The following is a 144179-nucleotide window of genomic DNA, read 5'->3' as shown; positions in this document are numbered from 1 at the left end:
TGTCATGTCTTGTTTTTATATGTATTTTTTTTGTTTAAATATATGTTTATATAAAAGCAATAAAAAATTTAAAGAAAAATAAAATAAAATATTGTGCATTACTTATGAACTTTGGAGTAACATTTGTAAAGAGGAGGTTCTGCACCATTCAGGCAGAGTTCAAGGAATGAGAACCTCAAATGTGTGAAGAGAACAGACACACTGAGGGTGGGAGACCTAAAACTGAAACCCAGTCTGTGCTAAATTGTGATTACTATTACCAGTGCTTTTTTTGTAAAAGAAAAAGGTGCCGGAACTCACAGATGTCATACAACCCGCCTTGCCTACCCTACAAGGTTCCATCCAAAAAAGGTGCCGGAACTCCGTTCTGGGCGTTCTATGAGGAAAAAAAGCCCTGACTATTACCAAAATTTATTGAATAGGCTGCAGTAGGACTCAATTTACATAAAACATGGAACCATTTTTTAGTTATATAATATGATAAGGCAGAACCAGATAAATTACATGATTTAGTGAAATGTATGTACACAAGCTAAGTGCAACGTATTTTTCCTCTATGTGTTAAATATAACAAATTGCATTGAAATAAGATAGTAATATTTTCATTTGCTTATTGCCTTTTCCCTTCCCTTCCCTTCCCTTCCCTTCCCTTCGCTTCCAGCATATAATTCTCCACATTTAACGGTAGGATTCTGCCCAAAGTAAATAGGTACAGAATGAACAGGAATGTTTTGTGCCAGTGAAATAATTTGCAAAATACCTGCATTGGGGTGAATTTTATTGTTCTGGCTTTAGTTTGTCCTGACCCAAGTGGCCACAGAACCTCTTGATCTTATATCTGGTGTTCATTGATTGCCTCTACAAACCGAAGCCTCCCAGTGCTTTCTTTTCAGTGCCATAATTCCAAGATATGCAATTTGGCAAGTCAAGGCAAAATAGACATCTTGCGTGAAAAAGTTTTCCAAACTCTCTGTCTTTATGAGGAGCCTTTTTGATTTGGGACATATCAAAATTTTAATGGGTCCTAATGTTTATTTAATAAGAAGAAGAAAGACAAAATAAATTGAACAGTGGACGTGGCAGTACTAATAATAGGATAATAGAAGAAAAAGAACTGGAGAAAATCTCAAAATATGTAGACTTGCAAAGAGAAGCAGAATGACTTTGGCAAAAGAAAGCAGAGATAGCTTTAACAGTAATAAATCTAGTCCCTAATGTGGCAGTCCAACAGCTTCATCAAAACAAAACAAAAACTCAAGACCAGTTGCAATAGTTAAAATAATTAAGAATCTCCTAAGAGAAATGGCAAACATCAAAAGAGAACTAGAATATATCAGAAGAGAATCTTTTGGAATATTTGATTTGAAATTAACACTGTCTTAGAAGAGAAGAGAGAAAAGAACCAGTGGGAGACAAAATATACTCTAATCAACAAAAGCATTCTAATACAAGCTGGCTAAAATACGTTTAGTAGAGTGTATAGATAAGTCAGGTTGCATCTTCTTTATTCGGTATTAATATTCTTTGTTCATTTGATCGTTTTTGCAAGAAATGAAATAGTTCTCTTTCTTAGAATTAATATGCCAGATTTTTTTCCTTTTTCAAAATGATTAGCTCTGTACTGATTTAAGACAGAAGCCAATCATTAATACTCTTGTACACAGAATGACAGATTCTGCACACAGTTCCACAAAGCTACTGTTTGAGCTCCTGCTTTTGATTGCAGATTCAAATTGACACAAATACGGTTCTCTAGCTGAAGAGTTTCTCTTTCCAAAAACGGAGCTCTAGAATTTTATTTTAATTTGCTGCCGCTAGCTCATACTATTTTTCTGACTGTTAATAACCGTCTTTTTAATAAGATCAGGCAACGTAGTACCAATAATCAGAGATTTGATTTAACTGCTTCATAGTTTCTATTATCCATAGATTTTTGGTAGTTTGGCTCTGAGTGATCTGGAACTGCTATTTGGCTCTGAATCTCATTGGCGGAGTTAAAAAGGAAAAAGCTGGAAAAGCTGCCAGAGGGATACATATGTGAAATCATTCAACATTAATAAAACAATCAGTTTATTTGAAAAATGTAGTTTCTTAGAAAACTATCTAAGGTAGATTAGATTAACAGTAACCCACAGAAAACAGAATTTATCAGAATACCGTATTTTTCGGACCATAAGACGCACACAGTTTTTAGAGCAGGAAAACAAGAAAAAAAATATTCTGAACCAAATAGTACCGGTATACTAAAACAGGGCTTTTCAACCTTTTCATCCATTGTACCACTTTTAGGATATGGCAACGTCCGAGTACCACCAGTCGCCTAACAAGGTGTCAAGAACTTGACACACACCCCCAAAAAAGGAAAAAAAATGATAAAGTACAGGTAGTCCTCGACTTACGACGATTTATTTAGTGACTGTTCAAAGTTACAACGGCACTGAAAAAAGTGACTTATGACCATTTTTCACACTTATGACCATTGCAGCATCCCCAGGGTCATGTGATTTACATTCGGATGCTTGGCAATCGATTCATATTTATGATGGTCACATTGTTCCAGGGTCATGTGATCGCCTTTTGCAACCTTCTGAGAAGCAAAGTTAGTGGGGAAACCAGATTCACTTAACAATCATGTTACTAATTTAATTTCTCTCTCTCCGTCTCTTTCTCTCCCTCTCCCCCTCCTTCTTTCTTTCTCTCTCCCTTTCTCTCCCTCTCCTTCTTTCTCTCCCTATTTTTCTCTTTCCCTCTATTTCTCCCTCTTTCTCTCCCTCTATTTCCCTTCCTTTCTTTCTCCTTCTTTCTCTCTCCCTCTATTTTTCTCTTTCCCTCTATTTATTTATTTATTTAATTGGATTTGTATACTGCCCTTTCCCAAAGGACTCAGGGCGGTTTACAGGGAATTAAAACAAGAAATACAAAAATTAAAAACAATTAAAAAGATTATAACAGTCCCTGAAAGAGTAAAAACCCCAATTAAAATTAAAATTAAAATTAAAATTCTCAGCCTGGGCCAGAGAGCTCGAAGAGCCAGGTCTTCAGGTCCCGGCGGAATGAACGGAGGTCGGGGGCAGTCCTCAGCTCCACGGGCAGCTGGTTCCAGAGGGCAGGCGCACCCACTGAGAAGGCCCTCCCCCTGGGCGTTACCCGCCGGCAATCTTTTACCGGCGGCACCCTGAGAAGACCCTCCCTGTGGGAGTGCACTGGACGAAGGGAACTTGATGCTGGCAGCAGGTGTTCCCTCAGATATCCCGGACCCAAGCCATTTCTCCCTCTCTCTCCCTTTCTTTCTCTCCCTTTCTCTCTCTCCCTCTATCTTTCCCTTTCTTTCTCCTTCTCTCTCTCTCCCTCTTTCTCTCCCTCCCTATCTTTCTCCTCTCTCCCTCTTTCTCTCCCTCCCTATTTCTTTTTCCTTCTCTCTCTCCCTATCTTTCTCTCTCTCTCGCTCGCTTTCTCTTTCTCCCTCCCTCTCCCATTGTTCCTTCCTTCCTTCCTTCCTTCCTTCCTTCCCTCCCTCCCTCTTTGTCCTTCCCTCTCTGTGTTAGAGCAGTACCCACGGACGCGGCCCTGCAGCCCAGCTTTCTCTTGCAGAAAGCAAGCTGAAACAGAGCGAGGGAGATTGCCAGGAACATGATCATGCGCGGTTTCAGTTTCCCTTGCTACAAGAGAAAGCAGGCTGAAACAGAGCGAGGGAGATTGCAGCAGTGCGAGATCACGTTCCTGGCAATCTCCCTCGTTCCGTTTCAGCCTGCTTTCTCTTGTAGCAAGGGAAGCTGAAACCAAGCGAGGGAGATTGCAGGAGTGCGAGATCAGCGTTTCTCAGCACGTGCCGATTTGTGCTCCTGGCAATCTCCCTTGCTTTCCACTTGCGGAGGTTGGGGCTCGCCATACGGATCACCTTCGGACCATAAGACACACCCTCGTTTTGCCCATCACTTTTTTGGGGGGAAAGTGTGTCTTATGGTCCGAAAAATACGGTATATGAGAATTTAAAGTCAGAATCCAAAGTTAAAGGGAAGACATTGATCAAATAAAGTTGACCAGCAAAGAAAAAGGATAGGGTTACTTGTCCTGGAAGACAAATAATCAAGAAACAGTCTCAAAACTAATTTTACCCAAAGGGTAGTTGATTGTTGTTATTGTTGGTTGTTTTTATTATTTCAGAAAATCAACTATCCCCATATTTTGACCAAATAAAATTGAAATATTGTAAATAGCAATATCAAATGAATGTGAGAAAGGAAGAATATTCAATAGAAATACACTTTACAAATCAGAGCTAGATGCTAATTGATACTTAGAGCTCTGGAGAGCAGTAGGAGATGCGATTTTGGATGATCACATCTTCGGTTAATTCAGCTCGGTAAATTATAGTGGAATTTATAATACTTTATAATACTTCTACATATTTGCAGCTTTGCTGCAGGAAAGATTTCCAGAAGATAACTTATCACAAGCTTCCCCTAGATTCTGGCTGTTTCAATATGAGACTAAACTGGGTGATTTCGGATAAGAGGGAATCTTCATCTCCTTAGGGTAGGTATAGTTAATGTGAGCTTCTTTTTGCAGCCAGCAGGGCAGCCAAATTCGACACACAGAACAATTTGACACTTGTAGTTGAGGATGTCAGTTTGTCAAGTTTCACAATGAAAGTCTCTTTGACGTCTAGCTTTCCTGTACCAAGAGATGTTTTTGGCTTGATCCCAGCTCTCCTGGATCTTGTTCCAAGATTGTCAGTCGTGAATTTACAATTGGGATCACAAAAGAACTGTTCACTCGTTCCCACTTTTCAAGCACTTTTGGAAATATGTCTCTTGCAAGACTGGCTGCTGGGTAGTTTCTAGTAGTTATTTACCAAGCACATCTAAATTATATTAAAGTAACCAAAATATCTTTACAATCCTCAAGGCATATCACAACTTTTGAGCACCCCTAATGTGTTGGAAATTGAAAGTTGAAAAATTTGGCACGCCTTACTTTCATAGTCAGCCTTGGAGAATGATGGGATTGGAATTCTTATCTTATTTTTGCCCTTCAGGGTTGGGAGTTCTTTCTCCAACCTCAGAGGACAGAATTCTGTAGCCTTTAGGATGGTATCTCAGAGGCCCTTGCACTCATCCTTTTGAACTTTTATTAAAAATCAAATCAAAATCTGAATGATACATTATATAAGGAAGATATGAAATCTGTACATTTGATAGGGATTGCTGTATTTTTTGGTTCTTAATATTAGTCTTATCTAATATTAGAAAAGCTGTTAAGAACAAAACTGAATTTCTGAATCAAGTGGTCTTAATTTCTAGTTTCTAATTTCTAGAATTTCTGGTTCTCTGCTCTTTCCCAGTACCCCTCTCTGAACCTGTTCTAATTTGCCTACATCTTTCTTAAAGTAGAATGATTACTTTCGTTGGTGTCACTAAAATGGCATGTAACTTTTTGCACCCATATTAATATTGTAGACTCTCTTTTAATTTGTTTTAACATTTGTATTGACTGTTTTTTAAATGCCCTGTAAACCGCCCTGAGTCCTTCGGGAAAGGGCGGTATATAAATCTAAATAAAATAAAATAAATAAAATATTCATTTTGTAATCGATTTAAAACCTTTTTCACAAATATGTTTATCAAACACCTACAATCAGAGACTATCAGAAAGCCACACGGTTGCAGGTTAGACTAGAAAGTCAAAAACACCTTGGAAGCAAACCACTTTTTTATTGCTGTCCAAAACCTCTACTTGGCTAGGTCTTGGATATGTTTGACTAAGAGACGAACTTGATTCAGGAGATTTTTTTTGTTTTCATTACCAGAAATGTTATCCCTATCTTATTCCTAAAATATGTCTGATCCAAACTAACTTTGTTCTATTCCTTTCCTCCTCCCCACCCCCCACGCGAGTGTAGCTACTTCTTGTCCATAAAATTGCTGTTTCCATCCATGGGAAGAATATTCTGGTGAGAAAGATAGTCCTCTTTCTAGGGACCAATATAAAGTTCCCAAGGAATTATCAAATTTGTAAGAGGAAACAGAGACTAATGAATTAAATCAGCAGAGCATTTGGCATGATAATTAGCAAATTAGTCAAGTGTGATCTGAATGGTATGGCAATTAAATGGATGTATAGCACGTTTAAAAATCATATGCTTTTAAGAGCTTAAAAGTAACAACAGTTTGACAATGGAATTAGTTTCCCAGAGTGATGGGCTCATGTTTAATAGATGTATTCTGGTAAAACTAGACAGCTTTCTGTTTAGTGTGTTTTATGTTTGATATCTGCACTGAGAAGTAAGTTGGACTTGATATCCTATGATTCTGCAGGTGGTAAAACTTAAGTTTAAAGATTTATGAAATTGAATAGACTAGCTGGGCAATGTTGGCTAGATTCAGATTCCATAAATAAGAAACTACTATGACTTTCTGGCATTTATTAGCACCCTTCTTCTGTATGTTAATTTTCTCTTATGTATCTCTACAGATAGTCCTTGATTTATTATGGTTGGATAGAACCACAGTTTCCATTGCTAAGCAAGGCAATCATCCATTTTTTTTGCCACAGTTATTAAGTGAATCATATGGCCATTAAACGAATCCAGTTTTCCTTATTGACTTTGCTGGTTGCCAGAGGCCTCAATTTTGATCATGGGACCATGGGAATGCTGTAAAAGTCATAAGTATGAGTACTGGTTGTAAGACAGTTTTTCAGTGCCATTGTAACTTCAAATGGACGCTAAATGAATGGTTTAAAGTCAAATATTACTTTCACTATTTTTGATGTGATATACAAGTAAGGCAAGTTATAATTACCACAGACCAGCAAGTTGAGTGTAGAATATATTTTTGGGAGCTAAAATAACCCAATACATGAAAAATATATAAAATCCTTGCCCATATTTGGAAGGATATTTCCAACTGGTGCTGAGTTTTTATAAAAATACAGTGTACTTATTTTCGTATATCATTTGTTTCAGGTGCCTGAACATGCTCAACTTGGCTGGGTCTTAGGGTGTTTGATAGGCATCCCACGTCTGGAACATTTTCCCCAGTGGAAGGTAAGGTTCCATTGAAAAAACAAAGGTGACCTGTCTAGGAAGGTTCTCCTCCATGGCCTCAATAGCCCATTCTTCACTGCAGTATCCCATTCTTCTGCCTGTGCATAAACATAAAGAAGAAATGGGAATCCTTGATGATGGGGCTGAGATTACTGAATATTCAAATTCTCTATGTGGCAGATTTTTTTATTGTACTTTTTGTAGGCTGCTCCTTTACTTTAAAGAATTTGTTTGAATGACCTTCTGATTTTGGACAGTATTCATATAAATCATATATATCACAGGTCCCCAACGGGCACCATGGACCAGTGCCATGGAGAAAGGTTTTTCCATGGACCAGAGGGGTTATGGTTTTAAATACTGCCTGTATCCCGAGGATGGAGCTTTGCTTGTTTGTGCGGCCTGCTTGCTGGCATGCTGTGGACCGGTGCCAGTCCACGGACCAGGGGTTGGGGACCCCTGATGTAAATGACCTTCCGGTCTATAAATAAATAAGCAATTTCTTAGTTTATGGCGGGGGAGGGGGAAACAACCTGGCCTAATTATGACTATTTTATTCAAGATCAAATAATGAAGAGATTAATCAAGTTTGTGTTGTTTTTTCCACCACTAGCTTAAAAAGGCCAGTCAGACCAGTGGAGGAACAGTTGGGCTCTTTACCTATCCTGTCCTTCAAGCAGCAGATATTCTTCTCTACAAGTAAGAATGATAATTTCCCTATTTGCAGATGGAATGCCTGTAATATAATGTATCAGAGAAAAGGTGCAACTGAGTTATTGAGAGCACTCAACTCCTCCCAAAAGAATGGAACCATCCATGGAGCAGATCCCCTGCCCTCCACCTTAAGAAATGTGAGGTTCTCTGTAGCAGATCTTATGGAGAGTACTGCTGAAAGTTTGGAAGGAGAACAAAATAGAATTTCCTTCTGCTCCAGCTTCTGTAAACTACCAGCAAATCTAATTGCTCTTGTTAGCACTCATTCTTCAGTTTTCTGAAGGAATTTGAAGTAAGCAGATAAGATGGCAGAGTTTTCTTCTTCATTTGAAAGGTCAACACATGTTCCTGTTGGAGAAGATCAAATCCTCCACTTGGAGCTGACTCAAGATACAGCCCGCCACTTCAATAAGAAATATGGGGAGTTCTTTCCAGTACCCAAAGCCCTTTTAAGTGAGTAAGAAATATAGCAAAAAGCATAACAAGCAGCTGGTTGAATAATATCAATATGTTTTGGATGGGAGGAGGATGAGGATTGGGCAACTATCAAAGAAAAGAAAATTCAACAATGAATCTTTTTGGCAGTCTGAAACAAACATATGTCATCATTCTAACTGGAAAAGTATTTGCAAGGCCACAAAAGCTATATAAAAGGCTGCCTGTCAGATCTAGAGAGTAGCTTGGTTCTCTGCATCTCACGACCATCCAGCCACTCTGCATCTGATGAAGTGAGTTGCAGCTCAGAAAAGTTTGTGACTTAAAATCAAAATTGGTGAGTCTTAAAAGATGCTACCAGACTCTTTCTGATTTGGGGCTATGCTAGACTAAAATGGCTCTTTTCCTATAGTATGTACAGATTGTAATTTCCTATTTTCTTCTGATTATAGCCCCAGCCAAAAAAGTGAAGTCCCTCAGAGATCCCACATCGAAGATGTCAAAATCAGACTCTCATAAATTAGCCACAGTGGGTATCACCGATAGTCCTGAGGAGATAAAGCTGAAATTTCGCAAGGCTGTCACAGACTTTACCTCTGAAGTGACCTATGATCCTGAACACCGCCTAGGAGTCTCCAATCTTGTGGCTATTCACTCTGCTGCAACAGGACTCAGCACAGAGGAAGTGGTACAGCAGAGTATTGGCCTGGATACGGCCCATTACAAGGCTGTGGTGGCTGAAGCCGTCATCGAAAAACTTGCACCAGTTAGGAATGAGTTCAAGAGACTAAAAGAAGACAAATCTTACCTGGAGGAGGTTCTGTCATCCGGAGCAGAAAAAGCCAGAGAACTTGCAACTCCTGTGTATTGGGAAATTAAAAGATTGGTGGGGTTGAACTGAATCCAAGGAAAAGTAGCTAGCATCTTTCATAACTTCAATATGCGCCTTATTGTATTTTACAGTCCTCTGTTTTGAAGGTCCAAAAGACTGATTGCCAGATCTTTCCCTCACACGTATTGTTATTCCTTGAGTTACAACAGTTCAGTTAGCGACCGTTCAAAATTACGTCACCCCTCCCTCACCCAAAATAAGTATTTACAACCCCATCCCGAAGTTACGCATGTTGCAGCACCACAGTGGTCATTCAACCTTACGACCGACCACAGAGACGCTTCAACGTGCCCCCTGCCTATTTCTCTCCACCCTGAGGGCCCGCAGGCTTAGGTTGGGCTCAGGTTGGGCTCCAAGCAGCCTCCTCCTTGCTGCTGATTGGCTAGTTCGAATGAGCAGCTTCAAGGATTGGGGCGGCAGCAGCATTCAATCAGTGAGGAGCTTGCAGTTCAGCCCGATGAGACAATGGAAGCAAGCTCTTTGTTGAATTGGCTGTTGCTGCTGCCGCCCCAATCCCTGAAGCAGGAGGCCCTGCCCAGGCCTTTTCTACTACCGGAGGCCTACTGGTCACATGGCCCGCAGCCAAAGTCTTTTACTCAGAGGCTGGCAAAAATGTTTTCCTTAGATTTCACGTGCTTACAGCTTCGCCATAATCTGAATAAAACCTGCAATTAGTGCAGGTTCGCGTCCCACCAGGCTCAGGGTTGACTCAGCCTTCCATCCTTCCGAGGTAGGTAAAATGAGGACCCAGATTGTTGGGGGCAATAAGCTGACTTTGTAATAATGCCGTTTGGGAGGGGGGGCGAAAGCCCTAATAAGCAGCCATATACATAGAATGAAGGCTATTGCTAAGCACATTGATTTGTGCTTCTTAGATTGTAAGCCGCCCTGAGTCTTCGGAGAAGGGCGGGATATAAATGGGATTATAAAAAAAAAAAACACTTCAGCTTCTCTGCCAGTGTGCCAGCCTCTTTTGGAGCGCTGGAGATCTTCAAAAAGTAAGTAATCCATGGGAAATAGGGTGGGAAGGAGTAAACAGGGATGCTAGCGAAGCAGGCCCAGTTCTGTAGTGACCTGGGGGGGCTGGATGGGGAGGGGGGAAGCAATTGCGGGGACCCCAGTGGAACATGAGGTATCTCAGTGGATAGGGGGAGGCCTTGGGTGGCCTGTTCCAGCACCAGTCCCCCCCCCAGTCTTCCCCACCCTGAGATACCTGATGTGCATTTAACAACCTATGCATTCAAATAGCGAATGTATTGGGGAAAGCATGGAGTGATCACGTTCATTTAATGTGATTCAGTCAAACAAATCCTCAGGTTATGAATGTAATTGGCAGGTTCTATTACATCCATAACTTGAGGATTACCTGTATTAATTTTTTAGAGCCAGGTTTGGAGACTGCAGAGAGCCAAACCACATGCAATACAAGGAAGACATCTGAGTACGGTTAGGGTGGAAAGCTGAATCTACTCCAAAGGCCAGGTTTCTCACCAGATAGATGATTATGTGAGGTGGAACTTCTGGAAGGAGCCCTGCCCTTTTCTGCCACACAACACAACCCTGTGAGGTGAGTTAGGCTGAGAAAGAGTGGCCTGCCTAAATCACCCAGCCGATTTTTATGCCTAAAGCAGGACTAGAACTCACAGTCTCCTAGTTTGTAGCCTGGTGCCTTCACTAGTAGACCACACTGGCTCTTTATTGCCCCCAGGTCTCCAGCAAAATGACAGAATAGTTTTCATGACTGGAAAGACAAAAATATAGCAAAGCCTCAAAAGGAGCTTTATCCTGAAGAAGCTCAGTGAAGTGATGGCTTAGGGGAAGAAGGAAGTTCAATCTGGTTTGAGGTCCCAGGGATAAGTTGGGGAGAGTAGATAGTTCAGAGTTTGCCTATGGAATTTGAAGATTCCTTAATCACTTCTTTCATCTTCCCCTTTCCACAGTATGAAAGCTGCTCTAGACAACCTGGGCTTGAGTGACAAAAATGGTACATGATTCCAGTGTGGTTGTTGCTTAGAGTATTCTGCCTTCCTAATGCAGGCTTTGGTTGTTGCATAAGAAAGTCAGGTCATTTTATTCTGTTACAGAGTTCATGAAGAGAGGAAATGGCACTTATTCTCTAAAGTATATTTTGGGAAAAGTCAGTCACATATCTCTGGATATTTGAAAAGGGAATGCTGAGTTTATGTGTTCTTTCTCAGAACAGAGAAGTTATTTCTTCCATAAGATGTGAACCACATCCTTGCATCTTTCTTCTAGTATGTTTGCAAGTTTACGTATTTGAAGTGCAGCTTAACCTATAGAAAACAGGACATTATTATTATATTGTGGAAGCTTGGCAGGCAGAACAGCCTCTGCTTTATGAACTTAGATTTTTTCATGTGAAGCCAAACTGGTTCTGAAACACATCTTCCAAGTTTTTGTGCCTTACGTAAGAGTGTGAGCGAAAGATTGCAGCCAGAGCCAGGGTTCCCAAACAGCTGCATAGCAACTCCAACTCTCTCTTATTTTGTTTCATGTTTACTGACTTCATGTAAAGCCCTACAAACTCCAGAGCCAGTTTTCCAGTGTCCATCCCCTTACATCTAGCATTGTTAGATCATGGTCTTGAGCAAAATCCCAAATGATGTAAGAGTAGCCATAAACCTATCCGGGCGATGCTTCATCATCAGTTCTCTATTCTGCACACCCTGTCTGCAAAACTAATTCTCCTCCAAGGTTCCCAGTATTTGTGTGTAAGCGTCCATGAATACATAAAAACATGTGTGACACAGCCTTCCTTAGACCATTGTGTGGAAGAGGAGGGTATGTTTGTACTGTATGATAATACCTCTGGCTATTCCCTCTGTGAGGGAGAATGAGCGGTTCAGAAATGTGAAATATAAACAAGTAAGTATTCTACCCGGCTATATCATGGTTGTGCCCTGTGGCTATCCGGCCATAGCCAGCCAAGAAAGCACTGCCCCAGCCCAACAGCACCTCCTTGCAGCCTGCCAAAGAGCTGATTGGTGGGTTCCTGGGAGAGTAGGAGGTAAAGGGCAGGATGCTAGCATCTTCTGAATTGCCATCTGGAAACTGTTTACACGTGGCTGCCTGCTAACCACAGACAGATTCAGCTTTCTATCCAGACTCATCAAATGGTGTGTTTGAAAACAAACTCGAGCTCTTCATTTAACCATTTTAGCTCTTTAGAGGGATTAAATTCTATCTTTTGCTGGCTAACTTAAACAAATGTTCACTTTTGTGCGCAGATGTCTCTGTCATCATCAGCCACCTCTGGTTTGCCTTTCGGTGTCAAGTTGTAAAGGCCATATGAGACGCACTGCTGCAGAGAAGCACTCGGGAAAAAAAAGAATTCCGTGCCTTTCCTGCACCATGCTATCTTTCCCAGTTATCTTTAAACTTGGTGCATTAACACATGAATTCCATGAATTGATATAATGGAAAGAACTATTGAGCCTGTTACCTCATTCTAAAGGCAGCGAAAGATGAAAACAGTAATAAAACAGTAAAAGCCTTTTGTTGCTGAATGAACTGGAAACTATTGTTGGTAAAATGGTGAATGGGAATTAAGTAGTATTCATTCGGATTCTTCATTTCCATAGGCTGTCAAGACTGATATTTCTGCCAAAACTAATTATTGCCGAGTGTTTTTGTTATACCATAATATTTTTATAATTTTGATATAGCTTAGTGATAGCATGTTCCATGCAATGTGGCAGTAATCAAGTGGATGAGGGAGGTTTTAGGAGAAGAAGAGTTCTGATCTCTGAAAATGGAGAATCATAACCATAAACTGATAAGCCCCCAAGAACACTGTAGGTCCTGAAGATATTTTCTTGCCTCCAGAACTGGGAAGTTAATCACTGGCTGGATGATCAATTGCTGTAGGACTATCTTCAGCTATTCTCAGCAGAGCAAGGAACACACGCTGTCTTTCAGAAGATGATAGGATGAAAATGTTGTGCAATATACAATGAATAAAACCTGTACCACAATGCTCTAAAGAAACATGACTCCAGGAAGTCGTAGCATAAAACATTGAAATATTATTGCTTGGTAAATTTATGGCCTATTACCCCAGGTCCTGCTTTCGGGATAATAAAGCCCCTGGCTTCTGTGAGATCTTATTTTGTTTCAGAAAATCAACAAATAAAAATCAGCACTGAGTCTGTCGGTCCTGCGTCCCACCATGTTGGCATAGAGAAATATCTCTTAAAAAATACTCAACAAAACATTAGATCTGTATCATTTACATACCTGCATCATTTCTCCTATTCCCCACTTGAAAGCAGTAATGGCAGAGAGGACACTGAAGATCCATAATCCCTACTTTGTAGTCCCAAAGATGTTGTTCAAAAGGCAGCTGGACTTTCTTGGGGGTTTTCCTTGAAAACATTGTGCTTCTCATCCAAGAGGTTTCTTCAGTTCTGCTGAAGAAGAACTAAAAAAAAATACTTTTGAACAGCACCTTTGGAACAACCGTGACCTGGATGAGTGAGAATCTCCATAGACATTTCCTCACTTTGCACTTCACCATGCTCATTGCCCATGTACACTGATTTTTTTTCTATAATTGCATGAAGTATAGAATCTTGCATAAATCTTTGTAGTATTAAGTATTAAAAATTATTTAAAATAATTTAAAGATGAATGTCTCATGAACCCCTCAAGACAACCTGTGTTTTGCCCAGCTGCTGAGTCTGTTGAATCACTATAAATGATTTGTCTTGAAGTTCTGTGTCCCCATTTATTAAGTTTACTACCTCTCAGCCAGAGCATTAGGATGTCACCACAGTTCAGTATTAACAAGCATGCATCAAAAACTGTACACCTATGTACACACAAAAGCTTTCTATCTTGAGCATTTTAATTCCATTTTAATAGAATAGCCAACACCCCAGAAGACAAGCTCAGAATCCAGAAAGATCTTGACAGACTTGAACAATGGGCCCTATCCAACAAAATAAAATTTAATGTGAAGAAAAACAAGGTTTTATACTTAGGCAGGAAAAACCAACGGTACAAATACATATTAGACAAAACTTGGCTCAAAAACAGTAACAGAGGGATCTTGGTGTCCTAGTGGATGATCATTTAAATATGAGCAGCTGGTAGCAGCCAAAAAAGCTAGTACAATCCTTGGTTGTATACACAGAGGCATAGAATCAAAATCACATGAAGTATTAGTACTGCTTTATAAAGGCTTAGTAAGACCATATCTGCAATACAGCATCCCATTTTGGTCACATCACAAAAAAGATGTTGAGATTGGAAAAAATGCAGAGAAGAGCAACTAGAATGATTAAAGACCTGGAGACTAAAACATATGAAGAATGATTGCAGGAATTGGGTATGGCTACTCTAGAGAAAAGAAAGACTAGGGGTGACATAATAGCAGTATTCCAGTATTTGAGGGGTCAACTTATTTTCCAAAGAACCAGAAGGTAAGACAAGACACAATGGGAATTAATCGAGCAACCTGGAATTAAGGAAACGCTTTCTAACTGTGAGAACAATTAACCAGTGGAACAGCTTGCCTTCAGAGTTGTGGGTGCTTCATCACTGGAGGTTTTTTAAGACGAGTCTGGGCAGCCACTTGTCTCCAATGGTAGGGTCTCCTGTTTGAGCAAGGGGTTGGATTAATATTCCTCCAAGGTCCCTTCCAGCTCTATTCTAATGGATTGAAATTTCTCCACTGTGCCTTGTTGATATAGAGGTAGCTAAGTTCTCCCCATCTAGTCCCTTTTTTCCTCCCTCCCCCCCCCCGGCCCCCCACTTTATTGAGACTTAACAATCACATTTCAGTCACCTTGGCTCTGAATGTGGAGTTGTTGCCTGAGGCGGCCACCAGGGGGCAATATCATCTAAAATGCAGTATTTCTGCACTCCTAGAGGGCAAAATGGAGTGGACAAAAGAACTGTGGGTAAATCACAATAATTTGTAATACAGCAACAAGGATTTTTGATTCACTTTTCTTTGCCTAGAAAGCTTTCGATAATCAGAAATGGACTTGCATGCAAAAGGGTTATTCTGGCTAGTATGAAATAAATTCCTTGGTTCAGAGTACTGTGTACTAAAAAGTAGCTGTGATTTCATCCAAAGTACCATTTGAGTGACAGATTGTGATTTAGCTCTCTGAAGTGAAGTAACTACTGAAAGCTGAAAAATTGCTGCTCTTGCTCTAACACTGTTTCACACATTACAGATCCTTAAAGATAGGAGGGCCATTGAGTATATTACATTCACAAGGAGCTTTAGCCAAGCCGGATTTGCAGGATACAGACAATGCCTGTAAAAGCACTGCTTTCTGCACAGGCATTTTCCAATTGTAGCTTTACAATATGAACGTGTACTGGGTGGTGGTTTAATGGATGAAGTTACCCTCCATCCTGCTCCTTGGGTATTGCTGGAGAGTCTTTGGCTTGCAACATTCCAAATGAGACCAAGGCTGACCTTTGGAATTTAATGCAAAGGATATTTTTAGAAGCAGAGAAATCAGAAACTCTGGCTACTCTCGCACAAACATGATCATTATGCAAGTATGTACATTTAGAGGAAAAGCCATTGGCATGTTACACTTTGTGTGTGTGTGTTTTCAAGCCCTTCTACGTATATGGAACTGTTCAGTGTTAATTAGATATATACAGAAATGTGACCTATATAATAACAACTTTTTTAGAGCTGAGAGAAGAGAGGCTACTTGTTCACCCTCCACCCTCTCGCTCCAATCCATAAAAAGGTGCTTTACTTCAGATCATTTCCTAATGCAATGGGTGTAAATAGGAGACAGTTAGTTCAATAGCCCAATTTTATCTTTATTTGTTAAATTTGTGTCCCATCACAGAGTGCTCACATTCCCTGGTAAAGTCATATTCAAAAACCAAGCATTTGGTAAAAACATATCAGTAATGTCTGTGCAAACACTTACTAGTTAACATGTTTTCAACGACTTTATGATCATTCAGCATCTGCAGTTAAAAAACTAATCTTCATGATACAGATCATTTTGCCTCAGACATTAGAAACATGGAACTTTCTGGATAAACAGGGGAAATCAGCTTCCCATCCATCCGTATCTATGCTGCAAAACAGACAAAAATGTGGTCTTGAAACTTGGGGTATGATGAAAGGCACAGCATCAAAGAGTCTGATGGTGCAGGCTGTAACCAGCTCTCTGAGTGATGCCCCCAGATTGGAATTACTCTTATCAGTACAAAAAAGTCATCAGAAGGGCAAAGTCTGAAGGACTGGAAGTAAGTCAAGGATTTCTGACTCTCAGAAGTTGTTTGGAGGATGTGCTTCTTTTCTTTTACATCCACTTTTTCCCCATTTTTTAAGTCCCATCATTAAAAGAAACTGACAAATCTGGAGTTCACATGTGCTATGGACCCCTCCTACTAATAACTAGCCTTCCTGGTTTAAAACTACTGTACTCAGACTTCCACCGTGTTTGATGGCAAACACTTAGTAACGTGCTTTACAAAGTCTATACCTTAATAATATAACGATTTAGAATTTATTTAGTGACTATTTTAACAACCATACAGATTCATTTCATGGGTGTTAATGACCAAATCAGCCCGTAGTTGATCTACTCTTACCCCATAACTTCTGCTCAGCCTCAGCCCCCTCCCAAAATAAAAAAGTTCATCCAACAAAACATGAGAAGACAAAGCTCTGAGATTCTTCAAGGACTGACATATATCTATACACTGTGGGGTCCAGACAGAAACAGATAGAAATAATTTAACCTTCCAATTGTCTCACAGATGTGCCAAGGAGGGTATTCCATAATAAGCTCTTATTAGTATTTCTTGTTAATTGTTCTAACATTCCCTCTACTTGTCTTGGAGCTGCCCAAACTTTGCTGAAAAGGAAGAGTCTCTAAAGTGATTGGGTCAGCTACTTAAGTCATCTCTGCAGTTCAGTGATTAATAATACCAGAGTTGTCAGAAAAAAAACAAACCATCCCCAATTTTCTTAAAGACCCTGGAATCAGTTTGAAACCATCATTCTCTGGTGGTTGGGCTGATTGATCTGACAGGCTCCCGCCTTCTCCAAAAGGAAAAGCAATTCTAAATCTAAACATAAGGAAACCATGATAAGGGGAAAGTTCTAAAAACAGTGACAAGTTCTAAAATCATTTTCTTTTAAATCAATGCCTTCCTGTCCAGTAAGGAAAATGATATTTTAAACAGTGATGTCAACGTAAGGCCTTCCCCAGTTGAGCTTTAGCAAGCATGACCAACGAAAGCAGGTGAGAGATAGACTCCAACAACATCTAAAGAACTGTAAAGTTGTCCATCCTTGGTCTAAAGTACAATCTGCCAATGGGTTAATCCAATAAAATGTAGGGTCAGCTTCACAGTTTTCGTACAGGATATAAAATCTGCAGCCAGTGCTGCTTCAGGGACCTCAACATAGATACTGAGATCCGCCAGTAAAAATTACTCTGGCAATTCTAAATATCAAGAGGTGATCTTTGTTAAACAAGACAGGAACCACTAGGACAGGGGTAGGCAACCTCGGCTCTTTTATGTCTCATGAACTTCAACTCCCAGAATGCCTGAGTCAGCTATGCTGATTCAGGAATTCTGGGAGTTGAAGTCCATGAGTCATAAAAGAGCCGAGGTTGCCTACCCCTGCACTAGGACAAGGGCTAATAAATGCATACAGCAGCTGACTCTCCAATCCATCCAACAATGAGAAACACTCGAGTTTGCTACTTATATGAATAGGAAGTCTATAGAAGCCGATAATTCATAGCAATATTTTCTTATTCACCCTCTAGTACCTTTAATTATTTTTTCTGATTCTTGGAATTTCTTACTCCAAATTGTACTGTCAACATTCATTGGCAAATTCTCAATGTAAATTATGTTAATTTTGTTTTAATTGTGTCAAACGGCCTGCTAAAGGTTAGCACACTGATTTTGAATGCACAGGAATCCCAACCCAGTGCGAAAGGTTTCAAAGGAAAGTTACCCATCTCTGCTCTAGCCTATAGAATACAGCCGAGAAGAACAATTGATCTGCAACTCACCTCATCTTAATTACACACTCTGGATCAGGTAGGCAACCTCAGCTCTTTTATGACTCATGGACTTCAACTCCCAGAATTCCTCAGTCAGCATAGCTGACTCAGGAATTTTAGGAGTTGAAGTCCATGAGTCATAAAAGAGCCGAGGTTGCCTACCCCTGTACTAGACAATTAGATCATGAGTAGATACCTTTTACTGGGAATGTACAATACCAGCTGGATCATGGGCCACTAAACTTTCTTCTTCCACTTCCTAAGGCCATATTTATCAAGCCCAGCACTCCATGCTTTCTGAGAGATAATAATATACTGCTTCCTGCTGGCATATACTAAAATTTCCCTTTGAAACAAGCCAGCAATTTATAAATGTATCCACCCACATTCTCCCTAAATAACAAAGCCCCACCAAAAAAAAGTAATGAGCTGTTTGTGTCAGAATTATAATTTTGCCTTCTGCATTCAGATTCACATGGTTTTTTTTCATTCATTTGCAGTGGGGCAGATTCTATTCAGATTCTATTCTCTCTACCAAGTAGAATTGTCACTCCCACCCCCCAAAATAAAGAACCATTTTAATAATAATGAGCCAGCAGTGTGCTGCAACTGCCAAAAAGGCCAATGCAACAAAGTTGATTAGGGATCTGGGGGCTGAATTATACAATAAAAGGTTAAAGGAATTAGGTATATTTAGCCTAACGAAGAGAAAGACTGTTGTTGTTAGTTGCAAAGTCGTGTCCGACCCATCGCGACCCCATGGACAATGTTCCTCCAGGCCTTCCTGTCCTCTACCATCTTCTGGAGTCCATTTAAGCTCACGCCTACTGCTTCAGTGACTCCATCCAGCCACCTCATTCTCTGTCGTCCCCTGTCTTCCAATATTTGTTGCCCATCCCATTTCAAAAATGACACAAATACTTGAAGGGCCCGTCACAGAGAAGAGGGCATCAAGTTATTCTCCAAAGCTCCTGAGGGCAGGACAAGAAGCAACAGGTGGAAGCTCATTAAAGAGAAATCCAATCTAGAACTAAGGAAAAAATTCCTGACGCTGAGAACAATTAACCAAAGGAATAGCTTGCCTCCTTGTGGGTGCACCATAGCTGGAGGTTTTTAAGAAAAGATTGCACAACCATTTGTCTCGGATTATATAAGGGCCTACAAGACCTCCAAAGTCCCTTCCAGCCCTATGATTCTAGGCTTCTTTGGTGTCCATCCTACAATGTTCTAATTTCTATCTTCAAAGAGAACCTTCAGTGCCAATTTTTGGAAATGACATTGTTGGACTGCAGTTATGGTCCACCTCTAACCTAAGAAGAACTTAAGTTGCCTTTATTATTTGTCTGGTATTCTTGATCTCTTGACCTTTCCCTTGCTTCTCCTCCTTTTGCCCCGGATTTACACCTGTTGGCTCCATTTTTGTCATTTCCTCACTAGTGATTTATAGCACCTTCCAGTGTCGCCCAGCCATCCTTGTGGCAATATAAAACCTGTCTATATTGCAGTTATATCAGCACTGTGATACTAAGCCACTATAAATCACAAGTGAGAAAACAGCCTTATGCTCTCATTGACAGATTGATCTTCCGCAAACGTGCCAATCCCCTGATTCCACTGACTCAACCAAGTCAGGCTTTATTCTCCAGGACAATTGATTAGTCTTCAGAACTTCTCCAGCCCAGTTCAGTACTGAGATCCTTTTAGTGGTAATGCTTGGAAGTGAAACTAAGTGATCTTTTGCTGCAGAAATACTTTTCCCACCCAAAGCAACAGTGTGTATTATTCAGCTCTTAAGGATTTCTATAAGCTGTTTGAGAATAGCCAAAATTGTCAAATGGCCTTCTGAAAACAACCTCTGGTTATTCCATATTACTGGACCAACATGTGTGGAGCTGTTGGACACACCAAGGTTTTCCATCTGTTTTGGAGAGCACGGCTAATTTGAGGTCTGCACTTGCCTTTTCTTGCATCCAGAGAGTTCACAAGTAGTCCAAGGAGAATCAAGGGATCAATCGAAGGGTCAGCCAGGATGCTTCCTCCCTCCTTTAGAGCCAGCCAAGAATCCCCATCTCATTTGCTTGCTTTCAGCCTTCAGGAGGCTTCCCTTTGCTTCTACGGTATTGCTCAGTTCTGAAAGCTAGCACCGTCTGCAGGGTAGTGACACTGACAAAGGTTTCAGCCTTCTCCCAAGTCTTTCTGGAGAAGGTTTGTCTTGGGGTGGCTAGATTGCTCAGCCACTGATTTGACTAAAGACCAGAGAGCTTTGGCATATAATTGGAAGAGTTAGAATTGGAAGAAAAGTGGAGAAAACAAGCACCCAAATCCAGAGAGAGGCTAACAGTGGTGCACAGTCAAGGTCTTCTTCTTCCAGTCCAGAGGCCCAGACAGTTTGGCACTCTCTGGGAACACCCATTGACCAACTCAAGAGTTTCCAAACGCAAGATCATGTCCTTCACATGGAAATCTGGAGCAAGTGGGCCAACACTTCTGGAGCTACCTAAAGCCCCCCAAAAGGAAGGCTATGTGACTACTAGATAGCAGCATAGTGATGCAGAAGGCCTCTGCTGCCATCCTACTGGCTGTCCGGGTTTCTGCAGTCCAAATTTATTGGTTGACCCAAGAAATCCTAAAAAATATGAAACTGCCATCTGCAAGCCTGAATGAAGTGCAGAGGTCATTTCCAGAGTCTGCTAGCCAGATTGATGGAAATAGGGCTACCAGGTCAGGACTGCAAACATCTGCATGATCTCTTAAGTGGTAGCCAAGAATTATTTTTCTATATGGATTTTCTGCCATCTGGTAGTCATCCCGATTAGAACTAGTAGCCTAGAGTGGGAAGGAGTGGGGAAACCTTTTACTCCCAGATCACTTCCAACGTGTAAAGATTCACAAAGGTGAGAATGATTCACATTACGAGCAACAACAGTTAATGGTCATTTTTTTTTCTTTCCAAACTCAGGGCACATATGGGCTACAAAAATCTGGTTCACCAGTAGATGGCAGCAAATGGGGTACACTAGAAAACTCTCAAAGCCAGGATTTTGCAATCCAGCCACATTTATGCCAAATTGAGCATTTGCTGGAGCCGAAATGCTTGGCTTCTTCAGGAGGCCCAGGTATGTAAGGCTCTTCCTCACAGTGGAGAGTGGACAAAAGTCTATTGGACAGAAGTGGTTGGGGCTGGACAGGTCCCCCCAGAATGCTGGGCTAAGCAGGACGATCCACCCTAGATTACCACAAGTCCTGCATTTCTCCTTCAAATAGGTTTTTTTGGAGGCCTGCCATGGAGTCCATTGTCTGCAAAAGCACTAGAGGGCTTACACAGGGGAGGGGGTTGAACAACATTTGCAAATCTCTTTGAACTCCAGCAACTGTTGCCGCTCCACCCTATTTGGGGCTCCAGATGCACTGAGCGAGATACATGCTTTGATCTCCAAAAGCAGTCATTCCATGCCACTATTTTTATTTTCTAGCCAATAGTTGCATAAGTCAAGGTCTAATGGCAACCATGCAGGTATGAGGTCACTGCAGAGTTGGGTGGAGAGTTGAGGGGAGGGGGACAGAGAACCAGCCCTGCACTGGTCTTTCTTCCACCCCATCTGTGGAAGTATTCCTCCCTACACCTCCCCTCTTTCACAAAATCGAAATGGTTTCTCCCCATGAGCCTTTTTATTCCAACTGGACTGCTGTAGAATCAATGAACAACTGGTTTCTGGAAAGAAACTAGTTCAGCATGCAAAATTTCATGCTCTCGTGTTTAGGTTATCCATCATCCCTTCAAGAGATCCAAAATACCTTTCTGGATGAACAATGACTTGGTTGCCAAAGCCTAATAAAAAGAGGGGGGAAAAACTGGATTGTCAACTGAATGCAAAAAGTTCCTCCAACTTCGGAATTAAATATTGTTACTAGATGTGCATTCCCTAATATATGTTATCCTGTAGTTTTTTTAAAAAATAATATATTGTATGAAAACACTTTATAAACAAAAGCAGAAATTTCAACCTCTAGCCTGATTCCAAACAGTCTGGGACTAACATATAATTAACTATTTATGTGTGTATCAAATATATTGTCAAGCAATATTTCATCCAATTCCTCAGTTGCCAGCCGGCAAAAGTGGAAGGCAGGGTTAACTTTCCTGCTCTCTCCTAGCACAACTTCTCAAAATCCAAGTCCACACTGGGAAACTGCTGACTTTTTGGAGGCAGCTTTTTAGTAGCTATTAATGAACTGTAGGTTGTCTGATTTAGTCTAACTGCAAGACACTTGATTTAAAATCCTAATCATTATTTCCACATCATTTCTTTAAGGACATTTTCTGAAGAGCTTAATCAAGTTGTGTTCGAATTCTGCATTCTTAAGAAACTAGTTTTGGACTTCAAATAAATTACAATTTTAATTGTCAACAAGAAATAAGGCACACGAAAACAATATTTAATAGCAAAAATATTTTTTTTCATGCAGGTTTTCAGTTAACAGTATGCTTACTATTGCATTAAAACTTCCTTTCCAAACACCCTTGCCCTAGGTCAAGAAAAATATCACATTGGCATCTGTTTAAATTTGTAGGAGAGGGTGCAGGTTTTAAATATTTTCACTTATTATGAGTGGAATGAAAAAATTCTCCACAAGCATAAAATAGGACCAATCTCAATCCAAACGTTAATACCATTTTAGCATTAAAAGAGTAACTTCCAAGAGTCTTACGTTTTTGATAGCTGCAATACTGCAAGAAAGTGTAGGCGACAACGGGCATTCGTCTTTTCTCTGGGTCTGGAACTGCCACTAATAAAAATGCAGAAAAATAAATTGAATTCTACTTGCCTGCGTGGAAGAATCTTGCTTAATTGCTTCGGATTAAAGCGTCCCAGTTCAATATTTAAAAGACCTGCACCCTCAAAGCACCGCAGCAAAGGAAGGGCAGGGCAGGCAGGCAGATCCCGGGGACTAAACCAGGCCTATTCCTAAACAGGACTCTCCGTCGCCGTCAGTACCGCCACTTAAGGCGGGCAAGAGTCATTGTGTCTCTTCCCCTTTCCTTCCATCTGACCCCTTTGCGTCACCCATCGAAATCCGGCTACAGTCCTCCAGGCTAGATCGCTTCAAACAAACCAACAAACAAACGGAGGCGCCTGCCTTGTTGGATGAGCGCGCACTTTACACCAGGCGTAGTTCAATTTCGAAGGTTCAAATCCGGCCTCGCCTTCCCGGAGGAGCGCATCAGCTGCGCCCCAATGACTATTTGGGGTGCCTAAAAATCTGCTCTTCGACCCCGGGCGATTGCCGAAGAGCGCAATGGCAGATCTTTTCCCGGCAGGTTGAGGCAGTTCCCTCCTCTCCCTTCTCCACGCAGCGGATCCAGCTCTGAGGCTCAGGATCGAAAGGGGGGGGGAGGCAGCTGCTGGTTGTTTTCCCCGAGAATGAATTGTGTGGTTTTTGCAAACGGCGGGAGGCTGCCCTCGCTTGTGTGTGGCCTGTCCTCGCTTGGCGTCTCCAGCGCCCATATACTTACTTCTTATAATCGCGGCAGCCCGTTTCACACCCCTTAAGTCGAGACGAAGACTGTCGTTCCCGGTGCCTTTACTCAAGAAATAAATCTCACCCACCTTCATCCCGAGTTGGCTTGCGAGGGAAGCAAACTCACAGAGCTCCGCTCCCTAAAGTAATCCGGGAAAGGGACCTGCGATCTTCAGAACCGGCGGGCGGGGTTATCTGCTCCGAGGTCTCGCCTTCACTAGGTGCTTTGGGCCTACTCAGTGCAAGATAATAATAATAATATATATAAAGTTGGAAGGGACCTTGGAGGTCATCTAGTCCAACCCCCTGCTCAGGCAGGAAACCCTATACCATTTCAGACAAATGGCTGTCCAGTCTCTTCTTAAAAACCTCCAGTGTTGGAGCATTCACCACCTCTGGAGGCAGGTTGTTCCACCGGTTAGTTGTTCTAACTGTCAGGAAGTTTCTCCTTAGTTCTAGGTTGCTTCTCTCCTTGACTAGTTTCCATCCGTTGCTTCTTGTCCTGCTTTCAGGCGCTTTGGAGAATAGCCTGACTCCCTCTTCTTTGTGGTAGCCCCTGAGCTATTGGAACACTGCTGGGCTGGAGATTAAATTGGTCCGAATTCGCTCCGGCTTCTGGAGAGCTTTGCTTTGCTTTGCAGCCTCCAGCAGGTTCGACTCGTGGGGTTCCAGAAATGGTTTCTGCCTCCGGGGAACACAAAGCTATCTAGGTCAGGGGTAGGCAACCTCGGCTCTTTTATGACTCATGGACTTCAACTCCCAGAATTCCTGAGCCAGCTATGCTGGCTCAGGAATTCTGGGAGTTGAAGTCCATGAGTCATAAAAGAGCCGAGGTTGCCTACCCCTGATCTAGGTCCTTGTAAGTTTAGCGCCTCACCGAAATCGCGGTGGGGAAGAATATTCCCAGCCCCGCCGCCATCCAAACTGTCTGGCGGAGACAAGGCAACATTTAAGACAGATGCTCCAGCCTCCCGCAGAAGAGGGACGCCCGGCAGGCACGTGGCGCGCCGCTGCTCTAACGTTGACCTATCCATCAGCACAGAAATTAAATCAGCGAGCAATCCAAAGGTCCGGACCCCGAAAGAAACTCTCCTCCCGAAGACTCCTTAAGGGCTGGGAGTTCGGCAAGGCAGTTTCTCGGCTCCCCTTCCTAGCAAGGCAGCTGCTGCCACAGAAACAACTTCTCGGGCGGCCGGGCCTCCAATTCGCCACGTAGTGTTAGTAGTCCTGGCCCTACTTCTCGGGATCTGATGAACATCCTAACGCTCGCTTCCGTACTCGAGTAAAGTCCAAGTAAGATACCCGGGGGGGGGGGGGCAGAGCGAAAAGGACACCGTCAAGGGAAAAAAAGGTATTTGGCGTATTGCATGGGGTCATATAAGGCCGCTGGTTGCGAGAGGCCTGAGGAAGAACAGCCGCCGGAACCTCTCGACGCCCCATTGAAGGCAATGTTTGACCTGGGCGGGTGGGCATTGCAGGCGGCGAGCTAGACAAGGAAGGGGGACTTTTTAGGGTCCAGGCGAGTGCCGGCGATCTTCTCCCGGCGCTCCTATGCATTTCTTCGGGCGGAAAAAGGCGTGGCCCAAGAGTGGCTTGCACGAAGAGAAGGAAATGAGCACCACCAGGAGATCATGACTCAAGTCTACAACAGGGGTCTTCAAACTTGGCCCTTTTATGACTTGTGGACTTCCAACTCCCAGAATTCCTCAGCCAGCCATACTGGCTGGCTGAGGAATTCTGGGAGTTGAAGTCCACAAGTCATAAAAGGGCCAAGTTTGAAGACCCCCTGGTCTACAACATGCCAAGGTTTGCCAGCTTTTCTTTGCCGGAGGCGAAACCGATTGCTCCCGACAGGCTAGATTTCTACCTGCCGCGGGCTCGTTTCGCACGCGACGGGAGGAGACCGATCCATCCGCTGCCTGCAGTCGCGCAACGCAACAAGAGCGGCGGCAGAGTCTTCGGGGCTTTCCTAAAGCAACTCGGCGCCTGAACCGGGAAGGAAGAAACCCGGCCGGAGCCACCGCACCCTGAAATAAAGCGAACCGCGGCGGACGGTCAAAAAAGTCAAGATGGTGGTCAAACAGGGCGATCGAAGGTCCGCCTGTTGTTTCCCGCCCCGTTCCGGCTCCCGCCTGACCTCCCGCAGTCTTAAAAGCGAACCGAGAGATACTCGCCGCCTTTGCTCGAGACTCCTCTGCGCTCCTTTCCAAGGGAAACTCGGGGCTGACCCGGTTCCCTGAGAACTGGCGGACCTGATTCAAATAGCCGAAGATCCTGGTTTAGGCTTTCGGGTCCAAATATGTTTGGCAGCCGGAAAAGGCGATTAAGAAGGTCGAAGGAACCGGGTCCGCGGCTCCAGGCCTTCGCGCTCAAGGTGCTGGAAGAGGCGGCGGCGATCTCACCTTCCCGCGTTTTTCTGTGTTATTCGGGCCTCTTGGGACAGGTCGGCAGAGGAGGCTGGGCGATGCTTTGAGCCGGGCTCAGGCCGCAGGCCCGTTTTAGCTGCCGGGGACGGAACAAGAGTATCTCTCGAAGATCCCTCCGCCTTCCAGGAAAATAAGCCGCCGCCGCCGCGCGTCCCGCAGCTCTCGCCTGCCTCGGCCCCCACCGTTTCCGGAGGGCTGGTCGCCGGGCCTGCGGTTCTCAACTGCTAGGTATAATTCGCTGGGCCTCGCGTCTGGCTCTCCTTGAAAGGCCGCGCCGAAGTTTCCCCCGCGCCCTAGATGACGGCCTGCTGGGCCAGTCAGAAAAGCCACTTGGCTTAAGCCGGCAGGGTGCCGGATTGATCTGGCGATAGGAAAAACCAAGCAATACGGGGGAAACCGCGCTTTTTGGATTACAGAGATCCTAGCCCAGGGGTCGGCAACCTCGGCTCTTTTATGACTCGTGGACTTCAACTCCCAGAATTCCTGAGCCAGCATAGCTGGCTCAGGAATTCTGGGAGTTGAAGTCCACGAGTCATAAAAGAGCCGAGGTTGCCGACCCCTGTCCTAGCCCAAATTCGGCGGTTTTACTGATTACATTTTACTGTAGGGGAAATAATTGGTAGAAAAAAACTTTGTTCTACGACAGTAGAACAAAATCTGCAAAACCTTTTTTTTAAAAAAAAAAACCCCTAATGCTGTAAAGAAAACAAAGGCTGTATTTGCAAGAATATACACTGTGGACTTCTTTAAATAATCTTTTCCCTCCAGAATCATACTCGTATCTGCACACAAATAGTACCTTTAGTATTCAGAAGCAGGGAAAATACTTGCATGCCTGAGATTAAATTGGATTTAAAAAATCTGTTAAAATCCAGATTATACTCAAAAGCCTAAAGCCTACACCGGTGTTTTTTTTTATTTGTTTTGTCTTTGCTTCAGCTTTCCATACCAGATATTTTTTTTTACTTAGTAAAACCAGACGAGAAGCGACCCTGTTTCTTAGCATCTTGTGCTTGTCTTCTCAATTTATCTTCTTGGAAGCAGATTTTTCTCAGTACAGTATGTAAACCCCCCCACCATCCGATGAGCCCATCTAAAACTGCATGTGGTTTACATTCATAGATGGTGCACTTTTACATGCCACACATTTTCTCTTGTTAGAACACGAAGGTGCAGTAGATTTTTAAACATTTCAGAACTGGAATTTCAACTGGAATTTTAGCTAAAGTGGGTTTCATTAATTTAGAGATGGAGATACAGTTAACAAAGTTCAGTTTCCCTATTAAGTTATGGGGTTGAAGCCAAAACCCTTCTGTTAAGGTCCTCGAAGTTATTCTGGGATAAATTGTAGGGACAAAGGATTGAGTAGGCTGGCCGAAATCAGCCAGTGAGATGGCAAACTCCTTTGTTGTCTTTCTTTCCAACGGGCTAACCTGAAGAGGCAACAGGCTCGGGCTAACCTGAAGAGGCAACAGGCTCGAGAGACAAACTTTGAAATTGGGCCCCAAACTCTGGCTGGAAGAGCACAAACTAACTCCTGGCCCCATTTCCGCTCAATTTCGAAACATCTTCTTGGAAAGTTGCCGACCACCTTCAAATCTTGAGTTTTAGTGGAAGTATTTGGCAACGCCGGTGCGCTGGTGGTATTTCTGGCACTGGGAGATGGTCATGTATCTTGTTTTTAATATGTATTGCCCTGTTCACTGCCCTGAGTCCGGGAGAAGGGCGGTATACAAATAAAATTAATAATAATAATAATGATAATAATAATAATATAATAATAATAATAATAATAATAATAATAATAATAATAATAATAATAATAATAATAATAATAATAATAACGAGGCTTCGGAAGTCAAAACACCGGCTTGCCGCACGAGGGCAGCAGAGACCTGAGGGAGGGAGCAAAAGCATTGCAATTTGGCCAAGGCGGAAAGGCACTTTTTTCTTCCCCCCCCCCTCCGGCGTTGCACGGCGTTTGTCTCCGAAAAACGGGTAGATTTACGTCGGACCTTTCTATTAGGCTAAGTAAGCTTGTTCCCAAACGTGAAGAGGGTCCGAGGCGGGTGCTCCGATCGAAGTTGTGCCGGGAAAGTTTCCGGCCTAAAGCTCTGGGCCGGGAAGTCTGACCCACTTTCCTTCCTCCGCATTAAGAGGCCACCTTTTCTTTTCCCGAGGGCGCTCGGGAGCCTCGGAGAGCACCAAACTTTAGCAGGTCCGAAGAGCTTCCGCGTCCTGCTGTAAAGCAGAACTCTTCCACGGTGTCTCCCGCCTCTCCCATCCCACCCCCGCGCCCTCTTCCCCTGCTTCTTGCCAGTCAAAAGCCGCCGCCCAGCCCGAGGAAGCGCAAACGCCGCGACTGCCCTGGTTCTGGCCACCTTTGCTCCTCTTGTCGGGCGTCTGAATTAAAGCGTGGCCAACCCTGGTTCTCTCTGCCACCCGAGGAACAGAGGTCCTGACCTGGAGAGGAAGGGGCAGCGCTGCAGATGTAACTGATTTCGGCCTGTCCCCCCGCGGTGACTGGCGTCAGCTAGCGCAGGGTTGGCGAGCATCGGAGTTAAATTGATAGAGACGCTCCGCGCTTTTTCTTGCTCGGCGACGAGGTGGGGAGAGGGAGAGCTGCAGAGAAGCCGCGTGTCTGAATGGGCAATGCAAAAGCCGGACCAGACTTGGAGGAAGCAGTTGCCGGGACTGGAGCGGAGTCGCATTGGAATCGCACAGAACCGGAACCATCATGTATCGCCAGAAGTGCTTGTCCGTCGCTTCTAGGGATGGTGGGCCTGTGGTCCAAGAAGAACTGAAAGGCCACCGATCCACAATCCTGCTCTGGAAATGCGGAGAGTGGCGGCAATCTAAGTTTCAAGCCTAAAGGGATTTGCCGACCTCCTTTTAAAAACACCTTTTGTGTGGGTTGCACCGATACTGAGATTCGCTGGTGAAGATAAAAGAGAGTCCCAGAGAAGAAACTGAACTGGAGGTGGGGTGGGGTGGGAAGAGTTCAGTTAGGCTACTTGTGCCTCTGTCATACTCTGAGTAATACAAGTACATGGAAATTGCTGAAGATGGAATGGTGTGGCCTTGTGACATTTCACTGACACAGATCTGGAAAGGAATGCTTGTTCCAAAGGTCTTCTTCTCCGGTGGGAGACGAGAATGATCCTCCTATATTGGAGCCAAGCTAAAAAGTTAAGAGTCAAGCACTGGAAGCATCTTTCACCAAAGAACAGATCTCTTAGATCAGTAACCTGTTAAGTGAAAGCACCTGGGTTTGAGTCATAACTTGTAGCTAATTGGCCAGCTTTGAATCTAGAGGACCAGTTTCCAAGGAAAAATGCAGAGCTGCTGGAACAAAGCAGCCAGGATTGCTTTGAACACAATTTCCTGAGATGAAAGTGAAGATCATTTTGGCTCTATAGGAAATTTAACCTTTGATTGACACAGGCTACATTAATGAAGGGTGTCTGAGTGACTTGGTCCCCGAATCCTCTTTTCCTACAGATATGCATGTCCTTTTATAAATTCCGGTCTAATTACATTTTGGACAATTTTTGGAAGGTTTACTTCTGAATTTGTGGAAACGAAAATATTGAGAAAAACCATCTTCAAATATTTTCTCAGCTTCCCATTTTTGGAGATTTGGGTTGTCTCAGAAGTAAAATGCAGACTTGCTAATGCAGGCTTGATGCTGAAACAAAGCATGTGATTGATAAAATTAGAGAACTCTGGTGATTGGATTGATTTTTTTTCCTTTTGTGAGAAGAAAAACCATATGTTTATGGATAGTTAGCTAAAAGAATAATTATAGGAAAAAGCATTTTGTATCATGTCCCTAGAGGCAAAAGCTCACATGTTATTGCAAACATCTGGCAGTGTTAAGGATGAGTGGCATGGGGTTGGATTAAAACTACATATTTTAATTTGGGGCAAAAGAGCAAGTGAAGAGAAACTCCCCCAATTCCTATCTTGTCCAAGGAAATCAGGAAGGGCAAAAGCCTACAAGAAATTCTCTTAGAAAGAAACTGGGGCAGTGCAAGCTGGGGGCGGGGAGGGGAGGGGGAGAGCCTGGTAGACTGAATAGCTCCATTTTGCAGTTGGTTTTACTGCAAGCTGTGAGCAAAAGACACCCTTTCTGCCCTATCCCAAACTGAGGGACGCTTGAGGTAACCAAAGGGTGTTTCCGTGGAAGGAGGCCATCACTCCTTCAGACCAGGTTCCTAGGCTCAGGAACCTCAGAGGGATCAGGGATCCACATGCTCAAGCAAAAGGAGTGCCCCCCCCACCCCCCGCCCTGGGCTTTACATCCCGATCAGCCCTTGGACAGTCCTGCCAAGATTTTCCCAGCACAGCTTTCAGGCATCTTTCCAGACCCACCCAGCAACCCATTTGAAGTGCAAGAGGCCCTCCGAGAGTTTGGTGGACTTTGCCAGAGACCAAAATTACTTGCCCGGGTGCTGGGAGCACAGCAGCCCCACGCTAACTGGCTAATAATACCTGTGCCGAGGGGGGAGGGGGATCAGTGGGTGGTGTTTTGTAAAGCTATGCCTGTTTTTTTTTTACAGTCCTCATGAATGCCCCCTTTTACTAGCCAGCAGGAGAAACTGACATACTTCCCATTCCCTGAGGTGGAAATTAATCTCTTTTGAACTAACGCTGGGCTTGGCTTTTCCAACCTCTTTAATGGCCATTTAGTAAAAAAGGCAATAACACGCCGGGCATCAGCGGATTTCCAGCTAACCCCAGAGGCTGAACGTGGCCAAGTGGCTGCCTCACGTCCCCAGGGCAGTGCGGCTCAAGAGTGGACCTTTCCTGTCCTCTAGGTCCGTCCACAATCCACATGCCTGCCCATTATAGAAAGCACAGATCCTGGCCCAGAGCAAAGCAGGGGCTGGATAAGCCAGTGCTCCTATGGGTCACCAGTCAGGCCTTGAGGAGTTCAAGGAAAGGTTTGGGATCTCAGTCTCTCAGAGCTGCAGCCTGGGCACCGGACAGAACAGGCAGAAGCATGTGCAGGAGTTGCTGAGTTAGGACAAAGGAATGTTTGAGTGGCAGCCGTCAGTGACAGATCAGGGTCAAAAAGGTTCCTTCTGTCTGCAAAGGGCCACACCTGTGTGGTTGCAACACAGTGGGAAGAGAAATGACATTTAATCCGGCCTGAATACAGGCCACCATGTATATGGGATAAGTTCAGTGCCCTGCCCCAATCTAGGGAGAAACTCCAGTAGGACCCCAAGACACCAGCAAAGTGAATGGAGGTCCTTGCAGTGTTCACATTGCCTGACTTAAGCAGGGCTTCAGAAGGGAAGTTAGCCATGGGGAGCCTTCAGAGAAGCTCAGAGAAGAATGGTGTGGCTGATTGCATGAACTCTGATCCTGGTTATCAGCAGCCTGGCACATTCTCTGAAGGATGAATCTGGCTAAATGGCACAACTTTCATGAGTTACCCGAGGGGGCAACCATTTCCTTCACCCCTCTGATGAAGGGGTGAGATACCCTTTTGCCTTGAAACAGCAGGAGGAGGAGGAGGAGGAGGAGGAGGAGGGTGTAGGTAAATGATAGACTGGGGGAGAGGATCTTCCACGTATTTTAAATGATGTCTGCGAACAAATGAAACCTAACGAAAACGAAAGGGAGAATAGGGAGAGGAATGTTCCCTGGAGTTCTCCTGGGGAATTTGACTGGGGATGTTTTGTTCCTTTTAAGTGTCAAACAAGAATAGGGATCAGAGCTCTCTGTCTCTCTGAAAAATCTGACCTCCTCCTACTTTGTTCTAAAGGCAGGTGGCCAGGTACGTGTCATCTCCTTGGAAGCACCTTTGGCCACAGAGGGCCAGGCACATGAAACCTTATGTCTTCGTCTTAAGGTAACCGGGTGCAGTGCAAAGAGAATTGCAAGCCAGAGCACGGGTCCCTTGGGCACTCCCTCCTCTATCACCTCCAAACTTCCTGTGAACGTCTTCCAAGACGTAGCCACTCCATTGGTTAATACTTTGAAGCATAAGGGGGAAAAATTCCCTGTGATGAATATATTCAGTATTCATTGAGCTCCCTAGGATTTACTCCTATAGTATTCAAAACATTAAAAAAGATTCAACCGAACTCTCCCACACACCAAAAAAAACCCTCAAAGCATGCTTGCTTGCTGTTTTTGTTGCTTGATGGCAGCATATTAATATTGTCCTGAAATTAATATTCTATTTAACAAAGAAGACAATATCAAATGATTTTAAAAGAAAGCAAGCCTGGGTGGGAGAATTGGGGCTTACACCAGCTTTTTAAATTAAGCCAAATGGAAAGTAAAATCTTTTTAAAACCCGTATTTTATTTTTTATGAGTCCGTTTCTTTCCCTCGTGAGAACAAAACCCGACACAGCAGAGGCGACATCAGCGAGGCAAACAGGAGCAAACTTGGAGGAATTAGGCGGGTATTCAATACGGCGCACCGCTTCAAGAACGGGGCAACGCCTTCCCGGCCGGGTTCCTAACCTGGTCCTCTATTGCAGCGTTTCCCAACCTTAGGAACTTGAAGATGCGTGGACTTCAACTCCCAGAATTCCCCAGCCAGCATAGCTGGCTGGGGAATTCTGGGAGTTGAAGTCCACGCATCTTCAAGTTCCTAAGGTTGGGAAACGCTGCTCTATTGGGCTTTGCCTGTTTGAACGGATCCACACATTTCATGCGTGTGTTTGGGTGCGTGTGGATCCTGTAGAGAAAGAGCGACGCACCTTCTCCGGTGCCTTTGGAGCTTCGCAGGCCTTGGAGCAGCCTTGCCAGGCGGCGGAGCGCGTCGCTGGCGTCCTCCGCGCCGCCGACACTTTTGCCGTGTTGCCGCTGGGTAAACGCGCTTCGCTTTGCAGCTTACGGGCCATTCCCGTTTAGGTTCGCTTCATCTGCTCGTTTTCCTTCTGTGCAAAAACTAACCGCCTGCTTTTGTTGCTTCCCTTTTTCTTTTTATTTCTGGAAGCCAACGAATGCACAGGGTATATCTATATATTTTTATATATGAATAAAACGCCAAAGCAAAGATAGTCAGGATTAGAAATTATATAGTGTTCGGGAGGAGCCTTCTATAGTCCTAACATACACTGGGGGGGGGGGGGATCACGACTGGCTAGGGGGAATCGTGGATCCGGACAAAAGGCAGCGCCCCTCAACTGCAAGAAACAAGCCAAGCCGTGAATTCACCCAGTAAGTCCTGCAAATCTTGATAGGCAATTTGCTTATTTGGACATTGACTTTAGGATTTCAGATTTAATCCCTTATTTCTTAGCGAGCAGGGTCTAAAACAGAGTCGCCGGAAAGACTGCAGCAGAGCTAAATGGCCGCCCCAACTGTGCGTCTCGGTCTCCCACTATAATCAGTATCACGTCCAAGTTGCTAGTTTGTTCCATCGTTAATCTGTGTTCTCTGGCCATTACAAATCGCGTTTATGGATGTGGCTCGATCGATAGGACTACGGGCATGAAGCATTTCCCGCATTTTATATACTGCGTTATATAGAATAAGGGAAGTCATGGTATAATCGGAGACATGGTCCTATTAAAGTCGCCATAGGGACACAATATTATACGTACAGTATACGATTTTTTAAAAAATTATTGCCTTGATTGCACAGGACACATATAGAAATGTGTTGGAGTATAGTCAAATGTTTATAGTGTTTCCTTAGGGTTCATGACTCTTTTCAGATTCTATCCTCCAAACGGCTAAATCGAAGTTTGGCTGGACTTTAACAAAATCTCTCTTTTCACCAAAGGAGTGCAGTATAAAACTCAAAGATAAGTCAAACGTAAAACTCAATTTACAGATTTAAGTTATAGGGTACTGATTGTGGCAACTCCCACTTAGGAGTGGGACTTCAGAAAAGGTATTTTTTTCTCCAAGAATTTTCTTGGAGAAGCCGCTTTTCTACTTTATATATGTGATCCACCTATAAGCGGTGGGGGGGGGGAAGCAGAAGGATAGTGTAACGTTGTTAATCTTTTCTGCTTACGATCACAGCCGCTGTAGAGTTCACTCCCAGCAGCTTCGCATATTTGGGAGGGGGTTTATGCGAGCTGCCAGCCAGGAGGCATCTGGGCCTGAGTGGAGGCTGGGCGCCCGCTGGCCGCCTTTTTAGAGCGGAGGGGGCGACCGGCTCCCCGCTCTGCAAGAGTTAAGGCCGCGGGCAGCCGGGAAGCCCGGGCGCTTGGCCCGCCCCTTCCTCATTGGCTCCCGCGACCGCGGTCTCCGGATTCGCCCCCTTCTCATTGGGCAGCGACTCTTGACGGGCGCTCGCAGCCGGGACCAGGCGAGGGAGGAAAGAGGGGGAAAGTTCCCCAGGAGTTTGGATCAATCAGAGGGAGAGAGGGAGGAATCGCGCGGGGGGGGGGGTTGGGAAGAGATGAAGCGCAGCCCGAGAGCGGGATTCTGAGCGGTGCCTTTCGGCCAGCCAACCACTCGGGACCCATGTAGCGCCCGGGCGGCCGCGGGACTCTCACGTCGGAACGGCCTCTCCACTCTGCTTTCCTCCTCGGCCCGGCTTGCCGGCCCCGACCCGTCCTCTGCCAGCTCGGCGGCCGGCGGCGCGGCGGCCTTCTGGCTTCGGCACCCCCGCCGGGCGGCTAAGATGAGCGAAAGGAGGCGCTCGGCTGTGGCCCTCAGCTCGCGAGCGCACGCTTTCTCGGTGGAGGCCCTGATCGGCTCACACAAGAAGCGGAAGCTCCGCGACTGGGACGCCAAAGGCCTGGATTTGTCCATGGAGAGCCTCAGCCCCGACGGGCAGCTGCCGGACGCCGACGACCCTGCCCAGTGCCTGGACCTGAACCCCGGTGAGCGCGGCGCAAGGCGGGACGGGACGGGACGGGAGAGGCGGCGGGTGCCCGGCCCTTAGGGGGGACTGGTGGCCGTAAGAGAAACTGGATCAGGCAGAGCTTAAACGTCGCTACCCGGGAGGTGGCCCTTCTACTGACAGCTGGGCTGTGCGTGCGCGGGCGGAGGGGGGGTGGGGTGGGGGGAGGACTAGCTATCGAAGCGGAGCCTCAGCCAAGAAAGTGGTCCAGACAGCCGCGGCCTTTTTCTCGCTCCCCTTTCCAGACTGGCCGGTTCCCCTCCTTCCCCACCCCTCCCGCCTGTGACAGCGCACTTTTACATCAATAGAATGCAGGTCGGTTGTGGGGGGGGCTTATGGGAAGGCTGATTTTATTTATTTATTTATTTATTTTTTAATCCCATTTATATACCGCCCTTCTCCGAAGACTCAGGGCCGCTTACAATTTAAGCACAAACCAATGTGTTTAGCAATTGGCCCCCTGGCGCAAGCAAATGTCCCCGGGGGTTTTCTCCGGAGGCGCCTTTCTCTTTCCCCGGCTCCTTCCGGGCGCGTCCAACAGCAGCCCCCTGCCTTGCACGCTGGACAGGAATAGATCGGCTCCTAGCTATGAATAGCCCAGCCTCGAGGCAAACCTCACCTGGAATTAAAAGGGGCCCACCTCGGGGAAGGCCGCCGGCCACTTCCCCCCAGTAGTGTGGGTCAGGGAAGGCAGGAAGGGGGAAAGAACAGGCGCAGAGAAATGCCCTAGGCGTGATCTCTGTCTGGGGAGAGCGCTCCGCAAGGCGCGCGTCTACAGCTTCGATGAGGTTCAGCCGGGGACAAGGCGGTGGCCAGCAGTTGTCCCCAGTCTGCCAGGGAGGGTTCGCTGAATTGCAAGAGCTGAGAAGGCGCCGAGAGGGGCAGTCAAACCCCATTGCCATTTTCGGTGCCACCGTTGGGTTGCCAAAGCGCTCGGTCGGTGTCCAGCAGGATCGAAGACCTCAATGGCAACGGGCAAGGCCGCTGGGGCAGTAGGGGATCCCGAACGGTCGGGAGTGGATGGCGGGGCTTTGCCATGGCCGAACTCTTCCCCTTTCTCTCCCCGCCCCCAAGCAACGTAATTTACTGTGGATCTCGAGATTCTGGTCGAAACGAAAACGCACAGATCCCCCTCGCCCCCCCCCCGAAGGAAGTTTTGTTTCGTTTTCCTCCTTGCGCTGTTCAACCTGCTCTTTCTATCAAAGGCATTCAAAGGATAGAAAAACCGTCCGCTTTGAAAAGTTTGTTGGCTAAGCGGCTGCATAGGTTTTTTCACTTTCGGTTTTAAGCAGGTTAACCTGAGGCTTTCCAGCACCTCTAATTTTCATGAGGACGGGTTTAAGACACACACGCGCACTCTTAAAAATGGGAAACCACTTAAGAGATTAAATTAGAGCCAGAGGCCTGACAGGTAATTTGCACACTCCTCTCCAGCTTCACGCTGGGGACGGGGGGTTGGGGTAGGGGGCTAAGAAGCGAAGGCACCTCAAAAGTTCGGCCGGAGAGCCGTTCTGTCGGCCTGGTCGCCTTTGGGTTTCGGAGGGTTTCTAGTACTCCCTGACAGTGCGCTGCTCTTGAGCAATGGACTCCGCCGCTGCCGTCCTGCCTGCCTCGCCGTTCTTCCTTTAAAGCAATCCCCGATGGCCCCGTGTCTCGCCCAAAACTTCCACCAGCGGAACTCCAGTTGAGTGGGTTGGGTTCTAAAGCCTAGCAGCCGGGCCTGTCTGTCTGTGTGCGTGGGTGGGTGGGTAGGGGGGTGGGTGCGCGCGCGCGCGTTTGTGATTTATTATTTTGCTTTGAAGACCGCCGGAGGATGGCGACGGGCAGGTTGGACTTGCTCGAATAACCGGGACCAGTCCGTGCAATAGCAAGGTTCCAGTCAAACTTCGGTGCCATTTTCGGTGCCACCGTTGCATTACGGCCTTCTTTCCTGCCTCTGCAGCATCTGGCAACAGGGGCCCGGCGAGCAACGTCCGATTCTCCAGAGCCTGGCCTTCCACCCACAGGCTATTGGGGTGAGGTACTTTCTGGGAAAGGCAGGGAGTGGGACCGTCCGGAGTTTCCAGAATTCTCCGTTTCTTTCCCAAAGGAAAACAGGCTCTTCTTGGCTTGCGCAAAAGCCCCGTCGGCCTGGTCGACGGGGCGAAAGGCTTGTGCTCTGCGCCGGCAGGGCTGCTAGACTTAGTTGCCGCGTTCCTTGAGCCTCACTGCAATCTGAGGTGGAAAAGTCCGCCTTCCCTAGAGAAAAGGAAAGCGATCTAGATTTTTTTTTTTGCCAAGGATTACTTTAGAATAGTATAGAACAGAACGTTACTGCACATTCATGAATGATCCGGGATTCTATGAATGTTCAGAGAATGGATAGAACGTTAAGGAACCTTGGCCCATTTAAAGGTAGGAAGTTGAACTTTACTCCTTTCCCTTTCCCCTTCCCTTCCCTGACGCAACCGATTTCTCAGTGACCCTCATTCCTGTTGCCTGATGGCTTCTTATAGTTGCCTGTTCGGTGGGTTTCCCTGCACCCGGCCTCCTCTAGGCCTTTTCTTCGCTATCTACATCTTCGCGTACAGGAGGATTCCAGCTAAAAAGTACACTTGAAGCAAAACCCGCCAGGGTGATGAGTTGGCCCTCCATAGCTTAGTACTGTCACCCACCCCAGAAGGACCTGGAAGGGGTTTTCGACCTTGGGGGTGGGGCTGCAAACCTCTTTCCCCGAAGATCCCTTGGCTGGTTATTCTGATTTCTTTTCAGATCTATTGTACTTTGGGTATCAGGCTGCCCCGGCAAAGACAGCTTTTCCCCGAGTTCTGGTACTCTGCATCTCCCCGGAGAAGCGGCTGCGTTAAGTAGCATGGAAGTGTCCGAAGCTCCTCCAAAAACGAGGAGCCTTCAGCTTTACAGGGCGGCTGATCCTGCGGGTGTGTGTGTGTGTGTTTCACTCTGGCCGGCCTCGAGCGCTGAACACAGGCCGCGATTTTTGCTTCAGGCGGGAACATCTCGAGGTACAGAGCTGGCAGTTGTCTTATTAACATTTGTTTTGTTTACAGAAATAATAATAATAATAATAATAATAATAATAATAATAATAATAATAATAATAATAATAATAATAATAATAATAAATTCGCATAGACAGCCAGATATTTAGACTTATTGTTATTGACTACTGTTGGACGCCTAGAGTTACTTAGGTACGATTGTCGGCTATAGCCCATAAAGTTTCCAAATAAAATTTCTAAATACAAGGGAAGAAATGTCGCCGCTGCCCCTCTTTGAATAGCCGTGCATCGTATCCCTCTCAATGCGCAACTGAATTCCTTGGTGTACGAGAGCCTTTATTCCCCACCCCCCTTTTTTATTTTAATAGGCACGTACTGAAATTTTTGATTTTTCATAGGGATTACGAGCATAGGCTGCGATACTACGGACTTGAGTAGGAAAAAAAAAAAAATCCGGAGAGCAGCTTTCTTGCAGAGGTCTCCTCGCAAGAAAAGGCTTCCCGGTTCTGGGTGTCGGGGACATCCGACACCTCTTCTTTACTGATTTACCGCGTTTCAACACCTCTCCCGGCCATCGCTGTAGCCTGGCTTCATTATACTGATCTCTTAGCCGCCCAGCCGGATGCTTTAAATCGGGGGAAGGCGCCCTTTGATCTTTTCTAAGCTGCCGAGACGCCTCGCGGGTTCCGTAAACCGGTCCCCCCAACCTTGGCTTTACATATGCGTCTCCAAGTTTAGCGGAGAAGCACGTTCGCAGTCTGCACCCCGAGTCTTCAGCGTGTCTGGGCCGGGCCTCAAGCGATGAATCTTTGCGAGCCGTTCTTCCAGCGGAGACCCGGAGAGAAGAAAGCAGGACCAATTCCTCCGCAAGGGGTCCCTCGGCGGGGCTCCTTCCTTTCCCCGCACTTTCCCACTTGAAATAGATTCAGGCCGGCATAAAGAGATCTTGGGGTTCAGTTCTTAGAGCGCCGCGGCCGAAGGGAAGGAAGGTCGGACTGGGGAAGCGTGACGGAGGCCTTCTTTACTCGCTCCTCCTCACCTCGATTTACTTCGCGTTAGAACTGCATTTATTAAACGGCGTGGTGAACGTGTTTTTGCCGCCTTAACTGCGGAGGAAGTGTAATTAAGAAAATAATTCAAAGAACCTACTCAAATGCAGCTGCGATCTACAAAAATATAGAGGTATTTTGCTGCAGTTTCTGAGCGACTGTTGATAAATGACTTTATCTGTATGTATCCATGTCTCTCTCTCTCTCTCTCTCTCTCTGTTTGTGTGTGTGTGTAATGTCTCTCTCTGTGTGTGTGTGTGTGGCGCGCAGAGCTCTTTTTGTTGCAGCTGCATTTGAGTAGGTTCTTTTAATTATTTTCTTAATTACACTTCCTCCGCAATTAAGGCGGCAAAAAACCCCGTTCATTACGCCGTTTAATATATCGTAATCTGACAGGAAACAGATTACAAATAAAATCCAATATTTTTTCAATTAATAATACTAATGAGCACACTCTGACAAATAGTTTCCATTTTTTTTATTCCCACTCAAAAGCGGTCTAAGCAAATTTCTTATTTTCTGATACCAGTCTTGTAGGTTTTATCTGGAAGTTTAACATAAAAAAATTATTACTAGGAAAAGGCTGTCAAATTGCTAAGAACAGCTGTGCATCTTGATGGATAGTGATATCTGGGATGCCTCTACTTATGGAATTTTTAACCAAAATTGAACTAACTTGATTCTATTATCCTTCTCAGTACTGATGACCTAACTTTTTACACAGTTACAAATTACTGTGGATTGTTGTCTTTTTTTAGGATGCCCTTCTAATCATACTTGCTTCAGGACTTCCCACCCACCCACCTGTACAATAGTTGGTGTTTCTGTTGAGAGAATAAAAAACAAAAGGCAAAAGCATCTATTCTTCCAGTGGAATTAGAATCTCAGGAAGAGCTTATCTTTGGAAGATAAGCTGCAAACTTTGCAAACGGCTTGGGCTCAACCAAGCTCCAGAACTTTACATTTTATGATTGTCGGAGGAGAAGAATCTTTCCTCTGTAGGTTCTTGGGAATGGATGGAGTGGTCAACCACTTTCCCCTCCGGAGCCAAATGCAATAACTGCTGTGAGGACTGAATGCTTTTTAGCTGAGCTTGGTTGTTCCATTACTCGGTCAGGAGGGGGGCAATTTTAACCATTAAATAATTGGAACGGTGAGCTGGCTCAGTAATTTGACTATGCCGTCCTTTTTTTGTGGCCTGCGGTTTAATCTTTATAAACAGCCAGTTTTGTTAACCCCTGATGAATGCATAATGGCTGTCTGTGACAAATTGTCCTCAAACATCTGAAAAGCTTTCACAGCCCGAGAGGAAAGTTGTAAAATATAGTGTACATGCATGTGTGTAATCCTAGACGGCGATCTAAGCAGTCTCCGTAATATTACAAGATGTGCCCACATTTCTCTCTTGCTTGTCAGCCTGACACCTCCACTTCAGCAGCTGTGGAAGGGATATTTATAAAGCTGATGACCACTCAGCCTGGCCTCTGACTCTTCCCCATGATCCCGGGCTAGAGGCTGCTTGGGGAGTAGCAGGTGGCCCAGGCAGTTGCCGAGAAGCACTCAGAGCCTATTTTTCTGTTTGTTTATTGCTCCCATGGGGAAGGGGAACGAGCATTCCACACAAAGCCTGATTGCAAGCCACATTGCCTTCATCCCAGCTTTCCGTGGACCTGGAGTCCCTTCCCACCAGGGCCATTCTGCAGTGGTTCAGCAGATGAACCAAGTCATTTGTTAGCTGCAGATCAAGGAGGACAGCATTTAATTGACCCATCCCCTCTGATTACTGATTCACAATGGAGGTTTGGGGGCTTGATAAGCACCCCTCACTTTCTCTGGATGAATTCTTGCAGAAATCATGCTTTCAAACCTCTTGATTGCCACAAGAGCCTTGGAATGTCACTTTTTAAATTAAGTTTTATTTGGGCAATGAGTTTTAATTGCTTAGCACACATTAATATGATAATATTGACTCTGAAAGAATAATATAGTATTGGTTGAAATGAAAAGCTGATCAATCAGTTTAAAATAGAGCCAATTTGCTTTATTTTTTTCAGAAGCTTATTCAAACAGATTATTCTTACTCTTCTTATCATCATCATCATCATCACTGTTATTATTTGCAAGTCAGCGAGACGTTTAATCTAGATTTGGCATTTTTTATCCATCTATTGAGTCTTTTCGAAGGATCTGGGCTAGGTAGATGTTATCTGATGGGGCTATCTGATGGGGTTGCACTCAAAGTGCTTGTTGTCATTATTATGCATATTATTCAGTCATTATAAAAGTTCAGTTGGCCATTATTTTCACACAGTACCATTATTTGGATATGTGTTCTTGAAACAACAAAATACTGGTAGTTCTAATGTCTTTTAACACTATTAAGTCCCTAGCACACTCTCACATTTTAGGAAATTTGACAACATCCTTGCTTCCCTTAATTCATATAAATTGCTCTTCAATTTCTGATGTTTCACCCTTTCTCAAGTTTAAGTTATTTTGCTTTTCAATTTTTTGCCTGCAAGTATTGTGGGCATATAAGAATATTATGCCTTCAAAAAGGTGTTTGAAGTGCTGTGACTTTTATTAGTTGCATTCAACACAACTGTTTTATTGGCAGAATTTTAAAATATCCAGGGAGTACATTCTTTCAGATTTGTTTTAAGGGTTAAAAGAAACTTTGCAACAGATGTAGAACTTTTGGAGATGGTGGAGGAGAATGAGAAGTTGTGTGATGAAAGTGAAAGTGCTTCTTTCTCCTTTACGTAGCCCATAGATCCAAAAAGAGCATGACACAGAAGGGCAAACTATCAGAGTGTGACAAATATGAATATCTTTCTTTCTCTGGAGCAATCACAAAACACAATTAATGCCTGAAGAACGTGTAAGTATACCAGGCTGTCTTGCTCATGGAAGATCACTTATTATATGCTTTTCTCAATGACTTGCAGCAACATTTTGAAGTAGTTCTAACAAAGAGGAGTTAACCATCACTATAGGAAACTGCGGGCTATGCAATCCTATGTAGTACAAATGAACATCTGCTCTCCTCTCTGCAGCCCCCCCCAGACCCCCTTGGTCTTCTTTGGAGGTTGTCCACTTCCCTAGTCTAGGCAATATTTCATGGGCTACATCATGGGCTGCAGAGGGAAGTCATGCTGCGTTGGCTGGCGGAGGCACTTCCACGGATAGAAATCTTTGGACAGAGAGCTGACTGGATCAGATCAGACCAGTTCATCTGCTTGCTGACAGCATTAGTTCTCCAAAGTGTCAGAAACAAGTTTTTTTGCAGCCTAAGTTGGAAATTTCCAAGAACAAACTTGAGGCCTTTTGGATTTTTACTCACCAACAACAACTGCAGTGGAAAAAAACCCCATCTTCTCATGCCAATTCATGTTCAGGAGAAAATATTTTTGAAATGGATAGCGAATAAGCCTTGGTATGCAGATTGGGTAGATGACTGAAATTTAAAAATTTAAAATCTTCCCAATATTGGAAGGCTACAGGTTAAGAAGTTGGCTGAAAACTAAGGAGACTCAACTTCAAATCTACCTTCCTTCCTGGAAGGGTTACTTTGAGCTAGTACTCCTTACCTTTCAGCTCAACCAACCTCAGAGGGTTGCAGTTGTGAGAAAAATTGGAGAAGGAATGCACTGTATGCCTCCTTAGGAAAGAAACCTGAGAATAAGAATCTAACATATAAAGAGGATTAATTAACTCAGGACAAGGACTCAAGGAGCTGAAATATTTGTACAGCCCTTTATGAAGTAGAATATTTAATAAAAGGGGAATAACTCAATGATCACATATATTAGAGGAACAGAACAGTTCATCGCTCTCTGAGTTGTACATTTATGATCTTGAGGTTCTGTTCTATCCAAATAGTATCTTATTCCAAACCCTTCAAAAAGCTTTTATTTTCTTTAGGAAATTAAAGTCTAGCCATAGTGTGAACTTGTGAAATTAGTTTCACTAACTAATTCATTGACTAACCCATTTTCCACCATCTTTGATCCATCTTGTTTTAAATCTCTTTCATGGGCACATTTTATCAAGTGGATATGTATATAATGTATGATTTCAAAATTCTTTCTCCCCTGAAAGGGAAAAAAGATCAGCTGAGATTATTATGGGAAAACAAAACAAAGGGGTAGAAAAGAGCACTATTGAAAAATACATTATGTAATATAATTCACCTAGATTCCATTGATATCAGTGGGTCGTTAAGTATAAATAAGTGAGTTCAACTTATAATATAAGGATAGTGTTCATAGCATTTAGAAATATACTTGGGTTTTATTTCCCACTAGAATACTCCTAAATGTATCTGAATTTAGTTAGTTCATATTTTAAATATTAGTATTAATAAATTATGAGTGTGCCCTGGCCTTTTCCATGCCTCAAAAACAGACTAATGGAACAGATTTTTTTCCAATATTTAATTTTCCCAGGAACCCATTGGTAACATATACTGGGAGGGTCCTAATGTGAAACACTTAAGCCACTAGATATAAACCTTGGATTTGGTCACCTGTTCTTGAGAAAAGATGGTATTGAGCTCTGTCTGGGAGCAGATTTGTCTTTAGGGATCTGTGTCACATTTTAAGGAAAAATTCCTATGGCTACAAATTTTTTCCACATTTTTCCTGGAGAAAGAAGAAATAGGGATACTATACACCTGCAACTGAATGAAGCTGCATTGGATGTGAATAAAATGAGATTGTGAATAAAAAAATGCCTTTTTTAAACAGTCTCTCTTGGGGGGGGGGATTGGCCTCTACAACAGTGAGAACACCCATGAAAAAAGATCTTGAGATCTTCCATTGTTGGTTGAGTTGTTTTAATAATATTTTTTTTCTACAGAAATTTAAAATATGGCACACATACCCAGTCTATTCCTCCACGAGCATTTCCATGATGTCATTCTATAATAGGCCAACCTTTTACACTGCCATAAAAATATAACAGGGATGCGTTTTGGGGTGGTAAAATTAATAGCTTCCTGCAAATGCACTCAAGGCTGTAAGGGGTGCAATATGTGTTGACTAACGTCTTCATTTAAAGAGATTACTTATGTTTTAAATAAGTAATTTCCATTTCCATATAGTACGATTGTCTTACATATGTAGCAGGAGAAAGAAGTGGGATTCGACACAGTCTGGACTATGATTTTAGGCTATTCCAAAGAAGTCTCGTTGTAAGCAAGATTCAGAACATGAGATCCAAATTGTCTACGATGACTCTGTTTTTCCATTTGGGTGCAAGTTATATTATATCAGCTCAACTCAGCCTCCTCCCAGCAGCATCACTCCGTCTTCATCTATAGTTGTCTTCAGAGAAAGATGGGGTTTTTTTTCCAAATGGGAAAGAAGGGAGAAAAGGAAGGGTAGTCTTCAAACTTCAGAAAAGACTTTATAGCTTAGCAAGGTAGCCTCACTCACCCATAAATAGAAGGCTAGTTACCTAACGTTATTAAACTCCAGGGAGGGCTTCAATGAATAAAGATGTCCTGCAGACAACTTAACCATTTGGAATGTATTTATTTAGGACTTTGCATATTTAAAAATGTCCCCATCCAAAAACTGGTACAAGATTACATTTTTATATTACTTGATTTGTTTAGATCTTCAACTGGGACTTGGGGGTATGAGGCAGCCTGCAGTGAAAATTAATGATCACAGCTTGTCTTTAATGCATCTTTTTAAATCCATTTAAGTTTCCAGTGCAGGCATAATTAAAAAGGCTTTGACAGCATTCTGCATTAAATATAGATGCAGACTTTTAAGTAACTTCAAGCATATTTTTCTCGCTCTGTCATCCTTTATTTTTCTGCTAAGACTGCATTTAACCACACCAGTGAAGTTCTACTAATGTCAGCAAGACTTGTGTGTGTGTGTGTGTGTGGGGGTTGCCATAGCTTAAGAAAATGGAAGGCTCCATCTGGAGCCAGAAATGGGAGTTTTACTTTTGATACATCTGTAATGCAGAAGTAGCACATTTGCAACTATTTTGTTCTTAGTTAATGTTTCCTTTTAAGACATTTGTTTTTTTAAAAGTAAATTAGAAATACATAGTTGTCAAAATAAAAATGGAATTTCTTAGTGAATACTTATATTTTATTGTTTGAAAAAGCCCGCTTAAGAGTTGGAGAAGGATTTCAGCCACACTTCTAGACTGCTCTCCAGATCAGACTACCAGATAAGGGAATTCATGTTAAGCAAGTTAAGCCTGCAATTTAATTTACCTTTCTTTTTATTGTTAATATTTGAGACAAACCCATTGAATATATGGTATTAAATGAAATAAGTGAAATGAAAATTTGATCCTGAGCAATTATTAAAGAATAAAATGAACTGTCCCCTCATTGCCATTATTTTGGAATTCATCTCCTTCCCTAAGAATGAATTTGTTCATAAGATGAAAACAAACTCAAAGCAATATGAGATGAAATTCCCTTTCCTGTAAAATGGGGGCATGAACTTTGTTTTGCCTTCCTTTGTTTGCTTTGTTTGGCTTGCTGAGGGCCACGGAGGCCATTATCAAGGTTGATGTGAAATTAACAAGGAGAATGTGGTTGAATTTCATAGATTTATTTTTCTTTAAAAGGACTTTTGGAAGACAAAAATAGATGAAATTTATGCTTTAAGTCTGCAGAAGCTCGACTAACCCATTTATTCCTTTGCCTCTCTAAAATGGGGGAAACTAATACTGAGAGCCTGTTAAGGCTACATGTCAAGAAGTCAATGCTAATCAATATCAATACCCAGCATGTAATGCAAATAATCCTACATGGACTTCTTCATTTGGAGGTATAAAGGCAGTTGGTGCCCATGTTACATGACTTGAATATGCTGGGCACTCAAAATCAATATTGGGTTCCCTTCTGTGAATTTTAGTTCCATCATCTGTTCGCTTCTTGGATTCTACATTTCTTGCATCCTTTTATTAATTAAATGTTTAATTAATGTTAAATGTTAAAAACATGTAAAAGATTTGGATAAAAATAGCATCACAAGAATAACTTCCTACTAAATGTACCTCTCTGCAATCACTTTAAACATAGTTGTGAGAATGTAGACAAATTTACCACTATAGCAACATACAGTAATAAATGGACGATGCGTAGTAACCAGAGAGCCATAAAATATCACACCTTCCAATAGTGAATGTTGGTGAATGTTGAACAGAAGGAGCCAGAAGTTTGGCCTAGAAGAACAGGGAGGTGTCAGCATATTTTAGGTTTAGTTTCATTAAAGTAGTACTGTTTAAATAGGTTGAACCAACCTTATAGAATTCCCAGTGAAATGTGAATGGGGGAAATTAAAGGCCAGACTTCTAGATGTATCAAGCCAGAGGAAGATGATCTGGAAAATCTGCAGAAATACAAAAAAATCTCAGTGGGCATTTCTTTGATCCTCTAATGAATACTAAGCTATACTCGATAGTAAGTATACTCAGTAGCAATGCAATGTCAAATTGAACTTTTAAAATAAGGATTGAATGGAATGGAATTGGAGTGAATGAATTGTCTGGTATTTTAGAGCTGGCTCGTCCCACCTTAAATATATTGGACCATAACAATTATAGCCAACATGTTTAAGCAGAAAGCTATTCTTGGATTTGAAAGTGGTGTGCTAGGTCTATATTCCAAAAGTAAATATTACGGGCTAGGCCAAAAATCAAAGAAGGCTGGGCCAAAATGTAAGCCTAATTTCATTTAATATTGTAATCATATAAAATTCTATTAAACAGATTTAGCTAATATGACCAAAGATGTGGGAAGTAATCATTTCTCTTTTTGGCACAGTTATATTTACAATTCAACTTTCAAAGTACTTGAGGTACTTCCTCATGGACAACATTTTGATTGCTTACACAACTTCCCTACTAAAACTGAACTAGTTAAAGAAAGATGTACAGTAAACTTACAAAGTGAAACATCAGACCTTTTCTTTCATTTAATCTTCCTTGTTTTAATCTTTTCCCTGTCCAAAATGATTCTAGGACATGGATTACTTTTGTACAGTTAAGAAAAGTCTTATATCAGTGGATTGCATCATTTTAGTGATTTGTAAACTTGTCACATTTGATATGGACATTAGTTATTAGAATAATAACTTCTCCTTCCCTTGTGCATATGCCAAAAAAATTGGGAAGAAGGAAATTAGGCAGTTTTATATTCAGGAGGGTATAAATTCATTTGGTCTGAAATGTTCCACATAAGCACATATATAAGTACAATCATATTAATTAATATATTATTAATATAAAACTGAAGTGTTAAAAAAGCAGCAAGGTTTTAGCTGCTTTCTACAAGTTAAAACAAAATGTTCCTTTTAAAAATGGCTATTTTTGTTGGCAATGGTCAAAGGACAAAAAGAATAAAGGATTGCAAATTGAATAATCGATATTTTTTACTCAATGATGCTTTGCAATTTTCTCTGAATGGGTCAATCAGTTATTTAATATCTTTGAAGTGCTAAGACCATTTCTCCATTAGTGATAATTTTTCAGGGAAATGGCCAGATAGTGCTGTTATGACTACTAAAAGGCTTCCATTACTTTATAAGGAAGTACAGCCAGAAAAAGCTAACTTATGCCCCTCCCCTGTCCCCACCCCCAAGAGTATGGAGACTGGAAATATCTTTAAGAAAGATATCTGCAGCAAGAACATAATTTGTACAGGAAATCAAGGCTACAACCTGTTGTAATAAATTCTCCAATTGCTTCATTTTTAAATGAAACATCACTTGAGAACCCTGGAATTTTTGTCTGAATTCTTCCAGGTAAAACAGCCAGAGGGTGGGGTGGGAGATTTGCAAGAGAAAAACTAAGGGAATTAACAACATTTTTTTTTACTTTTTGCTGGTCCACTCAAAGCTGCTTTTTCCAGTATCTGCCAATGTTTGAATAAAGCCTCCAAGGACAGAAGGAAGATCTTCCTGCAATTCTCATGAAGATAAAAGAGGGGAGGGGGGGGGAGAGATGTAAACACATTTACTTGCAAGATTCTGTTTCTAGAGCTAGAGCTAGAGCTGTTCTAAGGAAAGTAGTTTTAGGTCTGCACACTGTCTGGTTCTTAGTCTGGCCTGTTTTATAGGCCTAACATCATTAGAGGGGTAGTCTGAGTGAAGTTTCTGAATACGTTCATCCATATTTAAAAAGAGCCTCACAGGATGAGTTTCTGGGGATCAGACTTTTGGCATAGGGAGAAAATCCCAGTGTACTCTGTAATTTTTCTTATTGAAATGAGTTCCCTAAAGTTGCTATTTATTCCTAGTGATGATTGTGCTTGGGGTAAGGACGGATCCAAACCGGATGACAGGGGTAGAATTTTTAGCAGAGTTTTTCCTGAGAACCTATGGGTTCACAAACATTAAAAATGCAGAAACATTTAATAATGCAAACTTCTTCAGACATACAATCCAGCTGCAAAAACTAGACCACTAACGTGTACAGTAGGGATACTGGTAGATGGGAGAAGCTGTACAGTAGTGGAGGAAAGTCTTACCTAGACTTATCCATGATGAAAGGGTAGTGCAAAATTTGTTGATGTGTGTACTGTCCGACATCCTTTTAAGTAGTCTGAGAAGACTTTGCATGGTTAAGGTTTTATTGAGGAAAAAGCTGCTTCAAACAATGTTCTGGCATTTCTACTTCATCTGCGTTGCTCATTGGGCTGCAACACAGCTAGTCTTCCTGTTCGGCATAAGACAGACCGCCTCAGGCAGCAGATTTAAGGTGCTCTTAAGCAGCAATCAATTATTATTTTATTATATTTTTATATCAACAGGGAGCATTGTTTACTCAGGCATTAATGTCTTCTTTGCTTAGGGGCTGCAGCAGGAACTTGGAACTTTTAGAATAGGTAGCTAAAGGGTTATATTGTGTTCCATCTACAAAGATTTTTTCCGGTCCCCCTTTTGTGTTCCAAGAATGGTGTTATCATATATTAAAAGTTCTGGTTTCTAGCTTAAGTAGTTCTTTTTTTATTCCAGAATTAGTATGCATTGAGTTAATATACGGTACCCAAAGGACTAAGGAAAATGCTGGAATTATGTTTTAAATTCTGCCATGAAGAGCACACAATCATGCAATGCATCAAACTCGGGGCATTTGGGATACATTTTGGTTATGTTTCCTTGAATGTGTATTAGATTATTGTCTTATTGCATAAGACCAGGCATCTAGAGTTAGACAAGAAATCTTATTTTGGTGGGAGGAGGCATTCATTCATTCATTCCAATTGGCTCAAATGGATGTAATGTGTATATAAGTGCGTCTGTGTGCACGCGCACACACGCAAGTGCATGTATATGTGTGCACACATATGTTTACTATTGGTCTGAATGAAATCACAGTTTCCTCTTTCACATGGAAGTTGGTGTTTAATAGATTTTTTTCTCCTTTCGTTTCCCTGCTGTGCTGTCTCCTAGCTTGCAACTTTGAAGTGTCTTTCATGTTTATGCACTATGTATTGCATATTATGAAATATCTTTCTTATTGCTTCTTTTTTCTTAAAAAAATAACAAGTCAAAATGTTTTGATTTTGTGGTAATAGAAAATATTATTAAACTATATTTCCTTGCATATTTTAGACAACTGCTCTTGCACCTGCTCTTTCAGGCTGGCTAAAAAGCCCCTGATTTTTTTTAAATCCCAACACTAGGAATAGGATGGATCAATCTATGGAATTTGATTAAGGGCTGTATTTTCAAGGAAAAATAGTTCTGTGGCAAAAGGAATTTTGTATTTTTGATTCAATGGCTACTATATTCACATTAGTTTTTCCAGGGATTATAATCTACAAGCTTTGTGGGCAACGTTTTAGAAGTGCAAATGACATCCCTTTAAAATTATGATACAAAATATGAAGAATTCCCAAATGTGCAATATATGGATGTATTCTATCACTGATATTAGTCTATTTGATAACCTTATAACTCAATGGGCCATTAATCTATATAACACTATAGCTCTCATTGTTTGCTTGTTTGTATCCTCAGAAGTTAGCCCAAACATTGCATTATACCACAAAAAAATTGAATCAAGCTTGAATCTAACTTAAAGAATGCATAAAGATTCCAAAACCCACAAACAAAATCAATGGGTAAACCAGTTCATTTGCCACTAGAATTATTTCTCTATTTGCAGTTTAATGTGACCAGAATTAATATAAAATTTTCAGATGACCATTTTTTTTAATCCAATGCTGGATGGTACCATGATCATAAATAGAGAAATAATTCTAGTGGCAAATGAACTTCAATAATAACTCAAAATTTATTTATCTAATCAGATCACAGTAGGAGTAGGGCAAAAAAACAACAACAAACAAAAACAAAAACAAACAGAGGCAGCAGGAGAAACTTCTAACTTCTTCCTGGCTTCCCCATTGACTTTGCTTGTGGAAAGTTGGCAGGGAGTGTTGGAAATCGCCATCACTTGACTGCGGGCATTCTAAAATATGGTCTGTACATCAAGGACATTTTAATTTCACAGAGAGTGATGGGTTTTGGAATCTTTATGCATTCTTTAATTTAGATACAAGCTTGATGCAATTTTTTTGTGGTGTAATGCAATGTTTGGGTTAATTTTTGAGGGTACAAACAGGCAAACAGATAAACACGAGGAGAGCTGTAGTGTTACATAGATTAATGCAAGTTATGCATTAATTTATATAACTACGTATATGTGTATATATACTTTATTGTTTGTTTCCCTCTTTAATACATATTCATAACATATCTATGTCTGCTCAGTGAGAATGCATGCCTCTCAAGAGGTGATCCTTGATCCACTATGTCCTAACAAATGTGTATCTTCCTTAGTCTTTTACAGTGCTTTTTTTGTAAAAGAAAAAGGTGCCGGAACTCACACATGTCATACAACCCACTTTGCCTACCCTACAAGGTTCCATCCAAAAAAGGTGCCGGAACTCCGTTCTGAGCGTTCTATGAGAAAAAAAGCCCTGGTCTTTTAAAAGGCCTCAGATGGTTTTTGCAGCTCAAAGTAGTATACTTTCCCTCCTGGAAATAGGAACATCTCCAAGTATTTTAAAAAGATTCCTTCATGGTTTTAAACTTTTCAGAGGTTTTGTACCCACATTTCCTTCAAACAAAAAATGCTTTAATCTGCTTTTCAAGGAAAGATCTTAGTTCTCTGCACCAAACATTAAGTTAAAATTCTGTAGCAAAGCAACCATCTACAGTAACCACTGATTTCTGCAACCCTTACTTAGGAATGCTCACGGAATTTGGTTTTTACACATTTGATATGAACTAATCTCAGTCACACTGGTGAGTCTAAAGTGAGATCTTGATTGCTGGAACAATTGTCATAGATAAACATGGAAACTGGATAGAATCAATAAATGGTCATTGATTGAGAAAAAAGATTAAAAAAATACCATCATGATTTTGCACTGACTACCAGTGCAGTTCGAAAGCAGGTAAAAATGCAAGTAGAAAAATAGGGACCACTATGGTGGGAAGGTAACAGCATTCCGTGCGCCTTTGGCGTCTAGTCATGCCGGCCACATGACCACGGAGACGTCCTCGGACAAGCGCTGGCTCTTCGGCTTTGAAACGGAGATGAGCACCGGCCCCTAGAGTTGGAAATGACTAGCACACATGTGCGGGGGAACCTTTACCTTTACCTTTACCAGTGCTACCAGCCCCTTCTGAACTTTGTGCTCCTTTTCTGGGAAGGTGGACAAGACAAAATTAGTTTTTTTGCCTGCAATCCCACTAACTCCTGCTATTCAGTTTTCAGTCTCTATTCTGTGATTGACAGCCTCTTAACTACGATTTCATGGCTGAAATACCTAATGTTTGCATTGTCTTGTTTTCTGCATTTCTCACTGAGGAGACATTCCAGAAATATATGTAACACGTAATTATGCCGAGATCTATAATACTAATGGGTTTTATTGAATATAGATCAATAATGAACATAATTTTGTTAATGCAGAATATTTGAAGGTCCTTATTGTTACCACACTTTCCTCTAAAATTATATTCCAATGAGTGCATTGGGTCAGGCCTCAGAATTACAATCTTAAAGTAATGCTGAAAGTATTTATTTAGAAGTTCCAAAATATCCAATGGGCCAAGGACTGCATTCTAAACATTTATTTCCCCCTTTATCCCTTCAAAGAATAAGTATTGTGGACTAAAATGATCTTTTTCAGGGTGTATATTAATGGCATAATTACACTGGGGATCTTAAATATTATTACTGTACATGATTCTCTTTGAATAACGATAAGGCTCTTGTTTTACAAATGCTTGAGTGAAGCAGATCTGTATTCAAACTATACTAAACAGTGAATGCTGGACATTTCTGTTTGTATTAAACATGGGATTATTTTCATAGAAAGGCCTACCCATTCAAATTGTGACTGTGTTCAATCTTATATTAATAGCTGATGAAAGATTAGATAGAAAGCTTTACTTACTGAGACACATAGAAACATGAGCAATATTAAACATCTAAAACTTCAAAAGAATAATTGTTTCCCACCACTGATCTAATATGTGAAGAAACCATTGCATTACTTGATTTAAAGAACAATTACTAAAATATTTTACAATAAAAGATTGGTTGGTATAAAATCATTCCTACTGAATGAATTGAATTATGAATATATGAAGAATCCTGCTGCATCAGACCAACGCTTTACCTCGTCCAGCATCTGTTTCCCATTGTGGCCAACCGAACGCATCCAGGAAGCTATCAGGCAGGACACCAGGGCCATAGCTGTCTTCCGCTACTGTTCCCCAGTGGCAGGTATTTGGAGCCACGCTGCTGCCTCGGTTGCTGGGAATAGCACAGTGCCGTTGTGACTGGTAACCACCGAGTGACCCTGATTAGGTCAGTCAGGTCTTTTGCATTCTGAGGGACATTCAGCATTCCCAGTACTTTGAACTGTCTTCTCAATGATAATTCTTCAACCCTTAATTTTGAAAGGTAGGCTCTAAATGAAAGGTGGCAGAAAATAAATTGGGATCACCTTGCTAAGCTCCAGGTTATTTGAAATAAGTCAGCAAATGCTCCCACCTCCAGCTTCCCATTTATCAGAAAGTAGGCAAACAACAAACTTTCTTTCCTTATTTGCCAAGTGTACATTCCTCTCTCTCTCTCTCTCTCTCTCTCTCTCTCTCTCTCCCCCTCCCTCCCTCCCCCCCCCTCTCTCTCTCTCTCTCTCTCTCTCTCTCTCTGTGTGTGTGTGTGTGTGTGTACAAATAAAGAGACAGGAAGCTGCCGGATTAAAACGTTTGTTGTTTATAGATCTGGCAAGACTGACATTTGCCCAGAACTGGCAATAAATACTTGAGGCGCCCTTGTAGTGCTATTCTGCAACTTTCATGAATTTAAATGCTTTGCACAATATTATTTGAACAGACACTTGGAACATTGCCTAAATCTAAAATGTGGGTCTGGATGATTTGGTTGGATCAAAAAATGAAATGGGTATTGATGGCTTGGATGGCCCTACAGAACTGCTTCTGAATTGTAATTATTGGAGATTGTATGGTTTTCTCCTCGTTTTGACACTGGGGTTGGGCTTCCATTGTTTCTCTCTGGTCAGGACATAGAAGGCACCCTGCCTAGCAGTAGACAGATCTCTGTTGCAGAAAGAGCAGACCTGCTGTTTGTGTTAAGTGCCATGTGTTCCATGAAGTCTGCTTCCCCAACTTTGCCCGATATGAATAGGAATGCTTTGGGAAAAGGAGTAGAGACTGGGGGCCTCAAGTTTTTAAAATTGCTAGTAGCTGGAAAAATACATGTTAAGAGTAGCACAAACTTGTTTGCAATCTTCAGGACTAGAAAGGTCTTCAAAGAGGAAATCATATTTGATCACCAGAGCCTGATGCTGTAATTTAATAGGGAAGTTTTGCATCTCCTAGTGGGTTGGTGTGACTTCCCTATGTATTGATTTTTCCACCCCCTGCAAGTCCATTGCAAAAATGCACTAAGATATTGAAAGCAGAAACGTCTGGTGTATGGCTTGGATGAAAGAGAAGAGGGGTGGGGTGAGGGGAATGTGGGGAGCTTGCCCACGTCAATTTTTTGCTGGAAAAGTCACGTCAAGCCTATAAACACTGCAAGATGCGAACCAGCCAAATGCAAAATCAGAAGAATACCCTGCTGTGTTTTCCCTGGTCTATCCATCTGGGCGAGGAGGAGGAGGAGGAGGAAGGGGGGGGAAGGAGGAGGAGGAGGAGGAGGAGGAGGAGGAGGGGGGGGGCAGAACAGGCAAGAGCAGCAAAATACATCTAAAAAGGATGCAAAAGCTCTCCAAACAGTCAAATGCCTCTGAGTTAAAACAGGAGGTTTCATTATGAAAAATAACATTACGTTAAAGGCAAAATTTCCCTTTTTGTCACATTATCTTTTGGCGATTTAGAAAGCTTTATTGATTCCTTAGATGTTTTTCCTCATCATCTTTCAGCTTCAGGTTTTCCACACTTAAACCTATGAAGCTGCCTTGATTAGCTGCCTACTAGTGAAAGTTCAAGGACACATTTCTCCAACAGCCAGGTGCTGAGAACAAAACAAAAGAGAAAGTTATTGTCTTCCTCCTGCCCAGCTTGAGTGCTTCCCATATGTGGGTCATTCTTGGAAACCGGATGCTTGATCTGGTCCCCACATTCAGTTGATCAGGTAATCAAGCAGCGGGTGGGGACCAGATTGTCTGGTTTCCTTTCTTTAATGGCAGCAGGAAAGCAGCGATCTGTTTCCTGCCTGACAAAATGATTGCGCTGATGCTGATACCGGTAGTTGGCACTGGGAAAAGAGGGTGGAGCTTTCTGTGGCAGTGGGGAAAGAAAGTGGTTGCTTCTTTCTGACAGAGAATTGCAAGGAAGGTCAAGGCCGCAAACTGTCCACCCATGATCTAGTTAAAGTGGCAGTGATTCTCTCCTGCTATGTTGTGCCCTTTTAAAACACAAAGATGTTGAATTTAAATTCTGGGACATTCTGCATATAAATATTTTCCATTTCCCCTGTGATCTCCACTACATTTCTCTGGATATTCATGAGTTTGTTCTAGATATGTATGGTCATGAGTAGAAACTGTACAGGTAAACAATCACTTCCATCTTGGTAAATAGCTGTTACCAAGTAATGAATGCAGGATATGTGGTTCTATCGTATCTTTTGGACTGCTTATCTGCAATGTGTTTGGGTTCAAGCTTTTCAAGGGTGGTTCAAACTTTTCCTTGAGGAAAATGTTTCACAAGTAGCGTGACAGAATATATTCTGTATTTTATTCATTGGTCTGTGAAGTTTTGGCTCTCATGACATTCTTCAGCATCTACAAGAAACCCTGGAAGAAATTATTCAGGGGTTCTCCATGAGTGTTATTTCTACTTCTTGTTTTCATTTACTAATCCCAGCAAGGCTGAATCAATATTTGGAGACAATCTTAAGATAGATTTAGGTAAACAAGCAGAAATGTAATTTATGCAAGACCTACTTTCTCTAGTTCAAAAAGGGTGAATGGAGATTTTGATCTAATGAAGGATCAAATGTGCAGCTTGGAACGTCTTCTGGATTTGGAAGAAGAGGTACCTGGATATGCAAACCACTCCACTGGTGTTAAATAATATCTTATAAAGCTACTAAATCAAAAATGTTTATATATGGAGCTACATTGGTGTTTGAGAATGTGTGTGTGCATATACAGTATATGTATGTATAATAGGTGGGACGTGTGAATTTAATGTAGCAAGTCTTTTCTGCAATGATAGATATACATGGAAGTGGAGAAGGTTTGTTATCAAAACTCTCTTTGTTACAGCAAGGGAAACTTAAATAATTGCTACAATAGTAGTAAATAGGTACTGTGAAAACCAGTTAAAGGAAACTTTGGATTCTCAGGATCTCAAACCCTTTCATTCTCCCAACATGCTCCCAAACTGATCCAAATGTAACATAACATAACCCTCCAAAAAATCTACCAATAATCTAGGCAGACAAATTCTCCTGGCTTTTTCCTAGCGGCTATGGATTCATTGGACGAAAGAGAATATGCCTTAGAAATTCTTCCAAAGAGGAAGAGAATTTTGAAGAAATTCTTGTATGCAATACAGAACATTCTAGCACTTATTTAGTTATAGAGTGGCAGTGGTATGTGTAAAAAAAATTCTTCCATTGAATAAACATCTCCAGTGGGCTGTATTTTCCCTCACTTTCCATTTTTCAATTAAGTCCCAAGGAAAAGGCATCATGGTGGAACTCCTCCTATAGGGCTTTTTCCAGAATGGATTAATTACCATTTCTGAAAGACCATCCCACTGATGAAAAATCATGGGAAAATTTCTCCTTTATCTCAGAGGTTCAGAGAAATTATCAACCTAATTACTCCACAAATTTGGCACAGAATCTCACCACTCCAATTACGCCTCGCAATTCATCAGCCTTTGTTAGCTCCCATTTATAGCAGCCAATGGGAAGGAAATCATAAAATCAAAAGAAAACAAAAATAACAAGCTACTTCATCACCTTCATCTTCTTCTCTGGCCATATGTACCTCCCAGGCCTTAGGAACTGCCAGTGACTCCCACAGGATTTTTCTTGTTATCATGTCAGGATGTAGGTGGGAAATCAAAGTAGCATGCAAATCACTTTCTATGAAGATTGAAAAAGACTGATAGGGCTGGATTTTATGAAGTTTGAAGCAGCTTCTAACCACTGTGAGGGTAAGGAAAAAGATCTTGTTGTGGTTATGACTCCCCAGTCATCTCAAGACTTCAGGGGCTTTACTGGGCTCAGGTGAAGCTTCAGTTTGGACAGTAGGTTTGTGTCATTTATTCAGGTACATGTTCGGGGAGTTTGCATGTTATCTTGACATTGGTAGGTATTCTTTAGGGCAGTGGTTCCCAACCTTTTCTATACCCTGCACCCCTACAATGCTTCTGATATATTCTTGCACCCCTTACAAAAGTTTGAAATAATGGTAACAAATTATGCATATACACTATAATTTTGAAAAGCCAAGTTTTTGTACCCCCTGGAATACCATCTCGCACCCCTGGTTGGGAACCCCTGCTTTAGAGGGATTGCTGTACTTGTCAATCTATTGCTTTTTTTAAAAAATGGAAACTATATTGACTATTTAATCATGACCTGATGGAGGATCAATCTGAGAAGAGAGTTAGCCAATTAATTGTAGAGTTCTGAAACTTTTAAAAATACTTTAATTACTGGGGCAAAGGATAAGTGGGTTTTGCAGTTAGCTGCTTCCTATAAAGAACTATCCATCTTTACTTACTTACCCACGTACCACCAGAGATGAAATAGTTTAGCTGCATAGCAAAGTCAATTCTTTGAATAATCTTCACATGTTCACAGACACATAAACACACATTGTATCATTGAAAATAACCAAAAATATTATGGTTAATTTAAATGTACATTTGGCAGCCACCTTTTATTGCAACTCTGTGTGCATATTGTATGCAATCAGATCAGCTCTACAGATCATATAGTGTAGCCAAATGGAAAATTCTGTATGGAATATCTCATTTAACTGAGGATCCAAAATGATTTTTATAATGTGTGCTGCATATTTTATCGGTAATATGTTACGGATTTTTTTTATGAATATCATGTAATGGAGCTATTTCAATTGAGGAAAAGTTATTTAGAGTATATGTCCCTAGGTGTGTGCGTCTCTCTCTCTCTCTCTCTGTGTGTGTGTGTGTTATGAGCCCCCTCCTTTTCTTCTTAACCACTCTTGATTGGAAGAAAGAAAAGTCTCCCATAGGATTTGATTGATATAGTTTTGGCAGCTGTAAATTGCTGACAGCATGTTGCAAAATCTCTCCTTTGAGATATTTTGAGTTCCATTGAAATCTCATAGTTAAAAAAATAAAGTGGCGTAGGCAAGGGGAACTGAGCAGATGTGTCTTTCAGTTGGCTTGTACCTGCATTTTTTGTGTGGAAGAAAATACAAAAAATGAATGGCAAACATGTAGAAAACTGAACTCTGAAGACTGTTCTGGGAATGAATTTGGGGAGGGGACACATTTGGAATCAAGAGTACTTATAAATAAGAATGAAAACAGATTAAGTATTAGAAAAAAATATGCACGATCAGCCTCTTGACACTGCCCTAGTAACATGTTTTTAAAGATAAAAAGTATAAAAAGTAAACATAATATCCCAAAGGTGCTTTTTCACAAGGTAACTGGATTTTCTTTTCCAGTTCAAAAAAGTCCAGTTGCCTTGTGAAAAAGCACCTGTGGGATAACTATGACCTGGATGACTGAGAAGCTACATAGTAAACGTAATACTAGTGCATACTTTACAGATACTACATCTGTTTCAGTAAATTTGTTTCACTGAGGACTGTGCCATGGCATTGTTAAAGCATTATTTTGTGAAGCATGAGAGAAATAATGAGTTTTTATACATTTTGGAGGAATGCCAGACATTTCCCACAGCATGACATACAGTAATGGTATTCATATGTTCACCTGAGAAATATGGCAGCTCAGCCATGAACACAGACAGTACATTTGTTTATTTACAATAAACTCTCAGGGAGTTTATAGATTAATACAGGTAGTCCTCAACTATTGACCACAATTGGGACTGAAATGTCTGTCAGTAAGTGAGATGGTTGTTAAGTGAGTCATACCTGATTTTATGAGCTTTTTGCCATGGTCATTAAATGAATCATGTGGTTGTTAAGCATATCTCATTTTTCCCATTGCTTTGCATGTCAGAAGCCAGCTGGGAAGGTCACAAATGATGTTCACATGATCCCAGGACAAAGCAACTGTCATAAATACATGCTGGTTGCCAAGCAGCTGAATTCTGATTATGTGACCAGAGGGATGTTGCAATGATCGTTAAGTAGAAGGACCAATCATAAGTCATTTTTTCAGCAGCGTTTTAACTTCAAACGATTGCTATATGAATGGGCATAAGTGTTCTGTACCAGCCTGCTACCGGCCCTGCAGAAAAGGCAGGGACAACCCCTTTTACAAGAAGGCAAGAGGCTGGAATTACGCCTGCCAAATTTATTGCTACAAAAACAAATAGAACAAGACCGAACGAAGAAACAGGAGCTTTTCAAGCAGTTGCCTTCAGCAAACCAGCCCTCCCACGCATTCCCCCTTAAATACAGTTCAGGGCGTGGCTTCTCTCTGCCTCCTTCCGAGGAGCCCCATTGCCTTCCTCTGTTTACTCCTGATTGACTGCCTCCTGCGTCGGGCGTCCTTGAACAGAGCCAGCTGTGGGTCATCTTCATCCACGCTGTCAGGCTCACACAGCTGGGTCTGCGTCATGACCAGATGAGAAGGGCCTGGCTGGGGGCTCTCATCAAGCTGTCCAATCCCCTCAGCAAGCTCTTCAACACCCCCCTCCTCCTCCTCCTCTGAGTCGTCCGACCCAACTGCCAAACCCACAGGCTGACCCTGAATCACAACAATAAGTTGAGGACTAGATGTATGAGATAGTTATTTGATCTGTAAAAATAAATTTTCCTAGTAAGCAGAGAACAGAGGGAGAAGAGCACCCATTTCTACTAGAGGAAGAGTTTTCCCTCACAAACAACCACTTGTGATTGGGGATCCATTTTATAATCTATACTGAGTTGATTAGAATAGAAGGAGCTGCTGAAAATAAAGCCATCGACGAGGGCTACAAGTAGATGCAGACACTGTTTGTTATAAAGCAGTGTTTTTCAAACTTGACAACTTTAAGATGGTGGACTTCAAATCCTAGAATTCCCTAACTAGCATGCTTTTGTAATGCCTAAAAAAACCTCACCCTCCCATTTCCTGTCTCCTTCCCTCATTTCCATCTAGTCTTGTTTCTCCACTTCTCTTTTCTTCTCTTTTCTATACAGCTATTATTTCTTAACACCTTTCTATTTTTTCTTTCTTTCTTCCTTCCTTCCTTCCTTCCTTCCTTCCTTCCTTCCTTCCCTTTCTTTCTTTCTTTCTTTCTTTCTTTCTTTCTTTCTTTCTTTCTTTCTTTCTTTCTTTCTCTTTCTTCAATTTTCAGCTTGAGAATCCAAATAAAACTCCAGGTTCATTAGGTTTCTGAAATTCTTACTGTTTATTGAATACACAGCATGCTATTGTCGAAGCAAAATTAACTCTGACATTCCCAGACACCAGTTCATAGAATTAAACAATAATTTTTCCTGCCAAACCTCCACCTTCTCATGTAAACCATGTAACCAATTTCACATTGTTATGGGAACTGTCTGTTTCCTTTCCACACCTGCTGCAGTGTCCTTGGAAAGGTTTCAGGCTCTCACGGTCTTCAGCAAAATCGTAGAGGTTTCGTTTTTTCCATCTAACCAATTCTAAAGCAACACCTCCCTCCCCTTACTCTAATGGCAAGTTGAAACTAAGAAGCATGTAGCTTCTTTCTTTCTTTCTTTCTTTCTTTCTTTCTTTCTTTCTTTCTTTCTTTCTCTCTCTCTCTCTCTCTCTCTCTCTCCTTCCTTCCTCTTTCTTTCTTTCTTTCTTTCTTTCTTTCTTTCTTCTTTCTTTCTTTCTTTCTTGAAAGAAAAGTGTGGATATTTGTGCATTGTGAGAGAATGGCTAGTTATGAATATTAATTTTGTAAACAGGAGCTGATTTAAGAGAGGCTTACTTTTAACCAATAGTTACCTATTCAATTATTATGGTTGGTTGGACAGTTAGCTAGATGTTTTGACTGGATTTGACACTTTTATCTTCCTGTTGAGTCCTTCTCAAAGACTTGAGACATGCAGATGCTATAGTTTGATGATCTTAAATATATCACTGCACGATGTAAGATATTCCAAGTAAGGCTGCCTTTTGTAATTGACTAATAGTCATTTTGTCAATGCTGATGGAGTTCAAGTGCTACTCTAGATCTTGGGGATTGTACTGAATAAGATTATTATTATTATTATTATTATTATTATTATTATTATTATTATTATTATTATTATTATTAATTTTATTTGTATACCGCCCTTCTCCCGAAGGACTCAGGGCGGTGAACAGGGCAGTATATGTTAAAAGACAGAATACAAAAATTAAAAGAGATTAAACAAAATGCCCACAATTCTTACAATAAGTTAAAACACATTAAAATAAGTTAAAACACATTAATAAGACCCAACCCCATCCCATCAGGCCAGGCCAGCTTAGCTCGCGCCGGAAGGAGCGGAGGTCGGGCGCCATCCGGAGCACAACCGGAAGATGGTTCCATAAATCCGGCGCGCCCACAGAGAATGCCCTCCCCCTGGGGGCCACCAGTCGACATTCTTTGACCGGTGGCACCCTGAGGAGGCCCTCTCTGTGGGAGCTAACTGGGCGGAGGGAAGTTGATGCCGGCCGCAGGTGCTCCCTAAGGTATTCCGGACCCATGCCATGTAGGGCTTTGTATGTCATTACCAACACCTTGAATCTCACCCGGAAGACCCATAATGATTTTTTTTATTGAAAAGTTTTACAAAATTTTAATAATAACCCCCCCTCCCCATCAACCCTCCCCCCTTCCCTCCCTCCCCCCCGGACTTCCCAAAGCAGAATACAGGGTATTACATATAGCAATCTTATGCAAACATATGCTAAATATCTATTACAACGTAGACCCATAATTATTTTTAAATGAGGAGCTGGTACCTTAACATGAGCCTAGAAAAAAGTGGTTAAGAGGTAGAGCTTCTGCAACATGTACAATCTTTGTTTCAGTACTTAAATTCATTTTTATTGTCCACTATGGAAATAATAAACAATAAAATGAATGTCATTTAACTCTTGAAAAAAGGCCTTTTCTTTCTGTTTCTGTATGCCTGGAATTGGACTAGGTCTTCAGGCCCCTAATGGTGGAAACAATAAATAAATAAATAGTCAAGGGTTTTATCTGTAGCATATACAGGTTTCATCCAAACAAACATAACACAAGTGGGCCGTTCGATTGACAGAAAGAGCCCTACTTCTGAAAAGGCATGCCCTGGGTAGGATTGTGCTGTAAGGTGATATAGCTATAAAAGAGAAATAAAAGAGAAATGCTCAATCCAAAATCCCATTCTCCCAGCTGGTTAGATCGTAGGCAGAGCCGGCTTTCAAGAAATGTAACTTTCCTGGACTGCTTCAGAATGGTTGTTTTCCACTTATGGATGGAAAAAAGGGTTGATGACTGGTTCATCAGCTGCACTCTCTGTGTTGTAGGTAAATGCCTTTGAAGGGGATAAATCCACATAATCTGCAGTGTGAATAGAGCATCTTATTCATTTTGGTAGTTACTCATCATCAAAATGAACTTTTGATTGTGTTTATTTACATATCGATTTGGAAAAAAATAATGCACCGTAGTTTATAAAGTTAAAGCACTGCCCTATACGCATGCATTCACCATCAGCAGCTTTAAATAAAAGTCCCTTTCTTGTGCTTTCCCAGGGTGCTTCTTAACCTCTGCCCCAGTTGCTGCTATAACAGTAGTCCTGTCGTGTAACACATTTGCCTCATGTGAAATGGATTGAAAACATTTCCCCCCTTTTTAATTATTTTTCTATCTACTTTTTGGTGGTTATTTTATAATCAGTTTATTAATAGATCATTGAAATGCTGAAACAATCCTTCCTTGCTTCCTTCCTTCCTTCCTCCCTTCCTTCCTTCCTTCCTTCCTTCCTTCCTCCCTCCCTCCCTCCCTCCCTCTCTCCTTCTCTCCCTCCCCTCCTCCCTCTCTCTGAGCCCCAGATAAATTCAGTGGTAAGTCCTTTTGCAGCACTTATCTATTTGGGCTATTTGGGAACTGGAACAAGTCTGACAAATGAGAAAATATTCACTTGCAAACTGGTAAAGAAGCAAACAGCAAACAAGTGGAGAGCTCAGGGAAGGAAAAACAGTAATGAACAAAAGTGGTTTCTACCCAGTTTCAAACCAGAGACACTTCACATGTAAGGCCAGTATAATAGTTGCTTTGCTACAGGTTGAACTGCTAATGTTGGCTATTTTTGGAATGGGTTTTTGAACATTCTGTCCATTGTCCTGCTTGAAGGCTATGATCTGCATGACCCTTCCGTGGCAAGAAAAGCAGTTGGTGCTTTACCTCCTGGAGGGAGTAAAGAAAAAGGGAGAATTCACCAATTAGGAGCTGTGTAAACCACTATTCAACAACAGAACAACTGGCCATCACCATGTCCAAAGTGGAGGAAGGGATTGACATCTGGGAAGAAATTGCTTAAGCTGGCTTCATTTCCAGCTGGTTTATTTATGGGAGGCAAACAGCTGAAGGCTGCCAAGTGGAAGAGCCTTAAACTCCATCTACAGTAATGCTGCCTTATCTTTCTGAACTGCAACTAGATAACAGATGTGAAACCTTTTGAGCACACTGAATAAAGGCCAAGCATTGTTGTTTGGAAATAAGATTTGCTGAAATCCTTACATTAAACATTTTTAAGAGGAGCCTGCTGGACAGCTTACATTTCCTTTACATGTGACTCTGGCGCAATTCATATGAAAGCCATGAATTGCCATTCAGTATCTTCTCCAAGCCAATTATATTGTTGCCAGCAATGCTTGCTGAGTTTATTTCTTCAATATTCCACCTTTTTCAACATTTGTTACTAAAACTCAAGCTACAATATTGGACATTCTGTAATTAGATTCTCAGAGAATAATCTTGTGTCGGCTCATATCACTGTAAGTAGTGGGGGGAGGGGGGGGCTGAATGCTGGCCAGACATTTTCTCTCATATCTCTACAATTAAAGGGGCCAAGGGCTTAAATTATACACACACACACACACACACATACACATACACATACACATACATATACATATACACATATACTTTTACTGATTGATGGCCATAAATAAATAAATAACATCTGTATGATAACTAACATTCAATGATACCATAATTCCAACAGGATCATCTAGCAGTTACTTCAAGACAGCACTAAAATGAGAAAAAGATAATAATATGGAGTAACAGAAGCACCAACAAAGAAGTACACTGCAGAGAATCACAATTCAGTTGGGCCCCTTGGTGGAAGAATTTCCATGACAAAATACATAATGTCAGGGATTCCTTGGGACTTGCATCCCAACCAACTGAACCTCCAATGGCAAGACCTGCAAGGCAAGTCTTCCCTTGGATCCTCACAACTAATGAGATCAGAGCTCCTTCTAAAAATGTTTGAGCCTGAGAAATATCTGTAATTCAGCTCCAGCTTTTTGGCTTTCTCTCATTTTGGTACAGATGTTTATATCTGAAGACCCTGTAAAAGTCTAGGTGTTCTTTGAAATAACAATTACTTTGTCAGTAATTTTTTCCATATGCTTGCTTTCTTCAACTCTACGGGGATCCTACATCCATAACCCAATGTTGTTATTTTCTCAGGGAAAATAATTGCTCAAAAACTATAACATAGGAACAAATAACATATATTTGCTTGAAACCAAAACAAAAGGACAGCCTTTATTATTTTTGAGGACAAAGAAATTGGAAAACTGAAAAAACCCTTATTCAAAACATATAAACAGCACATGTGGTGAAATATACAGTTAAATACAACATTATTTCTCCAGTGTTGAATGATTTCCACCACCACCACCACCCTCCCACGTCCCCCATTTCTCTCAGCCTACAACTGGAGGCTGCATTTTCCTGTATCCTGATTAATTTGTTACTATTTATATTTTAAACTGTGGGCAGTTTTATTCAACAGCTTTAAAATGTAATTAAAGTACCAGATGTCACGTTGGAAACTGAAAATCAGAAGCCAGAGTGTAACTCACAACACAAGATCAACAACACTCTTCTAATGAAAAAAGATGTCATTCCTCTAATTCCACAGATCCCTTCATATGGCTTCATTTTATCGCTTCCAGCTTTGGGGAACTTTAGACATTGCAAGTTGGTTTGACTCTGCTTTCTGCTTCTGTTTCTTTTAGATTCAGAGCAGAGCACGGGATCTGAAACTGAAGTGCTGGCAGAGCGGACATCCTGCTCGTTCGGCTCCCCATCAAACCTCACCTCAAGCAACTCACTCTCTCAGTCTCTGCCTGCCTCATCCATGGAGGAGATCCAAGTGGAATTGCAATGTGCTGATCTCTGGAAGCGATTCCATGACATTGGCACCGAAATGATCATCACCAAAGCAGGCAGGTAAGACACCCAATCTGCTTTTCATTGATAGCTGGCTTCGAAAAATCTGCAGTTTTTGCATTGCCGTGAGTTACCACTAGTTTCTTAGAATCAGAGTGTATTATGATTTAATGCCATATCTTTCCCTGCTAAGTGGTGTAGAAACCGCATTGTGCACTAAACTTTCTATAATTCATTTCTTAATTCTAGTTGCAACAATATGAAAATAACTATGTGGTTCAGATCACACCCACCATGATTCGGAAAAGGATAGATAGATACAGATGTGAGTGTGCACACATACGCATACATGCACACACACATAACACACATAATTGTCTATTTCAATTTTAGTAATTGATGCTCTTGAAATCACTTTGCAAATAATTTCTAATGAATATTTGTGAGAATGCCTATAACCAGTTGAACATCTGCAGCCTTCTATATACAGTAAGTAGTTCTTGCTAAACACAGAAGGAGAAAGAAATGAAAATTAATTATGCAGTGCCTATCTGAATGCAAGAGTACAAATGAATAATCATAGTAACAATATGCTGACCAACTCCTGACATCCATACTTATTCTCAATGATTAACTTATTGAGTGCTATGAGTTTACAAATGAAGTATAAGCAGTATACAAATGCATCAAATTTCCATGATAAAGTTACAGGTAGTCTTTGATTTACAATCATTATTTAGTGACCATTCAAATTTACAGTGCTCTTATATAAATCTATATGTGTCCATCAGGAAGATTGTGTGCAATTCTGGTCACCCCACTCAGAAAGGATATAAAGAGGTAAAGAAGGTGCAAAAAAAGGCAAAAAGGAAGGCAAAAAGATGATCAAGTATCTTGAGTGGCTTCCCTAGGAAAGAAGATTGCAATATCTGAGACTTTTTAGTCCAGAAATAGGTGAATGAGAGGGCATGTGATTGAAGTGTGCAAAATTATCCATGATATGAATAAAATGGACAAGGAGAAGCTATTTTCTCATTCCCAAGATACTACAACCAATAAATTTGAATCTTGGAAGAATCTGAACACACAAAAGGATTTGGTTTTTTTTTTACACAGTACATAATTCAACTTTGGAATTTGCCACCACACAATGTGCTGCTGGCTACCAGTTTGGCTGGATTTATAAGATGGTTAAGATTCTGGGCTTGTCAACTGGAAGGTTTGCAGTATATATATAGCAGGCATATCAAACTGCCGGCCCACAGGCCAGATGCATCACACTGAAACCACGCCCACCCCATTGCCGGCAATGGGGAAAAAGTCACAATATATTGTGTGACATCACATGATGTTGCGAGTTTGACATGCCTGATATATCGTATGTATAGTACACATATAGCATATAGTCATTTCAACCACATGACCATGGAAATATCTTCAGACAATACTGGCTCCCTCAGTTAGGAAACAGAGATGAGCATCACCCTCTAGAGTCAGACATGACTAGACAAGAGAAAACTTTACCTTTTTAAAAAATAAGATGGTTAGAGAAAAATTCATGGGGATTAATGTCTATTAGTCTTGAGGGAAACATGACTACCTCTGAAGGTAGTCTCTTGGGAAACTAGTGAGTTTCCTTGTGCAGTTGTTGGTCACTGTGAGAATAGACTGTTGGATAAAATAGCCCATGGATTTGACTAAGCAGGACACTGCTTATGTTTTTATGCTCTTATCTAACTTTCATCATTCTATCATAACTAGCTGCATGAATTTCCATGCCTTCCCTACTATGAACACAACTTTTTGACGCAGTAAACAATATAGCTGCAATATCCTCTATAAAGTTGTCTCAGTTTTAAAAGGATAGTATTTTTTTGTGCATGGCAGTAAATTATCTTTTATTATACTTGAGAGGGACAAAGCTTACCCCAGATTTGGAATTCCTAAAGGCAGATCTAGACATCACTTAAGATATAGTTCTATATTTTCTTGCATATGGAGAAAAAGAAAGTGCCACTTAACACAATGAGGGGAAAACCTGCAATGCATAGCTGGCCAACCTCCATTCATACTGATTCAGGCACAGTACAATGTCTTAGAGCAGGGGTGTCAAACTTGCTACATCACGTGATGTGTCATGATGTATCGCAACTTTTTTTCCTATGGCTGGCAATGGGGTGGGCATGGTTTTGGCATGAAGCATCCGACCTGCAGGCCAGCATTTTGACACACCTGTCTTAGAGGATAGTAAGAGTGACATTCATTACATTCAGCCTATCCAGGTTCCATGGATTAGATGGGCCTTTTTGCCTCTGTTGTCATTTTGTAAGAACAACATACCATACCCAGCTGTGTCAGCATTGATGGGTAGAAATTCTACAAATTCCACATCCCATTGCTGAGGCTTGTTTTAAGGAATTGGAATGTTATAATAAACTAATACTTAGGTTGCCGATTTTTTAAATTTCTTCAAGATAGCTCTCTGATCTTCCCAAATAAAGTTGGGTATTCCAGCCACCTTCCTTTATAATTGCAAATTAATGTTTATTTTCTAAGCAATCAGCACCTTGGACAGAGAAAGAACCAGGAAGAACGCTGTTTTGCTTGAGCAACACAGCACCCAGTGATAGAAATCCTCCTCTCCACAATATTTTATTTTTCTTCCCCTTTTGGTTTATTTCATGAATTTGATTAGTGAAACCAATTGTAGGTTGCCTTTGTCACTTGTGAGATGATCTTTGTGGAAGTAGTAAGAATCTCAAGTTCCAAATAAATGAGATGTGCTTGGAAATGTTTTGACAGTCAATACTTCAGAAAATTATTAAATCCAGTCTTCTCTTTTGAAGCCTTTCATGCCTTTAAATGGGGTACAAACAATGGTCAGTAAACTTGTTTTTGTCATATGCTTAAAAACCGCACAAAAAAGCCTAATGACATATGCTGCTGAAAACAAACAATAGAAGTAGCTAGCCACATTTTCCACATTTAAGGCATCAACCACTTTATAAACCATATTTAGTTGTTAAGTTTTAAAAATCAAAAGACCTTTAAAATGACATTCAGCATCAATTAAAATCAGCAATATATAACAAAATCCTCTGCTTAAACTGTACTACAAAGAAATGCTGAATTAGGAATTTGAAAAATACCCCCCCACACACAAAATATCCTGAAATGGCAAACCACCACAATAAAATTGCATGCAATGAATCAATGCTGCATCATCTGGAAACATGCTCACATTGACAACTTATTTACCTTTGCCTCTTTACAGTAAAATATAACAAAAATTATCTCAACAAAATTTTATCACCTGAAATAAAATCTTTGAGTTGCCAAGGTTGAGGAACACTGCTCTAGGCATATGTACTATGTTTTGATGTTTTGAGTTATGATCCTGTATCTTTGACATTTTAAAAAATAGTTTATAGCCTTTAAACCTAAATTACATTTATTGCTGCTTATCTCAATAGTCTTCATGCTATCATGATTAACAAGTCATAATGTTGTCAGGGATATATGATGATGTTATATCTCTATTTAACCTATCTGCCTGGAGTGTTTTGAGTATCAGTCAGGAAGATACACTATTTTTTGCTTTTTGAAAATATGGTAGGATTAAAAATATAAACAAATACTTTAGATTTGGGCAGCTATTTTAGTATTTGTTAGAATGCCTCATTACAACTAATAGGAAAGCTGGTATGCAAATTAATATACATCAAACAAATGAAATTTATTTCTCATTTATTGAATTTTATGTTTGCTGCTCATTGCAGGGAAATCATTGTCATATGGCAGGGGTGTCAAATTGCCGGCCCATGGGCCGGATGCATCATTGTGAAACAGTGCCAGCAATTAAAAAGTCGTGATACATCACGACACATCACGTGATGTTGCGAGTTTGATGCCCCTGGTGTACGGGATTGCTAGCTGTTGCACTTCATTAAATTTCCACAACTGGGGATGGGTGAAGCCAAATAGCTTTACATGTTTGTTTTGAGGATTGTGATGTGGGGCATGCAGCTACTTAGGGCTGTGGCATCTTAAGTGCTGTATGTATTCCATAGATATGGCACTTGCATTTTTACTAACACAGTGTATAGTAGTTGTATATTGCTATCATGCAGCATATTAGCTGCATGAAGATCATCTTGCCATAGCTTAAAAACCTTAACCAATTGACTTCTACAGCAAATCTCTCATGACTTCACTTAGGTCAGGATGTTGCACTACTTTCCCAGCCTTTAAGCTGATTGCAGCTGGCTCCATGTGTCCCCCCTCCTCTGTTCTGCAGTACTTGTAATCTCTTGAGATTCAGGACAGTGGTGATCCCAGGCTTTGGGGGGCCAGCTGGCTGTTTGCACCTGGTGCTTTCAGCATCCCCAGTGCTCCTTGGCATTTGATCAACTACAATGCAGAGCGTGTTTGATAGATTCACAGGACTTGTTGCTCTGTCAACATAATTGGATTCATAACTAATGTTTTGTGGGCAAATTTGGGAGCATTTCAGCAGCAAGAGAAGCACTGAGTGTTTAGTCTCATTATATATTTAGCTTCTCTTTTACATTTTCATGCAAATGGATGGATATAATCCTGCAAGTATTCGTGGCAATACCCTTTTCCTGTGAAAGGGAATGAAAGGGAGGGAAGTTTAGTTTGTTTTACAAGGGATTACGCTTCCTTTCTAGAATCAACTTTGCAATTTAGACTTGCTTATAAATAAAGTTTTCACAGTGATTGTGCAGGAGTCATACAGTAGGACAACCTTGAGTTTAGGTTCATTCAATGCATTGTACATGGGGATGTCCTTGAAGATAGTTCTGGAACTGGCATCAATTCAAAACACTGTCATTATCTTTAGGTGATAAGTTGCTCTTTTGGCATGATGGTTTCTAGGTTGCATTCAATTTCTCAGGTTATTTCAAAATACTTTAAGGTCTGTCACTCAGGGTCTGTCAAATATATGTTCATATCTGAAGTTGTCATATTTGGCACTAATAAGAATACAGAAATAAATGAAGTTAGACTTTTGCTTGCAGAGCACAAAAAAGTGAGGGCAGGCTTGTTGCAGTATAAAATCAACACACTGGCAAATCCTACTTTGTTTAACAAAAAAGCCAAGGGAAAAACATAAATTTGACTTTCTAGGCACAATGCATGATTAGGTCTATCTAAATAACTGCTGCTATTATTTCTCTTAAGATCCTTATGGAATATTAGCTCTTAGTTTGCACTTCACTGTCTTTTAGGAAGCAGCTTTGATGACAACTTACTGATGGTAAGATACAGTTTCAGTATAAGGAAAGCATATGGGTATTTCGTGAGTGTAGTTTGCTATTTTGGAGCCTGGGGTGGCTACTGGACTAATTAGCCAACCCCCCACCTTCCACCTGTACTTCCTGCTCCCCTTTCACTCACCTTCTTTAATTTCATATTATTGTACTTTCATTGTTTATTTTTATTGTTTAATTCCTTTGCTATTGTTGCATTTACATTTTTAAAATCATTTTCCCCTGTTTTATTGTTGTAAGCTACCAGAGTAGTCCCACAGTAATATGGGTGACAAATAAATTTAACAAGCAAATAAAATCCAATTGGTTTTTTTTTTACCGTTTATTTACATTTCTGCAAACAGGGAGACCTGAGTTGTAAATTCAACTTCCTCTACTCATTTGACTGGGCAGGTTTAAAAAGCTATTGGGCTGGAAATTATTCCTGACAGTCTGAATTCCAACCCAGTTATGGGATAGTAAATGTTGGGTCATTCTCACCTAATGGCACTTGAATTTGGGTAGCACTAACATCCTTGAGTCCTTTCCTGGAATGGGAGGTGCCAAGAACTGTCACTCAGGCCCCTTTAACCTCCAATTGGATTACTACAATTTGCTTGATATGGGGTTTTCTGTGAAGACCACTTGGAACATTCAGTTGGTGCAGAAACATCTTCTGATTTTATAGCAAGCTAGACCAGTTATTGCTGATATAATATTAACTTTACAGAAGCTGCACTTGCTACCAGACAATTCAAATTCATGGTGCTGGTTATTATCACCAAAGTGCTCTCTCTCTCTCTCTCTCTCTCCATCCATCATTTATCTTCCACCTTATTTTTATAAATAACTCAATGTAGCAAACATATCCAACATATCTATACAGTTTCAGTATATTCAACATTGAGAGCTCTGAATAGGATCTCCACAACCAATGCATGCAAACAAAGATGAAGTTTACTGTAATGCACTCTATGTGGGGCTGCCCTTGAAGAGCATTTGGAAACTTCAGCTGGTGCAAAACACCATTGCTCTGTGAGCTACACTAGTTGCCAGTGGGTTTTCAGGAGTAATTCAAGGTGCTGGTTGTCATTTTTAAATCCCTACATGGCTTGGGACTGAGTTACCTGAGGGACTGTCTTTTTTCAAGATTTTCTCTCCATCCAATCTGATCCAATAGGTATAGTATGCTGCAGATTCTGTCAGTCAAAGACTGTCAACTGATGGGAACTAGAAGATGGGCTTTTCCCATGTAGCCCCTACCTTATCAAATATTCTCCCCTCGGAGATTGCAATGGCACCAACCCTAGTGTTTTTTTTTTGCAAAGATTTAAAAACCTGGCTATATACCTGGGCCTGGGGCTGGAATGTGTAGAGGACCATGTTACTTTACTGTTCACTGTTTAATCATCAAGGCTGCTATTTGTACTTATTTTGTGATTGATGTATTGTTTTAATGTTGTTTTAAATTGTTTACATTGGTGTAGAATTGTAAGCTACTCAGAATGACTTGGTTGAGTTGGATGGCTATAGAAACTGAATGAATGAATGAATGAATGAATGAATGAATGAATGAATGAATGTTTGTATGAATGAATGAAGTTTTCTTCTATCAAAATAATTAATGGGAGGCGACATGGAAGTAGATTTTCTCTGAAGAACTTCCCTTTCTTTGAAAAAGCTTGTTCCAGAGGTAAGAGTAGCTTTTCTGTGATGTTTTTCTGGAAGTTTATTAAAGCCTAGATGTTCTAAAAGCTTTTGGGGAAGGGAATAGAATAGCTGCCTGCCTAAGGAAAATGTGATACCATTTATTATTATATTTGTTGTTTGATATTGTATGTTTGTGTATTTATTGTTATAAATATACAAGAGGGTCTATATTAAACAACAAATATAATAAATGGTATCGCATCTTCTTTAGGCAGGCAGCTATTCGCCTCCCTTCCCCGAAAGCTTTTATAACATCTAGGCTACTGAAACAGTCTGGACGTTCTATAAATAAAGGACAATGTAGAAATGATTTCTTTAGCCTGAAAAGTTGCATTCAGACTTTCAGTTCAGAAATCAGTCTCAGACATATAAATCCTTTTACTCAATATGGAGGATTAAAAGGCCCTTCCTGCCAATATTCCTGGAAACAGCAAATTTTCTAATGTTTTTGTACGTGCGCCTTAAAAAACAAGACAGAGGCAATTATCAACCCAAACCTCATGCTACAAAGCCCAAACGAGAGTGGAGTTAAATGGAAGAAGCAACAGCTAGGTGGAGCAAGAGATCATAAATTTCTGACATGCCTTTCTAAAGGAAAGAACTTTTCTGTGCTATGTATTTCTCAACCACTTTCATTTTACCTAAGTCCAGTAAAGCAACCATTGTGATCAGCTACTGTATATTGGAAAATGAGCAGGCTATTACTACAGCAGATTCAAAGTCACAAAGCTGCACACCTATAAACCTCTGTTCTTTCTCCACATTGTTCTAAACTTTTCCTTTAGACAAGGTTGTGAAAAAGGAAAAGAAGGCCTGATGGTGCTTTAGAGAGCTTGAAAATCTTCGTGGTTTGTGAGGCAATAAAGATGATGTTCCAGTATGCAGTAAGCTCCCTGGGAGTATTCTATTATCCGATTCTCCCAAGTATCTGAGGGCAGGACAAGAAGTTAAGGGTGGAAGAATATTAAAGAGAGATCTTACATTAAATTAAATTAAAGGAGAAATTTCCTGACAGAGAGAACAATTAATCAGCGGAACAGCCTGCTTATAGGAGTACTTGGTGCTCTATCACTAGATTTTTTTCAAGAAAAGATTGGACAACCATTTGTCCAGGATGATATAGGATCTCCTGCTTGAGCAGGGGGTTGTACTAGAAGACCTCCAAGGTCCCCTAATTCCAACCCTATCATTCTGTGTTCTATATTCTACTTATGGTACAATTGTTTTAAAAAACAACTCTGTGCCAAATTCTCTTTAGCACTTATCTGGGGAAAAAGTTAGAATAGATACTTTTTCCCTTCTGGAAAACCTCACCTCAATAAAAACAATTACATTTGTCTAGATTTGATGTTCCCAGCAGGTAACTTGAGAGGTACTGGAGGTTTTGTGGGTGGTGGCTTGTAGCTCCTTGGAAGATTAACCTTTAAAAGGGCTGATGTGGTTCCCATCTTCAAGAAAGGAAGAAAAAAAACAGATCCAGGAAACTACAGACCAATCAGTCTAACATCAATACCTGGGAAGATCCTGGAAAAGATAATCAAAAACCAGATCTGTGAACAACTAGAAACCAGATCTGTGAACAACTAGAAACAAACAAAGTTATAACTAGTAGCCAGCATGGGTTTGTCAAAAACAGATCATGCCAAACCAATCTTATTTCATTTTTCGATAAAGTGACTAAACTAGTAGATCAGCAAAATACTATGGACGTAGTATACTTAGACTTCAGTAAGAGAGGGCATTTGATAAGGTAGACCACAACCTACTCCTTGATAAGCTAGAAAAAGGTGGAATAGACAACATCACCACCAGATGTATCTGTAGCTGGCTGACAAACCATACTCAACGAGTAGTCTTCAATGGCACTACATCCGCATGGAGAGAAGTAAGCAGGGGAGTACCACAAGGTTCCGTCTTAGGCCCAGTACTCTTCAATATCTTCATAAATGACTTAGATGAGGGAATTGAAGGGGAACTCATCAAATTTGCAGGTGACACCAAACTGGCAGGAGTAGCCAGTAACCCAGAAGATAAACTCAGGATCCAGAAAGATCTTGACAAACTTGAATAATGGGCCCTGTCCAACAAAATGAGTTTCAATGTGGACAAAAGCAAAGTTTTACATTTAGGCAGGAAAAATTTGAATTTGCGCATGTCCAAGATGGCTCTCCGTTGGCTTTGAGCTTTTTAGTACGGTACGGTTTTCGGCTCTGCTGGGTGGCCATGGGGCTTTCTGCTATTGTTTTGGCCCTCTTCGGTCGGCTGAATTTCTGGTGGAGCGTTGGCACCCTCCCCCGTCTGGATACAGCTTAGAATGTCAAAGGATGGAGGAGGAGAAGCCGACCATTAACACTTTGGTGAGAGGACGCTGGTGGCTGGGCCGGGCCGACCTGACTGCTTCCTTGTTGTGCCGAGCAGAGCAGAGCTGGACCGAGTGAATTTGAGCCGGAGTTTGGGCTCTGCTCGTGCTTGTTTGCTCTATTGTGAGCCCCAGGTTATGGCTGGGGGAAAGGGGGCTTCGATGTCATGTTTCCCCCCCCTGCCACTCAGCAAGTTTGGCTCTGTGAACGCGGTGGACCTGGTGGTGCTGTGGTGGCTGTGGGGTCTGCCGCTGCTGCTGTTCCTTCTTCTTGCCACCGTGGAGGTCGCAGCTGTCCCTGTCGTCGTGCTTGAACCTATTGGCTTGGGTCCGTCGGCATTGTCATTGGGCTGCCCCCCTCTTCTGGATTTGTCATCTTTATTTCATTATGACTTTTGCTGTCGCCGCCGTTGATTATCTCACTATCATCATGATTGTGGCTTTGGGACCTGCCACTGGCCGACTGAACTTTTCATTGATTCCATCTACTGCCACCCTCCATTGTCCGATGTTACCGTTACCATTTTACTTTATATGCCAGCGTATACCTCTGGAGAACTTTACTCACTGTGAGATTCCCCCCTCTCACAGGAGTGTCCATCTGTTTTAAAGAAGATCTTTCTTGATGATGGATTATGGGACCCTGAGAGATGGCATGCTGTAAAGACGGGTTTGAGGGGTTTTTTATTGAGTTTTTAAAATAAAATTTTAAGGGGATCCAGGAGGGGGGAGGCCCAAAGGATCCGGAATGAAGTTCAATCCGGACAGCAGTCCAGACCATCAGATGGCTGTGGGGGGGGACTAGGGGTTTGGGGGGGACTCAGCTTTGAGTGAAGAGGGTCTTCCCATCCCAATGGTGATTGGGAGGGGCAGAGAGTGTGGGAGCAGAGGGCTTTATTGCAACTGGGGAACGGGCCACCACTGTCTTCAAGCGGTTGCCTGTTCCCGCCCTCGTGGCTCTTCTTGCTCCCCCGGGAGCACAGGATTGCAGGACCCTGGGCTCAGATTGGTTTATTTTAATGCCAGGTCTGTGGTGAACAAGGCTCCCGTCATACATGATTTTATCGAGGAGGAGAACGCAGACCTGGCCTGCATCACAGAGACCTGGTTGGGCCAAGAGGGGGGTGTCGCCCTCTCAGAATTATGCCCACCGGGCTTCCGGGTGCTTCATCAGCCGCGGGCCCAGGGCAGGGGTGGTGGGGTGGTGGTTATTATTAGGGAGAGTCTTTGCGAGTGACCACTGTCCCTCAGATAGGGGGGTGTGAGTCTCTCCTTTTGAAGTTGGGTCCTAGAATTCAGTTGGGCCTATTGGTTATGTACCTGTCTCCCAGCTGCGTGTCATCGGCCCTGCCCAAGCTCCTCGACATCTTGCCCGGGTTGGCAATTGAGTTCCCCAGGCTTATAGTTCTTGGGGATTTCAATTTGCCTTCTGTGGGTGAGGTGTCTGAGTTGGCTCAGGAGTTCATGGCTTCCATGATGGCCATGGACCTGAATCAAATAATTCAAGACCCAACCCATAATGGAGGTCACACACTCGACCTGGTTTTTATCTCTGGGCAGTGGATTAATGATCTGGGTAGGGGAGATTTAATCATCCAACCCCTGTCATGGTCCGATCATTTCCTTCTCTGGCTAGACTTTCAGTATGCCACCCCCCGCCGCTGGGAGGCAGAACCGACCAGATGGTTCCGCCCCAGGTGCCTGATGGACCCTGAGAGGTTCCAGACGGAGCTTGGGACATTTCCTGCTTCCCTTGCCCACAACTCTGCCGAGGCCCTAGTGGTAGCCTGGGAGAGAGCTGCTGCTGGGGCCTTGGATCGAGTTGTGCCTTTGCGGCCTCTGACCCAGCGCAGATCCCGGGTAGCCCCCTGGTTTACTGAGGGACTCCGAGAGATGAAGTGCCGGAAAAGACGCCTAGAGAGCTGTTGGAGTCCAGCAGATCCGAATCTGATCGAACACGGCTAAGAACTTGTCTTAAGTCTTACCTAGTGGCGATGGAAGCGGCAAAGCATGTTTACTTTTCCGCTCTCATTGCATCCGCAGATAACTGCCCAGCCGCCCTGTTTAGAGTGACCCGCTTACTGCTTAATCAGCGACCGAGGGATGACCCTTTGCAGGGTAGGGCTGAGAAATTTGTACAGTATCTGCAGGACAAAATTGCTCAGATCCAGACTGTTTTGGACTCCGACTGGGCGGAATCCGACGGAGTGGAGAGGGCAGGTCTTGGTCATACCATTTGGGGTGAGTTTGACCCTGTGACTTTGGATGATGTGGACAGGATTATGCGTAGGCTGAGTGCTGCAACTTGTTTATTGGACCCATGTCCCTCCTGGCTGGTTTCGGCCGCCGGGGAGGTGACAGGGGGCTGGCTCCAGGCAGTTGTCAATGCTTCATTGACAGAGGGTGTCTTCCCCTCTGCCTTAAAAGAGGCGGTGGTAAGGCCCCTCCTCAAGAAGCCTGCTCTGGACCTGGCCTCGTTGAATAACTATCATCCTGTCTCCAACCTTCGCTTTGTAGTGAAGGTTGTTGAGAGTGTTGTGGCGCGTCAGCTTCCGCAATTCCTGGATGAAGCAGATTATCTGCACCCATACCAGTCTGGTTTCAGACCTGGTTACACCACGGAAACGGCATTGGTCGCACTGGTAGATGATCTCTGGCGGGCCCGGGACAGGGGTTGCTCCTCTGTCCTAGTCCTACTTGACCTCTCAGCGGCTTTTGATACCATCGACCATGGTATCCTGCTGCAATGGCTCGAGGGGTTGGGAATGGGAGGCACTGTTTTACGGTGGTTCTCCTCCTACCTCTCGGGCCGTTTGCAGTTTGTAGTGGCAGGGGGGCAGAGATCTACTCTGAGACCCCTTTCTTGTGGGGTTCCTCAGGGGTCGGTTCTCTCCCCCCTCCTGTTCAACATCTATATGAAGCCGCTGGGTGAGATCATCCGTGGCTTTGGGGTGAGTGCGTATGGCCTACTGGGTGGGCGTTTGACCCTAGGAGTAAAACTAAAATTGGAGGGAGCTTGTCAAACCACAGGGCTTGAAAATACATTCATTTCTTTCTCACATCCTACAGGAGAAATAGTCACAAAACCAAAAAGGGTGGTGGAAATTAACACCATTTATATATTTGTTGGGTTTTGGCTGTGAGAACAGTCACATCAATTGTGTGCAGTTTGGCTTATTCTTCATATAGCTATCATTGAGGAATTGGGGGAGAGGAATGGCTTCTGTCATGTAAAATGATGCTGACCACACAGAAAGAACGTAAGAATATCACAGGTTTGCTGAGCAAGCATAATGCTTCAAGCTTTAGTTGGCCTCTGCAAGATATTACATAAAGACAGCATATTTTTTATGTTCATCCCCGTTATTCAGCAGCAAAATGCAGAAGACAATTCCATTCAGCTGTCAGGAGTAATAGCCACTCATTATTCTCTTGTTTGTGAAAAATACAGACTAAAGGTGAAAAGACTATAGCTAATCTCTCACTTCAGCTCTAAATTCATCAGGTAACATTAACTAAGCCGCAGTTTGCTCATCAGCTCTCCCTCTTTTATTTTCCCCCATGAACTTATTAATTGCTAACTTACTTTGTTGAGATAATTTCTGAGCTTAGACCGTAAAACCTTGGCTTAATGGAACATTTGGGGACAAAGGATTCGCTGTTAATTGTTAAATGGAAATATCTAACAAATACAAATTGACGTAGATTATGTTATTTGTATCATGAGGTAATGGATATTTTTACATCATTTCTGAAAAGTATCTTCATTGCAAATTATTATTTAATGCAAAATATTATGTGATTAGATAAATGATACAAATGATGTACACCACCCCAGCTGTCAGCATTGCTTCAGAAACCTTTTCTGTTATTTGGAGGTAAACTCTGAGGTAAAATTTTATTTATTTATTTAATTAATTAATTAGATTTGTATACCGCCCTTTCCCGAAGGACTCAGGGCGGTTTACAGGGTAATTAAAACAAGAAATACAAAAGTTAAAAACGATTAAAAAAATTACAACAGTCCCTGAAAAAGTAAAAGCCCCCAATTAAAATTAAAATTAAAATTCTCAGCCTGGGCCAAATGGTCCCGGCGGAATGAACGGAGGTCGGCAGTCCTCAGCTCCACGGGCAGCTGGTTCCAGAGGGCAGGCGCACCCACTGAGAAGGCCCTCTCCCTGGGTGTTACCCGCCGGCAATCTTTTACCGGCGGCACCCTGAGAAGACCCTCCCTGTGGAAGCGCACTGGACAAAGGGAGCTTGATGCTGGCAGCAGGTGTTCCCTCAGATATCCCGGACCCAAGCCATTTAGGGCTTTATAGGTCATTACCAGCACCTTGAATCTCACCTGGAGGGCAACTGAAAGCCAATGCAGCTCGTGGAGTAGAGGTGTTACATGGGAGTATCGGGAAACCCCCATCACAACTCGTGCGGCTGCATTCTGCACCAGCTGAAGCCTCCAAGTGGTCCTCAAGGGTAGCCCCATGTAGAGAGCATTGCAGTAGTCTAAACGGGAGGTCACGAGCGCATGAGTGACTGTGCGTAGGGCATCTCGGTCCAGGTAGGGTCGCAACTGGCGCACCAGGCGAACCTGGGCAAAAGCCCCCCCTGGTCACGGCTCCTATATGGTCTTCAAAATTGAGCCGGGAGTCAAGGAGGACACCCAAGTTGCGAGCCCTATCAACGGGGGGTAACACCTCACCCCCCATCGTTAAAGATGGAATGGTCTGGTTAACCCGAGATGCCGATATGCACACCCACTCAGTCTTGGCAGGGTTGAGACGAAGCCTGTTTCTCCCCATCCAGACCTGGACCGCCTCCAGGCAAGGGGACATCACGGCAAGGTCATCGCTGGGTTGGTTCCGGGTGGAAAGAAAAAGTTGGGTATCATCAGCGTACTGATGATACCCCACCCCAAAACCACAAATGATCTCACCCAGCGGCTTCATGTAGATGTTGAAGGGGAGGCGAGAGAACTGACCCTTGAGGAACTCCACAAACAAGAGGTCTTGGGGTGGATCTCTGCCCTCCTGTCAACACCGACTGCGAGCAGCCCAGGAGATAGGAGGAGAACCACCGTAAAACAGTGCCTCCCACTCCCAACCCCCTGAGATGCTGCAGTAGGATACCATGGTCGATGGTATCAAAAGCCGCTGAGAGATCTAATAGGACTAGGACAGAGGAGCAACCCCTGTCCTGAGCCCGCCAGAGATCATCTACCAGCGCGACCAATGCCGTCTCCGTGCTGTGTCTGAAGTCTACTGAATAAGGTCTGGAGGACTAATGTTTTAAAATGCACCTCTCTTTTTTCTCTTTCCCTTTATTGTAAGAAAACCACACAAGCAGCTGACAAGGGATTTAAGAAAATTGCAGAAACCTAGTAATCAAGACAGTGTGTATACACAATACTGACTTCACAGACCAATGTTTTTAGCCAGGAAACAGGACAACTGCATCTTTCTGATAAAACAAGGCAAATATTTGTGCTCATACCTGATGCACAGAGCACTTGTGAAAAAGAGTAGGACAATACCTTTAAACAGCACATTGGTCCTTTAATATAAACAATTGTTGTATTGTAACTATTTTTTCAAGTTGAGAGCCACACATGATTTTATATAGAATAAAATATCCAGGGCTATGCTTCAAACAATACTTTGGGCCAAGACCAAGAAGCGGGGAAATTTGTTTTAATTTAATTTTCATGTATATTTAAATAAGAATAAAGTAAGTTAATTAATGATTAATTATCAGGTTGATTATTCTACTCTTAGGACTTCAAATATACAAATATTTGTACAAATATCAAAGTGAGACCATGCCCTAGGCATCAAATTCCATATTGAATTATCAAATTATTAAATCTGTTTAAAATATGGGTGGTCAAACAAGCAGTTTTGACTGAAGTGGCATTGAGTTTTACATATCACGACAAGGCCATCAGAAGTGGGCTTCATCCAAAAAAAGAAAAAGAATGTAATTAAATATGAAAGGGCAGAATAAAGAAAAAAACCAGAATATCAATTAATATGTAATATATTAAATATACTGTATGAATAAACAAATTGAATTGCTCTGTGGCATTGGTTTGCCAGATTTTTTCTAAGCGGTACAGAAAAAACTTGAAAATCTTATATGCATACTTCTGTTTCTATACCAAAATCTTGAATCTGATCCAAAACTTTGGAATCTGTAAACTGTAGTTCAAAATAATGGGCAAAATGCAGCAATGAGATAAAAATATAGTTGTTTCACTTAATACATTCTTTACTTACTCACTCACTCATTCATTCATTCATTCATTTATTATGAAATTTATTTGCTGCCCATCTCGTTTCAAAGTGACTCTGGGCAGCTACAACATAACTTCTTAATTTTAGGACATTTCTATCTCAGCAAAGAGAGCTCTTACTGAATTATATTTCTTTGCTCATCCCTCCCTCTTTTTTGTAGGAGAATGTTTCCTGCAATGAGAGTGAAGATTACAGGATTGGATCCTCACCAGCAGTATTACATAGCCATGGACATTGTACCCGTGGATAACAAGAGATACAGGTAAAGGTTAGCTTAGCAGAGAGATATTTAGAAGTTAGAATAAGAAAATTTTCCAAAATTCATAATAGGACAGTGTCTTATTTCAGATGTTTTTCCATGGATAGGATGCTTATCTGCGTGAGAAATTTTCTTTCTCCTCAATGTTGGACCAAAATGGTCATTGATATTTAACATAAAAATAGCTACTTAAGCTTGAGGATATGCCTTGTAATATCTGCTAAACATATTTTATTATTCACCATAAAAATAAGAACATTAACATTTTCTAAAGCTGGTCTTAGAAAATGAGACAATATAAACATTTGGAGAAAAGGAATGAAAAAAGCGGATTAAAAAAATTATATTGAATAGCATTCTAAAAAAAAAAAAAGAGGAGTAGGAATCCAAGCAAGGCAACCTGAATTCAAAACCCAAGTGCTGCCTGACAAGGTGAGTTCCCGTTACTTGTCCCAGCTCCTAGCAGTTTGAAAGCATGCAAATGTGAGTAGATAAATAGGCACAACTTCGTTTTTCCTTTCAAAAGTTTTATTAGTTTATAATACATGATACAATGAAAATACAAAGTAAATAATGGAAAAGATGGGGAAGGAAAAAGGGAGTAGAGAAGTGAGGTAAGGGAGAGAGAAAAAAAGAAAAAAAGGCATTGACTTCCGACTTCCTTTGGTGCAATAGAATATCATCTTCAAACCTCAACTTTGTTACTTATACAAAATAATATATATATAAAAAAATTTCAATAACATCAAGTCTATCTAATTGGTAAAACCCAAAATCAAATTTTCAATTTTTTCCACCTCAAGCACAAAGTCTAGAATGGGTTTCCACACAGCAATAAAACTATTCGTATTCTTTTCTTTAATCAGTACAGTCAGCTTAGCCTTCTCTGCTAGCTCCATCAGGTTTTGCAAACATTCCTCCGTTGTGGGAATCGACGTGGTCTTCCGTTGCTGCTGTCAACATATATAACATCATAGTTCCATATTTTTTCCCAGGTAAAGACGGGACTTTTTACCAATTATGGTAGACGTGTGATAAAGCAAGAAAATATTGGAGTAGGACTCATATGTTAATAGAGAAAATTCTTAAAGTAAATATAGAAAGAAAAGCAGAGACTTTTCTTTGGGGGCAAATAGGCACAACCTTGGTGGGAAGATAACAGCATTCCATGTGCCTCGGCATATAGTCATGCTGACCACAAGCCCATGGAAGCATCTTTGGACAACACTGGCTCTCTCAGCTAAGACGTAGAGATGAGTACCACCTCCTAGAGTTGGATTTGACTGTACAGGGGAAACTTTTACCTTTTATCTTTACAAATTGGATGGGTTATTCAGGGGTGTCAAACTCAATTTCATTGAGGGCCGCATCAGCATTGCGGTTGCCCTCAAGGGGCCGGGTGGGTATGGCCAGGGTGGGCGTGGCCTAATGGGTGGGCGTGGCTAGAGTGCGTATGGCCTACTGAGTGGGCGTGGCCAGCTCTACATCGTTCGCATCAAGGGTGCCTATGGGGGCCTGGGCAGGTGTGGGACAGATCTGAGGGTCTCTGGCAGAAAGAGGGTCTCTGGGCCAAGGCTAAGGCAGTGGGGGCTGGTCCCTCACTGTTTCCAGGATGGCTTCGCGGGCCACATGAAACCACTTTGTGGGCCGCATCCGGCCCCCGGGCCTTGTGTTTGACATGTCTGGGTTAGGTCTTTCAAGCTGTTTCCTACCTGCTCATTTCTAGTCTGGTCCAAAAAGCATTACAGAATGTTCTATGAAGCCCTACAGCACCTTATAGAACTAACACCAAAAAATGATGTCTTTATCATCATGGGGGATTGGAATGCTAAAGTAGGAAGCCAGAAGATAACCGGAATAACAGGCAAGTTTGGCCTTGGAGTACAAAATGAAGCAGGGCACAGGCTGATAGAATTTTGTCAAGAGAATACGATGGTCATAGCAAACACTCTTTTCCTACAACCCAAGAGACGGCTGTACACATGGACATCACCAGATGGTCAACACAGAAATCAGATTGACTATATGCTCTGCAGCCAAAGGTGGAGAAGCTCTATACAGTCAGTAAAAACAAGACCAGGAGCTGACTGTGGCTCAGACCATGAGCTTCTCGTTGCAAAATTTAGGCTTAAACTGAAGAAAGTAGGGAAAAGCACTAGGCCACTCAGGTATGAATTAAATCATATCACTGTTGAATATACAGTAGAGGTGACAAATAGATTTAAGGAATTAGATCTGATAGACAGAGTGCCTGAAGAACTATGGACAGAGGTTCACAACATTGTACAACAGGTAGCAACCAAAACCATCTCAAAGAAAAAGAAATGCAAGAAAGCAAAATGGCTGTCTGAGGAAGCTTTGCAAATAGCTGAGGAAAGGAGGGAAGCGAAAGGCAAGGGAGAAAAAGAAAGATACGCCCAATTGAATGCAGAATTCCAGAGAATAGCTAGAAGAGATAAGAATGTCTTCTTAAATGAACAGTGCAAAGAAATAGAAGAAAACAATAGAGGACCAGAGATCTTTTCAAGAAAATTGGAGAGATGAAAGGAACGTTTAATGCAAAAATGGGCATGATAAAGGACCAAAATGGCAGGGACCTAACAGAGGCAGAAGAGATTAAGAAGAGGTGGCAAAATTACACAGAAGAACTATACAAGTATGAGCTTAACGTCCCTGATAATCACAATGAGGTGGTCACTGACCTCGAGCCAGAAATTCTAGAATGTGAAGTGAAGTGGGCCTTAGAAAAACTGAGCAACAACAATACTAATGGAGGTGACAGTATTCCAGCTGAGCTATTCAAAATATTAAAAGACGATGCAGTAAAAGTGCTACACTCAATTTGCCAGCAAATTTGGAAAACTCAACAATGGCCACAGGATTGGAAAAGATCAGTTTACATTCCAATTCCAAAGAAAGGCAGTGCCAAAGAATGTTCAAACTATCGCACCATTGCACTCATTACTCATGCTAGTAAAGTTATGCTTAAAATCCTACAAGCTAGACTCCAGCAGTATGTAGATTGAGAACTACCAGAAGTACAGGCAGGATTTCGAAGAGGCAGAGGAACTAGAGATCAAATTGCCAACATACGCTGGATCATGGAGAAAGCTAGAGAGTTCCAGAAAAACATCTACTTCTGCTTCATTGACTATGCTAAAGCCTTTGATTGTGTGGATCATAACAAACTGTGGCAAGTTCTTAAAGAGATGGGTGTACCAGACCATCTTATTTGTCTCTTGAGAAACCTATATGTGGGCCAAGAAGCAACAGTGAGAACTGGACACGGAACCACTGATTGTTTCAAAATTGGGAAAGGAGTCCGGCAAGGCTGTATACTGTCGCCCTGCCTATTTAACTTATATGCAGAGCACATCATGAGAAAGGCAGGGCTAGATGAATCAAAAATTGGAATTAAGATTGCCGGAAGAAATATCAACAACCTAAGATATGCAGATGATACCACTCTAATGGCAGAAAGTGAAGAGGAACTAAAGAACCTCTTGTGGGTGAAGAAGGAGAGTGCAAAACTTGGGTTGAAACTCAACATTAAGAAAACCAAGATCATGGCATCCAGCCCTCTCAATTCCTAGCAAATAGACAGGGAAGAAATGTAGGTAGTGACAGATTTTATTTTCCTGGGCTCCAAGATCACTGCAGATGGGGACTGTAGCCAAGAAATTAAAAGATGCTTGCTCCTTGGGTGGAAAGCCATGGCAAATCTAGATAGCACACTAAAAAGCAGAGATATCTCCGTGTGAACAAAAGTGCATATAGTCAAGGCTATGGTCTTCCCAGTTGCAATGTATGGCAGTGAAAGTTGGACCATAAAAAAGGCTGAGCGCCAAAGAATTGAGGCCTTTGAACTATGGTGCTGGAGAAGACTCCTGCGAGTCCCTTGGATTGCAAGGCGATCAAACCGGTCAGTCCTAGAGGAGATCAACCCTGACTGCTCTTTAGAAGGCCAGATCCTGAAGCTAAAACTCAAATACTTTCGCCGCCTAATGAGAAGGAAGGACTCACTGGAGAAGAGCCTAATGCTGGGAAAGATTGAGGGCAATAGAAGAAGTGGACAACAGAGAATGAGGTGGCTGGATGGAGTCACTGAAGCAGTAGGCGTGAGCTTAAATGGACTCCAGAAGATGGTAGAGGACAGGAAGGCCTGGAGGAATGTTGTCCATAGGGTCCCGATGGGTCGGACACAACTTCGCAGCTAACAACAACAATAGTTAGCATATGTATTCAGCTGTGCTAATTTTGGTAGTTTAGGCAGGAGGTGATATGAATGTGGTTTTTACTGAATTCAATGATCACAAGAAATATAGCAGCAAGTGTCATTATATAAAAGTCTAGAGAAGAAACAGAGAAGAAATAAGAGAAGAAGCAAGGATCTCCATAATCTAAATTGAGAAACACAAGCATCTGGATTGCAGAGAAAAGTAGAAGAATTGTTTGCAAATAATGAAATATTTCCTAGTGTGTCTAAAGACTTTCATCTGGTATCAGTAGGGTTAACCAATTAATCTGCCCTATTGTGCAAAGTTTTTTAGGGGGTAGTAATTGGAAAAGAGGATTAATAGAGATGCAGAAGTGAGGAGATATTTCCAGGTATCATCTGGGTCCCATTACAGACAGACAGAGGATATTGTTTCCTTCCTGTGCAAATAATCTGACACCTTGACTGCTGTTTGCTGGGTGACAAGGAAAAAAAAGGGGGGGATTTGCTTTTTAAGTAATACATCTTTCTCTCTCCCATCTTTACTTCTCCCAGGTATGTGTATCACAGCTCCAAATGGATGGTAGCGGGAAATGCGGACTCCCCTGTGCCTCCGAGGGTGTATATTCACCCTGACTCATTGGCATCCGGAGACACCTGGATGCGGCAAGTTGTCAGTTTTGATAAACTCAAGCTGACCAACAATGAGCTAGATGATCAAGGCCATGTAAGTCAAAAGGATATGCATTCAATTTTCAGTAATGTTCACTTAGCTTTGCCCTTTCTAGCTCTCAGTATTGTTCAAACAATGTCTGTCCTCAATATTAGTGCCGCTTTCTCAATTCTCTTGAAGTATAACCCTCTATCACTCTCTCTTGTATATGAATATTTATGCATGCAGAGAACCAATTTGGTGTAGTGGTTAAGGTACTAGACTGGAAGTTCGGAGACTGAGTTCTCGTCCCACTTTAGGCACAAAGGGAACTGGGTGACTTTGGGCCAGTCACTTTCTCTCAGCCCTAGGAAGTAGGCAAGGGCGAACCATGTCTGAAATCTTGCTCAGAAAACTACAGGGACTTCTCCAGAGTCCACTGACCTGAAGGCACATACAAACACATATAAAGTATTTATTTATTCAGTTAGCTAGTTTATTTGATTATTTATCAAATGTATTTCTTTATATATAAATAATTTGTAGTGCATTCATTATCTCACAAATGTGGCATACAATATAAACAAAACAATTTAACTAATTTTAAAAAAACCTCTAAAATTAAAAACATAAGCAAAGAAGGAGAGTAGATTCAAGGTCTTGCATACAATATAGCCATTTCATGGGATCCCCATTTCACGGGATCCCCAAGCCTGATGACAAAACCAGATTTTAAGGGATTTTAGGAAAATTAGTAATGTTGGAGCCAATTCCCCTTGATGTTCCACAGTGTGGGTGCCATGACCAAGAAGGCTGTCCTTCTGGGTCACATTAGCTGGAACTTTAGCAGGAACATTAGCAGGACCTGTCATGTCAAGCCTGAGGGGGATGGTTAGATATAACTGGGGATGGAGTCCCTCAAAAGCCCTCTACAGAGATTCTCCTCCTAAAACTATTTCTGTATCGTGAAGATGCTGATATTGTCAGCAGCCTCATCTCATCCCTTCCTGCAATAAACTAGGGCTCCAAATTTGCTCTTCCTGTTAAGGATGGACCAGTAATCTATGATTTGAGGTGTCATTCTTAGTTATTGATTTCCACATCTCAGTTCCAATCTTATTTTGAAAGCAATGTATTCAAATGATTCACTCTTTTCTTGTTTATTTTTTTAAAGATAATCTTGCATTCAATGCATAAGTATCAACCACGCATCCATGTTATTTGCAAAGACTTCAGCAGTGACCTGTCTCCCACGAAACCAGTCCCCACAGGTGATGGGGTAAAAACCTTCCATTTTCCAGAGACCGTCTTCACCACAGTTACCGCTTATCAAAATCAGCAGGTAATCAAAAAGGAACTCTGCAAACCTTTTCCTGTCACTTCATTAGTTTTGATCCTACCTTTACAACAAGAAGGTGTGCCCCTTGTCAAAATTGTGAAATTCAAGGTGCTGGTTATTACCTATAAAGCCCTACATGGCCTGGGTCCGGGCTATTTGAGGGAACACCTGCTGCCGGCATCAAACGCCCTTCGCCCAGTGCGCTCCCACAGGGAGGGTCTGCTCAGGGTGCCGCCGGTGAGAGATTGCCGGCGGGTGACACCCAGGGATAGGGCCTTCTCAGTGGGGGCGCCTGCCCTCTGGAACCAGCTGCCGGTGGAGCTGAGGACTGCCCCCGACCTCCGATCATTCCGCCGGGGCCTGAAGACCTGGCTCTTTGAGCTCTGAGGCCCAGGCTGAGGAGAAATTTTTAATTGGGGTTTTAAGTATACAGGGTCAATTTAATATTTTTTAATTTGGTTTTTTAACTTTTGTATGGTGGATTTTTAATTCCCTGTAAACTGCCCTGAGTCCTCAGGGAATAGGGCGGTATATAAATGTAACTAAATAAATAAATAAAATAAATAAATAAAATCTTTTATTTAAGTGATTTTTATTTTTTAATTATCAGTATTGTTTTTAATGCTTTTATTTGTAATGGTTATCTTTGACCGTAATAAAAAATGGATTGATCAGCAATCTAATAATGAGTTAGAAAATGCATAGTATTCACGAATAGGTATTTTTCTCAAAAATATGCTCACCTTTTAAAATAAAAAGATAGATCTGTACTACATTTGCCCCATATTCTGAACCAGCTCCTAGTTGATAAATCACATTCCTACAAGGAACAGAGATATTTGTGGGACAATAAGACCTTCCTAACAAGGACTGGAAAAAAGACATCTCCTCATTTATCCTAGTCTTATAGTTTGGGTGATTGACAACCTTCATGAGAGCGTGCTATTCATTCTGAGCAGTGGTGGGATTCAAACATGTGAACAACCAGTTCTCTGTGTGGATGCTGCTTCCGGAAGTTCATTCTGGGCCTGGGCAACAAAAAATTAGCTACCAGTTCTGCTGAAGTGGTGCGAACCGGCTGAATCCCACCAGTGATTCTGAGTTTGCAAATTCATGAGTTGAAATCAGAATGTTCGGATTAAAGGTTTATTTAAGATTAGATTGTAAAGAAACAAAAGGGAATCTGGCAAAACCGAAAAGAGAAAAAGGTGAGAGGAAGATAAGTACCATATTTTCTGGCGTATAAGACGACTTTTTAACCCATGAAAACCTTCTTAAAAGTCAGGGGTCGTCTTATACGCCAGGTGCTGAAACTTTAGGGACAGGGCTGGCTGGAAAACCTGGAGCGGATCTCCCATTTGGTCTGCGCAGGGAAAGCGGGACCAATTGGAGAAGAAGCTGCAGTCTGTGATTTTTTACAGGCTGGGGTCTGGGTGTCTTTCCTTCTAAGTTGAAGAGCAGCTGCAGTCTATCCCAACTTGAAAGGCAGGTGGGGAATGCAGCAGTCAGAGCAGCTGCTTAGCTCTAAGGACACATTTGACTCAGGAACTGTGAGGGCTGGCTGGAAAACCTGGAGCGGATCTCCCATTTGGTTTACGCAGGGAAAGCTTTAGAGTGAATTAGGAAAAGTTTAATCCACTTGCACTATTTTATGTTTACATGTTTGATGACAAACAGCCTTATGTTTATAAGTGACAGTTTTCCTACTAAGTACCTGCATGTCATAAGCATTTGAATTAAAATTACCATATTAAAATCAAATCTGATGTTTTTTAATTTTTATTTGGTGTGCGTTGGAAGAGGGCTAGTCTTATACGGCAAATATAGCCCAAACCCTATAATTTAACAGGAAATGTAGGGGGTCGTCTTATACGCCCAGTCGTCTTATACACCGGAAATTACGGTAACTGATCTTGAAGTCATGTCTGTAATATGTCCACTCATAGCTGGAATATGGAAACAGATTGTAGACCTGCAAATGGACCTATTCCCATCAGCTATAAAAGTTCCTGGGAAGGTAAACTCAAGGCCTTCTCACAGACTATCCAAATAAACATGGGACACATACTAACTGATTTCCCAATTTATGTTTTGGAAAACATAAAATGCAGTGGAAAACCTTTCTTTTTTTCTGTAAAATTGAAGTCAAATTTGTATATTTGATGATGCACAATGTAAAGAAAGTTAATGTCAGACCTGCCCCAAAACAATCATTTTAGAAAAGCAGATTCTCGACTCCAACTGATTGAAGTGAAAAGAACTTTTACTAAAGATGTTGGTTGCAGGAAGGTGAGGCAGAAACTGAAGTTCCCGCTCACTGATAGAAAGAACCAAACCCAATGGTCCCCATCCATCCCCCCAATGTCTGGTCTGTTGCCACCCAATCTGGGATCACCATGATGTGGGAAGCTCTGGGTGGTTGCTGGAATTTCACACCCAGGGCCATCAACCTTGAAGATGCCCGGCATAACCAGTACAAACAGCTCTGGTCTTCTTCACGTCAGCTCCCCCTCCCCATTTTCCACCATTAGATACACAGGTGTGGATTGCCCAAATGCCTCCCCCTCCCTTCCCTTTAGATGGTAGGACGCCAGCAAGGTACCAGGTGACAATGGAGAGCCTGACGCTTAATGGAAGCCAAATCAGGCAGTATTATCTGTATTTCAACAGGATATAGCTTCAGAGGCAAAACTGTGACTTTATATGGCATAAATCTCTTTTCTATAATTCAGATCTCACTGTTGAATAGCTGAAACACGTTCAGCTCATGATATCTTAAGACCTTCAGGTTGCTAGCACAGGAACATTTCTTTCACATGTCTATGGAGATTCTCAGTCATCCAGGTCATGAGTGTCCCAAAGGTGCTTTTTCAAGAGGCAACTGGACTTTCTTGTTTTTCTTTGAAGACATTTCATTTCTCATCCAAGAAGCTTCTTCAACTTCTTTTACAAGCTTGTGAAAGGTCTTCAAAGAAAAACAAGAAACTCCAGTTGCCTCTTGAAAAAGCACCTTTGGGATATTTCTTTCACATATGAAAAAAAAAGCATTAGTAAGGAAAGGTTACTTATTTTCTAGAAGGTTAAGTTTGCTTGGGACTTAGATTCCCTGCTGAAATATCACATACTGTAATTTCAACTTTATGATTGTTCTGGTAGGGCATTATATACAAATGTAATTCAGCAGGGGAGAGAGCTCTTTCCACCCTGGAATCTGGCTGTGTTGGATGTGTTTAGGGTGTCTCTTGCTTAGCTTTTTAACTGCTGGCAGCCTGTCTGTTTGCAAGTGCATTTCACTTTGGCTTATGTGGTTTAATATCAGGTTATATTAAACAATAACAATCAAATTTGAGTTTTTGACTTTTGATAGCATCTTCCATGAAACTACCAATGAGATTGGGAAATGGATCTATATGACTCATGGATGAGCAAATATGTAAACAATTTGCTTTAAATTGTAGGAGGAAAAAATTCTTAGTTCCATTACAATAGACCAGTAGACTGGTCATCTGAAGTTATAATATAGTAGAGCAAGGGGGAATGGCATCTTGAAAGAAAAGGCAGGTGGGAAGAATCTCACTGTAACTGGCACTAGGCTGCATTCCTAGTTGTTATAAATCAGAACCATTGAACAATTACAAGATCACCTGAAAATATAGAAATTCATTTCTCTGGAAGAACTCCAGAAAAATTTAATATCAAGATTGTCTGTCTATCATCTCCCCCCCCTTCTCTCTCTCTCTCTCTCTCTCTCTCTCTCTCTCTCTCTCTCTCTCTCTCTCTCTCTCTCTCTCTCTCTCTCTCCCTCTCTCCCCCTCTCTCTCCCTCTCTCTCCCTCTCTCTCTCTCTCTTTCTCTCCATCTTAAATCCTCTATGGGTTTTACAGAATATAAAGAAAATGTTTTTTACAATTTATAACTTCAATGGATATTGAGATCACTACATTGAATAAGAGATTGCAGGGTTGAGATTCTGGAATGAATCTCTTGGATTGTGACTGTAGCACTGAAAACTCATTGGTTATGTTCTGAAGCATTAGTTGACAGCAGAGACAATATGTTTTTAATTTACTTAGAAAACACGTTTAACTTCATTTTTGGAAGGCAAGAAAGCAATTTGAATACACTCTTGCATGTTTGGATAATAATAAAAATGTCTTAGAATGGAATGAATATATTTTCATATCATTCAGAATGGAACAATATATTTCATATTATTTTAGTAACATTCTGGGTTAATCTCCCCACCCCCATTATAGGAACCAAAGAGAGGTTATGGGTCATGTGGGTTAGCCCTGCTGTCTGTCACACCCAGATATATTGACCTTTGCCTCCTGCACTTTTGATTCACTTGGAAAACATCTGTGTGTATATGTATTAACAAATCATCTGCATCGGAGAGTTTATATCTTTCTTCATGATGTGACTGAGCTCCAGTTTAAATATATGGATGGCTTGTAAATTTTTCAACTGTCAAGAACTGCAAAATCACAAATGCTCATTTGGGAGATGAAATTTATTTTAACATTCCATCTGAAACTGCATTTGTTATTCATATAGCAGTGTAGTTACTACATACATAGCACTGTTCAAAGTCTCTGCCCCAGAAGCTGGTGCTAGATTTCATCAATAAGGCAACAGGAAATGGAGAAAGTAAGGAGCCAGTGGAGTTCCACAAAATCAGATAGCTTGGAGTTAAGTTTGAATACATTAATTGTCTCATAGACAATGCAACAAGAAAAAAAAGTTACGGAGTGGTGAAAGTTTACAATGATGAATAAATTATTCACTATGGAATCTAAATTAATTTCTGTTCTCTAGATTACCAGATTGAAAATTGACCGAAATCCATTTGCAAAAGGGTTCAGGGATTCTGGAAGAAACAGGTAAGAAAACTCTTTCAGTCTTCCCTTCTCAGCATGCCAATTTCTTATGGGTCAGTTGATGAAAGAGAAGATATCTCTTGCTATGGGCAGGGGATGGGACTAGAAGACCTCCAAGATTTCTTCCAGCCCTGTGACTCCATCCCCATGCACAATGTATTAGGAAGCGAAAATGCTCTGCAACCAACACTTATGGCAACATATTTGTTTTGGAGTTCACATCTCTTTTAGTAAAACTTTGCTCAAGGCAGCTTAGAAGTAATGATACAGTAAACCCAGAATCCTACAGGGACAGACACAGTCCAGCAACCTTAACCTTACACTTTATGGTTAAGGAAGCTGTTCGGCAGTTTGGCGGGTCAAATCCCGAGTGCCGCATAACAGAGTGAGCGCCTGTTATTCGTCCCAGCTTCTGCCAACCTAGCAGTTCGAAAGCACGTAAAAATTCAAGTAGAAAAATAGGGACCGCTATGGTGGGAAGGTAACGCCTTTGGCATCTAGTCATGCCGGCCACATGACCATGGAGACATCCTCGGACAAGCGCTGGCACTTCGGCTTTGAAACGGAAATGAGCACCGGCCCCTAGAGGCGGAAATGACTAGCATGCATGTGTGGGGGAACCTTTACCTTTACCTTTTATTCACCCATGTGCCCTTGCCTTCCCCACATTTTCTATGCTTCTCATCTGTCGCACACGTTTCTCACTGATCCTTGTGCATAAGCAATGTTATGTGCAAGAATTGATGGACCTGTTTATTAATTGGCTGAAAATTTTCAGAGAAATAATTGAAATAGGCAATTTGTGCATGAGGTTTTTTTCAGTCACTGTGTGGTAATGTGGTGATTAGAATGAAGTACTGCAGTTTGATCCTGACTGTCTCAAGCTTGACTTAGCCTTCCAATCTTCTGTGGTCAGTAAAATGAAGGCCCAGATTGTTGGGAGCCATATGCTGACAGAGTGCTGTGAAGCATTATGGAGTGTATATAGAAGTCTAAGTGCTAATTGCTATTGCTCTAAGGACAACAATGCTATTATAATATCCAAGTGCCACTGGAAAAATAGATCAAAATCTCCAGCTTTAGAGTTCTGCTTCTATGCCATGTTTGGTCAAGCAAGGTGCTTAATATCTGCTGATCTGTAATAAATTGTATTAAATTTATTGGTAGAAAATTTAGTGTAATGCTTAAAATGATATACTGCTTTTTGCAATGCTGTTTTCTCAGAGTTTAGTATAATTATCATCTGCTACTTGAATTAATCTTTGTGCAATACATCTTTTTAAAATATTAATGTAAATTGTTGCTCCCTAGCCAAATGTAAAGCCAGATAGATTTGTATGGATTAGCTGCACTGCTAACCAATTCCCTGTCACACACTTCTAAAACCAATACAGCAAACATCATCATGAAAAGGAAATCAGCATAAATGTTTTCATATTTTGAAATGCATTGCCTTGCAGAACAGTCTTGTTCATTTAACTCATCTGAACCTATGTTGGGAATCAATAAACTGCACCTAAACCTCATTCTGTCCCTCCCTTTACTCCCAGGCCCCTTTTCAAATTAAAAGTTGAAGAGGTTACTTGTCATTATCGTGAACTGAGGACGTTAAAACAAGAAATTGGGAAGGGCTAATTTAATTATTTATGCAAATGACTTGTGATTCAGAGATTACTGGCTAAATTCAAGCATACTGAATGAGACCTCCAGAAGGTCTTAATGTACTACATTTGGACATTTTCTTACAAATTCTAGGAATCATGATAACTTGTGATTTACTCATACCAAGCACTCAGAGGCTGTCAATTAAGCAATTGAAGTGATAATATCTTAATCCTGTTAACTGGAGAATCCTTGATTTACAACAACATTCTGGAATTTTGATTGCTAAGTGATATGGTCATTATGCAAGTCATCCCCTGATTGGATATGATTTTATGACCATTTTTATCATGGCTATTAAGCAAACCACCTGGTTGTTAAATGAATCCAACTTCCCTAACTGACTTTGTTTGTTGGTAGTTGGCTGGGAAGGTTGCAAATAGTGATCATATGACTGCAAGATGCTGCAACTGGTTTTTTTTAAAAATGTTTTATTATTTTTTTAACATAATCACCTTAATATTCGGTAAAAGTGTGTTGTCTGGGTTTACATTTAAGAAACATTCACTAAGAGTTGATTTCTATAATCTATAATCCACACAACTTTACTTGATTTCCTCTTTTTCCCATAATGTTCTCTTTTACCAACCTTAATTTAATACAATTGTTATTTTAGTGAATGACGATTGAGTATAAAAAATTCCTAATATTTCTAAAGATAGTAATCACATCAATATAATATTCCTTTTCTATCTAGTCATACTGGTTGTCTCATCATAGATCCTGTTTACAGTTCTTGTTTACATTTGTTTTTCCCACAATGTTCAAAAAATTCTTACTGGTTAAGATTTTCTCAGAGTTAATTATATTTAAATATTTAAGTCTATTTTTTCTCATGTAAGCCAACCCAATACTTTTACCTTTCTTAAGGAATAAATAAGACTAAAAAAACAAAAAAGAAGAATAAGAATAAGAAAAGGATAGTATGCTACTTAAAATCCCTATTTCCTATAACCTAATACATATTTATTTCCAAAAAACTTTCATTCTTTTTTACCATAATTAAAAATATATTTAATCTTTAAATATTCCATTTAATAAATCTAGTCCTCTAGTCTTTTAACTCTTATTCAAAACATTTTTTAATTCATTGTAATTTTCTTAAAGTCAATTACCCTTTATATAAGCCATTCCAACTCTTTTATATTACTCATATCAAGAAATAAAATAAAAAGAAAGAAGAAAAAGAAAGCACTATGCTACTTGAGGGAGCTTATCCCTCTTTAAAAAATTCATATCCAAAATCTTTCTATTTCTTTAACCATATTTGAACAGGTGTTTCTTTTTAAAATATTCTCTCTGATAGGCCCCATCATCTATTTTCTTAATTTTCACTTAAGCCTTTTTCTTTTGCCCAGTATCTTTTTAATTAATATGTTCTGCTGAATCAAAGAATCTTTCCATATTCTTGTAGGTGTTACTGTAAATATAAAAGGTAGGTCAAGTACAATATCTTTGTATTTATTTTTTTCTTAATAACTTCTTTCTATAAATCTCTGATTTTCCATGACGACCAAGAATCCAAATTTTCTTTTCTCTGTAAATAGCTTTGGGGTCAGAGTTAAACAGATACTTGTAATCCAGAAAGTTCAAAAAAGTTTTTTTTGTTCCCTGAAGTTTATAAGTCTCACTTTGTCTGCAGCCCAGATTGTTTTCTTTTTTGTCACAGCTGTTCTCTATTGTTAGAGCTTTGAAGGTCACAAGTAGAAATTAGTTTTTTCCAGATTTTACCAAGTCCTGTAGGAAGGCCATAGCTGTCATAGTATCCATCCACAACTAGATGTCAGCACCGGTTTATTTTTCAAATTTTCAAAATGAACAAATTGCCTTTAAAATGAGAATCTTAACCATTCAGTATTTTCAAACTTATCCAAATTTAGGTTTTATAGTCATTTCATTTCATCTCAATACATTTTGGTTTTTCACAAAAGGTTTAATTCTACTGCAACGCTCTCTACATGGGGCTGCCCTTGAGGACCACTCGGAGGCTCCAACTGGTACAGAATGCAGCCGCGAGAGTCATGTTGGGAGTCTCCCGATACTCCCATGTTACACCTCTACTCCGTGAGCTGCATTGGCTTCCAGTTGTCTTCCGAGTGAGATTCAAGGTACTGGTAATGGTGTTCAAGGCCCTACATGGCATGGGTCCGGAGTACCTTAGGGAGCACCTGCTGCTGGCATCAACCTCCCTCCGCCCTGTGCGTACCCACAGAGAGGGCCTCCTCAGGGTGCCACCGATCAGAGAATGTCGATTGGTGGCCCCCAGGGGGAGGTCCTTCTTTGTGGGCGCCCCGGAGCTATGGAATCGGTTGCCGGTTGAGCTCCGGATGGCGCCCGACCTCCGCTCCTTCCGACGCGATCTGAAAACGCATTTATTTGAACAAGCCGGCTTGGCCTGATGGGGGGTGGGTTGGGTTTTTTATTGTTCTTAATATTTGTATTTATTGTTTTTTACCTTGGGCATTATGTTTAATTCCTTTTAACTTTTGTATTTTTTGTATTTTATACATTTGCCCTTTTCACCGCCCTGAGTCCTTCGGGAGAAGGGCGGTATATAAATAAAATTATATTATTATTATTATTATTATTATTATTATTATTATTATTATTATTATTATTATTATTATTATTATTATTATTATTATTATTTCGCTGCTTCCGTTAGTAAAAGGGTGGGGCAAACATCCCGCTCCTTCACTTTCTGAGGTTTTTTGCTTCTTGGGTTTTTTTTTCTTCAGAAAAGTTGATAAGTAGTATAGAAAAAATCAATGTTCTTACCCAGATTCAAACACGCTGTTTACAATCAGCTTAAAATAGTGCTTTTGATTTTTGTTGTTTCCAGCTTGGGCTAGACTCTAAAGTTAAGCTAGCCTTTCTCCTGTTGGTTTCTGGAAGGCTTCTCCTGGACCAACTGGGTTGACTGTTGTCTCTCTGTGATCCCCAGGACTTCCTTCCTTTTTGTGGGGTGGCTTCTGGCCCATTTAGGATCCCCTAACAGGAAGAAACTCAGCTGAAGGGCACGAAGCCCCGAACCCATTGATTGCTGCGCTGCTGCGCAGGACCGGAAGTCACAAGATGCTGCAGCTGTTGTAAATGTGATCCAGTTGCTAAGTGTCCAAATTGACATGATCATGGGGGTGGTATAATGGTTGTAAATTTGAAGAGTGGTTGTAAGTCATTTTATCTGAGGCCATGTTAGGTTTGAATCAGTGTTAAATAAATGGTCGTAAGCTGAGGATATTCTTAGGAGACAAACTTCAAATACAGAATTTTTTAAAGAGTGAAGAGGGCCATGCTTGCAAATTAACAGATCTAAGCATATAGTATTGTTTTGTCCAGGATATGCCAGTGCACCTGTCCTCTTTTCTTTCAGTTGCCACCATTTTATGGCTGGCCATTTGTAAAATCACTAAAAGTCTAGGTTATTATTCTCTATTCTTCTCCTAATTGCAAATTTTCCAGCAACACATATGTTCTGACTCACATTTGGAAGTGGCCACAAGTAAGTTCCATCATTTAATTTTTCATTAAAATAAAATTTTGTGGTTATGAAGCAACAGTCAGGAAAGGCATTAAAGTACAGCAGCTGCTCCTAAGTTAAAATGATCCACAAAAATGTGTTTGATTATGTAAATGGAACCAAGGACCACAAAGACAAAAAAATAGTGATAACTTATTAAGCTCTTACCTTTCATTTCCAAGTTTTGTTCCTTTTAAATCTCTCTCTTTTTCTCTGTGTTTCTCTCCCTATGTTTTCTGAGCATGAAATATGAGTAACATGTATCAAAAAAGAGAATGTATTTTCTTTTTCTTTTTTTCATCAACCTTTTCTATTTAGTAATTTGTTTTTCTTCCTTTGCTGAAAGGGAGTTGAGGTCTGTTTGCTCTCAGTGTGTGGTTTTATTTTTTTAATTGGCTAGTGTAGCATTTGTAAGATGTGCAATTGGCATTCATACATGGCTTTAGTTTGTTCATATAGTCCATTTATCCCACACAACCCTGTTAAACTGAATACTTCCCTCAAGGATTGGAATAGGCTGAGGCTTCCAATTCCTTTTAGGACACTGAAAGATGTTTTTTGACATTGATTTGTATTGCTTTTGAAATGTTTTTACTGCTTTCATTGTGAGTTACGGTACATAAAGTGGGTGGCCAAACAGGTTTCTAAAATAAATAAAATTTGTTAAGATGAAATATTTGGATACATAAATCAATTTTAAAAAAAATATGATTCTGCACTAGACCAAGGAAGAGATCTAATATAATATAGTTCTAGACTTGGTAATTGGGCTTTGCATATCTTATCTGGTAGTCAGAGAAGTCAGTGTAGCAGAGTTGCAATATTACATCCTGTCCTTTCTAAACAATTGATTGTTTGAAAGTTAAAGAATGCTAGGTAACAGAATGATGTTTATTCATTTAGTTATTTCTCAATTTCTACCATACATATCCCAATACTTCAGGAGGTTTATAACATTAAAAAATGAAGCACAATGATTAAAATTGATGCAATTAAATCAAAATCCAAACCAAAATCCATCCTTAAAATAATTAAAAGTTTGGTGAAAGACACACATTATTGTCCTCTTCCTAAATTCTGGGAGAATTAGAGCCAAATGGGTATCTTTTTTTCTTGCATACCAACAGCCAAACTTCCAGCAACAGAGGCTTCTTCTGAGGACCCTCTCAGGCTGAGTTAGGTAATTGGGTTGGTTCAGGTAATTGGAAACTAAGCCATTAAGGCAGGGGTGTCAAACTGCCGGCCTATGGGCCGGATGGGTGATCCAGAAGCCTTACCCACCCCATTGTCGGCAATGGCAAAATAGTCCCGGTATGTCTCGCGACGTCATGTGATATGACATGTCTGCATTAAGGGATGTAAAGGGTAAACTAGAACCTTACAGTAGGCAACTAATAATCTATTTCAGCTATTAGGAGTCAGTTTAAATCTTTTAGAGCAGGCACCATATCATTCCTGACCTTGACTGCCATATTTTACATCACCTCAATTTCTGGACACTTTTCAAGAGAAGCCCCAGAAAAAATGCACTACGGCATTTGAGCTATAAACCAAGGCACAGTTAACCGCTAAATTCAGTCCAGTTCAAGAAGTACTGCAGTTGCTACACTAGCCATAACTATGAAAATATTCTCATTTCCATCTGCAAATCAAATGACGCCTACGGGTCAAGGAATCTAGATTTTGATAATAGGCTATCTTGGGGAATGCAACTCCATCCAGTTCAGGCTTCAATTCAGTCTTGAAGTTCAGTTTTCACCTCACTAACAGCACCTTTGTTTTGCTTGGATTTAATTTCAGCGTAATTTCCTACGCAATCGCTTGTGGCCCTTGAAGGTTTGAAACTCTTTCGCATTTATTTGTACAGCCTCTTTTTATATGTGAGCAGTAGCTTTTCATTTAGTGAAATGATTTAATTAAACTCATATAGAGAAATGAATCCAAAGCCCAGAATAAATAAGGCAAATAATAATGAAAATTATGTGATCAGAGCAGCTTTAATGTGTAATATAAAAATGGCTTTTCCAGTTTCTTTCCCATTATTGTAGAGTTGATGCTAAAAATTCTTCCTGACCTTAGTTTTCCATCCTATTATGCTCATCTAGAAGAATGCTTTGGTGATATAAAGCCTGTCTGTATTAAAGCCATATCATTTCAGAAAGAGCTGAATGATGCTATACTATAGTTCACCAGGGGGGATAACATCATTTTTCCACCCAGCTCTTTCTCATTCATCTCCACTTTATCTATTTCCCCAAGTCTATCTCTCATTCATCTTAATAATTTTGAACATATACAGTTATAGTTTGTAAATGAAATGTGAATTCTTTTTGCCTTTTTATTATAAACATCTGGAAAAGTATTTATTAAAAATTAAATACAAGAGCATACTTTTGCCAGACAAAGTATCACACTGAATTTACATTTGCTAACACATTGCAAGGTCAAACTGAAACTTTGCAAAGTATTAGGAAATGATATTTTCATACAAGTAGAAAAACATCCATGGCCTAGATCTGGTTATTGAGCTTTCTGCAAAAATTTGGCTTGGCATCATTTTAGTGCATCCAAAATTATTTCAAAGCAATATGCTAGTCAGCTGCTCAAGGAGTTAAATACAAATCCTCCTTGATGCTGGACCTTCATAACAAACAATCCATAGTAACAGAATTTTAAGTACAAATCAAACACTGGATGTTAGAGACATATCTCAAGTATTAAGCCAGATCTAATAGGATTTTCATGAGTGAATGCTTTGCTTTCCATGATTGCAGTATTCTTACTAAGCAACACTCCTCAGCTTTTTGTTTTGTGGCAAGAAGCCATTGTGTGAGAGAATGGACATGGATTTATGAATATAAAAAGGCAAAAATAAATGAGCTGGCAGGCTTTTTAAAAAGCAAATGGGGTTTCCTTGTGGTCTTAGTTTCTAAAATGTGCTCACAAAGAGTTAATTTTAGGCTTAGCTTCATATACTCAAACAAATTCTTCATCTTGCAGAAAAACCTTTATTGGCAATTACTCTGTAGCAATTTTTACCCCTAATCTTAGAGCTCATTTCAATCTCATTTGAAAAGCTTTCCTTCATCAGAAACTCCTTTTTATCTGGGAAAGGCTGACGTTATAATTGTAACTTCACATAAATGTAGTCCAGTGAATGAATGGCACATGTGCATGTACATGTACATGTGCTGTTTTATGGGACATTCTACTCTGAATAAGACTTTTTAGGGTCCAGTCTTTATACATGTGTCTTGGGGAAAGTCCCACTGAATGCATTGGGAATATGGCATCAGATACTGTATGTCTGAAAGTGTCAGTTTGGAGCTTAGAAGAGGAGTCAGAGAACAATGATGGTTGTAAGCAACAAGGGAGGAGGACCATATGGAAGGCATTACTGAAACAAAGAAATATATCAACTATCATTTACCATTTTTGTACCATAGGATCCTTTTATATTACCTGTTATTACAATGTAGTGGTCTTCCACCTCCTCCAAGAAAATCAAACAGAGACCAAACTAGAATTGTGCATATTTTTCTCTTTTTCCCCCTTCCTGGCTATCATGAATAAAAGCATGAAAAATAGAGTTTGTCATAGAATAAGCAACAGAATTGTAGTGTGTGTTGTTTCTTAATCAATAGCTTAATAGTATACGTGAGCCAAGTTATATAAAAGAGGTTTGTCTTTGGTTTGTAATTCAAATATTCAATAATTTCCATGGAGACTCTGAACATCTCTTGTAGATTTAGCAATGACATGATGTAATTGGGTTTTGTGGACATCGGAATCATCTGGGTTACATTTAAATTTTGCTGCATTTTTCAAACATAAAGTGGAAACACTGTATGCAAAGTTAAACAATATACACCAGCAGGCTCTGATGAGATGGATGAATACCTGTCTCCTGTGATCCCCCAATCTGGAAAAAGGAGAAATGTTGGCAAACTCTATATTGTCATATGAATTTGCTTATGCTGATATCACATAAATCATATGTGTAAAGAAATTAATTAAAGTCTTGTTGCATCACCATATTTGTAGTATTTCTTGTTTTCCACTGTGTGAACTTTGGATATAATGGCTTCAGTTATCTTTAGCAATCTAAACATTTTTTGTATTAAATTCTCATTGAGTTCTGGGTGGTCATTTTACTGAGAGAGAATATCTGTGATGAAACATTCTGTATTCCTATTCCCAATTGCTGCTTGCAGACATTTAGCAGCTAATAAAAAGGTAAAGGTAAAGGTTCCCCCACATGTGCGTGCTAGTCGTTTCCAACTCTAGGGGCCAGTGCTCATCTCCGTTTCAAAGCCGAAGAGCCAGCGCTTGTCCGAGGACGTCTCCATGGTCATGTGGCCGGCATGACTAGACGCCAAAGGCGCATGGAACGCTGTTACCTTCCCACCGTAGTGGTCCCTATTTTTCTGGCATTTTTACGTGCTTTCGAACTGCTAGGTTGGCAGAAGCTGGGACGAGTAACAGGCGCTCACTCTGTTACGCGGCACTCGGGATTCGACCCACCAAACTGCCGATCATCTGATCAACAAGCTCAGTGTCCTAACCCACTGAGCCACCACGTCCCTTTAGCAGCTAATACACCCTGGTAATTTCTCCACTCTTAAATGAACTATTAAAATCCTACATTTTGCCAACTACATCCTTGCTTCTGGGGTAACTTTGGAATGTTAGCTCCATTTCTTTTTAGCTGAAAAAAAAACCACCTGTCTTTTCATCAGCAAAGGGGCTTTAGGGACCTTGAACTCCAGAATTGGAAGGTGAGCACATTCTTAAAGTTAATGAACCAAAAGAAAGAAGACAAAGGAGAGGAAAGAAAGCAAACAACAAATGATTGAATAATAGCAGAAGGTGAATTACTCTCTCTTTTCTTAATACTTCCTTCATGTTATTTAGAGTGAAGAAGCCATCCTGAACCCTGAACACGTTCCCAGTTCATCACTGCCCCTGATTTTGTTCTGTGGCATATCATCAGCTCCCTCTTCCCCGCCCGCCCCCCCCTAAACTGCATTGAATTCTTTGCCTTGCTTCAGGTGGACATGTAGTTCAGGCCTAATCTTCTGGGGCCATTTCATTCATGAAAAGTGGGGGGAAAGCATACTCATTCTCTCTCATTTTACAGAGGAAACTAGGAAGATGGATGTTGTGTCATTAGAAATATAGGATGATAAAATTAACAACAGTTGTCAAGTTGGTAGAGAAAATCATGCTTTTTCTTACTCGCTAAAGGAGAAATACATCTTCACTGATGTTTTTAACCTTCCTTCCCTCTTCTCTTCTTTTTTCATTTTGCAGAACTGGCCTGGAGGCCATTATGGAAACATACGCATTTTGGAGGCCTCCTGTGCGCACGCTCACCTTTGAAGATTTCACCACCATGCAAAAACAGCAAGGTGAGCCACTTTTATAAGAGGCAGCAGATGGGTGGCAATGGAATAGCTTCAGAGTGTCATAAGAGACATCTGGCATCCAGCTGAATTCATGAAACTCCTAAGTCTCTTGACAGTCAGGCAAAGATATAAAACAGAATAGTCCAGCTACTAGTTTCAGAAATGGGGAAAATTTGTAACATAGAGCCTTCGAAGCCATTCAAAGGGGCTATTCTTATCTGGGCTACCTCCCCTGTGGTAGAGGGGAGGTCTGTTGTTTCATATGCACATACTTTCTATTCAGATGTTTCCAAGCTAAACCCCCGGTTAGGCACAAATTTTGTACCTGACCTAGCTAGGAAAGCCTTCTTCTGCCTAAAATTTAAGAGTTGATTGGAGTCAACAATGCTAAAAGTATGAACCTATATGACCTGTTTCATGAAGAGATTCATGCCTTTTTAAAAGCCTGTCTAATGAATCACCAGATCGAGTACATATTGTTGTGTTTTTTTTTCAGTTGATCAATGGGTGTTCTTCCAAGTAGTTGAGCTATTGCTACCTCCCATTCCATGCCCTTTATAATTCTCTGATGATGTTGCTTGTTTGTATGCTTACGGTTTCTCCCTTGCCTCCCTGCTGGGCCCGGCTACTTCTTGTCGCTGCCAAGGAACATACAGCACTGTTAGATGATCCCTGACTTTAGCAAAGGCCACTTCTGAAATAAACCTTTGCTGATATATTTCCTGGGAAAACTGGCAATATTTTCTGTCTGTCTGTCTGTCACAATATCCTTTGAGGATTTACATTCTTAAATAATATAATATTCAGGGATGAAAATTCTAAATGGTCACCGGAAAATCCTAACACTGGTTAAGGGATCCCTGTCTTCTCGTAACTGATAAGATGGCGGAAAGAAGCTAAGCTTTTTTTCCCTTTTTCTCTTGCTTTTAAGAATATTTCAGCAACTAAGTTAAGATTATTATGATTTATTCCTGAGTAATTGTACTCCATTGCAGGTGTTAAGAATTTTCTGCAAAATAAATTTCCCAGACCTTTTTTGTTTATTTAAAACACTATATATACTGACTTTCTGTCTCAAAAATGGAAATCTAGGTCAGTATTTGCAATTAAATAATTAAAAATACAAAATCAAATAAAGCAAAGAGAAGCAATTAGACACACTGCTGCAGAAAATTCTATACGATTAAAAGAAGTCATCAGGAAATTAAAATGATATTAAACAATTGAAATCTGTAGCACAGATAAACTATTTAGGCTCTGAGAGGGTATATTAGACCTGAAAGCAGTCTAGTGCCCTTAGGAATATGATCCCACCTGGCAGAATAGCATGTTTTGCTTTCCTCCCCAAAATCTCTACAAATTCTTTCAGCCTCCTGTAGTTCAGGTGAAGAAGTAGGAAAGACCCGTTTTCTTGTTTCAGAGTACATATGATTGTGCAGTGCTGTGGATTCAAATACCCAAAAATATTTTGGATCAAAAGGGTGTTTTTCTAGAGTGGTAAGCTGTGGGTCCGTGCAGGAAAAGGCATGGTTGACCTAAGCAATGCAATCAGGTACTACATTTGTACCTCAGTGCTCCAAAGCACCTTTTTGCCTTTGAATACAAAGTGCTAAGAACACTTCCAAATGGGTCTTCTTCAGTGGTACCAGTATGAATGCAGAATATCATCTATGGAATTGACTTAGCCAAACACTTCCATTAGACATATTAGTGGTCATATTAGGTTGGTCACTTTAGTTCACTTATCATTTATCTTTTCCTTTATTGCTCATTTTATTAAGATCATTGAATTCCTTCTCTATATTTTTAATAATAACGATATTTATTTTATATTGTAAACAACAGAAATAAATTCTCAGAAACATACATAAGACATTGTTGCACATGTGTAGAATTCTAAAGACTTTTATTTAATAGCAATGTAAATGCAGAGATGGCAATTTAAGGGTGGTGTTGTGGCTAAAGACAATCTAAAATGGGAGTTAGAAAAACAACTGCATTACAGTACACATTTGCATCTTATACAGTTTTGACTGCAGTTTAGATCTTCAGTTTACAGTGTATATCTTTTTAGTGTTCCTCTTTTAGTTTTAATTAATATGAAAAGTTTACCTAGGCTCACCTTTGTCCACCCACCCACATTTGTGGCATGATCTGACACAGAGCAGACAAAAAGACGGTATGGTACAACCTTGCTACACCCAGAATGGTCATCTTTTGGTTAGCAAGTTTTCTTATAAAGTGCCAGAAACTGCAGCCATCTCTCCCATATCCCCTACTATGCTTCTATTCTGGATCAGATGGAACTGAACCACAGGGGTAAAGATCAGGATTTAATTAAAATTGGTAGAGTCTAAGCTGGGTTTTCTAGATCTGTTCATCTGTTATTCAAAGACTGTTTTTTTTCAATCCAAAGTTTATTCAAATATATGAAAAGGTCATTGCTCAATTATGACACGTGTGTGAGCTGTGCAATTGGAAACCCTCTTTCAATTATATGGAGCTACTTCAGGAATTTAACACCCAACCCAATGGCACTTTTGCCTGTTCCTAGTGATGCCCTTCTGCTGTTACATGCCCTATAAACTAGAATTCCCCTTATATCCTGCTTGCTTTAAAAAAAAAATCCCTGCCTAGACAAGCTGTAATAAATAATGTCCTCTGCTTAGCAGGAAAAATATTGATTGGAAAAAGTAAGATAGTTAATCAAAGCTACAAAATCTCCAAACCCCTCCTTTATTCGGCATATTAGAACAGATTGTTCCTGTAATAATACTACCCAACTCCATTACAACATTCTTTGCAATATTTGAATGTGTTATTTCCAAGCCATGCATTGCTGATATCTATGTGATGAGTGTTCCTTTATCAGAATTGTGTTAGATCCTAAAGGACTTTTGCTTTTGTTGTTGCTAGACAGCTATCAATCTTGTTGATATGGAGGAATTATGTAGTCTCATAATTCAGACTTTCTTTTGAATATATATATATATATATATATATATATATATATATATATATATATATTCGAATCTCAGAAGGGTATGGCTGACTGATGAAAACAAATAAGTTTGAAATGCATATCAGTCTCCCTTTAATTCTTTGTTAGCAATCTAAAATTTACACAAATATGAGCTGTCACTGTTGTGACTACTGCCTGTTGATGGCCTTCGGTTAGGCCGAAACAGGAAATAAAGATTTGTCCTAGCAAGGTAATCTAAATAGTTAACAAGCATATATATATATATAAGGATGATCTCACCACTACTCTTCCTGGAATTTATTGTCATATGTAAGCTGTTTCCTGCAGGGTATTTACACAATCTAATTCTGAGTAAATATACATGGGCTTTTCCTAGAATTTGTTTTAATGGTCTTCTTTCTCCATTATTGGTGAGAAGATTTCATGAGACTCCTTATTCTCAGAAACATTGTCCTTGTGACTCTAAGGTGACAAAAACTCTTGCCTACATCTACTTATGGTGTCTTTTGTATGATATTCTGAGACGTGCTGTTTCCAAAACTGAGGGTCATACAAACTTTACATACATGATTTTTTTAAGGGACACTGACTTATAATTCACATTGCCAAATATCTTCACTGAGCCATATAGTGGTACAAACTTTGACATTGGATATGTTGTTCTTTTCTTTTGTGATAATTTTTGGTAATGGGTTTTCTGAAGGAATGCTGGTCAAAGATCACAATTAAGAGGTTGCTATTGTTATTAAAGTGCTTTCTATAGTATACACTATAATCTAGAAGTTCCTTAACATTAATAGCAAATTTGAAGGGAAGAAAGTTAGATCCGGATAAGGGCACAGATGAAAAAGGTGACTTTCTTCTCAACTTTCCAAGAGCTATTTTAAAGTGAGACTCAACAAGGGAATATATCTTTTGCAACTTGGTTAGCTTGTTTTCTCCTAGCAGTAAGATTGTATAAGAGATCCCAGTGCATTCTGGGGCATAAATCAGAGCATGGAATATATTTTAACTCCTCATTTCTTTGGGAATATCCTTGGACCTGAAACTTGTGGCATTTACACACTTGATTAGAAGGGTCTTGTATTAATATCTGCACTGATAACCTTCTGTCCTCCTCTTGGTTATCAAATAACATGCTCATAGCAGCTACAGCAACTGCTGATATAGTCAAGTAATATAAGGAAAGGAAAATATTTAATGTATTTTTAGCTGCTTTAAATGTAATTTGGCAGCTGAAAAACCAGGAAGGAAGCCAACACCATGTGACTAGTTAGTACCCTGCAGGCTATTAGCAACTGTTCTTTTGGCTGCTCAGGCAAAGGTGGCACGCACAAAATGTGGTTTCCAGTTCAGAACTTGCTTGCTAAAGTCTTGACTTGATTCACTTACCAAATGGATCATCTTTACTTTGTATGCAATTGTATTGTAATTGCAAAAGAGGAAATCTAAAGGTTCTTCAAATGCCTTGCTTGTTTTTTCTACAAAAGTCTTACACAATTCAGGAGATCCAAAAGCAGAGAATGCCTAGTGTTAAAAGAGCAACTTCTTGCTGCCCCAAGGGCCTATTTGCAGAGCCAAATGCTTGCATGAGACTGAGCTCCTAAACAATATTTCAACTTCTAATCTCCACATTAAGGGAAAAGGATTGTGATGATGCCCTTCATTGCAATTGGATGATCTCTTATTCCCAGACGTTTCTACATTATGATCAGCTTCTGGGATGAGTACTGAATTTAGTAGTATTTTATATAGGCTCTAAATACTAACCAATCTTTCAAATGACTTATAAATAAGTGCTACTTCTATCTAATGCAATATTCCTTAAAGTATACATTTTGTTAGACTCAAATGGGGCTCAAAAACTGGGGGGGGGAATCTATCACAATTGTTTCTTTTCTTCTACTCCATATAACAATCATACTTTGAGGGCTTTTAGGTTATCCAGGTCCATCTTCTGCACAACGTAAGAATCTAAGATAAAATATCCTCAAGAGATGGCCTTCAGTTTTGTCAAGGGACTCTGACATTAGAAGCCTTGCCAGTTGATAATCCAAATAGTAAATTGCACAAATTTTATTCATGGAGGTTCATATCACATGGTAGAACTCTTATACAAATTCCTGGTTTCAAATTACACAAACTACCTATGTCCACATACACAAATATGCTTCTCTTCTATAACAGTATTGAGAATGTAGTATGGTAACTATATAGTAACCTCGTAAAAGAATAGCAGGACTTTTAAAAGCTGTTAATACATAAAAATGGCAGCAATAAAACTTTATTTCACATTATATTGCATCTTTTACATCATATTACAACCTCTTTGGAATGAAAGTAACTTCAATTCCTTGTGAGAGATTGAGAGAGGAAGTCTGACACAAAATTGCAATTAAGGTCTCACCTTCGTTTTTCAAATAGCTGGGAAGGTGTCACAAGCATCAGTTTGACAAATGCAGAGGGATATATATATATATATATATATATATATATATATATATATATATATATGTTTTCTGAGGTTTTCGCGGGTGCCTGTATGTGGATCCTTGGTTTTTCGGGTTTTTCCCGCGTAGAACTAAAGGTGTAGGCGCAACGTTTCGATGGAATCCCATCTGTCATCATCAGGCTTTAGGAAGCTAAAGCCTGATGATGACGGATGGGATTCCGTCGAAACGTTGCGCCTACACCTTTAGTTCTACACGGGAAAAACCCGAAAAACCAAGGATCCATATATATATATATATATATACATATATATATATATATACACACACACACACACACACACACACACACACACATATATATATATATATATATATATATATATATATATATATATACATATACATATACATACACATACATACATACATACATATATAGCTTCCAGCAGACATAGATTTTTAAGGCCAAACTAGATATGGTATAAATATTTCATGACTAGCATCCCATTTGTTTATTTCCTTGGCACTGCATTGATTCAGAAATGCAACCTCAGAGAGGTAGTAATTCTTTTTCCCCATGCTGTTTTTTTCAATTAAATTTACCACTGAAAGTTACTTTCTTGATGCAAGATATGCCAAGTCTTATAGTACAGGAGTGTGATTTCAATGAGGAACATATGTCTTCTATGAAACTGTGGAACACTATAGAGGACCTGAACATTTGTAAGAGCATATAATTAATTCTTCCAAATCATTGACCAATATGACTTTATACATGTGCTTATGTAGTAATGACCTACAGCTCAGCAGATATTTCCCAGGGACTGAATTTTGGGAGGAAAGGTAGATGATGGATCTATAAGAAAAAGATTCACTTTGTTTTTAAAATATATTTTCATTTTTCAAAAAAAACATAAAAAATTGTCAGATGATTTTAATGACATTAATGGTACTCGAGCAACAATCTCATCAAGTTGGAACTTTGCAATGCAAGAAAAATTTCATATCTAAATGTAATCAGAATCTTATTTCTAATAATTAACGCTATAAGATGACTAAAAACATAATTATCTTTTTTTTCACTGAAACTTTCATGAACAATAAGATTTCTTGACGAAATAATACCGTGTCCCAAGGCGTTATTGTCACTGGTGTTTATGAGTTACTCCTCAACAGAACTGAATGACACTCTGAGTCACAATTTCTTTCTTCTGTTTCTAGTTGAAAGCTGTTATAGTAGTCCTTGACTTATGAGGCCAGACTTTTGTTGCTAAGCAAGATTTTGGTTAAATGAGTTGCAACCAATTTAATGACTTTTTTTAGCCATCGTTATTAAGTGAACAACTACTGTAGTTGCATCACATGGTCATTAAGAGAATCCATCTTCCCTCCATTTTGTTTGCTTACCAGAAGCCCGCTTGAAAGGTCATATGACCCCAACACACTGCAACCATAGTAAATATATGTTAATTGCCAAGTGCTAGAATTTTGATCACATGATTGTGGGGACACTACAATGGTCATAAGTGTGAGGACCAGTCATAAGTCACTTGTTTCAGTGTTGTTGTAACATTGAACAGTTACTAAATGAATGGTTGGAAATCAAGGACTACCTGTATCTCTTTAGTTTAGAAAAAAATGTTTTACAAGAAGACAAGCAACTGATAAATATTTTTCAATCACCTTCTTTCAGCATTGGAACCAAAAACTATAATGAAATTCCAGAATACCAGGCATCGGAGAACCAACTCTTCAAAAATGATGTCATCACCCCTAAACTTGGTTTACACTGGGACAAAACAGATGTACAATTAATATCTTACAGATGGCAATTAGATATTATGGGGTTCAGTTTGGTTAGAGAGAGCCAAGAAATGATTAAACAGCTTAAACTAACTTTTAAAAATCACATTGAATCTGATCCAGATTCTCATTATTAAAAATATTTGGCTTTGTTTTATTCAGTTTAATGAAGAGAATTTAAACTACAAAAATAAATCAGAGTTGCAGTAATTCTATACTTTTTCCTTTTCCCACAACAGATTTTCCTGATTTCTGTACTGTATGCAATTCTCTTTCCCCCACTATATAAATAGGAAATATTCAGATTGATTGCATAAGCAAAATTTGTTAGTATGTACAACTATCTAACAAATGTTCTGTATGCAGCTTTTTTACAATGTTTAAGCTGAAGCATAAAAAACAGATAAGCAAACTTTTAGTTTGCTAATTCCTACGATTTTGCCATCCCAACAAAGTAATTCTATCACCACATGTATATGAAGTGGAAAAACAGATCCAGGTGTCTTAAGGTGAATTGTGAGGAGTTTTACATGGGAAACATAAAAGAAACCTCACCTAAGAAAACTCTATTCAGTGAAAAAGAAAGAGTGAAAGTAGTCAAAAACACATTCATTTTGCATTACAAGTAGGTGGAACAGCTTTAACTTTTGTGTATTCCATCTGAAGCATGTTTAGAAACATGATTTTAGGTAGAATTTCCTTTAAAATTTATTAAAGGAAGACCTGCAGATATGTTTGAGCTCCCACACAACTTTAGAAAGTCATAAAAGAAAATCAAAAATCAAAAAGAAGAAACTGCTTTATAATATTACAAATAATAAATTATACAGAAAAAGAAATTAAACATTGATTCCAAAGTAGGAAGGGGGGGCTTGTGCCCTACTGAAATAGAAACAATTTGTGGGGAATTTTTCAAGTGCATAGACAAAAAGAAAAAGCAACAAGCACTAATAAAGGCAATAATAACCGGACTGGAAATTTCAAAAGCTTGATGGACTGACATGAGCTCTTAGTCATATTACAAGTGATGGGTCTGTCTTTAAATAATGTACACTATATGGCCAAGAAAGAAAAGTTATCTTGCTAATGGAAGCAATTGGACAAGGTATTTTGAAATTCAGTGAATGAAAATGAAACACTAGAAATATATTGGTAAATTATATCTGGCACATTTCAGCTTTAAAAGAGTTTTATTTGGTGAGATATTTAACTGAAAAAGAACATGACTAAGTTTAGAAATGATGGATAATGATGGATTCTGAATGGATCAAATGTCCAAAAGATATACAGATGAATACAGATGTATTGTATACAGATACACTATAGTAAGAAAAGCAGAGGCCTATGCGAGGAAGCAGCATGATTAATACGTACATATTTGGTGCTGCTATTTAGACTCAAACATTCAAAAGATATACGGGTAGTCCTTGACTTACACCCATACGTTTAGTGACCATTTGAAGTTACAATGGCACTGAAAAAAAGTGACATGACTGTTTTTCTCACTTATGACCGTGGCAGCATTCCCATGGTCAGGTGATCAAAATCCGGACACTTGGCAACTGCCATGTATTTATGATGTTGGGGTCATGTGATCACCTTCTGACAAGCAAAGTTGATTGGGAAGCCAGATTCAGTTAACAACAATGTTACTAACTTAACAACTGCAATGAATCACTTAACAACTGTGGCAAGAAATGTCATAAAATGAGGGCAAAACTCACTTAACAACTGTCTTGCTTAGCAATGGAAATTTTGGCCTCACTTGTGGTCATAAGTCAAGAACTACCTGTATTGGAATGCAGAGACAAAGGACTATAAAATGACCATATGCTCTAAAATGATGTGAAGTGGATGTTGCTTTAAAGTCAAAGTGGTATGTACATCATTGTTGAAAATATACAAGCTTAAAGAACCCTGTGGTTATTTTTATGTTTTACTGATTTTATTGTAATTTCTTTGATTATTGTGAGCTGCCTAGAACAGACCTGGGCATTTTACAGCCCCGGGGCCATGTCTGGCCCTTTAGCGGTCCCTATCCAGCCCACGTGAGACCAATCAGAAATTAGAAGTCAAATGTAAATAAGCATATGCCATGCATACAATTCAACTGCACTGTTTTTATTTGGAAGGCAACTGGTATTTTTTAAATTTACATGTGTGTGTGTGCCTAGGCACCTTCATAGTAAACAAGATCACATAATTTGCTAGTTTTTATAAAGCAATAAAATTTATATTGAGCAGAATTAAGTTCAGCCTATTGATTCAGCCTTCCACAACAGTCCCAGTTTCTCATGTGACCCCTTGGGAAAATTAATTGCCCACCCCCTGGCCCAGTGTCATTGAGAATCAGATAGCGTACAAATTTAATAAATTGTTACTATTATTAAGTAGCAGCCTATTTCCAAATGCCTCAATGAAATGAACACTCTTGAACACTGCTGCCTTACACGCTCCTATTAAATATGCTGCTTTCCTTGCTGTCCTCAGTGATTTCATAAATGTTTCTGGCACTTCATATGTGGTTTTCTGGTGGGACTCCAGTGATCAGGGTTGGATGACTCTTTAAATAATTGAATCAACTTTCAGCACAGAAACATTGTCCAGGTTGCACAAGATGATGACATAAGTGAAATCAATCAACATTGTCTGGTATTCTTATTTTCTGGAAATGTTAGGCACTAGCTGTTGACTTCTGCTGCCTTTTATCACATTATATTGATATTGTAGTCTATGCAAACAAAAATTGATGCCAAAGAAAGTTTTCCCTTAAAAATGAACATATCCAAAATGCAGTGGGAGAATTATAAGGATTCCCAGGACACAGAAAGCGGAATATTGGGCAGAAGTAAAGACACACGTTTCTTGTACTGTTGAACAACAAAAAGAATTAAGTTCATGTCCGTACATCTAAGTTGAGTTCTTAAATATGCATTGACTATTCATGCCTGGATTCTCAAAACCAGAAAACAGAGGTGGTATTATTTTCTATGAACTGCATTATAAACTGTTTTTTTAGTATATTTATAACAAGTGGGGCTTAAAACAAAATGGTTCACTGGGAATTAAGCCTTCAAGAAGATTCTGCTATTTAGGAACACGGTTGACTTTGAACAGAAGCTTAAGTCTCACAAAAGGAAGCAGGATTTCATGGGAGGAGAAGAATGTGGGCTTGTTTTGGGGTACCATTACTGAAAATGGGGGGACATTCTTGACTACATCTTTGGGGGGGATGTGTGAAGAACAAAATAGCAACATTTTTGGAGGGTCATTTGAAGAACCTAGCAAAGGGATATAGTATGATTTGCCATATGCTTAGACTCCCCATCCTAGTGATACTTCCCTTATGGACAGAAATCCAAAGAGAGTGGCATGGTGGCCTAGTGGTGAAGATGCTTGCCTCCCACTAGGAGTTGAGAGTTCAATCCTAGGTGGTGGCAGATGTTTCTCTCCTAGGGTGCAAAGACAAAATATCTGCTGCAAACTCGGTGTGACATCAGGAAGGCCATCCAAGCAGTAAATGCTCACTGAACCAGTCACCCTGACTCTACCCCAAATTAAGGGATTACAGGGTCGTAAAAAGGGAGGTATTTTTTTAAGCATACTTCAAATTTTTGAAAGTATGCCATGAAGAATCTTACAAAAAGGAGGATATAGAAAAGTTACCTATTCAATTCAATAAGTGTTTGCAAAGGGAGGTTACATGAAAAAGTGCTGTATTACTGAAATGCAGTTTACTATCTTCCTCTTCTAATCTATAGGACTTTTTCAACTATCTCTGCTTGCTTCTGTTCTTTTTCTGGACATGTGAAACTAAGTTCAGACAAAGGCCTGGGCTGTGGTTGGACATTATTTTATTTTCTCAGAAAGCCAATGGAGCTCATTTGGGGCTCAGGGGCATTTTGGGAAGAAAAAAAATGCAGCGAAGCTTTTTCTTTGCTTTGCAGTATGCTGGCAAAGTTTTTGGCTACCTAAGGACTTTTGGAATGAATTGGAAATTAGGACAAAAGATCACATTTTTCATCCTTTCCTTTGGGATAAAACAAGAAAGCAGATTATTAGAGGAAAAGATAGAAATTGAAATAAGTGTTGTTCACGTTATATAACTTATTTTAAGTTGTTGCTTTCTTTTCTGTTGTCTTCCTAGGGGGCAGCACAGGCACTTCCCCAACAACCTCCAGCACAGGGACTCCCTCACCCTCGGCATCTTCCCACCTCCTGTCTCCATCTTGTTCTCCCCCAGCCTTTCATTTAACCCCCAACACTTTCAATGTTGGCTGCCGAGAGAGCCAGCTTTGTAACCTGAATCTCTCCGAGTATCCACCGTGTGCAAGAAGCAACATGGCTGCCCTGCAGAGCTACCCAGGGTTGAGTGAGAGTGGATACAGCCGGCTCCAGAGCGGGTCTTCTGCTGCTGCTCAGCCATCGGAAAACTACATACCTCAGCGGACTCCAGCCCTGATCTCGGGAATGCCTGCTCCTTCTGCCCTGCCCACTAATGGCAAAATGGAAGCTTATGGTAGCCAGCTGGGATCATTCCCAACATCTCAGTTCCAGTATGTCATGCAAGCTGGCAACCCCACCTCCACTTCTTCTTCTTCTTCCCATATGTTTAGCGGTGGCCATATGCAACAGAGTTCTTATAATGCCTTTTCCCTTCACAACCCTTATAATTTGTATGGATACAATTTCTCAGCTTCTCCAAGATTGGCAGGAAGCCCTGAAAAACTGGCCACTACACAAAGCACTTTACTTTGTTCTGCTCCTTCCAGCGGAGCCTTTGGAGAGAGGCAATATCTTTCAACAGGGATGGATCACAGCATGCACGTGATCAGCCCCCCCAACAGTAGCCAGCCTACAGCCAGCACTTGTGAGAATAGGCAGTATGGAGCTGTCACAGGATCATCTTCACAAATGTCTATGCACATGGTTTAAATGGTGCTAGGAGCCATCGCCTTGGCCAAATTGTGAGCAAACATCTCATTTTATCTACTGGTGGTTTCGTCCCGGTTGCTTTTCAAATTTAAACGGGACTTGTATTCGAATGCTCAATGGAACCTAAGCCAATTATAGCTATATTTCAAAGAACTGAATAGTGCAGACTGGAATCAAAAGCCATGTGGAACTATATAGCTTCCATCTTCAATGGATGCATTTTAAAAATAAAGAAAACTGTTTACAAAAAATAGGGGCCGTGCTTTACAGTATATGCAATAATTCTCTTGAGTTGGGTGTGAACTGTTCCCAACAGAAGCCCGATGTTTCTTTCTTGTCTTTTCTGTTTCTTTCTTTCTTTCTTTTTTTGGAAGCTTCTCAGATGTGTGCACCAATTGCTGAAGATTCAAGCTGTCCTATATAACTGCAATAGTCGGAAATAGACGACTGCCAAAATGCCTTCTTGTTACCTACACTTATTAGTTCAAGTTCATAGCCATCTCTCACTCAGCTTGGTGAACATTTTATCTGACTGGAATGTCTCTTTTTCAGAAAATTTTGCCTTTTCTATTTTGGGAATATATGGCTCTTGCCAGAGAACAATATTTTTTCTCTTTACAAAATTTTGCTTGAAGCGAAGGAAAGGAAACGCCCATTAACCTTGAAAGATTTTCTTGATGTATGCAGGCAGGGAATTGTTTTTATAGCAGGCTTATCTGGAAACAGCCATGACTGCTGCTCACAGTATCTCATTTTGAAAAGGAATAAGGGGAAGTTGTGCTCAACTGAACATTTAAGGGCTTATATAAAATGCAAAAAATTGGCAAGCCATGTGCAAAACGTTTATCTTCCACAGGAGGTAGTTATAAAAGAAGAATTTCTCTTAGTCAGGGGTTGTGTTGAGTGGATATTACCAGAAGAGGCAGAAGCCTCATTGCAAAGGGTTATAACAGAGGGCTGGTCATTAAGAGCAGGACCTGTTCTCTCTGCTGAATTGGCCCAGAAATAAGTGCCTTTCTCAAATATTTCTCTCTTCTAATATTATTTTTTCTTAATCTGTTGGAAAGTAAGTAAGCAAATAATGCTCAATAAAAAGAGCAAGGTGATCTTTTAAGTTAAAGTGTGAAAATGAAATTGCCAAATAACGCAAATACAGGAACTGCAGTAGAGAGGTTGTTTTGATGTGTTGTAGATAAATGTATTTAATATGTTTCTAAGCATTTGTGGGAGGGAGGGGAATACAATATGAATATCAAATAGGGTGATGAAAGTGTATGTAAAATATATATTAAGAAAGAAAGTGTATAAAGATTTGCCTTATGCAGAGAATTCTGTTTCTAAGTGCCAAGCACAGATCTTATACAAAATAAACTTTTGCCCTTTTTGTGCTTTGTCTGTCAGGAAATAAAATTGACATACTATAAAACCAAAATGGTAATAACTGTTCACAGTGAGATGAGCCCAGTTTTCTTCAGGTCTGCAAATTAACTGATAGTTGAGAGCTGTCACTGGTACATGCTTTAGGCAGACTAGCTAAATTTTGCAGCACATATTTATCCTGTTCATCTATATCAGTGCTTCTCAACCTTGGCAACTTTAAAATGTGTGGACTTCAATTCCCAGAATTTTCAAGCAGCTGTCTGGGGAACTTTGGGAGTTGAAATCTACACATTTCAAAATTGCCAAGGTTGAGAAACACCAATCTATGTATTCATTGTACTTCCTTTTTTTACAAAAGTAGCCTTAATATAATTACAGAACTGGCCTCCAGATGGATCTTGTCTATTTTCCATACTTGTTTCTTCTTAAAAGATGTGACAGTTTTTAAAACTCTGCCTTTTAATGTAAGCCATTCCTAAATGAAAAAAAAAATCAGCAGAATCTGCATTGTATATTTTTACCCACCAAAATTCAGACAGAACCACATAAAAAGCAATACAGAGAGAGAAATCCATCCTCACAGCCAGCAAGGGAAGCCCTCTCTGTACTAGTGGTCTCTATGGCAGATGAATAAATATTATAAAAAAAATGTCCAGAAGCAGTTTTTGTTCTGATCTATCTTACACTAGCAGTTGGATGACTTGTTTTAAGGAAGGTCACTGAGTAGTGGATGTTTGCCTGATTTCCATGCATAGGTTTCCAAGTCCTATCCATGTTTTCTTTTTTAAAAAAGGAGGTAACAACTGGAAAGAAGCTGAGGATCTTAGCAAATAGCATAATCTAGTATTAAGGTACTCTAAAGTAATAATAAGGCTGATCCCCCCCAAATAAGTTCTTTAAGTGAGATGGAACATAGAATCTTTTTGAACAGGACAGCAGGAAAAACTAGAAATAGCAGAAATTTACAAATAAAAAAAAATCTTGTGACTTTTTTTTCTTTCCTATTTTAGTAACCTTGCAAGCAATGAAAGCACTTTGGTCCCTGCTTGTTCTTCAGATTTGGTCCCTGCATTTACTTAGGGCTTTTTCACAGCAGCCAATGAAATGAAAGCTACAGGAACATTATGTTATTTTACAGGGTGGTCATAAGATACATTTATTCAGTTACATTCCCACAACTCCCCAACATGCAAAATGCAAAATATTCATTTTTGATAGAAGTAGAATGGTTACACTATTTTAAACATTCTAAAACAGCTAAGCTAACATCCAAAATTAGTTCACTGACATCTCTGTGTAGCCCATCCAAGGGCTGACATATTTTGGAGTTCTTGTTCTGATCCCCAGATCAGGCATCATTTTTCTTCTGGCTCAGGACTATCCAAGAAACAGAATAACCACACAACCATGGGGGCCATCGTTATTGGCTTCTGAAACAAAAGTGTGCTCCAGATAGTCTAGTTACAGCTAGACCTGTTGACTGCAGTGTTTGTTTTGATCTCAGCTTTCAACCATCTGACAAATGCAGCCTTGATGTAAGCTTAATCCAAGAGAAAGCCCCTGAGCAGCAGCATTTTTTAGTTTGCTGGGTATTTAGCTTCCTAATTGCATTGGATATTTCAAAATAGGATGTTCCAGTTCCTGCAAAGTGTGCTCAGGGACCAATTTGGTATGTGCAGGAAAACGGCAAAGGGGCCCCCTTTGCTTGCTCCGTGACATGCCAAGATGAATAAAGACTCCATTGAGCCTCCTGGATATGTCACTGTATATCTTCAGTTAAAGTTGAGTATAACACCCAGAAATTCTTGCCATTCATGCAGCTGTAATACCTGAATTTCCCCTCATCATTTGCTTCTGCAATGGCACTACTGGGAGATTTTTAATTTTAAAATGGTAGTTTTCAGCTACCATTTTTCATTTTTGCCAACATTTTAACAACTCAAATAGAACAAAGTTATTTATGATGTCTAAATACTTGCTCTAATGCTTCTCCCAGGCCCAGAAGGGAAACAGAAGCCATGAACATTTCAGTGAACCAAAGCTGTATATAACATTCCCACCATAGAATCCATCCAGCCATTCAGTCTTCTGTTGCCTTCTCAACTCCACTGCAGTTTTCTGTAAGCATGGTCAGAACCTGAACAAAAATAGAAAACATCATTTCTGTACTGGCAACAGAATGAGACAACTCTGTTCTCATTTGAACATTGCCCATTCCTTTTCTTAGCAACTTTGATCCTGCTGAGCATTAGTTTCCACTATTTCACATTCATTTCTTTATCCTGCCACAATTGACCTCCAACATGTCATCACGTGGTAAGATTAGAAAAAGTCAACCAATTTCCAGCAGAATGCTAGTTATCCAGTTGTGAAGCTTTATCAACAGCCTGATGCATTTTTAAACCACAGAAACAATTTTCCATGCTCAGAATTTTGCCACACCTTTAACCTAAGTAAAGCCAGAGCAGATTGTGAGCAACTCAATGCTCCATGGACAACTTTAGTGACAATAGACATCAATAATAGATTCAATTAGCCACCTGAAAATCCATTTTTATAATCCATTTTTATTAATTTATCAAAATATAAAATACAAAGAGAAATTTTAAAAAGTAATGGGAAACTGGGGGTGGGAGAGAGAAAGAAAAAAGAGAAAGCATGGTTAAGGAGGTTAAAGGAAAGAAAAAGGTACCAATTTCTGACTTTCTTTAGCACAGTAGACGATAACATTACAACCTCAACTTTTTTACTTTTACGCAACAGTATATACCAGCCATTTCTATAGTAACAAATCTATCTAATCAGCAAAAACAAAATCAAAGTTTCATTTTTTGCAAGCACAAAATCCAGAAGCAATTTCCAAATAAAAACAAAATTAAATACAAGGGCAATTGAGAAATAAACCTCTGTTTGGTTATCAATGACAGACACTCACAGATATAGAACTTTTATTATACACATTAGAAAACTACAACATTACATTACTTTTTGACATAATTGCCATTCAATTGAGGCACTTGTCATAACGTTTTACAAGGTTTGAAATTCCTTAGTAGTAGTTGCTTGGTGCCAAATCTGGGCTATCGGGGTGTGTGTGTGTGTGATCAAAAACATCCTGATGGAACTGCTTCAAAAGTTCTTGGGTGCATCTAGCAGTGTGGGCTCCATGGACAACATTATCATGAACCAACACCACACCGGAAGTGGTGCCATAGAAAATCCCACCAAATGTGAAGATGCCAAAGGAGTACTGCTAGTTAAGTTCATGGAGCATTGGTTTGACCATCAATACAGAGGTCTACTGTGAAGCGTTATGAAAACTCAGACCAGCCATCTATAACAAACGTCGGGGGATGCTGACTTCCGCTGTGGTGTTGGTTCATGATAATGCTCATCCGCACACCACTAGATGCACCCAGGAACCTTTGAAGCAGTTCTATTGGGATGTTTTTGATCACCCCTCCCCCCTAATAGCCCAGATTCGGTACTGAGCGATTACTACTAAGGAATTTCAAACCTTGGAAGACGTTATGACAGGTGCATCAATTTGAATCGTGATTATGTTGAAAAGTAATGCAATGTTGTAGTTTTCTAATGTAGTTTTCTGTATCTACGAGTGTCTGTCACTGATAACCAAATGGAGGTTTATTTCCAGATTGTCCTCGTATATTTTCTTCTTTGGATAAAAGAGTCAGTTTAACCATCTCTGCTTCTCCTTGCTGTGGGGAATCATATATGCCTCTGTTTACTCATTAAACTTTATAAACTGTCATAATTTATATTAAAAGATTTCCCTATATTATTTTAAATATTTTAACACTAAAGGGAGAAAACACTTTTTCTGGTTTTTGATATTTTACAAACTTTAAAAAATATTTAAATATTATATATGAAGGGAGAAAAAACCCCTTCATTTTAAACCCAGAACCCAAAACCCAAAATTACATTAAAGCTTTCATTCAATTATATATATCACACCAATAAAAATCCAATTAACTCCAATCAGCCATCTGAAAATCTTGACTGCAACTTTTTTTACTGTGTGAAATATTTATAAACTAGTGCTCACAAAAAGTTAAGGTTTGAGAGGAGGTTGAAAAACATTATATAGTATAACTATATTTTTGGGATCCCTCAAAATGAGTGAATGTATACAGGTAGTCCTCAACTTACGATTACAACTGGGGCTGGAAATTGATGGCTAAGTAGGGTGGACATTGAGACACCCCCAATTTTATGACCTTCATGACCATGATTGTTAAGTGAATCCCCATAGTTGTTAAGTGAATCACATGATTATTATGTGACTCCAGCTTCCCCCATTGACTTTGCTTATTAGAAGCTGGCTGTGAAGGTCACAAATGGTGATCACGTAACTCTGGGATGCATATTGGTTGCCAAATCGAATTCCGATCAAATAACCATGGGGATGCTGCAACAGTTGTAAGTGAGAGAATTGGTTGTAAGTCATTTTTTTCAGCACTGCCATAACTCTGAACAGTTGCTAAACAAAAGGTCATGAGGACTACCTGTATATAAAGTGCATCCCGTTCTTTTATTTTCTTTTAATGTTTCCCTATTTCTTTTGTGATGGGCTAATTCTTTAGTTTGATTCAATCTGCGGAACACTAAGAAAAGGTGTAACTGTTGAGTCCTAATGAAAACTTAAAGGGCAGAACAGGAAGGAATGGGTGGAAGATCATTAAATAAATTTTCTGACAGTGAGAACAATTAACCAGTGGAATAGTTTGCCTCTGGAAGGTGTGGGTGCTGCATCACTGGAGTTTTCAAGAAGCGACTGGACAGCCATTTGTCCGAAATGTTATAGTATCTCCTGCTTGGGCAGGGGGTTGAACTAGAAGGCCTTCAAGATCACTTTCAGCCCTATTATTCTATGTTCTCAAACCATCTAAAGATATGCAGAGATACAGTGCTTACTGTATTGCTTTCACCTGGACACTGCTTTTGAAACAGTCAGAGGCCGAGTCTCAACTACATCTTGCAGTTGCTGTATATAATTTCTGCAGATGCCAGTGCCATGCAATGCATATTGTAGAATGTTGAACTTTCAGTTTCCCAAGCCCTGCAGTTATACAGGGTCCCTTCCTGCCTTACAGAGCATAACTGAGCAGGAGAGAAAGAAACCCAGCTGACCTGTCTAGCTGGGGAAAGCAACTGCCTTCTCCCCCTCCCCTGGGGGGGGGGGTGTCTCAATGCATACAGCTGTTTGCTACTTTGCTCTGCACTGTTGATGCAACACTAGAACTCCTCACACTATTGGCATCATGGCAACATTTCTGAGCCACCTGCTGCTCAAGTGTTTCCCGTTTGGGCTGCCAACTGTTTTGCAGTGGGAAATAATCCTCTAATTTGTGCTGCTCTGGAAATATAGCAATTATGGAGTCACCGTTGAAAGAGATGGTGGTTATCAGTTCAAATATGCTTTTTGAAATCATAACAAACTTATTTTATTTTCATCTTTTCCAAAAGCAAAAAGAACAAGAAATCCATCCTATATATTAAACAAAACGCGTATATACAGTACACAGAGGGAATCACATTCATCTCACATACGGCTCACATACAAGAAAATTACTATTAAATTGAATGTATTTAGTAATATAAAAATGGTATGTTGTTAAGATATGCATTCCAAACCTATCAATGAGATCCCAAAGTAACATGGTGAGACTGTATGTCATTGTACAATTGTGAGGAAAAAAATGTTTTCCCTCCATTTCTGTTGATCTCAATAATTTCCAAACAATTTCCAAATTTATATAAGTATAAATATATACTTATAAGGACATGCTTACCTACAAAATCAGTGGTGTTTTTTTTAAAAAAATAGTAATTTATTTCCCAAACTGAGCAACTGTAGTGCATAACTTCTTCACCATAGGAACTGAATGCTGAGTTACACATCTCCAACAATGAGCTAAACCCACCCATTTCTGTTTTAAAACAAGTTTTCAGCATAAAAACAAAAGCCAATGTATTTAAAATCAATATAAAAGTAGGTGCTAAATGGTCTTTCTTGGAAATGTTTGAGATGATAATCACTCTAGTTCTTTATTTCATGTTAGCCTATGCTCCCAAATCTTGGTGTATTCTCCTAACCATTTTTGTATTAGTATTGTGAATATTGTTTTTTCAGACAACATATTAAATCTCTTACTATTTGAGAGTTTTGGAGCACTGAGGACTCCTGGCAAATATCTAAATGTCAAAAGATACATTACTTGAAGGTACTGCTACTCAGAAGTAATGGTAAATTATTTCTATATTGGAACTCTTAAAAATAAAAAAATATTGGTATTCTTACAATTAAAAATGACCATAAAGACCAGGCTGGAGTTGATATGCTATTGAGGCCACACCTACCTTGTCATTATTGAAAGAGATGAAAAAAGAGCATCTGCAGTCACATTAATAACATTTCATCTGATTTGACACCTACCTTGTTGGTACCATAACAGAAAGGAAAATTTCATATATATCAAGGTAATTGGAACATAATCTCATCCAAAACTCAAGGAATACCAAATATGCTAATTTCAAAATTTCAAAAGATCAAATGGCTCATGAGGACAAGTAGGAAAAAAATTACCATTCACTAATCTAAGAAAAACTTTACAGCATAAATTAAAACCTTCTTTCCTAACTGAAGCTTTCTATATGAAAATTGGGGGGGGGGACAGAGAAATCCTTCAATTTCTCACTGAAAAATAAATGTTAGGGTACAGTCAAGTACCCTACAGAATAGACATTATCACTGGTCATTTTTAAACCATTAACTTTACTCTAAGACATGGGTAGGCAATCTCGGCTCTTTTATGACTCATGGTCTTCAACTCCCAGAATTCCTGAGTCAGCTGACTCAGGAATTCTGGGAGTTGAAGTCCATGAGTCATAAAAGAGCCGAGGTTGCCAACCCCTGCTCTAAGAATTCAATTCAAGTGAGACCTAGCAATTCAAAACAATTTGTTTCTCTGCAATACATCAAATTCTCAACCCAAAGCCTTTCAACCTGAGTGAAACTGCTTAAAGAAAGGTGATTTTGGTATCTTAATACTCTCTAAAGACCGGATCTGTTTTACTGCAATTTATATTGTACTCAGCCAGGACTCCAAAGACAAAAGTTCATTCTGCTAATTTGAGTAGGGAAGATTGTGTGCCATCAATTACCAACTATTTTATTCTGCTTGACTTAATGAATAACATTGCAAATATCCCCACCTGCCTACTCTAACATGCTAAAGATCCCAAATATAAATTAAGCAATAAGAATAGGACATTCTTGATGTACACTTCTATGTATATGCTGTACTCTGGGCTTTTTTTCTCATAGAACGCTCAGAACGGAGTTCCGGCACCTTTTTTGGATGGAACCTTGTAGGACAGGCAAGGCGGGTTGTATGACATGTGTGAGTTCCGGCACCTTTTTCTTATACAAAAAAAGCACTGGCTGTACTACACAATAGGATTCTGTTAAAACGTAATGTTTTAGGGTTTACTAAATAATCTTAAAATTGTCATCTCCTTGCCACATTCTGTTTAGTTAGAAAGTATTAGGTTCACGATATTTTTCACAGTCACTTAGTAAGTATGTTAGATAACTTTTACTATCAGGACTTATTTTAAAAAATAGATCTACATCATGTAGGAAATAAGAATACAGTTATTACTTGCATTTTTCCCTTTTTAGTTTCAGACCTGTAGCCCTAAACCTCTGTAGCACAGCTTTCAATCAGTCTGCCAAAACGTCCTCCGAGCTACCCGCAATTAGGACGTCGTCAAAATAGGGGCAAACCCCAGGTATTCCCTTGAGGGTTCTTTCCATCACCTCCTGAAAAATTCCAGGAGCTACGCTAAGCCCGAACTGCAGCCAGTCTACCCGGAACGCCCCCTTGTGTGTTACGATCGTTTGCACTTCTGCCGCCTCCGGGTCAACCGGTAGCTGCTGGTAAGCTTGGGCCAGATCCAGTTTAGCGAACATCGACCCGCCTTGCAGGGACGCAAGAATGCTGCTTACCGCAGGGACTGGGTATGAATGAGCGCTCAGAGCCCGGTTGATTGTCCCCTTATAGTCGGCGCAAATTCTAATTTCACCGTTTGCCTTGAGCGGTGTTACGATGGGGGTTTCCCATTCCGCTCCATCGACTGGCATTAGCACCCCCTGGTCTACCAGCTTATCCAATTCCCGCTCTATCTTATGTTTTAGCGCAAACGGAACTCTCCTGGCCTTCATCCTTATGGGTTGCACTTGGGGGTTTAATTTAAATGAGATTGGGGGACCTGTGTACCTTCCCAGCTGCCCGTCGAACACGTCCGCAAAATCCTTGCAGACAGCTTCAAGGGAAAGGCAGCTCCGCATCTGGTGAATCTCCATGATTCCAATGCCCAGCGCGTTGAACCACCCTAACCCCACGAGGCTGGTCCTCTGCCCTTCGACGACCAGTACACTTAATTTGCCCTCGAACCCTTTGTACTGAACCCTCACCAACGCCTCCCCCCGGACGTTAATGGGTGAATTTTGAAAGTCAGAGAGGGTCAGTCTGGATGGCCTCAAGGGAACCCGTTGGCCGCTCCGCTTGCAAATCTCCTTAAACATTCTGGCAGAGATGATGGACATGGCTGACCCTGAGTCCAGCTCCATCGTGTAGGGGACCTCTTGCAGCTTTACCCTCAATTTTATTTTCGGGGTTAGTGCCGCAGGGGCCCCCGTTAGACAAACGCCCGGCCGTCCCACCATGTCGCTGACCGTCAGTCCCGGCAACCGCTCCCCGGTACCTGTAGCGAACTGGAACTCCGCCTCCACTTCGTGCAGGCTATCCCGCTGCTTGCTCCTGCAGACCGCCACGATGTGCCCGGTTTTCCCGCATGCCCGACACTTGGCCGACTTGAAACGGCAGGTAGACCGGGAATGCTGTCCTCCGCAGCTGGTGCAACAGGTAGACCGGGAGCTGTTCTTGCCGCAGCCGGAGCACTGGGTAGACCGGGGTTGTCCGCAGCTGCTGTGCTGGGTAGACTGGGAGCCGCAACTGCAATGCTGGGTAGACCGGGGGCAATTCGCACTGTAGCTGTGGAGTTGGGTAGACCGGGGACCGTTCGCTCTGCACCTACACTCCTGGCACCTTGGGTCTGCCACGGCTGGTCTTGGCTCCCTCAAGTTGTCTCGGTTGGAGGTGACGGGTCGCTGTTGTCGGTGGATGGTGTCCACTTCCGACTCTGCCCCGTCCACGTCGCTGCAACGGCTCAACTGGTGGATGGATCCGCCCTCTCTCGCGTCGGACTCCTTGGCCGCGTCCCAGGCTAGGAATAACTCTTGGACATCCCTCAGGGTCAACTTCTGCTTTGCACAGACGATCCGATCCCGCAGCCGGATCTCTAAATGTTCAAAGTTACAGAGGCAAGCTGCCTGCCTCAGGGCGGCCATGTATTGCTTGGCAGACTCACCCAGCCGCTGGTCCCGTTTCTCGAAGCGATACCGCCAGGCGATCTCGGACGTCTCGGGCTTGAAGTGCTCGGTCAGTTTCGCCAGCAACTCTTTGTACCCGACGGTGTGGATGTCGTCGGGTGCGCAGAGACCGACCGCCAGCTGGTACGTTTCCATGCCGCAGCTGCAGAGTAGCGCCGCCGCTCTCTGCCGGTCATCTTTCTCCCCGTTTGCCCTTAGATAGCACTCGAGCTGCCCCACGAAGGCTTCCCACTCCTCTGGGTGGTTGCTATTGAAAAGGGGATACTGACCCAGTTGTGCCATTCCGCCGTCTCGGTCGTCCTGCGTCTTGGCCCGGGGCTGCCGATAGGATTCCGTCCGCGGCTAGCGTTGTCCGGTGCAGAATCCCATCCTCGTTGCCAGTGCAATGTCGCATGGTCGCACAGAGAGATGGACACTTGAGCTGGGTAGTACTTCTTTATTGGATCAGGAATGAAGCTGAAACAAAGGGGTTACCTGGCGTCTCTTTATACCTGCCCAGGTGAATCACAACCAATAGATTCAAACCTGGGCTTCCCGCCAGTGCAGGTGGCCAATGGATTTAAACCCTGGCTTCCCGCCAGAGCTGACCATGCCCTGGGGCTGTCAATGACTAGCTCTATTCAGGCTTTCCCGCCAAAAGCGGTTATAGCCTGGAGCTGTCCAGCCCCTTGCTGTGCTGACATTCCGTGTATGCTTTAAGAGTATACACTACATTACTATTTTGCAATTTCTTACAAAGCATAGCAGGGGTATAAGGAGCAAATGTTAGATAATATTTTTAATGTTGTTTCACTGTTTTTTTCTTACACTGTCCCATTTTTTCCCTGACCAGCAATATACAAAATCATTGTTCTTTCGTATATGCCTTCAGTGCTTCCTGTTCAACAACACAAGATAAACATGAGTCTTTAATCATTTTAGAAAATTGTTATGATTTATGCGGGAAGTATTGAAAGGCCATTTTTTAAAATGTAGTGGGATTTCCAATTTTCAAGGAAATAACTGAACCATGATCAGAAATTGCACAGGTTTAATAAATTATTGTTATTTCTGCAACACTGACAAGGAAATTAAAAATAATCCAAACAAACACAATTTTACAGAAGAAAGATATGTTCTCTCTCAGTTTGGTTTAAGAGACATTACATATAAATTAAGCTAATCTCTCTCTCTCTCTCTCTCTCTGTCTCTCTCTCTCTCTCTCTCACACACACACACACACGTATAAAATCTCACAACCTTTTAATATATGCATACTGGACATTATTATACATTCATAAGCATTCATAAGTATTATGACATACAGTGTGTGTCAGCATAATTTGTTCTACCCACACTTTCTCAACAAGCACAGAAAGAACATTATTCTTGTGCATTATTTGAACTTGTGACGGGTTCACAAAGATCCAAATCGTAAATACAGTATAATAAAAATGCATACAATATGAATATGGAACATTTTGAGATTCTACTGGCTGCAGTGCAGATTGCATATGTCATATGTTCCTGATAATGCTTGATTTAATATGGCTCTAGAATTACCTGACTGATTTACAGCATGATCATGTCTATGTCACAAGCTTCTTTTTCAACACATAGAAAATTTGGCACACAATATTGTTGCCTCTGGTGAAACATATTAGAAGAAATATTTGAAAAAATGGAATACCACAACAATCCCTGAGCATATCCTGAAATTTTTCATTTGTTCTTTGTAGAAGAAATTCTCTTACTGGTACAGAATATTGTCTTTGTATTAAATCAGAATTTGCTTTTCTGAAACTCATTATTCTGTAACTCAGTCTCTGCAACACCAAAAAGCAGGACTTGTGCTTTTTCTGTTTGACAACCTTTCAGATATTTGAAAAAAGCTATTTTATCCCTTTTCAATTTACTCTTCTCAAAGGTAAACATTCCAGAATACCATACAGGTGTTGAATTGGTGAAAAAGTTTGAAATGATAAATGTGAAGCTATGGACCAAATGCAGTACATATTGATTGAAATCTACCAAGTTAGAGAATACTGTGAAATCAGCATCAGTTTCTTACACGATTGGCTATAAAATTGATAGGGAATAAATTTATTTCACTTTTGCTTAAAACCTGGCTACCAAAAAACCTGAGTCCTTCGGGAGAAGGGCGGTATACAAATTAAATTAAATAAATAATTAGCTATATACATATGGGAAGTGTTAAACCTCTCTCTCTCTCTCTCTCTCTCCCCCCCCCTCTCTCTCACACAGAATTTTTATCCTGTCTTTAATGAAGGTGGTAAACATATCCAACATCCCTTCCTCCTCTTCTTTTCCCCACAGCCACCCTGTGAAGTGGGCTTGACTGAAAGAGTATGACTGGCCTAAAGTCATCTAGCTGGCTTTAATAGCTAAGGTGGGACTTGAACTCATCATCTCCCACCTTCTTGTCTGTTGCCTTAACCACTATATCAAACATATTCCATATCCTTTTTTTTTTGGAAAACAGCAATAAGATTATTGACTCAATAATCCTGATGGCAGCTTGGTGAGATTATTGTCAATTAACTGGGCAGGACTGATTTGTAGTTTAGTTTCTTAAGCAGGACCCTCTACCTGCTGAATCTCCTGAAGGCAGACATTCTATAAGCTATATATTCATCTAAATAGTGCAGTGCTTTGTCGTTATGAACTTCTCGGTTTCCTTAGTTCCATGAACTTCTTTTCTTCCTCAACTCCTTTTGACAATTGCTAAGAACATGGAAAGGGGAGCTGAAGCCCAGCATCTGGTTCTGACACTGACAGATTCACACGCTGGTTCAAGTGAAAAAGCCCAAATGTTGCAAAGATAAACCATATGGAAAACTCCAACATTCAGAGCCATTAATGGGTTTTTTTAGGCAATTGTGATTGATGGAGCACCTCTTACAAGTCTAACATCAATGAAAACGAAACCTGATCTTTTGAACTTAGATTTTCTTTGTTTTTGCTTCTCCCTGCCCCAACCTCTGTTTTTTTTAAAAAAGTCCCATAAAAACCATTTTTGTTCAGACAAAAGCTGTCTGGATTGTAAGGACTTGTCATAGAGATTGTAGTCAAAATCCTTCATTCTCTGTTTCCTTTCTAGGCAGACAAATATGCTGCTCTTAGTTTACATGCCTCCAATTCCCATTAGAATGTGAATACTTGTACTTTTTTGTAGTATAGGATTGCCTATAGCGTCTGAATTGAAAACATTCAAACTGTGTGGACCTAGATACAGATGAACCTTCTCAGGTGAGAACCACTGAACCAAATTCTCTTTTGGTTCCACACATTTTATCTCGTGGAGAAACCTATCCCATGCCAAAAGAGATTGCAACCTTCATCAGAGATAGCAGCAACATCACTTGATGGCCACTTCAGAGCTTGGAAGAAGGTTAAAAAAAAACCTGATATAGCATTAACCTAGATCCTATAACTAGCTATTATGATTACAGCCTCCTTATTGCACAGGATTGCACATCAAAAAGTATGATTTGATAGTTGTAGCAATCCTCTGGGTGTAAGTCTCACTAAAATTGCACTGATTTATACTTTGCAAGCCTCACCTAAGAACTGGTGGTCACTATTGAAATATACTCTACTGGTTGACAAGCCATTTTGAAGATTCCTCCGTTTTGTCAGCCCAACTTTATTTAATATTAGAATCCAGGAATGTTTTCAGTTGGGTATATGTTGGCCTATGGATCAAATGTTATGTGTGCATACAAGCAGAAGAAAGGACTTATGCAAACAGCAAATGGAAATCATAGTGAGTGTGAAATTGGACAAGGTCTTTGGACTATCTTGAGGTGGATTCAGGCAATGTCCTCTCCGAGAACTGCTTCTGTTGCTCCCCCTCCCCCCATTGCTGCTATCCATCCATTTCTTCCAAATGGACATAGGAGAAGAATTGGTGCCACCATGGGCCCTTTCCGACCAGCTGCTTTCCCCAGCTGAGAAGCATGCATTCAATTAGAGGACTTTAATTAAAATTCTTTCTCTGGCGTTTCCTGTTTCCAGTCTCTGCTGTAAATTCAAGATGACATTCCTCGGTTTAACAGGTGGATGAGATTATTCCAAAAACCACCAGATGAGGGGAAATGGAAGAAGACCCGGAGGTGGAGCTATGGGAGGCAGCCTGATGGACAAATGGGATGGGGCAAGGACGGGTTACGATCCCTACTCTCAAAACACCAAGCTCTGATTTATTTTCAGCTACTTTTTCAGAACGCACAAAATTTGAGAAAACTGAAAACTGCAATCTGTTTTGTCTAAGAAAACTACATGGAGATATTTAAGAAGTCCACCAAAAATCAAGCTTAACTGGAAGGAAATTTTTACCTTTAATCAAGACTAGTTCTGAGTCAAAGCTTGGATGGCATTCAAGAGGTCAAAGATTTTTTTAAAAAAAGATCTGTCTGTGGAACATTTTACTTTCAAACATATGGATGCACGTGGAACTCAAATGACAGGAGTGCATTTCAAGTTCCTGAGAGAAGTGCATTCTGTTGTAATGCAGCTTGACTGTAAATCCTGTAATGGAGTGCAAATTCAGGCAGTCTTCCCCCCACCCCTGTCTTTATGACAAACAATGAATAATCAGGATGTTTTACTCGAGAAACAGGACTGGTGAAGCTGGAACCTTGCACATTGCACATTTCATGTCGGTAATACTTGCCATTTGTTCTCCAGTCCAACATACTCTGTCTATGCTCTTTAGTGTAAATCAATGATATTGTGCACATTAGCTTTTTCATCAGCCAATTTCATATTACAGTATATCCTCAGCTGAAAAAGTACTTGCTTTTATAGAATTTATGAAGATTACAAAACAAAGGCTGCCTGGAACTCATTTCAATCCTTCTTTCTTAAAAGTAATAATATTTATGTTGTTGTTAGTTGCAAAGTTGTGTCTGACCCATCGCAACCCTATGGACAATGTTCCTCCAGGCCTTCCTGTCCTCTACCATCTTCTGGAGTCCATTTAGGCTCATGCCTACTGCTTCAGTGACTCCATCCAGCCACCTCATTCTCCGTCGTCCCCTTTTTCTCTTGCCCTCAACCTTTCCCAGCATTAGGCTCTTCTCCAGCGAGTCCTTCCTTCTCATTAGGTGGCCAAAGTATTTGAGTTTCAACTTCAGGATCTGGCCTTCTAAAGAGCAGTCAGGGTTGATCTCCTCTAGGACTGACTGGTTTGATCGCCTTGCAGTCCAAGGGACTCGCAGGAGTCTTCTCCAGCACCATAGTTCAAAGGCCTCAATTCTTTGGCGCTCAGCCTTTCTTATGGTCCAACTTTCACTGCCATACATTGCAACTGGGAAGACCATAGCCTTGACTATATGCACTTTTGTTGGCAGGGTGATGTCTCTGCTTTTTAGTATGCTGTCTAGATTTGCCATGGCTTTCCTCCCCAGGAGCGTCTTTTAATTCCTTGGCTACAGTCCCCGTCTGTAGTGATCTTGGAGCCCAGGAAAATAAAATCTGTCACTACCTCCATTTCTTCCCCATCTATTTGCCAGGAATTGAGAGGGCCAGATGCCATGATCTTGGTTTTCTTAATATTAATAATTATATAATAATCATTATTATTTTTTTCTGCTTTTTCCTTGAGAAACTGTAAAATCATGCACTTCGCAGAGATTTGGCAGGCAATGGCAGCCAAAACAGGTGGGAAAATAGTAGTTGCTGCCACAATGAGACTGATACAGCTACTACTATATAATTTTGGATTCATTTAAATAGTGAACTAATGTTTGAAGAAAATCAGGATCACTACCTCCCAGCCACCACCACCCCCTTTCTTTTTAAAATACATGTGGAATATAGCACTCTCACTCTAACTTCTTTTTCAAATGCTAACATGAATAGACCTGAAAGCTTCTGCCAATTTGCTTATTTCAGTCGAGGTTAGGGTGGGGGAATCTGAATTTTTACAGCTGAAAGACTATGTATTATTTTTGAAACTGGAAGAAAAATACCCATTTTGGCCATCCTAGCTTCCTCTGGATTTGCCTTGATGACTTTGTCAGATCTGATTGGTTAAGTGTGCTATATGATATCACTGGATTGACTGCCTGGCTGAGATCATGTAACCAGCAAGTAGTTTCTTTTTTCAAATGACATTGAAGCAGCTGCTGAGCCCACAGCAAACAGACTGTGAAATGGCACTATATATAGAAAGTGGGAGGCATTTTTGAAAGCTGGGATACTGAAAATCTATTACTGCAAATATTTAGCACAATGTTAATCTCACAAACATTATAATTTAAGAGTTCTGAAATATTTAAAGATGTATTTTACTATTTTCCTAGCCATTCGCTCTTTTGTAATTCCTGTTTTGTGGGCAAAGTACAAAATAATGAGTTGTTTTAGATTGCTTCAAAGCATCAGATTAATTTTATTACAATATCCTTTAAAAGAAATTGCAGAAGACATGGTCCAATGATCTTCTACCTTGCTCAATCAACTCATCAACATGTGTCAACTGATCCCATTTGCACTGATCGGCTGCCACGTTGGGTGGCTGTTTTGCTATTCTTCCCAGTTGCCACAAAGAAATCTAGGAGATATTTAAATATGTAAGAATTAACATACCAAAGAATGTAAATAAATAGGTTATTCAATAATAATTACACTCCTATTTGGGGAAAAATAAGAAGAAAATAAATAAGAAACTATATGAAGAAGTGGAATAAGATACTATACTATAAGGCTGTATAGTAGCATAAAGATGATGATACTTCCAAAACTGATTTATTAATTTCATATTCTTTTGATAGATATTCCTGATGATTTTTTGTTTTAAAATCAATTTACAAAGGTATAAAAAGAAATGCTCTCTATTTTATGCGAAATAAAGGATGCTTAAAATGTAATATTGAGCAGCTCAGTTGGCTGCTGGAAAATATTGAAACTTGGGGTGAAAATCTAAAATTTCCCTTTCTCTTCCCAATATATTTTGAATCTAAGGGTGTAATTTCTAGAAAATATAGTATCAGATTTCATTTGAAACAGATAAAGTGAATCTACCACAAAACTAGAAGAAACTTGGAGTTACGTTGAATGGCAACTGGGTTTCAGTCTGCACATTGGTTCCAAGATGCACAGCAAATGTGCACTGAACAAATTTCATTCTAGGCTTATTCCAACCTTAGTCATTGTTCTTGAAGCCTCAGTATGTGGAGATGTTGGTAAATTAGTAACATGGTGTTGCATACCTGGATAGTTCTTACAAACTGATTAAATTCTTCCTTTTCATTTGAATAAGCGACTAGTGCAGGTTGAGCTAGCAATCTCCAGCAGCACCCATTATCCCTGCCTGCTGCCCTACCGGCCTCCTTACAGTCATAGATTCTCTCAGCATCCTCACGCTTGGGTTCAAGAATGAGGCTATTCTTGTTCTCTGCTAGACAAGATCCTGGAGGAGAAGCCAGCCAAGATGGAGAATGGCACAACTGGTTGTTATCTGCTTTCTAAATATGTTGGTTTTAAACTTAATAGCTTTCAGACTGAAGGTATACTTATATTGAAGGTAATTTACAAAGCTGTTTAAGTCTGAGGAAGGAAAGACTATCCATGCTTTTTTAATCTTATGTTTTGTATAACTTAAAATATTTTGTTTAGCAAAGGTATTTGTATTTTTTGAGAAAAAGAGTTTGCAGTAATGTTGACTTTGAGGTAGACCAGATCAGGAAACTGTATTATTTTTTAGAGAAAACTGAGAGGAGATGAAGAGAAGATAATAAAAATTAATTTGTGGGACATTTGAAGAGATTATTTTCAATTTATTACTTCTAGTAACACTTAATGGAATTTTAGTGAATTAAGTCTGAATGATAAGGTTTTAAAGATTGTTCAGAGATATAAGGTAAGACATTGGAAGAAGAGTTTTAGGGGTTTTTCCCACTGCATTTTTAGACAAAATGACAAGGTATTGTGTAAAGGAAAGGAAATAATTATGAAATTGATTTACTTGTTTAATGTTTTTTTTGTTATTTCTGATTATTTATTTATTTATTTTATTACATTTATATACATTTATATGATTGAAAGATGAGGTTTTGTTATCTGCCAATATATAAAAATGAGATATGGGATGAACGAGTTTTGGCTGAAATATAAGAAAAGGTGTTAAGCTATTGAACATGTTTAAACTTGTCTTGATGAAGGGGGGAACTTAATTTTTTCTAATTTTTGCCTAATGTATTTTCCCCCTTTCCCCTCCCCCTCCCTCCTTTTTGTACTTTAAATTTTTTTCTTATTATTCTCCTTAGTTTGTATTAGTTTTTTATCTTTGTACTTTTAAATTTCAAACAAAAAATTGTCTTTCATAGAGCGTTTTTTACTTACATAAATTTAAACATCATGGAAGAAGATTCTGGACTGAACTTCTCCCAAACTACTATTGTTCCTGAGAATTCACCCCCACATACTGTATATTCTGAAGTTCTAAGATACCAACTTACCATTTCACTGAAAGGGACTTGTGAACCACTTTAACAGAATAATTTCTATATAATGGAGGAGTGTATACATGCTTTAAGCACCAGGAAGATTTTTCGCATTCATTTCCATATGATCCATGCTCCTTACACTTTCAAAAGATTGAAAATGATACTGTCAACGTTGATTAATATCTTTTTTAAAAGGAAGCAGTTGCAAAATAAAATCTTAAAACTAGATCTTTGATCTTTCAGTTGGGCCAGTTGGTAATTGTTTGATACTGCATAAACTTGCTGATTCACAAATCTAAATATGAATGGAATTAACTAGATGATAAACCCAGGGTTAGCTTGCCTTCTCGAGTTAAGGGCTCATCTTGTGTGTCCTTATTTTTTCCAGAAGAAAAAGAAAATAAGTGATTTAGGAACAGATGCAGCAGTGAAAGATGTGACAAAATGTCAAGAGAAATGTCCCTGTGGGCTGGGAATTTGGCCATGAACGTAACAGATGATTCCCCCGGATGGCATACTCCAGATAGGCCAGGCATTCTTTGGTGACAGCTATGATTTTTATGGACTAGCTTCGATGACAGTTTGGGAGGGGTCAGCTCAGCTTTTTTCTGACAGGAATTAGGTTTGTCATCAGATACTAAAATCCTTCTGATTTATGCATCAGTTCTTCTGCTTTATCATGTACACTTCAAGGTCTTCTTCCCTTGGTTCCTCAAGGAAGAAAAAGTGCGAGGCTTAAAATGCTGACATTAGACCACCAAGGAAAGTGAGGATAGGGAACAGAGAGCATGAATGACAAGTACGAACCTTAAATTATCTACCAAGCACACTTCACCTGGAGGTGGAGAAAAGTCATTAGAGCTACCAGGCTTTGGCAGTCAATTTCTTCATCTTTGCTCATTCCTAGACTCTCATTTCAGTGCCGGTCAGAATAGAGTGTAAAATGTCCAAAATGCAAAAAATCCACTAAAACAAAAATTGATTTTATTGGCCATGTAATGTATGCAATTTTTCAAAGCCAGCTTTCATGAAAAGCAAGCTGAATTAAAATATATTTATATGATTCAAAAGATTAAGAACATACAGTAAATAGAGCATTCCAGATGTTCTTTAAACATACAGTTGTTACCATAATCAGACCAATAAATGATATTCATTTATTTTGTAGAAGCTGTTTTTGATATTAATATGGTTGATTGTATAGTCAATCAGATGGATTTGTCATTTTTGGCCACCTCTGGAGTCCTTCCGAAGGACCTGGAATAGGCAGATGTTGTTTGTCGGTGTTAAAGTTATTGTCATAGGATGTAAACTGATCCAAGTAAAGCTGCTTTTTGCATATGACTGATGATAACTTTGACAATGCCGACAGTTGTTCAACTGGTGCTCTAGTTGTTTTCGGGTTGCACCCAAGGTGCCTATTACTATTCATACTGTCTTTGTTTTCTTTTGCTGCAGCCATTCTCATTCTGTTTGCAGCTCTTTGTATTTTGTGATTTTTTCCAGTTCTTTCTCTTCTCTAGTGTTACAAGTACCGCCACATCCACTATCCAGACTTTTTAAAATATTTTCTTTCCCTAGATAAACAGTGAAAAGAAAGAATGACTTTTCTACAGGCAAATTAAAGCCAGATTAAAGGTAACTGATGTAGCCCAACAGTGGTGACTCTTGGTATCTACATTACTTATCTGACAAGATGTTAAAATGACCTAAGTGCTGAAAACTAAAGTTGAATGTTCAATGAAAAAGTTAAGAGCACGATAGATATGGAGGTAAACCTCCATGGTGCCCCACTTCCATGGGTGTCCTAAGCACATGCTTATTTTGCCTAAGGGCTAATCCAGGGCTAAGACAACCATAAAAAAGACCAATTAATGAAACAAAAGAAGAGAGCTCTTTGAACATAGTTTCAGCCTTATATGTCATATGCAGGGCTTTTTTTCTCATAGAACGCTCAGAACGGAGTTCCAGCACCTTTTTTGGATGAAACCCTGCAGGGTAGGCAAGGTGGGTTGTATGACATGTGTGAGTTCCGGCACCTTTTTCTTTTACAAAAAAAGCACTGGTCATACCTATGAATTATGCCAGAAGCAATGCTAGGTATCTTCCAAAGAATGGCTCCAGGTGATGTCACCATCAGTGTGCTTGAGTGAACTGGACAAAGTTTGCATTTAGTAGCTGAACAGAATTCAGCTAGAAGACTAGAAGTAACAGAAAAGAACAAAAGTTATTCAAACATTTTAGCCACTGTGATGAGTCAATGAAAGTGCTTAAACTGTTACAGTGTGATTTAATTTTGTATACTACTCAGTATATGTGAGTTGAGCAGGATGCCTAATTTACATCAACAGGAGCCCATAACTGGTAATAAACAATTCAATTAAGCCATTTGTAAAATATTCTGATACTTCTTTGTCTTTTAGTCTCATAGTCAATCTATCCATCTGTGCGCATTTACCTCCAGCTAGATTAGCAAAAATGTTTAAAAATGTATCAGGCAAATGTTGGAAATGTAAACATAACTTAGGTACATACTATCATAATTGGTGGACATGTGTTAAGGTAAAGGCTTATTGGAAAAAAATACATGTTTGGCTAGAAAAAATATTAGGAGTACATGTAGCATTTAATCCTGAATTTTTTTAATTAGGTATAGTACCAGAAAAGACTAACAAACAAAATATATACTTGGTTTTACATATTGTAACTGCAGCAAGAATAAGCTATGCGCAATGCTGGAAAAATGAACAAATACTGTCAGAAGAATAAAGAATAAAGAAGCCATTTCTAAAATATTTGTGGGGTCCCACTCTTGGGGAAGGAGTTGGATGAGTTGGTCTGAGGTCCCTTCTCAATCTTTAGTTCTATAATGAACATGGCATCTGCCATCCAGTGTTAAAACTGCACAATAGGATTCAGTGTCCCATGGGGAATCTCAGCAAGTGATCCCACTGCCTTTTCCCCATTTACCTGCAGTCTATGGAGAGGGCAGTGGGACCATGTGTACTACCTCATTTTAATACAAAAATTGCTATTAGCCTTTCTCCTGAACGCTGTACTGGTATGCGAAAGGAAAGTTATAGAAAACCTTGAGGCTTGCAATCACCCCTTCCAAGCAAAATTTTGAACTCCATGTAGCCTTGCTAATTTGCTTATTAAATAAGTTTGTATAATTTGATCCTAGAAAATAGACATGAAGAAAATAATGATCAGAGCCTTAGATATAGAGAGAAAAGCAACAGATGCCAGGAACTGATAAGTAGGGGAGGGGAGAAACAGGGCTAAAAGCCCATACAGTTGAACCAAATAAGCATAATCTTTCCCTCCATTTAAGAGAACTTCATTTCCTGGAGATTCTGGGGAAGCGGCTGAACCACCCAAAATTCAAGGCAATGCTAAACCTCACCTCCACACTTTTAAAGAACTAGAGTTTGCTTATGGGTAATACCGGGTGTTTTTATTTCCCATAACAATTTTTTCTCTTTCACCTGTCACACAGCTCTGATTAAGATCCATATAAATCTGTAAAGACGCAATTAACATCACACACTGTGGCAGAGAAAACTGATTGGGTCAAAGAGAATGATTATTTGATAGATCAGATTGGCTGAAGTCAAATTTTGTACTGGCAGAGCTTAAATGTGAAAGAAGTGTTAGAAATAATACTGGGAGCCTAAAATGTTCAGAAAGAGCCTAACCACTCTATTCTGCATGTCACATTAACCACCCAATAGTGAACTCTCTCCTTAATATGTTCACTGTTTGGCAAGCTGCCACACCACAAGGCTACCCATACAACCTTCTAAAAAAATAAAAACTTGTTATTCTAGGACAGCTTTGTGAATATATATTCTGTCAAAACCAGAAAGAAATATGTGGAATATGCAGGCTGAGAAAACAAGGCAGTGGATGTCAGGTTTGATTTAAATGGTCCTCAGTTCCATTCACTCTGACTCTAAAACTTGCCAATGTAAGGCAAAAGACTTCAGATCATAAACTAAGACAAAGCAATAAAGACTATTACACAGGCTTTTTGAGTCAGATAGAAATGTCATATTTATTTATTCATTTCTTGCTTTTCCAGCCAAAGGATATGGAATCTCATAAGTAACATTGCAGGCTATACTTCTAGGTATCAGGAATGCCAGCAGAATTTGATAAAGACAGTAGGAACATCTCTACTGAGACTGATGATCCTCCACAGTTTTCTGTATCCTGGACTTTCTTTAGACTAGTTTTCTGGGTATCATGGCTGTGCTAACTGCAGATGATGGAAATTCTAGTTCAGTACATCTGGAGGGCACCAGCAAGGGAATCTGGTCTGCAATTTCCTTTTCTGTGTGGTATTACATTGTAATTCATTCATTTCTTTCTTTGAGAAGATTTTAATTCAAAATTAAAGAATGGACACGTGTGTGTGAAGAAATCTCCTGATCTAACTTGAAGGTTCTCTCCAGACCTTTGGAAATAGTCTACTTTAGGTGAAGTCAGAACTTCACCTGAAGTAGCATAACCAAACTGAATGTCCAACTCCATAAAAATATGTTGGAAAAACTAAGTACCCCATGGCCTACAACGGGATTTTTTTTTCACTTTTTAGCAGAAAAGAATGCTGAACCTGGACCATTAAGAAAGGATGGAGGGTACTAAACTATCGGCTGAACAAATTTCCAACATTATAATTTGGTTTGTTTGTTTGAGGGCTATTAACTTTGCCTTTGTGAAAATGTAATAATATAGCACTGAAAATAGTTATCATGGTGAAGATAATTGTTATTGCTTAATCTCAACTGAAAAATACCTTAAATCTCAATATCTCAAAGAATTTTTCTGGTTGAAAATTGGAAATGGGGAAAGACTAAAACACTTTTCTAAGTTTGCCGATAACTTTTAAAAGACCTTTCACTTTGCTCATTTCTGACAGCATCTCAATATTCACCTAAGAAGCCTCCAGGAAATCATATCAAAAGCTTTCTCAGCATAAGAAATGGTTTTTGGAATCTGTTCATTATCAGTTACTTATGCTGAATGCTGTGGTAATATTTACCTTAGAAGCACTGAATTATATCTAGTTATTTCTTTTTTCTATTTCTTCTTTTTCTTCCTCATTTTCCCTTTAGGGACAGGTATTTTTTTCCCATGTAGGATCTCAGGATTTTATTGAGCAATGGCTAGGAGTAATTCCTAGCATTTTTTTGGATAAAAATTATGGTGAATGCTATTGTATATGAGATACAAATTATAAGTGCACTTTTTATTATATTATGCTTACATACATAAAACAGCAGAAGAAATGCTGCAAAATTCAGACACATAATCAATCAATCAATCAGTCATCAATACCATTTGAATTTCCTTGTGATGTTTAATTCTCCTACAATAAGGCTGCAAACCTATTACGCTCTTATCTAGGGCTACATCTTATGGAATTCAAGCCCATAACCGAACAGGCATGTATAGGATTGCACTGTGAAGTAACAGTTAACATGCTGAGAGGTCCTTGGTGCTCTCTGAGCTTGCTTGTTTTCTTGCAGACATTTCGTTACCCAAATTAGGTAACATCATCAGTGCACAAACAGAACAGAACCAAGTAACAAGAGTTGGAAGGGACCGTGGAGGTCTTCCAGTCTATCCCCTGCTCAAGCAGGAGACCCTATACCATTTCAGACAAATGGCTGTCCAAATGCTCCTTAAAAACTCCCAGTAAAGGAACACTCAAGCTCAGAGCTCCAAGGACCCCTCATTTCAACCCTGAGTTACAAATATTCCCCTGCATTATTTAACTTTCTGTAGAACAAGATAGCATTGCTATAAATGGTTTTGTGTTAGCCTAATAAAATGGGACTGCCTGCTGTAATCGTGGTGTTAATTTTCTGTAAAGAAAGTGCAATCTTACAAATATTTCTTCAGAATAAGCTGCACTGATTCCACTGAGAGTCACATCAGGGAAGACATCAAAAAACGGCTTCTCTAAACAATGCCTTTGTTTATTTCTGACTAGGCGTAGATATATGGGAAAGAAAGGTGTATGTAACTGATATCATTACATAGTTTGGAATGGTCTTTCTTTTTGGAATGTGACCTTTCCAACCTTTCCCAAAAACCAGGCTGTAAAAAGTAAGGTTATCACATCAAGTTTACAAAGATCAGAAACCACAACTCTTGCTGCCCTCTAGTGAACATCTATATTTTTGCAGCCCATGTATGGTTTAACTTTGTAATTTATTGGGTTTGTAATTATACTTTAAAGGGATGCGGTGGCTCAGTGGGTTAGGACGCTGAGCTTGTCGATCAGAAGGTCGGCAGTTTGGCGGGTCGAATCCCGAGTGCCGCGTAACAGAGTAAGCGCCTGTTACTCGTCCCAGCTTCTGCCAACCTAGCAGTTCGAAAGCACGTAAAAATGCAAGTAGAAAAATAGGGACCACTACGGTGGGAAGGTAACAGCGTTCCGTGCGCCTTTGGCGTCTAGTCATGCCGGCCACATGACCACGGAGATGTCCTCGGACAAGCGCTGGCTCTTCGGCTTTGAAACGGAGATGAGCACCGGCCCCTAGAGTCGGAAACGACTAGCACTCGTGTGCGGGGGAACCTTTACCTTTAATTATACTTTGGCCACCTAATGAGAAGGAAGGACTCACTGGAGAAGAGCTTAATGCTGCAAAGGATTGAGGGCAAGAGAAGAATGGTACAACAGAGAATGAAGTGGCTGGATGGAGTCACTGAAGCAGTAGGCGTGAGCTTAAATGGACTCCAGAAGATGGTACAGGACAGGAAGGCCTGGATTATTGGGACATTTCTTGCATAATTTCACTATCTAGTTAGTACATGAAAAGGCTAATGAAAAAATTTAAGTTGGATAAGAATTATGAATTTGAAAAGGCTAAAACTGAATTTGATGTAGAGCTCTGTACAAATGATGATTGTATCATTGCTAATAATATAAACTTTTATTGAAAGATTGTATGATAAAATGGGCAATAAAATTTGAATATAATGTACAGTTGGAGAATGAGAGAGTATGTGGAAAAAGGGTTGAAATTTACATTGAACTATAAACCCAAGAGAATTTTTTATAAAATGATGTATTGTTGGTACATGACAGGATACATTGTCAAAAATATATAAGGAAATTTCAAATATTTGTTGGACATTTTCTTGGAAATATAATCAAACTGAAGCAAAATTTCTTAACAAAGCAAGAAAATATTGGGATGTAGTATATATTTTGATGCAGAAGATTTTAAAAGTGAATACTGTATACAATTGAAACCACAGGCCTTTCTTTTCAGCTTAGTGGACAAACAAATGGAAGCATCGTATAGAACTTTGTTTTTATATATGATAAATACAGCAAAACCTTTGTTTGCTCAAAGACGGAAGGACTTCAAATACTTAAAATGGAAGAATGGATGGGGAAGCTGATAAAATTGGCAGAGATAGCAAGATTGGCAGCATTGATGAAAAGAAAGTCTTTGACACATTTTATTTCTACTTGGTAATCATTTTTGGATTTTTTGTAAGAAACTGACAGAAAGGAAAAATTATTTTGAGATTTTGGAATTAGAATTGTATGGGATTATGGAAATGTAGTCAGAAGTTAAACTTAGAATAAGCACTTCATGTATTTTTTTACTTATATCTGTACCAAAGAAAGCTGAAAGTCACTATTTTTATATCTTTTTTCTCTTTCTTCCTTGCGCTTTCACTGTTTTCTTTCCGGAGCTTTTTAAAAAGGTTTTTCCTATTTTGTCAATAAATCAATAAAGGAGCACGCACAAGCATGCATGCACACACTCAGAGGAATAGCTGACCTAAAGTCTGAATATATAGATGCAGTTTTGCTTGCAGGATATTAATCCTGCCAAGTTATTTATTAGCGTTATTGAATTATTGCATGATATGCATGTTCACACCTCTTAAAGCAGAGGCAGCAATATCATCATGGTAATTTCCTGGCAACTCCAGTCCTGGCAAACGAAAGCTCAAGACTGTATTGGTTGGAAACATGCAGAAGGCCCTCATTCTGCAGTGGAGACAATGGCTAGAATGATGTTGATTATGATGATGATAATGGAATGAAGAGTGACAGATGTGGCTCCATTGCTGACTGGGCAGATGTGGGCTTCAATGCTCATTCAATGGATGTGGAATCCATTACTGTCTGGCAGATTACTGGTCTGGCACTCTTCACTTAGCATGAAAAATCCTTTCAGAAGGATTCTGAATCCTCTAGGAATACCTCAAGGCTGTTCAGAGTAAGCACAGGCCTGGGGCAGGGCACGTTACCATTAATTGTTATTAATGCTTTTAATGTTTGCTTTGTATTACTAGGATCCTTTTTATTAAAAGCAATTTGAAATTAAAATACTTTTAAGATCTCTTGGAAATAAGAGTAGGAACCCATCTCTCAGTAGATAAGAGTGCCATGGGGGAAAAAAAGTTACAATGAGCTCTGAAAGCATTTTCACTCCTGCACTCCTTGCTCACACTATGGTTTATTTAATAATTTATTCCATAAATAGCAGTTGGTACTATAGAAGCTCACAATACTCTGAGACATAAACCAGTGTTTGTAAACACTGTCTGAATTCACAAATGTTTAACCTTAGTGCAATGTGTCATTCCAATTATTTCTCTTCTTTACATTCTGAGGACCTGGGATTTCTGTTTTGTTTGCTGTAGGAAAGAATGCATTGGATGAATGCCTAATGTTCTTGAAAGGGTGGCTGTGTTTATTATTTGTAGAAACTTTTCATACTAACACATTTTATTAAAAAACAGATACAAATAATGCTCAAGGTGTGACAGACCATCTAACGAATGTTTGTAACTACAAGACACCCCTCAAAAGCTACATGTGACCTGATTTCAAACTTACAATGGCTGCAGCAGGCCTGCGGTTATTCACCCTTACAACCCACCATAGTGTGTTTTGCAGTACCCTCTCACCTCTCTCCCCACCCAATCCTACCCTGCCAAAACCCTGCAACGCTTGGATCTCCTCCTCCCCACAGACCCATCACGCCCACACTTATCTTCTGAAGCTCTCTGAAGCTCATGTTGTGGAAGGAAGGAAAGCCATGTGTCCCCAGGCTGCACAGTGGCAATCCAGATGTGGCCACCATTCTGTCCTCCCCGTTTGTGGGTGAGAAAAAATGGTGGCCGCCAGAGAAACTGCTTCATTTTGCTGCTTTAGAGAGATCTGCACAGTGCTGCATGCAGAAGCTTCTGAACACTTCTCCGGCCCTCTGCAGACCTTGGTAAAGCAGCAAAAGGAAGCAGTTTGTCTCTGGGCTGTGTGACAGTGACTTGAGTGCAGCCGACATTTTGTCCCTCCCATTTAGGAATGGGAACAAAATGGTGGCTGCCAGACAAACTGCTTCGTTTTGCTGCCTTGAGAGGCTTACACAGTGCTGCAGAAGCTTCTTAATGCACTGTGCAGAGCTTGTTAAGGCAATAGAACAAAGTACTCTCTCCCCAGGCACTGAAACAGAAACTCGAACGCGGCCGCCATTTTGTCCCCGCCCACAAACGGGCGGAGACAAAATGGCGATTCTAGATATGCTGCTTCACTTTGCTGCCTTTAAGAGGTCTCCAGAGTGCTACAGAAAGTCTCTCAATACACTGGGGAGAGAGCTTGTTGAGGCAGCAGAATGAAACCATTTGTCCCAAATGATCCAAAGGCGGTGACCCAAATGCGGACGACATTTTGTGGGCAAGACAAAATGGCGGGTACTTTCAGAACGGTTACGTTTGTAGCCACACAAAGAAAGAGGTCATTCTAGCACTCTGGAAGGCCTCAGAGCTCTTCAAAAGCTAAGTGAGGAGAAGGATATTTGGCATGGTGGGGTGGGAATCAGGCCTAAGGTCTGGGAGAACCTGGAGCGAGTAGGAAAAGGCCTGTGGTGACCCAAGGCAACGGAAATGGAGATGTCTTGGAGGTGGGGGGGAGGCTTGGCAAGGCCTCCCCCATCCAGGAGGAACCCCACGTTCCACTTAACCACCTGCACATTTGTTTTATGTTTCATTGGGGAGAACCGATAGGGAGGTTGTTTGGTAACACATTTTATCTAATGACTGCTGCAGTGTGTGACTGTAATGGGCAGGCTCCATTACGGT

At 40.5% G+C, this 144179-nt stretch overlaps 2 protein-coding genes across 2 annotated transcripts in view; both read left to right on the top strand.

Moving 5' to 3' along the window:
* The window catches only part of WARS2 (tryptophanyl tRNA synthetase 2, mitochondrial), a 23075-nt gene extending 13874 nt beyond the window's left edge, over positions 1-9201 (top strand). Inside the window, exons 3-6 of the mRNA XM_083351881.1 lie at positions 6968-7048; positions 7662-7747; positions 8097-8215; positions 8650-9201. Of these exons, the coding sequence (XP_083208007.1) occupies positions 6968-7048; positions 7662-7747; positions 8097-8215; positions 8650-9098 (735 nt within the window). The 3' untranslated portion in view covers positions 9099-9201. The remainder of the gene's footprint in view (positions 1-6967; positions 7049-7661; positions 7748-8096; positions 8216-8649) is intronic.
* Positions 9202-34417: 25216 nt separating this feature from the next.
* Positions 34418-116734, top strand: TBX15 (T-box transcription factor 15). The gene is made up of 8 exons (XM_083351876.1): positions 34418-34879; positions 64852-65065; positions 80801-80902; positions 85671-85842; positions 86942-87109; positions 91924-91988; positions 102481-102578; positions 113962-116734. The coding sequence occupies exons 1-8, from the start codon at positions 34678-34680 to the stop codon at positions 114747-114749; spliced, it is 1809 nt and encodes a 602-aa protein (XP_083208002.1). The 5' UTR covers positions 34418-34677; the 3' UTR covers positions 114750-116734.
* The last annotated feature ends 27445 nt before the right edge of the window (positions 116735-144179 follow it).

This window comes from Vipera ursinii (assembly GCF_947247035.1).
Source record: "Vipera ursinii genome assembly, chromosome: 2".
Taxonomy (NCBI): domain Eukaryota; kingdom Metazoa; phylum Chordata; class Lepidosauria; order Squamata; family Viperidae; genus Vipera; species Vipera ursinii.
This window is presented reverse-complemented; position numbering and strand designations above follow the sequence as displayed.

Excerpts from the sequence above, each read along its gene's own strand:
- TBX15 (XM_083351876.1), top strand. The coding sequence starts at position 34,678 with ATGAGCGAAAGGAGGCGCTCGGCTGTGGCCCTCAGCTCGCGAGCGCAC. Across the intron at positions 34,880-64,851 it reads GTGCCTGGACCTGAACCCCG|ATTCAGAGCAGAGCACGGGA; the intron begins GTGAGCGCGGCG and ends TGTTTCTTTTAG. Across the intron at positions 102,579-113,961 it reads CACCATGCAAAAACAGCAAG|GGGGCAGCACAGGCACTTCC; the intron begins GTGAGCCACTTT and ends TTGTCTTCCTAG.